The sequence below is a fragment of the Lathamus discolor genome, chromosome 6 (assembly GCF_037157495.1).
Source record: "Lathamus discolor isolate bLatDis1 chromosome 6, bLatDis1.hap1, whole genome shotgun sequence".
Taxonomy (NCBI): Eukaryota; Metazoa; Chordata; class Aves; order Psittaciformes; family Psittacidae; genus Lathamus; species Lathamus discolor.
Genome location: NC_088889.1, coordinates 14,805,394 through 14,938,846, shown reverse-complemented (window position 1 = coordinate 14,938,846; position 133,453 = coordinate 14,805,394). Strand labels below are relative to the sequence as shown.

At 54.0% G+C, this 133,453-nt stretch overlaps 6 protein-coding genes across 10 annotated transcripts; 1 reads left to right on the top strand and 5 right to left on the bottom strand.

Moving 5' to 3' along the window:
• Positions 1–5,065: 5,065 nt before the first annotated feature.
• PTGER2 (prostaglandin E receptor 2) lies at positions 5,066–9,894 on the bottom strand. Its single transcript, XM_065686322.1, has 2 exons — positions 9,018–9,894; positions 5,066–6,736 (listed from the first exon to the last, which is right to left on the bottom strand). Exons 1-2 carry the CDS (start codon positions 9,867–9,869, stop codon positions 6,491–6,493), a joined length of 1,098 nt encoding a protein of 365 aa, XP_065542394.1. The 5' UTR covers positions 9,870–9,894; the 3' UTR covers positions 5,066–6,490.
• Positions 9,895–15,647: 5,753 nt separating this feature from the next.
• On the bottom strand, positions 15,648–19,600 carry PTGDR (prostaglandin D2 receptor). Its single transcript, XM_065685537.1, has 2 exons — positions 18,684–19,600; positions 15,648–16,290 (listed from the first exon to the last, which is right to left on the bottom strand). The coding sequence occupies exons 1-2, from the start codon at positions 19,500–19,502 to the stop codon at positions 16,024–16,026; spliced, it is 1,086 nt and encodes a 361-aa protein (XP_065541609.1). The 5' UTR covers positions 19,503–19,600; the 3' UTR covers positions 15,648–16,023.
• A 10,825-nt stretch (positions 19,601–30,425) lies between these two features.
• On the top strand, positions 30,426–44,951 carry NID2 (nidogen 2). Of its 2 annotated transcripts, none has more exons than XM_065686345.1 (22): positions 30,426–30,743; positions 31,394–31,702; positions 34,540–34,772; positions 35,041–35,453; positions 36,106–36,255; positions 36,332–36,577; positions 36,852–37,052; positions 37,225–37,443; positions 37,679–37,822; positions 38,156–38,284; positions 38,372–38,515; positions 38,607–38,726; positions 38,824–39,060; positions 39,698–39,934; positions 40,071–40,292; positions 40,447–40,616; positions 41,435–41,564; positions 41,734–41,905; positions 42,403–42,560; positions 43,129–43,252; positions 44,024–44,136; positions 44,230–44,951. In XM_065686345.1, exons 1-22 carry the CDS (start codon positions 30,555–30,557, stop codon positions 44,238–44,240), a joined length of 4,071 nt encoding a protein of 1,356 aa, XP_065542417.1. In that variant the 5' UTR covers positions 30,426–30,554; the 3' UTR covers positions 44,241–44,951. The 2 variants fall into 2 exon arrangements, with proteins under 2 accessions (XP_065542417.1, XP_065542416.1); XM_065686344.1 differs by having other exon boundaries at positions 39,695–39,934.
• Positions 44,505–58,598, bottom strand: RTRAF (RNA transcription, translation and transport factor). The gene is made up of 8 exons (XM_065686346.1): positions 58,423–58,598; positions 57,392–57,516; positions 55,810–55,909; positions 54,522–54,608; positions 53,326–53,414; positions 50,201–50,269; positions 46,235–46,283; positions 44,505–45,501 (listed from the first exon to the last, which is right to left on the bottom strand). The coding sequence occupies exons 1-8, from the start codon at positions 58,481–58,483 to the stop codon at positions 45,347–45,349; spliced, it is 735 nt and encodes a 244-aa protein (XP_065542418.1). The 5' UTR covers positions 58,484–58,598; the 3' UTR covers positions 44,505–45,346.
• Positions 58,599–61,799: 3,201 nt separating this feature from the next.
• On the bottom strand, positions 61,800–85,094 carry GNG2 (G protein subunit gamma 2). Its single transcript, XM_065685174.1, has 4 exons — positions 84,879–85,094; positions 67,195–67,261; positions 65,533–65,648; positions 61,800–64,471 (listed from the first exon to the last, which is right to left on the bottom strand). The coding sequence occupies exons 3-4, from the start codon at positions 65,617–65,619 to the stop codon at positions 64,343–64,345; spliced, it is 216 nt and encodes a 71-aa protein (XP_065541246.1). The 5' UTR covers positions 65,620–65,648; positions 67,195–67,261; positions 84,879–85,094; the 3' UTR covers positions 61,800–64,342.
• Positions 85,095–89,075: 3,981 nt separating this feature from the next.
• Positions 89,076–110,152, bottom strand: FRMD6 (FERM domain containing 6). 4 transcript variants are annotated; one of them, XM_065685293.1, is made up of 14 exons: positions 110,036–110,152; positions 101,989–102,171; positions 101,141–101,231; positions 100,732–100,874; positions 99,966–100,042; positions 99,133–99,319; positions 97,432–97,587; positions 96,566–96,631; positions 96,401–96,469; positions 96,040–96,214; positions 94,980–95,315; positions 94,739–94,864; positions 92,094–92,185; positions 89,076–91,974 (listed from the first exon to the last, which is right to left on the bottom strand). In XM_065685293.1, the coding sequence occupies exons 2-14, from the start codon at positions 102,085–102,087 to the stop codon at positions 91,690–91,692; spliced, it is 1,902 nt and encodes a 633-aa protein (XP_065541365.1). In that variant the 5' UTR covers positions 102,088–102,171; positions 110,036–110,152; the 3' UTR covers positions 89,076–91,689. The 4 variants fall into 4 exon arrangements, with proteins under 4 accessions (XP_065541365.1, XP_065541364.1, XP_065541366.1 ...); XM_065685292.1 differs by having other exon boundaries at positions 110,040–110,151; XM_065685294.1 differs by having other exon boundaries at positions 100,795–100,874; positions 110,040–110,151.
• Positions 110,153–133,453: the final 23,301 nt, after the last annotated feature.

Genomic DNA, 133,453 nt, shown 5'->3' with positions numbered 1-133,453 from the left:
CATTGGTATGCTGCTTATTCAGCATCTTCTAGGGTTGAAATTACAGTGCAGGTTTTTGATAGAAAAGGAAGATCACTGAGGACACGGGTGCTGGAGAAGGTTTGGGGTTGGTGATGGGCTGAATGAGCTCTGGCAGTTTCTCCCACCACCATTTCAGTGCTCCAGCATCCCAGCTAAGCAAAAAGTCATAGAAAACAGTAAGAATTCATCATCCTGCTGGCAAAAGCCCCTCTGGAGATGTTTGTATCTGGTGGGTGCTATTAAGTGCGCCCACTGGGAGGGATAAGTCTGTGGACAGCATGAGGAACCTGCCAGCCCTGTTGGAACCTTGCTCAGCTGGGGCCGGGGCCAGGGCCAGCATGGCAGCTCAGCAGAGCTCCTCTCAGCACAGCACGGAGCCAGAGCATGGGAAGGGAAAGCTGAGCCAGAGCAGGGACTGTTCATCGCTGCGAAAGCTGCCAGCACTATAACAGGAGCAAAGCTGGTCACAGCTGGAAGCCGGAGGAAGGCAACAGCTTCAGGCTGGGAGAGCCCTGGGCCCTGGACAAAAGTCCATCCTCGGCCCTGGCACCCAGGACGTTTCCCTGTTATTTCCCCTTTTAATCCGTGTTATTAATCTTCTGGAGTTGTTTCCCCTATTGCTTCAGTGTGTTGGGGGAAATGGCCATGGGAGGGATGTAGCTCCTACACTGGGAAGAGATGCTCCCAGAGCACAGATGGGAAACTGGGGCAGAGCAATGCAGAATGCCAGACTCGTGGGACTGGAGGGCTCAACCACAACAGGACCTCTCTCATACATGGGCTGCTCAGAGGAACAAGCTTTTTCAGGTGGGTTTGGTTTGGGGTTTTTCAGAGGGTTTTTACTTCAGCCACAAACTGGCACCTTCCGCATCTGGGGTGGCTCAGCAGGAACCACAGCAAAACCAGAGCCGGCTGTTTCCAGCCACGGTGTTGAGACCCAAAACCCTACACAGCTTTATGGTCTGACTTGCTCAGAAACCCTGGGACCTTTGCTCTCCTCCTCCATGAGCTCAGCTCATGAGGCTGCTAACAGGGTCTCATTTTTACCTAATAAACAAGGTCTGCAGGCGAGGTCAAAGCCTTTAGCTGGAGGGGCAGGGCAATGAGTGATCCATCATGTTCAGTGATGCCTCATAACTTTTATGGCCTCTTTAAAAGCCAGATGCTTGACATGAGTTTGACACTGTTTAGTCTCTTTCTTTTTGAAGACTGAGATCGTTTTGGGAACAGCACCAGCTCCGGCAGATTGGAGGCATTTCCCTGCGGATTTGATGGACGTGAATGTTTCCATGTTTCAGGGAAATCCAGTTAAAAAAAGCAGCTCAACATGGGAAACCCTTGTGATTTCCAGGAGCCTCCCCAGAGAAGTTGCCTACCTCAGGCTTTTGAGTAGGGATCTGATGTGCCCTTTACAAATCTCTCATGCTGCCTCTGCCCCCACGGCAAAGCCCGTAAGCATCAGAGAAGCGTGGTCCAGCCCTCAACACTAGCTTCTCCGACTCGGAGAAAGGCGACATGTCTCCCTTCAGCATGCATCAACTGCATAAAAAGCAGCAAGCAGGAATATGTATCATTGCATGCCTCACCTAGATGCTCTAAAAGAAGAGGTGTTACCCAGGGGTGAATGCTAGCCCTGCTGTGCATGCACATCACTGCAGCAAACAAGCAAACAGTGGCCTAGGGTTGCTCACCCCCTTGCCGAGCCATGGCAGCTGTACTTTTCACTCCACATCCCAGCTGCGTTTGTAAAACTTCCCCTCCTTGTGTTCCCAGTCAGTTGTAGATCATCTCAGAGCTCTGGATGGATTTTTCCCAGCCCTTCGGTTGTCCCCTTGGCTGGTTTTGCTGCAGCAGCACATCTCCCAGCCAGAGGGGGAGAACCCTGGGGGCCAGGCGGGGATACAGGGCTGCCCTCATCCCAGGGCACAGCGCTATCCCTGGCATCCCTCAGCTCAGCCCCCAGCACACCCGGGTCCTGTTGGCAGCAGGAGGGCTGCACCTCCATCCCATGGTCCTCCCTTATGCATCAGGTCCCGAAGCCATGGCCAGGTACTAAGGAGGGACAGAGACCTGGGAGCAGGCCAGGAACCAGAAAGTTCTGCCAAGCAGCCAAAACACCAGTAATTCAGGCAGTTTTGGGGAAAAATCAGACAAGACCTTCACCCCCCTGCAATGCTGAACCAAAAAGCCAGAATGAAAACATTTGTTGTTATTCACATTGCAAAAAAAAGCTTTAAATTGTGGCTGCAGAGGTAATTCTGCCGCAACCCTGCTGCTCCCAAGGCTTCAGAGCCCCTTATAATGACAGGGAACAGGCTTGGGAACATTTCTTGTTCTGGGTCTCAGTGTTGGGCAACAGGCTCTAATTTCAAGTCTATGATATTTGCGATACCCCAACAGCCTTCCTGGAAATGGCTGATACCCTTCCTTACAGGGCTGTAAGGTAAAATACAGCCTGATTCACATTGCAAGCTCTCCCCTCTGGGGATGCTATAGGAGGACAGTGCACGGTGTTAGTCCCTGGTGATCAAAAGGGACCCGGTGAATCCAGAAAAATGGGAGATGTGGGGTGACCCTAGGGAACCAGAGGGATTAGAGATGTTCCATGTTAATATATGGGGAGGCAGAGCTCCTAAACCAGCTGCAAAAGCAGAACTACAGTAACAACTACAGTAAAGCCAAATGTTTCTCTTTTCCCTGCACTTGAGCCATGGGGAATTGCCATCAGCTCTGACATCCGAGGTAAGCGCTGGCACTGCCGCAAAGCTGGCTTGGAACCCAGCAAAGCCATCTTCCCTTAAGTCGCTTCCTTGCCTAATTCATTTAACCCAGCTTAATAGCTACCACACTGTACGCCCTCCTGGAGCCAGTGCGATGAGCTCACTGCCCATTCCCTGCCTGGAAATGCAGCTGCTTCCCACCTGGCTCTCTCCTTCATCCCAGGCTCCTTCAGCCCCCCAGAGGGCTGGACCACCGATCCCAAAGGTGCTCTGCAGGGATGATAGGCTCAGACACGCAGCACATCACATCACCCACCTCTGTGGCTGTCACCCATGTTTGCTGGCCCTCATGAATGTGTGGCTTCTCCCTTGACCCTCTTCAGCTTAATTTCCAGATGGAAATGCAGCCCTAAAGACCTGCCTGGCACTGTCTTGCACCAGCAGGTTTCCGGTATGGAAATGAAAGATGATTAAGGGTCAGCACAGACAACAAAATGACATTTGGGCATCTTGCATTTAAGCCGAGCAGACGTCGATTGAGCTGAAGAGAGTCAAATTAATTTGGCTTTCATAACGGTTCCTGTGTGATGTTAATAAAAGCAGTCCTCTGTGCAGGCTCACGGCCCACGATACAGAGAGATTCATGGCCCTCCGCGCCCTCACAGAGCTCTAATTAAGGCTCTCATCTGAAAGATGGAGCAGGAGGGCTGATTGCTTTGTTCAGTTTCTGGGATGAGGGGCAGCAGTGGACAGGGCAACCCACGGCCAGCAGCTCAGATTGGGCCTGGCCAGCACACCCCAGCAGGGGGTCTGAGACCCCCGTCCCTCCACAGAGAGTGCTGCGGAGTGGTCCCCAAGCAGAGCAGTGACCACAGCATCTCCAGGTGAGGGATCCATCTCTGCATCACGGGTGGCAAAGGGACTTGGGGGGGTTCCTCTCTTTGTGTGCACCAATCTTCTCCCCAGCTCACAAGCAATTTCTCCTCTTTATTTTTGCATTACATTTCAGCCAAGTCATTTCCCTGACCACCCTTGCCAGGCTTGCTGTCCCTCACTGGGGACAGTTCACATGAGAGTGACTCTGCCGTAGCATTAACCTGCACAAAGCAGATTCCGGCTGGATGGGTGCGAGGAGGCTGTCTCCCAGTCCCACGTTTCCTGATGAGGAGCCATAAACCTCCCAGAGAAACAAGGACCTGGTAATTAGTGGTCAGCAGCCGAGCTGGCGGGAGCAGATCAGTGTAGTGAGAACTGCCGGGAGCATCCCACCTTTAGCTTGTCCCCGTGGATGGACCTGGGTCCTCCTCGCGCTGCTGTCACATTCCTCAGCAGGCTGGTCTCTGCAGGATGTGAGCCCTCTGCCATTTCCAATGTGATAGCTTTCTTTTCCTTTTCTCTCCATCTTTTGCATGCCAGGCAGCCTTTCATCCTGGTTTATAAAAGGATTAGGCAACTGGTTCTGAAATTCCAGTGTGAGCAAGCAGGTCACGACCATCCAGACAAATAAAGCACGCAGATCCACAGCTCTTTTCAAGCCAAGCACCCACTGAGACAGGATGGGGTACGCTGAGCCCTAAACCCAGAAAGTGCATTTGCTGCTGCTGCGTGCATGGATGGGGAAATAACTGGGGAGGGGGTAACCATGACCCCAGAGCAGCAGGTGGGAGCCTGCCCAATCTGGGCACCCAGGGCTCAGCAACGGGGTTAATGACTTCACTGCATGAGCTACATGACAGCGGGGAGCACCCCAGCTGCAGCCCCGTGTACAGGGCATGTCTTGCAACCTGCCCCCAAACCCTGCCTGAAATTCCGCACCCCCGCTGAACCCCCAGCCACAGGGCGCTGCCAGAATCCCGCCGGCAAGGCTTGAGCAATAGCAGCCCATGCCTGACATCTGCCCACACACAGCTTGGAGGCCAGTAAACTTCCTGTGGATATTGGCTGCCTGACAGAAGTGACATAAATTCTGCCTTTTTTAGGGTGGGTATTTTTGGGTCTGTATTTTGATAACAGGTAGGAACTTTGCCTGCCTCTCCCTGGCTTCGGGATAGACAAGCCTTAAGCGAGAGCTCAGAGTGGGGGTATTTCTGAAGCTCGGGGGTCACGTTGCAGAGGTAAGGCAAAAACGCCATCACTCGTTCATCAAACAGAGTTTATTCTTGTCTTTTAGGAAACTGGAGGCACACGTTTCCCCTCCTTGCCTCCCCTCCTGCCCCTCCCCCCGTCCCTGAGGCTTCATCCCACCAGTGCTCCATGTTTCCTCCAGGAGCCAGATCTGCCCCGAGGTGCAGCTTACGCACAAACCCACGCATGATTCAGCAGGCTCCTTTGAAAGACATTTATTATTTAAATAATAATATATTAGCTTTACATCACCTCAACAAAGAAACCTCAGAAAAGCTCTGAATCACGGCACCTTTGGGCTCTTTGAGCAGAGCGGCAGCCCTCAGATGGACTTGGAGATGCCCCATTTGCAATAGCATCATGACACTGCATATGCTCGATGCAGCACAAATGGGAGTCCCCCAGCGACTCCCTGATGGCAGCAGTGATGGTCTTGGGACCGCAGGGTCAGATGCTCCCGATGCTGGTGAGGACCAGTCCGGAGCCCTGAAGAGCAACAGGCATTCCACAAAACAAACAGCGGTACTGAAGGACACTGCCTGAAGGGCAGGATGGATGACCTGGAGGTTTGTGCACTCGGGGTGTCTGGTTTTGTTGGGGTTTTGTTGTTTTCCAAATAAAACCTCTAGAGAAGCGAAGCCCCTGAGCAGGTTTGTCCCAAGCCAGCGGGACGGCAATGGAAGGTGCTTTTTGGGCAGCCCAAGTGGATGAGCTCTCCTCTGTGCCAACCCAAAACCCACTAGCAGCATCACCCTGGACATGGGTAAAGTGCATGGCTGTGGCTGAAACCTCCTATTACCTGATCAGGCTGTTTATTCCCCTTGTCAGCTCCTACACAAATATAGGGCAAAGGAAAGAACAAACTGGGGCTCAGGAATGTCCACACAGCTCTGCTGCCATCACAGCGCTAGGGAAGTGCCAAAAGTTTGACTTTTTGGCTTTTTTTGTGACTCTCAGATATGCTGGACTGGCACCCACTGGAGTCTAAAATCTCTGGGGTGGGAATGGACAGACAGACACATGCACACAGACCTACACCTGATAACGTGTATTTCTTTGGGCAATCAGCCTACCAAGTAAAGAATAGTATCTGGGGATACAGTACTCCCTTCTCCTACCCAGTCACTAGGGACCTGAGCACAGAGATGGGTGCTTGCAACAATGGTGACCACACAACCCCACCTCCAGGACCCGTACCCTGCCTATACGCTGCCTTTAGCCCAAAATGACTGCGAGGGCCTTTCTGGGAAGCACACCAGCAGGAAGCTCTGCTCCCTGGGAGCCCCCACTGCAGTAGTGTTATAGAACATCACTCCATGCTTCATCCCCTGACCCTCCCACAGCATGGCTGAACGCAGCCTGCACCCTTTGCCAGGCAGGAACAGTCCCATCATCAATATCCAGGTACTCACCAGCCCTTACAATCTTGTCCCACTCTATTTTTTGCCCCATGAGAGACCACACTGCCTTACTTTCAAGACACGTGGTGACACCTGGCTGGGCCACCAGTACCTGGCCCACCCGGCAGCACATACATCTCTTTATGGGCCATAAGGCAGAGCTTCATTAACATCTGCCAAGGCTGTGCTTCACCTGGCAGATGTGTCCCAGAGTGGCCGATGGATCTACTGCCCACAGGGGTTCACTCGTGCTGCCAGGTTAGTCTTTGCAGGGGACGGAGTCCGTCTGTCCTGGCTCCTGAGGGTCACTTGGCAGCACAGCACTGAGCGCATGAACCGCAGGACCGGCGGCCTCAGGATGGCAAAGACCCATGGGTCAACGATGGAATTGATAGAGAGGAATCTCAGGGCCAGGAGATCCCACTCGTGGTTGTCCTTTTTCTCACTGAACTTGTTCACATAGGCACGGATCTGCAAAACACAACAGGGAGAAATAATGCCGGGCATGGGCTTCCAGGATCCAGCATCCTGGGGAGATTTGATTGGGCTGTCACAGGACATTCGCTGCCTCCATCAGGTTCAATGAATGAACTTTTTGCTAATGAATGCCAGGCGTGTGCTCTGCTGTCAGCTCTCAGCATGCACGGAGGCTTCAATTAGCCCTAATGCAATTAATACAGCGGCTCCTTAAGAAAGTGGCGGGTCTCACCTTGAAAACCACACTGGATGAATAAACGTGGAAGATGGAGGGGATGCAGGGTGCTGGACCGCTCCAGTCCTTCCTGCACTGTGCCGACTCACAGCTTATGAGGCTTCCTGGAAGGGTGACTCAGCACTCCTTACTCATATGGGTCGAATCGCCACCCCCTCGCTTCGGGGGACAGGGGATGCTCGGATGCGGATGAGAGCTGGGGGGCGGCACAGGATGCATGAGCATCCCTCCTCTGGCCAGGATCCATTGGGTACCACCCAGGGATGGTGCATCCAGGAGGTGGCCATGGTTCAGCCCGTGCTGGGGACTGTCAGTGGAGCACTTCCAAGGGCTACCCCAGGCTTAGGGCTTTTTTGGAAGGGTTTTGTGGTGCTGTAGCCTGACACTCGCTGGGTTCACGTGCCCAGGCTGGTCCTGTGGGCATCCCCAGCCAGAGGAGAAAGTGTCACGCCAAGGAGGCACCAGCAGTGCTCGACAGCTTGGTTTGAGAAGCTAACAAAACATAGCCCAAATACAACGCCACATGGGAACCAGGCGGTGGGAAAAGAAAAGCCAGCTGTATTTCTGGATAAGCCTGTATCTGCTACCAGAGGGCCCATGGGATCCCCACAAGCAGCACATTCCCATCCCGCCTGCCCCAAGCAGACCCATAGAGCCTTGCCCACGCATCCCCATCAAGGAATCCCACTTTATAATGACCACAGCACTCAAACCCAAGCTTTTTCAGGACGTGGGGAGAGTCATCGATTGCATGTGGGCCCATTAACGGAAGCTGAAACGTCTCTCAGGATGTTGAGTCTGGCTTCTGGGATGCTCGTGAGCATCCGGACATGACTGCTCTGTCTTTTCTCTGTCTTAAAACCCAGGCAGCCTGGCTCAGCTACAGCCTGTGGTTATTTTATTTTCCCCTGTGACAAGAAAGGGAGTGCAAAGGGAAGGTAGTGTCTATTTAACTCCATGAGCACAAAATTAGCACTGGCTGTGCTCCCAACCTTGGTGGGGCTTGCTTCTAATGGGAACAAAATGACTTCCCGCGGTGGCAGGCTCAAGCACACAGGCGGGGAACGTGAGTGTCTTGAGGTGCTCTGGAGTCCACCATGCTGCTGGTGTGATACGGTTTGGATGGATGAAAAGCTGCCCTTTGGAGGGGGAGAGCCCGGGGCAGCATCAGGAGACTCGCTCTCTCCCCTCCCTCACTTGGCTGCAGTGTTTCAACCCCGTATGTCTGCTGGAAGCCTCATGCATGGGTACGGCACAGGATGTGGGCACAAGCCCCAGGACAAGGCATGCTGTGGCCCGTGTGCCGGATCTCTGCTCCCAGCAGTCACCCACCTCTGTGCCCACACCCCAGTGTTGCAGAGGAGTAGAGACCTCCGCCTGCCCGCATCTTCAGCTCCATCCTTCCCTCTTGTTACCGAAATCCGGGATAACTCTGCCTGCCCAGCACAAATACCCGCTCCCTCCAGCCCAGTGGCATCTCCTTCATCCCCATTTTTGGACATCTCATTTATTGCTCTGCCACCACTCACACCTCCACCACGAGTGCTCTGCTCTCAGGAACTGCAGGGAAGTCGTGTGGTCCGGAGGATGCCACCCTGCCTGAGCCACACTGACTCGGAGCCTCTGCGGACACCTCTCCTCCTGCCACCCCGTCCTCCTGCCACCCTGTCATCCCTGCACCCCATCCTCCTGCCACCCTGTCATCCCTGCACCCCATCCTCCTGCCACCGTCATCCCTGCACCCCGTCCTCCTGCCACCCTGTCATCTCCCCACCCAGTCCTCCTGCCACCCCACCCCATCCTCCTCCTGGCCCTGGGGATGCAAGAAGTGGCTCCCCCAGCACCCCAAGGGATGTGCAAACTGCCTGGAGTCTGTGGCAGAGCTGGGGTCTCCCAAGCTTCAGGAGGAGCTAAACTTTGACCTCAACCCTTGAGGTGTGGGCAGTGAAGTTGGGGGGAGGCTTTAAAAGGGAGGGAGGGAGAACAATGGGCATGCTGGGGAGAGGGACCCCACCCCAGAGGAGAGGCGGTCACACTCACCGTGAAGGGCAGGGAACAGATGACAAAGGTGATGGTCATGATGGAGAGGAGGAGGAGATGGTCGATCTCCTCGGCCATGGAGAACATGCGCCGGCCGCAGCTGCTGGCTGCCCGGGGCTGCTCGAGTGTGGCCAGCCGGCGGGTCTTCTGCCCGCGGCGGTGCATGCGGGCCAGGTTGGCAATGACACTGAGGTTGCAGAGCAGCACGGAGAGGATGAGGAAGAGGAGCAGGGTGGCGTAGAGGAGTGAGAAGGTGACGTCCAACCCAGATACCCCCCTGCCGCTGTTGTGCTCGGGGTAGTCCAGGTGCATCTGGATGAAGCACCAAGTGCCGGGGCAATACTGCACGTACTGCCCAAAGCCCACCAGCGGCAAGGAGCAGAAGGCTGCCGAGAAGGTGTAGATGGCAGGCAGGACAACCAAGCCCGTGCGGGGGCTTAGAAAGCGCTCGTAGAAGTAAGGCTGCCCCAGGGCCAGGCATCGCTCCAGCGCCATGGTGAAGAGGATGAGCATGGTGGCGAGGCCGAAGAAGCTCATAGCAAAACCGAAGTAGAGGCAGATGTGTCTTCCTTGGGCCAGGGTGGTCAGGGTGCGGTTGTGGTGGTAGGAGGCCAGGACGAAGGGGCTGACGGAGCAGGTGCCCAGCAGGTCGGTGACCACCAGCGCCAGCACCAGGACGTGGAAGAGGGCGGGCGGGCGGGCGCGGGGCCCGCGGCGGCAGCGCAGCAGAAGCCCCAGGGCCAGGAGGTTGCCCAGGAGCCCGGCGGAGAACATGAGCGCGCTGACGAGCGGGCGGGCCCCGGCCGGCAGCGCTCCGCCGAGCTCGCACAGCCCCCGGCCCGTCCCGTTCATCCCGCCGCTGCCGCACGACTGCGCCGCCGCCCGCCCGCAGCGCCAGCACCGCCCCCCCGCCCCGGGCCGCCCCGCCCGCCGCCCCCGAGCCCGCCCCGGGCCGCCCCCCGGCACCGGGACGCTGGTGGCTGGGGCACCGACGGTGAGCCCGCCGCGGGGCCGGGGCCGGGGCCGGAGCCTCTCGCACGGCCAGTCCCGAGCGGTACGGGAGTCCCGGTGAGGCACCGAGAGCATCGCGGCGCGGGCAGCTTCCGACCGGTCCCAGAGCGGGCCGGGAGCCCCGAGGCGCAGCCCGCCCCGGTGCGGCTCCGGGCGCTCCGGTACCTGGCCGGGAGCCCTGGGCACGATCGGCCACTGTGGTGGTTCTGGCGTCCCGCTGCTGCTCTGGGCACGGTGAGCTAGCCCGGGGGCCGGGCTCAGGGCAACGGGAGTCCCGGTGCTACTGCGGGAGCCCCGACGCCGGGATAGCCCTGCTGCTGATCTAGGAACCCAGCGGCACGGCCAGCCCCGGTGCTGGTCCGGGAGCCCCAAGAGGCACAGCAACACTCGGTGCCGGTCTGGGACCCCCCCGATTCACAGCGATATCCGGTGCTGGTCTGAGAGCACCGAGTTCATTTCAAGCCTCATTGCCGGTGCCGCGCCAGGAGCCCCGGGAGGGCAATGAGCTCCGGTGCTCGTCCGAGGACCCGAAGGCACCATAAGCCCTGGTGCCATTTCCATCGGCCTGGTGCAGGACAGGCTACCAGGGATCCACCGCTGCTCCCACGGCCCCAGAGGCACCCAGAGCCCACAGAGAACACCCTGCCCCATGGCCAGCTTTACACCATGTCCCCATTGCCCCCCTGTCCTGTATGCCATCAGAGGTCCCCACAGCGGTGCAGCCTGCAGCCGGTGTCTGGTTATAGTGCGGGTGATAGCTCCTATCGATAGGAGCTCCTCTTCCTGCTGCAAGCCTGGCTGAGCACAGCTCATCTGCCCCAGATACCAGCTCAAGGAAAGCTCCTTCCACTGGTGCTTTGGGTTCAGCAGGTGGCACAGGAAGCTCTCACTGTGTGACAGTGTGTATTTTCCCAGTGTGAGTATTTCCCCAATCACGATCCTGATCCTCTCCCCACCTTGCTGAGAGCAAAGCCTTTGTCCTTGGCCTCCAGCCTGGGATCTGGCTCAGGTGCACCCCTTGCCTAATGGGAGCTGTCCTCACAAAGTGCTCTGGTCCCCCCAAGCCCCAGTGAAAGGCTGCAGCATCGCTCAGCTCCAGCATGGACACGGCAGGTTGCTGCCCCACGTACATTTTGGCTGTTATTTTCAAAAGCTCGCTTTTGTAACAGGAACTTCGTAAAGGAAGCGTGGTATACGGTGAACCCTGGGGCTGGATGAGCTGCGGTTTGTGACAGCACCTCTGTTTCCAACAGGCCACTCTTAATCCTTTCTTGAAGCTCAAAGTCTTCTTCAGCACTTCACAGAGGACATGCACTCGTGTAGGGCTGTATGGGACCCTGGCATGTTCAGCCCTCCGTGGTACTCGCAAAAAGCCTAATCCTGGCCTGGTCCATCTAAGCAGCGTATGGAGGCTGCATTCTGCTCCTCTGGAGACTTCTTCCGGGCAGAAGGCACCCTGTGGAGTGGTTGCTTCAAGACTTCTCCCAGCCTCCCACTCCGGTCTGGTGTTCTGTGTCACAGCTCAGGAAGGGGTTTTGGCATCTTCTGGAGCTCTTTCCTGGCAGCTAATGGAGCTTTAAATACCCATCTGGGGCTTCAGGCTTCTCAACTGGCAGTTGCCTCTGAAGGGATATTTTTGCAATAATAGGAAATTGATGGGCTTTTTTCTGGGTTTATTTCTTTATCCCTTCTGAGCTCAACATCAGGAACAGGCCACTTGGTACCGTCTGTCCATCTCTTGGGAAGAGTTTGTTTTCTTCCATGTTATCTCGGGTGTCTTGCCTCTAACAAAGACCGTACAGAATCGTAAAATCATCTAAGTTAGAAAAGACCTTTAAGATCATCAAATCTGACCATAGCCCCAGCACTGCCAAGCCCACCAGTAATCATATGCCGAAGTGCCACATCTACACACCTTTTAAACACCCCCAAGGATGGTGACTCCACCACTTCCCTGGGCAGCCTCTTCCAATGCTTGACAACCCTTTGGGTGAAGACGTTTTTCCCAATATCTAATCTAAACCTTTCCTGGAGCAACTTGAGACCATTTCTTCTTCTCTTGTCACTTGTTACCTGGGAGGAGAGACTGACCCCCACCTCCCTACAGCCTCCTTTCAGGCAGTTGTAGAGAGTGATGAGGTCCCCCCTGAGCCTCCTTTTTTCCAGACTAAACAACCCCAGGTCCCTCAGCCATTCCTCGTAAGACTTGTGCTCCAGACCCTTCACCAGCTCCTTTGCCAGTCTTTGGACATACTGCAGAGTCTCCTGTGTCCTCCCAAGGGTTTTTCTCTAAGAGAAGATTTACAGGGTTGGCCCATTTAGAGAAAAAGCTTTGGGCTTGTAAGAAAGCTGCATGAATTTCACATAAACCCTTCAGCCAGGAGGACTCAACCTCTGGAGTTTGCTGCCCATGGCTGGGGAGAGCACTGGGATCCTGCTTCATCCCTGGTGGGTTTTAAAGGATGGCTTTGGCATTACAGTCAGGGAGGAAATCCTAAACTGACAGAGGGTAGATTTAGATTAGATATAAGGAAGTTCTTCCCTGTGAAGGGGGTGGGACTTTGGCACAGGTTGCCCAGAGAAGCTGTGGCTGCCCCATCCCTGGCAGCGTTCAAGTCCAGGTTGGACAGGGCTTTGAGCAACCTGCTCTAGTGGAAGGTGTCCCTGCCTGTGGCAGGAGGGTTGGGACTGGATGATCTTGAAGGTCTCTTCCAGCCCTAACCATGATTCTATGACTGCATGGGTGGATTTCAATCCTTTTAAACCAAAAACTCCATCTGAGTTGTGTTTAGCAAAGCCAGACATCATTTTTCTCCCAAATCCTTCCTAGCCCTGTCCCTGATCCCATGCAGCAGTGCTGCCAGCAGCCTCACTCTCCATCCTGGAAGAGAGTGGCCAGGTACCAGTGTGGCAGGTCCAGGTTTTGGCCCCTTGATTTGCTGTCCTGGGCAAGCACCTGGGTGCACGGGTTAAAAAATCCAGCCCCTCACCGGCTGGCTGTGTCTCACAGCGCCCTGGCTGTGGTGCCTGGCAGCCCCAGCGCTGCTGCCTGCCCAGACATGCGCCTTCCCGCTTCCAGAATGGCTGAAAAATGCAGGCAGACAATAAAATAGAAGAGCTCTTTGCAAGAACGGAACAGTTTGCTGGGAAATGAGCCTGTGCAAAGTTGTGCCTTGATTTCATGAGCCAGAAAAACACAAAGTCACCCTCACCATGCTCAGTTAACATCCAAGGAAGGAGCGGGATGCAAGGTTAGGTGATGCCAGTGACACCAGTGACACCAGTGACACCATGAGCGTGGGACACAGCAGCCAGCAGTGCTGGCGCAGCACAACAGCTCCAAAAAGAGCATCGTTGGTGTGAGCCACCGGCGTGAGCCAAGCAGCGTCTCTTTATTGCTTCCATTAAGCATTAGGTCTGTCCCTTTGAGGATCATTGGCACAGGAGCGATCTGGCACGGAGGAGGCCCATGGGGCATGACTGAGCAGTGTGAGGAGCTTGGGAAGAGGATGTGATCGGGGAGGCTCACACAGCAGCTTTCAGCTCTTCAGTGTTGGGCTGGGGAGCCCTGAGCCTCTGGGTTTTTTTGGTTCCTGCCCAGCGAGGTTTACAACTAAACCACAGTTGCAGGGAGCTTTTTAAACCATGATTTTTATTCTATTTTCATTTTTTCCAAGCTCAGTAATAGGAAGGGGCTCTGAGCTTCGATATAACTCCTGAAACCCCAAACCAGGTGCGTTTGGGCATTAAAAAGTGGATTGCCCAAGGGAGCAACTTGGGGTGGAGAGGAGCAGCCCCGTCCTTGCAGCCGCTGCGCCCAGCGTGCTCCGGCCCGCCCGGCAGCAGTCCCGGCTGGAGACGTGCTGCCATCTCTGGAGGAGACTGCGGTACGGCAGCCCCAGGCCCCACAAGCAGCCGGGCAGTGATTTATCCGCTCAGAGGGCAGCCTGGCGCTCAGCCCCAAGAGCAAACCTTGCTGCCTGCTGCCGGAGGCACCGGTGGCTGCCTGGAGACTCCAAGTCTGCTCCCCGGGCAGGTAGGACACCACTAAGGGCAGAACGGTGGTCATACAGCCAGCGGAGCGAGGTAAGAGTGTCGAGGTCACCAGGAGGTGCGCGGGCTCAGGAGTGGAAACAGGGATGATGCAGGGACATGGGGGTCACCCCTCAGCCTGCCAGCCCCCACTGTGCTCAGTGGTTCCACGATTTCCTTCCTCTCATGATAAACTCCTGGACGGGTCAGACGCTGGGGTGTGTGCATCGTCTCAGGGCTTGGATGGGGGCTGTATTCAGGCACCTTAATAAATAACCGGGGGGGTTTGTTGGTTTGGGGCTTTCTAAATTTAGGTGCATGGTTGCCCTGGGCTCTAAATACACACACCACGGGGCAGGGGCCTCTCCCAGGAGGCTCTCCTGGAGTGAATCCTTGTTGAGATCAAAGGCAGACGATGGCCTTTCCCAGCCTGCGCACACACTGAGCACCCACTGCTGCCACCTGCTAGCCTGTCTGTGCCCGGTCCATCTGTGCATGGATCCATATGATGGAGGGGATCCCAGACCAGGAGGATTTTGCAGAGCTGTTATCCCACCAGGCCTTCATCCTTCTGCGGTGGAACAGGCCCAGTGAAAGCCACAACACAGGCTCGGTGCTGTTGACTCTGTGGTTCCACGTGAGCCATCTCCAAGTCAGTAACACACCGGTAACATGAAACCAACAGGCAAACCAACCCTCACTGCATTTCTTTCTCTTTAGCAAACCCTGAAGACGAGCTTGCACGCCCCCATAATATATCCCCAGATACAGGTCTGCCCTTTGCTCTAGCCTGGGAGAGCCTGGCTGCTCAAACAGCCAGAGTCAACCCAACCAGGTCACCTCCAAAAAGCCCCAAGGTAGATTTGCGTGAGTTTCTTCCTTCAAAAACCAGAATCCATTTGACACCAAGAGTAAATATCACATGAGAAATGGCAGGAACATGACCACACCTTGCAAGGCTTGGCTAAATAGAGGGAGAGAATTATTTGCCCTGTCTCCTCCAAGGACAATAAGCAGATGGGGACTTGGGTGATCACCATTTTTTTGGCCTAAATGCTCACTTGAGGCAGATATTAAATCCAGTTAACGTATGTGGCTCAGCGGAAATGGATCTTTCATTAAAATGATCGCTTGTTGGCATGCTTGCAGGGTGAGATTATCCATCCCAGGCTCTGTCTTATCTCAATTACTGCTCTTATTAGGGCTCAGGACCATCATAAATGCCAAATTAAAACAATTACAGCAGGACAGGTAGCCATCTGAGCAACACAAATGCAACATTAGCACTTGAAGAAAATTAGTCTTTGGGAGAAGAGCAGAGTGAAACCACAGCCCTGCTTGGTGGATATGGGGTTACGGGGCAGACGATGGGCATCCCAAGGAGGGATGGATGATGGGCATCCCAGGAATGCACCTCCCCTGTCCTCCAGCTTCTTGGCACAGCCATGAGCTTCTGGTCAAGTTTCTGAGTCTCCATACCCAAAAAGTCTCTGTCATACCCCACCCTGCTGAGGCCAGTGACACCCTGAACCAGCCCTGGACAACCTCCCCTTGTCATGGAGGGCGATACTGCACAGGACAAGGCAATGGAGCAGGGCTCGGAACCACTTTTATTTGATGGGGACACACACCCCCCTCTCCTCCTTGTGCATCCCCAGTGCCCTGAAGTCACAGACTAAAACCCTCCTGCTCTCCTGGAGCCCGGTGCTCCCCAGACCCTTCACAAAGTGCTGCTGCTTGAAAATATTCACAGGTACCCGGGAGCCCCCCAGGTCCTTTCGGGGTGAAATGCAGCCCAGAGAGGGGCAGAAACACTTCACACCCGCCCCTTGCTGCAAGCTGGATGCTGTCCCCACCTGCAACAGCCCCGTGCTGCTTGGGGATGCTCCGGAGTGGGGTGCAGGACTGAAGGCTCACTCCTCATCCTCACCAGCAGCCAACGGCTTCTACAAGACCCGCTTGCTCAGGGGAAGCCGAGCTGTGGGGTGTCTGTCCTGCGCCAGCCCAGGGGACAGAACTGGCCATCCTCCCCTGGTCCAGGCCCTTTCAGGGAGGCTTTCCGGGAATTCAGCCTTCTGCAAACCCTGCGGATGAACATGCGGAAGACGGAGGTGCGGAAGATGATGAAGACCCAGGGGTCCACGATGGAGTTCACAGAGAGAAACCGCAGGGCGCTGAGGTCTGCGTTCTCATTGAAATCAGCAGCAAAGGCCCCCATGTATGCCCGGATCTGTCACACAACCAAAGACGCAGGGAAAGATTAAGATCTCACTGCAGGGGTAAAGCTGAGAGCACAAAGATTGCCCTGGGAGCAGCAAAAGAAGTTTTAACCCCTCGATATCTTCATGCATCAAATCAGCAAATGCTGTGGGTTACAGACCCTGAAACTGGGAGTTGAGGCTGGGTCACGGACGGTCATGGCACTGGGGCACCATGTCCTCATCAGGGCCAGGAGGTTAGAGCTGAAGAGGTAGCCCCAGTGACCAAGGTTGTTTCACAGGTAAAGGAGGCATCTGACCTCCGGAGGCTGCAGCAGTGGGTGCTGCTCTGCCCCCAAGGGCACCCCTCATGCATTGCCCTCCTTGCACTGGGTATCACACCAGGCACCTGTTGGATAACCCAGCTGGACCACAGCTGGATGGTGATCCCTGGTGGGCCAAGGTCCTTCCTCTACCTCTGGGTCCAGCCAGCAGCTCTGCTTGTTTGAGGACCGCAGGGTTTTTGCCAGGGTTATTATAAAACCAGCGTAAGCCCAGTCATGCAGGGGCTGCTGGTGCTGGTGCATCACGATGTGGCCCCAGAGCATGATAGAGAGGACAGGAAGCAAAAGTTATCTTCTAAGGCAGTGGCAGCACCCACAACCCCCATCCGAACTCCAGGAGAGCCCCCCCTGCAGCACCAGCTCTGGCTACAGAGGGTGATGGCAAGGCAGTGGTGCTGCAGGATCCAGCCCTGGGACGTGGGGCACCTGGGGGGGGGGGGGGGTGTGTGTGTGCAGCAAGGGCTCTGTCGTGCTGGGGATCTCCAACTCCACCAGCAAGACTCACATCTATGGGGAAGAAGGGAGAGGATTTCAGGGTGTATTTCCCCCAGGTCAGGAAATCCAGTGTGGCTCAAAAGGAGATGGATCTACCCAGCACCTCCAGGACCAGGGGTTTGCAACGGAAGGGGTGGGGTGGGGGATTGGAGGGTCTAACACAATGAATTAACCTCCCTAGGAATAAGCATGGGGTGGGGGGGAACTATTCCAAGGGGCTAAGGTAATGAACCAACCCCCCAACATCTTCAACACCTCTGGGGCAATCCCAGAGGAGCAGGGTGGTGGTGAGGTCAGAGGGAGAGGGTTAAAGCAATGACCAGATCCCTGGGATGGCATGGGGGAAACTCAGATGGGGCCAAAGTGATTACCTGAGGCCTCCAACGCCTCTGGGACAGAGTGGCGGTGATGGGGGGGGGGGTGGGGTTGTTTTGTGGGGGTTAAAGTAATGAGCTAACCGCTGGGGACTTGGTGCTGGGTATTCGGGAGAAAGGGAGGGGTGGGTAAACACAATGGCCCCATGATGGGGGAGGTGGAGAGCAACAGGTATTCCAGGGAGGTTTAAGCCATGTCCCCAGGACAGGGACATCGTAGTGGTGGTGTAGTGATACCGGTGGGATTAAAGCAATGAATTAATCCCTCCCAACCTGGGATGGGATTGTGATGCTGTGGGTCATTCCATGAGCATTATGGCAACAGCCAGACCCCTGGGACAGGGCAGGGGACACTCAGAGGAGGCCAAAGTAATCATCCAACACACCCCACACCCCCTCACCACCACCACAGCCCCCCCCCCCCCCCCCCCCCCCCGGCAGCTCTGGCACAGAGTGGTGGTGATGCGGGATTGTTCCATAGGGGTTAAAGCAATAAATTAACCACGAAGGATGTGGTGCCGGTGGTGGGCATTGAGGAGAGCAACCTCCCAGAAAGGAGTGCTGGTGCTGGGGTGGGGTTATTCCAGGAGCGTTAAAGCCTGACTGTCGGGGACAGGGTGGCAGTGATGGGTTATTTGGAGGGGACTAAAGCAATTCTTTCCCCTCAGCACCTCCAGGACTGGGTGATGGTGCCAGGGTTTATCCCAAGAGGCCAAAGTAATGACCCGATTCCCCCAAGACTGAGTGGTGCTGATGGGAGGATTATTCCGAGGGGGGGTTAGACAATGACTTGACCCCCATGACATGGTGAGAGAGTATTTAGAAGGGGGTAGAGTTTTGCCCTGAGCTCCCAGGAGCAGGGTGTGGTGCCAGGGTTTATTCCAAAGGGCAAAATCAACAACCTGATCCCCCAGGACTGAGTGGTAGTGAGGGGCGGGGGGGAGGGAGAGAGGGTTATTCGAAGGGGCTTCAGGCAGTGATCTAACCCCCACCGTCGGAGGGGGGGGGGGAAGTATTCCAAAGTGGCCAAAGCAACAATCCAACCTCCTTGGGAGGAGGTGGTGGTAAAGAGGGATTATTTTCCAAGGGCTTAATGCGATGACGACCCTGGGGGTGGGGTGGTGGGTATTCGGGAGGGCGCAAAGCAACAACCCGGGGCAAGGGGTGGTTCAGGGGGCTGTTCCAGGGGAGGGGGCTGGTGGGATAACTTACAATGAGCGGCAAGGAGCAGATGGTGAAGAGGACGGTCATGAGCCCCAGCAGGATGAGGTGGTCGAGCTCCTCCATGCGCGGGGCAGTGGTGGTGGTGGGGGTCCCGCGGCGGGGCTGCCGCCGTGCCATGCTGTAGAGGTGCCACATGCTGCTCACATTGCAGGTGCCGATGGCCAGCACCAGCAGGCCCATTAGGCTGGCGTAGAGAACGGGGAAGACGAGCTGGCGTGGTCCACCGCCAGCCATGCGGATAAAGCACCATGTGCCGGGGCAATACTGCATGGGCACCCCAAAGCCCAGCAGTGGCAGGGCGCAGAAAAGGGCGCAGAGCCCTGCCGCTGCCGGCCCCAACGTGGCACCCAGCCGCCGGGTGAGGTGCCGTCGGTAGAAGTAGGGATGCCCCAGGGAGAGCCAACACTCCAGCGCCATAGCCAGCAGCAGCAGGGTGGGGGCCAGCCCGAAGAAGGCCATGAGGAAGGCGAAGAGCTGGCAGAGGACGCCCGGCTCGCCCTCGGTGCGCCCGCCGGGTCCCAGCTCGCTGAGGCTGCGATTGTAGGCATAGGCTGCCAGCACGATGGGGCTGAGCAGGCACTTGCCCAGCAGGTCCGTGACCGCCAGCCCGCTCACCAGCACGTAGAACGCGGAGACCCGCGGCGGGCGGCCGCCGGGGGACCGGGACCGCCGCCGATGCTGGCCCAGCAGGAGGAGGGCCAGCACGTTACCCAACAGCCCGGCAGCGAACAGCACCGAGCTGGGCACCGCCGACTGCCCGCTCTCGATGTACCGGCTGCTACGGCACCGGTAACCCTCCGTCTCCATCGGGATATCCCGCACCGGGATGAGATGCTCCGCACCGCACCGGGCTGCGCCGCGGCTGCCGGCGGCAACTGGCCCGGCAGGGCGGGCGGCCCCCTCCGCCGGAGAGAGGGAGGGAAGGAGGCAGAGAGGGAAGGGAGAGGCGGTGGGGAGCGGCACGGCCTGGCCCGGCCCCCGGGGCGGCCCCATCCCGCCGCCCGGCCCTCCCCGGGCCGTCGGAGGGAGGCTGCGGGGCTGGGGGTACGCTCCGCTCGAGCGGGAGAACCGCGACTGCCGGAGGGGGCAGAATCCCGAGGGGGGGCTGAGCTCCGGGGGGGGGGGGGTGGTACGGGTAAGGGGGTTGCAACTGGGTCCTTGGGGGGGGTACGGGGTAGAGCTCCTGGGGGGGTGGGCGCGCTGAGCACGGCTGAGTCCAAGGGAGCACAGGGCTGAGACCCCGGGGGCACGACACAGGTCTGCGACCAGGAGCGGAGCCCCCTCGGGAGGATGCCGGTGAGGGGCAGGGCTGAGCCCCAGTATCGTTACAGGTAAGGCGGTCTGGGCTGAGCCCTTAACGGGGTGACAAAGAGGGGGGCTGGGACTGAGCCCCTGGGAGTGTTACGGGGTGCAGGACTGGGGCCGAGATCACCTCCTGCACAGGGGTAGGGAGGGCAGGAAAGGACAGAGTTATGCCAGGGGCGTTTCTCTGCTGCCCAGCACCCCATGCTCTCTCAAGAGAGCACCCTCGCTCCTCGGGGCTGCCCGTGCCTCTGTACATCCTGAGAGACCTACAGAGCCTGAGCCTTCAACCTAACCAGGCACTACTTCTACCTGCAGCCTATCCAACATGCTGGCTGTGTGGTGGTACCCTGCTGAAAATCCTATTAAAGGTGTCCCAGCTCCTCCGTGCCCTGTCAGCACTTTGCTATCCCGGAAGCTTCTTCCAGGAAAAGAAGTGGCTTTTCCAGCCACAGAAACGCAACAGCACAACACATCGCAGCTATCAGTACACGTGATGATGAATAAGCATGAAACCATGGTTGTCTGCTTTCAGGACCCTTTTTACTACTCTGGAGGAGTACAGGAAGCACAGGAAAGTATCAAGATGACAGAGGGGTGTGAAAGGAGCTCTAAGAGGCCAGGCAGCAGCCCTGGCATGTTCTAGTGATGGGCTCCATTTCTCACGCTGTCTGAACAGAGCTGGTGACTTCTCCAGCAGAGAGCGCAGGGACTGGTCGTGGCTGGTGCTCTGTGCCCATGAGAGCCCCAGTTCAGAAGGAAATCGAGGTAAAACTCGTTGTGGTGCAGTGGTTACACACGTGCAGCGGGGAAGTGCTGCCCTCGCTAGGGCTGAACGAGAACCCAGTGACTTGTTCCTGCCTGGGTCCCCGGGAAGAAGAAATTCAGCCTGCCCAGAGAAAAAATATCCTCCCAGCCAGTGCCTCGAACACACACCCGCTGCTGCCTTTAGTAGGCCCAGCACCCTGGACCTGTGGCTGTTGTCAGCTCCCTGCAGATGATGAGCCGGGGAGACTGCTGGGGAGGGCAAGCAGGCGGCCTGACAGTGCCCCGGCGGATGTGCTCCTTTTTCCAGCCCTGGGATCCTCTCTATTGGCTGATCCTGGCAATTGAGCAGAGGATGTCGTGGGATCTCTCTGGTTTTCCCCAGGATGAAGATTAGGAAGGAGAGCCCAGCAGTGCCAGAGAGCTCATTTACCAGCTCTGAAGAGCTGGGAGGACAGTCCTCAACCCAGGCTGGGGCTTGCACATGGGCAAAGCATCTCCACTCCTTCTTATTGAGAGCAGAAACCTGCCACTTGAACCAAAACCCCATTCTAGGCAAGCTGCCTCTGTCTGCAGGAGCTGTCTCTCCAAATGAAGTGCCTGGGCTTTGCTTTCCTTCCTGCACTGAGGGCGTTGGGGGATTCTGCTCCTCATCACCCATGCACGGTGGGTCCCAGGGACCTGCTGTTGTGATGATACTGCAGGCTCCTGGACAGGGAATGTTGCCACCAGTCTGCTCTGATAGAGAAGAGACCAAAGTGCTGGGCTCCCCCTCCAGTGTGGGGAAGTCCCTTAACAGCCACCAGCCTGCTGGACAGACAAAGTCAGAAGGCCAAATTCAGCAGAAATGGATTGCTTGGGGAGAGGAGGAGGAGGAATTGTGACAAAATCCAGCCCTTTTGGAGGTGGGTACTGCCCCAGACGCACCAGCTGGCTGGAAACCCCAAAGGACCAGGGGATACTGCTGTTCCTGCCCTCACACCCCTCTGTACTGGGATGATAAGGAAAGCCTGGGAGGGAGAAAGCTTTTTGGGACCATCTCCTGGTCCAGCCAAGCCTCCAGGTGTGTGCATGGGAGACAGCCACCCAGTGTGGCTGTGGCTGGGGGATGCTTTTCACCTGGTCCCAGCTCCTTTCCCTCCTGGTGGAAGGTCTGAATCTGAGCATGGCAGGCCATGGTGACCGTCCTTCTTTGTGGAGGGGGATCCAGCCCCCAGTAGAGCCAGGCTTGTGGCTGGGATAGGCGTGCAGCCGGGAGCATAACCTCAGACTCATCTCCCTCCTTCATCTCCCCTGAGAGAAACCAGTGTGGGCAGTGGGATGCACTGAGTCCCTGTTTAGCTCTTCTTTTAGTTCATTTGCATAAATTGCAGCTATTTGAGCGGGGGAAAAACACTTTGAGAAAGTCTCACTGTCACGCATGACGAATCCCTCCTGTTCGTCACGCTTCCGACGTGACCCTCTTCTTGCCGGTCACATTCCTGGCGGAGAGGGGGAAAAGAAAACCCAGCAGAAAAACAACCCAAAGCGGAAGAAAAAGCAGCACGCCACAAAACCCAGAACGCAGATGAGGAGCTGGAAAAAACTGAAGCATCCACAAGGAATTTCAGGGGTTGGGTTTTTTTTCAACACTCTTGCTGACCCCATACGGCTTCTCCTTGCCAGCCGGGTGGTGGCGAGCGGGTGCCGGCTTCACCGCCAAGCCCTGTTGCTGCCTAGGCCGGCTTTCCCCGAAGCGCCGCCGCTGCCTGAAGAAGCCGTGTCCGTCTGCTCTTCATCAGCGGCGCGGCGTGGCCGTGCTGCGATTTTCTCACCTTCCTCCAGCTCAGCGCTCGCTTTGGAAGTGTTTGTAGCGGTGTCTCAATAACCTAATTTAGAGCTCGTTAGATGGGGAGGGCTTTGGCAGGCAGCGCCGCGCTGGGGAGCCGGATGGAGGGATGCTGCTGTCCGGGAACGGCGGCTTTGGCAGCTCTCGCTGGATATTTGCGTGTCGAGCAAACAAGGCTGGGAGGGTCCTGCGGAGAAGAGCCGACCTCCCTGCGCGGGAGAGCTCGATCGTTCAGCCCAGCCCTGCTCCACTTCCCCAGGACCAGTGTCCCTCCAGGGATGGGAGCAGAGCATCACCTTCCCCTCCCCGGTGTCCTTTCCCAATTGCCTTTCCCAGCTCCGGTTTCCCCACCAGGCTTTCAGCCTTTCACTCTTTCCAGGCAGCAGGATTTTGGGATTCACAGGGCGTGCTCCCATGGCCCAGATGCTGGGATGACATGTCAGGGAGGCAACCCAGCGTCCTGCACGCAGGGGATCTCAGGGGGTGGGGAGCACGCAAGTTGGTGATACCCTGGTGCTTTTCCTCCTGGGATGATGGGGTTTCTTTGCTGGGAAGATGCACTGAGCATCTTAAACGTGCCCAAACACCCTCATTTAATTCGGGAGGTAGAAGCAGAAGTGGCAGCTGGCACAACCCAGTGCCTGGCAGGGCTGGTCTCCATGTCCCCTCATCCTGACAGTGATGGTGTCCCTAGGAGAGGGGGTTTGGGGGGGCCTGCTTGGGCACACGGTCCCCCCAGGTTGCGAATACGGACCTGCTCCGAGTCATAGGGTGCCCCAGGCAGGAGAAACCCTGTGGACTGCTTCCAGCTGCGTTATTGCAGCTCACCTGGAGGAGAAAATAACCCTGGCCAGCCGGGAAATGTGCGCAACGCCAAGAGAGCGGCCAGCTCATGGGGTCAGTGGGTCCAGGTGCTGCAGTCACCTCCTCCTGCTGCACTTCAGGAGCTGTCGGCATCCCGTTGAGACCACATCCTGCCAGGTCTGCCGAAGGGGGGAAAACAAGGATGAGGAAAGCAAGCAACCCCTGGGTGGGAAGATGTTGGGCAAGGAGGGGGCAGTGGAGCAATGTTTCTTTCCCCCATTGCACAAGCCCTGAAAGCCCAGGGCAGGGTTGGGCCTAGACGTGGGATGACTGGAACGAGAAAGGAAAGTGTTTGGGAAAGGGCGAGTCATGGGTCGTCTGCTCAAAACACTTGCACCTGCAGATCCTGCCGGGGGCGATGGGAGCGGGGCCTGGAGCCCGGGGAGTGAGACGGGGTGGCAATGGGCCCTGGCAGGGAGCGAGGGGAAGGGAAGGCAGGATGGTTTCGGGTGCTGGGGTGCGCCTATAGCGAATGCCAGCCGGGGGGGGGCGGTCCAGGCGCGCTTGTCGCGCCGGTCGCTTGAGCCCCGGTGCGGCGGGCGGGGTCGCTGTCCCGGGAGTGGCGCCGGCCGCCCGGCCCCGTCCGATCCCGCCGCTCCCGGCAGCTGCGCCCAGGGAGCGATCCGGGCGCAAATCACCCGGGTTTTTATTCGCTTTCTTCCCCGCGATTTGCGGTGTTTCCCTGGCTCCGCTCCCCGGTCAGGGGCCGGCGGAGGGGTTTACTTGGCTCGGGGGCTGCCGCAGCTGCTGCAGAGGGGTGAGCGCCATCCCCCTGGGAGCTGCACCCCGGGCCAGATGTGCTGCAGCTGCAGCTCCTCGGATGCAGCGTCCTGTGTGGCGTTGTCTGAGAACCCCTCAGCTCCTGCCCGACCCCCTTTTCCTGCCCTCCACAGAGCCCCCAGGCTAGAGGAGAGATCCCCTTCTGGGCTCACCCACTGGAGCACCCCTGCTGCTGAAGGGAAGGGACGCACATCCTGGGCGAATATGAACCCACATCGGTGTGAGAACAGCCAAGAAGCCCAAGCCAAAGGAGACAGCCCTGGGCAGGGTTAGACCTGCTGCAGAGTAGCCCATACCTCAGTTGGGAATTATTCTGGGAGGTTTTGAAGCTCACTTTAAGGTGAGATGGATCCTCAAAGGGGGGTGGGGAGGGAATAGTGTGAAAGAAAAAAAAAAAAAAAGAAAAAAAATCAACTAAAGCAGCCTGATCTGCTCCATTAGCGCGGGACCCGGGCGAAGCCTACACATGTGAGTGCTTACATCCCTCCAAAATCCAGCGGGCCCGCTGAGCTCCCCTGTGGATGCGCAGCCTGTCCCAAGGAATGGGCTGGGTGGAGAAGGCAGCTCCCAGATGTGCTGCCCATGTGTTCCGCTGTTTCCCATTGAATTTCCGACTAACCCAAGCACTCTGTCCCCATTTAGCCAGATTGCTCAGCCCTAAAATCCCTTTTAGCATGAAACGCCCCTGGGTCTGCATCAGTCTTCAATTTAGAGAACAAATCCTATTGCCTCCATCCGCTGCTGGGGCTGGAGTGACCTCAGCACTGCTGGGTGCTTATTTTGGTCACCGTTTGTATCACAGCAGGCGGAAGGGACACGTGTCGGGTGAGAATAACCTCCTCATGCAGCTCGGAGAGGCTCCGCGGGACAAAGGCTGGTGGGAGAGCCAGAGCCAGGAAAATGTGGCTTATTTGCTCAGAGAGGCTGTCGGGGGGAGACAAAGGCAGGAAGCAGATAAATGCGGGGAACGAGGCTAATTGCTGGGATTAGTCACCCTGGAGCGTTCGGATGCTGCAGGGGTCAGGGCTGGAGGCCCGAGGGGGTCAGGCGAGGAGGAATGAGTTGTAGAGAGGTTTTGGAAGAGCCTTGGATTTGTTAGAGCGATGGGAAGGGCTGTTTGAGAGAAGAGCAAGGGCTGACCAGGGCCTGGACCCCATCTCTGACAGTGTTTGCAGTGCAGGCCACAGGGTCCCAGCTTCCCCAAGACTCCCTGCCCACCCCCCACCTAACCCATGAAGCAAACAAAGCCTCATTCTGTAGAGGACCCTTGCTTCAGGGTATAAACACCCAGGGAGTGTCTCAAAGCTGCATCAGCTCAGTCAGTGCGTGTCAGGGGCCAGACACATCCCCGGGATGCGGCAGGGCTGGACCTCCTGCAGGGGGTGATGGGGAGAGGCAACCTGTGCCTGCTGCGCTTTGTGCTGCAGCAAAACCACAAGACCCCCCCGGAAGCACCAGAGCATGGGCTGATTTTATCTCTGCTGTGAACACGCTCGCTCCCTCCCTGCCATCCCGGCGGATGCTCCCAGCCCCAGCACAAACCCATCCGGGCTGTTCTCCCGGCAGATGAGATCCCCTCTGCCAGGGACTTTGCTGGAGCCCGGACCAAATAAGGAACTTGTGGCTAATCCTGGGGGAACGGTGCGCAGGAATCAGCCAGCGTCAGGCGCGCTTGCAAGCTCCCTGTGAGCTCTGTGCCAAGCCCCCAGCACGGGGAGCTCGCAGGGCTCGGTGCGCTCATCCGGCAGCTGCGGTACCAAAATCAGCTTTGCAGCGGTGTTTAGAGAGAGGAAGGAAGGAAGGAGAGCCCCAGAGATTAAAAACCCTCACAACTTTTCTTTACCTTTATGTCTTAAAATACGTTCTAAAACCTGGATCAGTCCTTTGGGCTGTGGCTCAGATGCCTCAGGAAGCTTTTCCACATGGAAGTGATGTTTCCACCCCAGGAGTCTCCAGCTCCCTGGGGTCCTGGGAGATCCAGGCTCCACGACCTTTTCAGCCAGGAAAGCACTTGCTATCTTGCCTTTTAGAGTAGCAGCTTGATTATTTCTCCATGCATCGAGCCTCTTTCCAACACTTCTGCTTTAGCTGAGTTGCCCAGGTTCAAGAAATTGTCCTCAGACTATAAAAACCTTGGGTTTCCATATTATGGACCTACCTGTGATGCAGCACCCCATCCTCCCAGCTCTCTGTAAGGACAACGTCTCTCCCAGAACACGTTTGATGCCCTGAGCAGGAATAGCTGTGTTGGGTTACAGCTGGAGCATGTGTGATGGACCCGTGTATGGAAATCATCTGCAGCACAGGTGGACACCCTCCAGGAGCTGCAGGCTGCTGAGCCCATGACAGAAACCCTGGGAGCAGGAGAGTAGCTTGGGATGGCTGGGCATCTGGTGGGTGCTCTCGCACCTCAGTGACCTCCGGACCCATCCTTGATGATGCACCTGAGCAACTGATGCACCTCCTGGGCCAGACTAGAGAAGGGTGTCCCCACGTGCAGGAGCGGTGGGCCAGTGTGAGCACGTGGTGAGTCGTGAGCGAAGCTGGTGCAAAGAAGTGAGCCCAAGGTTAACAAGAACTGTTCCCAAAAATGGAAATGTCAAGAGCTGGGTGCTGCGCTGGTGGGAATCTGCCCCGCTGCCGTCGCTTCTCTGCTGTCAGCACCCAGCGGGGTGCTCCTAGGGAAGGAAACAGCCACAGGGGAGGCAGCAAGGCCAGCCAGGAGCTACGGACCCATGGATGGAGCTGCTGGGAGGGATACCTCGCCATGGCCCAAGGGGAAGCAGACACCCCGTGGGAGGACCATGGCCACCCAGTGATTCCCCCTTTGTAGCTGACACAACGCAGAGGTTGTTCCTGCTGCCAGCAAGCTGGGCTCACCCCAGCCATGCCTCTGTTGTGGATTCTCAGATGGCTCATAAGGGCTGAACTCAAACCTGAGGCTGTGCCCAGCTTCTCAGGAAAGAGGGCAGCTCATAGAGTCTCTTTTTCTTCTGTCTGGTCTTATGGGCCCTCAGAGACACTACTGTCAGATTTGGCTGAAATTATCCAGCAGATTCCAGCTATTAAGATGGGGGGGGTAACCCCCATTAGACATCTCTTTTTCTTAGGACATAAGGCCAAAAACCTAATGCATGCTGATCCAGGGAGATCAGCAATCTGCCCTTCCCTGCCAGATAGCCCAACCCCTAGCAGGACTGGTTTCCAATAGCCAGGAGGACAAACGCTCCGAGGGCATTATTACAGTGACCCACTAACCCAGCTGGCAATGGGATACTGCCTGTGCTGGAGGTGGCTGAAGCCCTGCTCTTACCCCAGCCCCACACCACCCCTGCTCCTGCCTGACATCCCAAAGCACTGACGCATTCTAGTGCATCCCGCACGCGTCTGCTTTCTGCTGCAGTCCCCAACCCCACTTTGGTCACCGGGAATCAAGTTTCCTTTCCCGACCGCCCCAGGAGAGATGCATGTTTCCTGCTGCTTCCCTTATCTCTGCAGATCCCGGGGCTGACAGGCCTTCGGGAAGAGGCTGCCGGGATTTCCTGCCTAGAACAGCCTCTGAGCCAGGGGTTCGCCTTCTTCCTCTTCATTGGAGCCCAAGGTGAATGCGAGCCTTCAGCAGGACGGGGGTTGATGGTGTCCCCCCCAGCAGTCACATCTGGCAGGAACCCAGCCACGGGGCTGCTGGGGGGTGAGTGGTTTGTCCTGGTTTGCCCATTTTAGCAGAGGGAGTGGTGAGTGACCCTGGTGGTGAGGCTTCTACATCCATCTGGATATCCCCCCCCCCCACATCCATCTCCAGAGCATCATCCAACTTCAGCACATCTGTTTCTGCCCCAAATGCCACCAAGTAAATGCGTATTGATTTTTTTTAATGCCCAAGCTATGAGAAGGGCTAATCCTGCCCCAGGCAAAGGCTCTGCTGAGGCACATGGAAGTTATTACAGGGATCAGTCCCTGCAAGCACCTCCTTTTCCAGCACATGGTGTGGGCTAGCATAGCCTGTCCCCATCTATATCCCTGTCCCCTTCCCTATCCATGTCTTCATCCCCATTCCCATTCCCATCCTTGTCCCTGTCCCCATCTTCGTCTTCATACCCATCCCTGTTCCCATCCCTATACCCATTCCCATTCCCATCCTTATCTTCATCAGTATTGCCATCCTCATCTTCATCCACGTCCCTGTAACCATTCCCATCCCCATCCTTGTCCCCATCCCCATCCTCATCCCTGATCCCATCCCCATCCTCATCTCCATCTGTGTCCTCCAACGGGTCCCAGCCGTTCTTTCCAGGGATTCTGCTCCTAAGGTCAGTGCGTGACTCCAGCTCTTCCCAGCTGCCTCTTTTTTAACTGACTGGTGCCAGTTTTGCTGAGGGGGTGGTAAAAAGCAGTTTTTAGAATCTTAAAGCCTGTGGTGAATTCCTGGCAGTTGCCCCTTCCACATGGCAAAGGGTCCTCGGGGCCCATGGGGCCCTTTTCTCCTAGGCATGGGGCAGAACTGGCTGACCCGGTGTGGGGAACTTGTGGGGGCAAGAACTCCTCTCTTGAAGACCCAAGGTAATTTACCCCTTAAAAAATGCATTTGAGGATAAGTGTCTTAAAGAAACATCTGAGGACAGCAGCTGCAGCAGCTTGCAAATCAAATCCCCCCGAGTCCTTCCCTTGCAGCAGCCAGACATTTACAACTACGACATTTCGACCCCTGCAGGGATGCCTCAGTTTGTATTTTCAGTAGCCCTCGAGCACCCCAGCAGGGCAGCAAGGCTATGTCTGTTGGTCCTCACCCACCTGTCACCACCTCCAAGGTGCAACCAAATGCCTCTGTTCCCCATGGGAGGGACATTCCAGCTGGGGTCTCACCAGGCAGAGGGACTGCAGCTCCTTGCAGTGCCTGATTTCCCTGGAGAGCCCTGGAGGTGTTTGAGCTTCAAATGAAAGCCATTTTCTTGGCACGGGGAGCTCCTCGAAGGCTGCAGACAGCATCCAGCTGGCCTGAGCCCCGCTCCAAGCCCTAACGGTTTTCCATGGCCAGGCAAGGCGTCTCCCTCCAAGGGCCGGAGCCGGACAGCTGATTGTAGCCCAGGGGATGCAGCCTGTCCGGATGCGGCCCCCGCGGCCACACTCTCCAGGACAGACAGGATTGCAAACAAACTTGCCCCAGCACGGGTGGGAGCTGCTTTCCAGGGTGCCCGGGATGCAGCGGTTTGCATGGAGGGAACAGGGGCACAGTGACAAATCCCTGTCACAACAGGGATGGGGCAGTGGGCATCCAGCTGCTTCCCCTGTGAAGATTCCTACCGGGAATACCAGGAATACGTCCCTGATTTATTTCTCTCGTCAGCCTACAGGGTTTGACACTTCTCTCCTTATTATCTGGCATTCCTCGGGCATGTATACATTTTGGGACAGATGTGATACGAACACTGGCCGGGAGCCAGGAAAGCAGGAAGTGCTCCAGGAAGATAGAGCAGAGCTTTTGGCTGCTCCCAGACTGGATTTCCAGGAGCACTCAGTGAGTCCAGCTGCCTGGATCTGCGCTTGTCCTTTCCTCCACCACCGTGGGTGCTCCCACCCCAACATCCCACCCCAAAGGCAGGGAACCCCTCCTGTCCTCGACCTCTCTGGTTGGGGATGATGGTCTGAGAATGGATGAACTCCATCAGCCCTGTGCCCAGGCTGTCGTGTATGTGTGGGGAACCCACGGCCGCATCCGCTCGCTGACAGCTTGCCAGCTGAGCTGCATGACATACTTTGGCCGGGTGGCTGTTCCAGTCGTCGTGTCCCCCGTCTCCCCCCTCGGTCCCCTGGGGATAAGGAGTCACGTTTCTGCCTGGCTCCAGGGAGCGGGTTCCCAGGGGGGCGAGTGAGGAGCGGCTAGGGCCTCTCGTCCACGTCCCGGCCCCTGCCCCGGTGGCTGCGGGCCTGGCTCCGGGGGCGCCGCAGCCGGGGGGGATGCAGGGCCCCGGGGACGAAGGTTTCCCCATCTCCCGGGATGCCACCGTGGTACCCAGCCCGGCGGGGGGTGGGGGGGGGTGGGGGGTCGGGCAGTGGAAGGGGGGCTTGAGCCCGGGGAGCATTTTGGGGAAAGACCCTATTGGTCCGGGCCGGGGCCGGGGGATCCAATGGCGGCGCGGCCGCGGTCTGGACCCGCCCCGCCGGCGGCGCGCCCCGTCCGGCCCCGCCGGCTCCGGTTCCCTCCGCCGGGTCGGGGCTGCCCCGTCGGGTCCGCTCCGCGCTGCTCCCTAGCTCCGCTCCGGTTCGCCCCGTCGGGTGCGGTCGACGCCGTCGGGGGTGTCCCGTGGGCCGGCGGCGGCGGGATGCGGGCGGTGGCGGCGGTGCTGGCGGCGGCGCTGGCGATGGGGGCAGCCCTGCCCCGCCCGGGGCTGCTGCCGCACGGTCCGGCCCGCGGCGATGCGCGGCTGCGGCCCGGCGACGACGAGAGCTCTCCCGGGGTCCCGCTCCGCCCTGCCCCGCGCCTCTACGGCCGCGCTGCCCGCCGCCTCTACGTGAGTCCCGGCTGGCCCGGCCCTTCTTACCCCCGGACCCCTTCCTCCTCTCCATCATCTCCATCTGCCCTCCATCTTCTCGTACTTCGCATCCCTATACCTCCCTCCTTCTATCCCTCCTTGCCTCTCCAACTTCCCACACTTCTCTCCATTCCCCTGGCCCACCATCTCTCCTTCCTCCCATCTCTTCACCACTCTTGTCTTTCCATCCCTCCTCCCGCTCACCCCCTTCCTCCCCAGCCTGGACATACATCTCCCCTTACTGCTTCTCCCCACCCTTCCACGTGTGTCTTTGCTGCCTCCACCACCGCACGTGACTTTCCTCCATGCATCCCTCTTCTCCATCCATTTCCCCCCTCCACCGCGCTCCTGCCACCTCATGCCCGGTGTTTCTGGCTGCAGAGGAACAAGAGGGCTTTCTCTTTCGCAGCTGTTCCCTGCGGCTGCAGCTGGGGCAGCCCCTGAGCTGCAGCCCTCTGGGGAATGGAAAAGCCCGGGGTCTTTGTTTTCTCCCTGGCCGGATGGGGCCACGCGGCCTCAGGGCCCTCAGCCCTGTGCCCTGCTCCAGCAGGGAGGGAGGGACATGGCAGGGAGATAGCGGCAGAGGCGCCTCTGCTGCCCCTGAGCACCCTGCACCGCTCTCTCTGCAGGTGGGGACCAACGGGGTCATCTCCACCCAGGATTTCCCCAGGGAGACACAGTACGTGGACGATGATTTCCCCACAGACTTCCCTGTCATTGCTCCCTTCCTGGCCGACCTCGACACCTCCGGAGACAGAGGGAGCATCTACTATCGGCAAGACAACTCTCTGGACGTGCTGGACCAGGCTGTGGGCTATATCCAGGCTGGGTTCCCCCACACCACTGGCTCCTTCGTGCCCACCAATGCATTTATCGCCACCTGGGAGGATGTGGGCGCCTACCAGGAGCTCTCACAGGACACCGAGCCCTCCAGGAAGGTGAGGTCAATAGGCTGAGGTTGGACACCCATCCTTACATGTCATGGGAGGATAAGTCTTCCTTGCGTAGCACCCGAAGTGCTCAGTCGCATCTTTCTGGGCAGCTGGATGGTGGATCCAGCCTTGGATGAACACTGGGGAAGACATGGAGCTTCTCCTCTCTGTTCAGAGCTGCAGCGGTGGTGGATATGTCAGCTTTGCTGATGGGCAGAAGAGGTTTAGAGGTTGCCTTCAACTCCATGGTTGAAACTGCTCAGGCTTTTTGCTGCTTACAGTGCCGATGGCTTTGGATTTGCAGGGCAGAGTTGGGCCAGGTGCAGGTGGTGGGTCACCCATCTTGCTTCTGATGGCTTGGGGCTGGTCCTTCCTTCTGCCTGCGGGTTGATAACACTGCTGGTGAGGAACCGGCTTCAGAGTTTCCACCGTGGGTTGATTCTGTGTCTGGAAAACAAGCTCGTATGTGTTCACCAGGTCAGGAGGTGACCTGTGCTCTCCTCTCATGGGCTGATAAACCTCTTGGTGGCTGGACCTCCAGCACTGCCTTTCCCCGAAATCCCTGGAGCTGCTGCTGGCGCATGAACTGTCACCTTAGGCTGATGACGTGCTGAGGAGGTGACGGGGATGCTCTGCTGGCAGGATGGGCTTCTTGAAACAAGCTGAATGTGAAGAGCTGCAAGAGGAAAACTCCTGTGATGAGCACCCAGAGCTGTGCGATGGGTGATGGGCTCTCGCCACTTTGGGCTGAACCCAGAGCCCATCAATAGCCACCGTGTCCCCACAAGCCACTGGGAGCTGTCCCTGCCGCCATCCCCCTGCTCCGGGGCCCTTTGGTAGCGGGTTGCTGAGAGTGAAGCCAAGCAGGGAAGAAAACGAGGTTTGGAAGGAAACAACGCACATTTTTTCCTCTAATTTAAAACTTGGGAAAGCAGCTGAAGAGATGCCATCAGGGGCCTCGCAGCGACCTTGCAGCCATCAAAAATGCAGCCTCCTCTTCTCTTCCTGATTGTTGTTTTTCCTCTGTGAGAATTCGGTTTGGGTTTTAAAATGAAACTGCTCTTGCTTGGAAACAAGGAAAGGGAAGGCTTCATTCAAGAGCCACTGAAATGCAGCTTGTGCCCATGCTTTGCTGAATCCCCTCTTAGCTAAAAAGCTAAAAAACTGCTTAAAAGGTGCCCCAAAACCACTTTTTTCTTACCCAACGTGCCATGTATTGAAAAGCTGCCTTCCTGCTGCTCAGAACCGAGGCTGACCTCGAAGCCTTTACTTCCTGCTTTGGAAAGTAGCCACTCATCCTTTTTTGAGCATCACAAGCAGAAACCTGGGTTAAGCCTGGGGGGTTAGAGGCTCCCCCACGGGGACATAGACCCATGGAATGGTTAGGGTTGGAAAGGACCTTAAGATCATGCTCCTACTCCCTGCAGTGATGCAGTGACCAGGGCTGCGGGAGCAGGGCAAGAGCTGACCCCTCTTTTGCAGGAGCAAAGCTTGCCCTTTGGGCTGGAATTTGCCCTTTGCAGCTCTTTGCCGGGAGCAGTCGGCCACAAAGCGGGGGCTGACCTCCCTGTCTTTGCCCTGCATCCCACAGTGCCAGAACATCAGAGTCACCCCCTGGCTCCCCCCTTGCTGCCCACCACAAGGCAAAATGAGCCCTGCAGCTGCTGCTGCAATTTGGTTGCGTGGGGGAGGAATCCAGCCCCAAGAGGGGGGTTTGTTCCCCCCCCCAGCTCTTGGCCGCCTTTGCACGGGGTCTCTGAATGCCCAAGTGTGCGACGCACACAACAAGGCTCTTTATATCCTGCGGGTCTGCCAGGAAACCTTGCGATGCCCTGGGGGCCCCACACCCCAAAACTGGGGCTGGTGCTGCAGGGACAGGCAGGGTTGTGCTGGGGGGTGATGTGGGGGGAGCCCCCACTCACGTACCTGCTGCTCTGGGGGTGAAAATGGGATTTTAATCATTTTTCCTTTACTCAGGCGCATTCCCTGCTCTCTGCTCCCTGCAGCTCATGGGGAAGTGCTGCTGCTGCTGCGTGCTTGTATTTATTGATTCAGAGAGCAGGACCGATGTGGAGTGGGGGCTTGGTCCAAATGCTGTAAGCATTGGTTTCCCCTCATTTGGGGTGACCACGATGTGGCTCATGAGGGTTGTGCTCACTGCAGCCTGCCCACCCATGGGTTACTGCTGTGGTCCCACTCCCTGGCACAGCCTCACTCGGGGCTGGCGTGGCCCCAAGGCTCGCAGGGCTGGCACGGCAGGCAGCCAGCGTGCCTATAGCGGGATGTATGGGCGTGGGGAAGGCAGGAGCACATGCATGTTTTTTCCTGAGGAAACCAAGCTAAAATTGTTCTCAGGGGAAGCGGGGGGCGGGAGGCAAGTTTTCCTCTGATGCTGATGGGATGGAGAGGGGCTGCTGGTGTCAGGGGCAGGATAGGAGGTGGAGGATGGGAGCAAGGAAGCTGCAGTGCACCAGCCTGGTGCACGGGTTACACGGCCAGGGATGCTTCTGGGCATCATGGTCCAGGGCTCCCTCCAAGGGACACGCCTGCACTGATGCAGCTGAGAGGGGGTGGCCTGGCTGTGTCATGGGCTCTTGTGGAGGACGATAAATGTCCTTCCCAGCACATTGCACTGGGGTTTGGCCATGCACAAGCAGCCCCTGCTTCTGCCCTTGCCCAGGAGGTCTCTCTGCAGGCTGATAAAGGGCTCTTTCGGGACACTTGTATGCAATGTGGTGTGTGGGGAACTGGCTTTCACATCCCTGGTCCCCTTCCCAGTCTCAGTCCTCTGCTGGCATCCTGCCCCTCCCTGACGTCTGTCTGTCCTGCTGTCCCTTTGGCAGCTCAACACCTTCCAGGCAGTCATAGCCTACAATGATGAGGACACCTACGCCATCTTCCTCTACCCTGAGGGTGGCCTCCAGTTCCTGGGGACGCGGCCCAAGGAGTCATACAACGTCCAGCTGGAGCTGCCGGCCAGGGTGGGCTTCAGCTGGGGGGACGGCGATGACCCGAAGAGGGATGGGCTCTTCCACAGCCTGGCCAGCAGCGAGCCGGCTCTGAGGACCCTGGAGCGGTGCGTGGTGTCTGGGGGCTGTGTGGGGTGGGCAGGGGGAATGGGGTCACCTTCTCCCAGCCCTCAGAGCCGTTGGAAGGCTGGAAGCAGGAGGGAAGCGATCTGGGGTGATGGGCTGAGGTGGGGGGCTCAGCTCCATGTGCACAGAAGCTTTTTGGGAGCTGTGCTTGTGATCCCGGGAGGGGTGGTGTGAAACAGGGCCGGTACCTTTGGGGTGGGTTTTCCACCATGGCTGTGATGGATGTGTTTGTGTGCTGCTGTTCTGCAGGGAGAGCAACACGGGGGTACCAGGCGTGTGGGTCTTCCACGTGGGCAGTGTGGCACCGCTGGAGCACGTGGAGCCAGGAGCTGCGCCTGTACGTCACGCAGCCGGCAGTGCCGACTACACCCGCACACTCTACAGTCGTGCCAACCACTACAGCCGTGCTGACCACACATCCATGGAGCTGCCGGCGCAGCACAGCTCGGACACCTTGCATCCTGACCATGGACCCCGTGCCCCGGCGCTGCAGGGCATTGTCCCCAAGGGGCTGCCTGCATCCCTGGGGCAGGAGCGGAGCCGCCGGCTGCACCCCAATGGGGATGGCAGTGCCCAGCAGAGCTACTCTGCCAACCCCTCTTCCTACAGCTCTGGGCACCATGGTGTCGGTGTGGAGGAAGACGTGCATTTTAACCCTGACGGTGAGTGGCCGCAGCCCCTCCGATGACCGAGTGGGGACATCGCATGGTGGGTGGCTCCCTAAAAAAGGCCTCTTTGCTGCAAGCTCATCTCTTGCCAAGCAGCCGGGGCTGGAGCTAGTGTGGGCTGGCACTGCCCCTGCAAAGCTGCTGCCCTTCCAGCTCCTTTCCTTCCAGCCAACTCCTGCTGCCAAGGGGCTGCCGGAGCCATATGTCCCTGCCCGCCATACAGCCCTGCCTGCCGGGTTTGCTGCTGCTGCACCCACGTTGTGAGGAGGGAAGCTTGGAGCACGGGAAGCTCAGGGGACAGGTCCTGGCACGGGGCAGGGCTGGCCCTGTGCCCCCACCGCTGCTGAGTGGGCTGCGGAGCCACTGTGGCCTGTGCCTGCAGCAGCAAAGCCCCATCCGGGGCTGCTGTCTCCCAGAGATAAGCAGGAACTCGATCTCTCGCCTTCTGTCAGAGCTGCCTGAAATCAGGCAACAGGTTCAAACCCCTCCGCCCTCCCTGCGCATCCTGGGAAGCCTTTCTGGGAGTCACCAGCTGGCCTGTCTCCCGACAGTGTTGACGGTGGTTTTGGGTTAAAGAGGCAAGGTGCCTGCCCCTATGAGGGGTGGCTTTGTCACCATGTCCCCAACCCTTTCCCCTTGGCCCCAGTGTTCACCTACAGCGCAGCCGGCAGAGAGACATGTGCCCAGCACCATGGGCGCTGCTCCCCGCACGCCTTCTGCACTGACTACGCCACTGGTGTCTGCTGCCACTGCCGGGCCACCTACTACGGCAATGGCCGGCAGTGCCTGCCTGAAGGTACGTGGGGCAGGGGTGGGGACGGGCATCCCGTGCCTGGGTGGCCGCTGCCAGGGGTGCCCGTCTCCCTACCCAGGGGCTGTGCATCGCCTCAACGGGAAGGTGAGCGGGAGCCTGACGGTGGGGCGGGCATCCGTCCGCTTCCAGGACGTCGACCTGCACGCATACATCGTGGGCAGCGATGGCCGAACCTACACGGCCATCAGCGGGGTGCCCCAGCCCGCTGCCCGCGCTCTCCTGCCCCTCCTGCCCATCGGCGGGCTCTTCGCATGGCTCTTTGCCCTGGAGGAACCCGGCTCTGAGAATGGCTTCAGCATCACTGGTGAGCAGGGACCCGGGATGCACCATGGAGTCCCTTTCCTTTGGGGAACATGGCTTGCAATGGGGTGGGTTGCTCAGATGTAGGGTGATGTGTGGCATGGGGCAGTTAGTGAGAGGTGTGGGTTCAGGGCAGCCCCATGGCTCCTCCGATCACCTCCTCAGGCTCAGCTGGCAGTCACGTCCCTGCTGTGAGCCCTCACGGGTGTACCAGAGGAGCAGGGAAGCTCTGGGCATGTATGCCTGAAAAATCCTATGTCTGAATGCTGCCTGTTTAGGTGCCGAGTTCACCCAGAACCTGGAGGTGACCTTCTACCCCGGGGAGGAGACAGTCCACATCACTCAGACAGCTGAGGGCCTGGGGGCAGACAATTACTTAAGCCTTAAGACACACATCCAGGGCCAGGTGCCATTTCTCCAGGAGAACACCACTGTCCACATCGCTCCCTACAAGGAGCTCTATCACTACTCCAGCTCAGGTAAGAGCTCATGCTCAACCCCAGGTTTAGTTTCTCAAGCGCCATCCCTGTGTGCCCTGCCTGGAGCAACCCAAAACCACCCCGTTCCCACTGCGGTTCCCAACATCCAAGAAGCATCTCTGCTGAAGCCGGCTCCCCCACATCCGGTGGGGTTTCTCTTGCCGTCCTGCAGCTGTGACATCCTCTGCCCAGCGGGAGTACGTCCTGGTTGCGGGCACGGCCAACCAGACCTTGTCCTACCGCCTGCGGCAGAACATCACCTTTGCCGGCTGCCCGCACACCCGCCTGCTCGCCCGGCAGCGCCTGAGCGTGGCGCGCGCCTTCACCCTCTATGACAGTCAGGAGCACGTCCTGCGCTATGCGCTCGCTGCCCACATCGGCTCAGCAGGAGGTGAGCTCCATCACCCCCCCCACGGTGCTCACCCCAGGGTGCCAGCCACTGTTCACTTTGCCCCTAAACAGCCAAAGGAGACCGGATTCTTTTGGCACTGGGGGCCTGCAGCCACAGGTCCCTGCACGGGACAAGGGTGCTGTGGCAAAGCAGTGATGCCCATGTCAGGGAGGAGTGGGAACCCCACGTCTCCCAGATCTTTTTCCTGCCCCACTGACACCCGCCTCCCCTGCAGACAATGCTGAGAATTCCCCAGTGAACCCCTGCCATGACAGCACACACACATGTGAGGCAACAGCACGCTGTCAGCCTGGCGCAGGCATGGAGTACACGTGCGAGTGTGCAGCCGGCTACCGCAGTGAGGGACGGGGTTGCCGAGGTGAGTGGGGCTGTGAGTGGGTGCGAGGGGTGGCTGGTGCATCCTATCCCCCAGGGGACACTGTGATGGCCACTGCCATTTGGGGTGTCAGGAGATGCCACAGCACCTGCAGTCTCAAGAGCTGCACCAAGGATATGGATGATTCATGGGGGCAAACTGAGGCAGGGTGACGGGAGGCTGTGGGGGACACTTGGGGAGTGTTGTGGGGATGGAGGAAGTGGCAGATGTGAGATGAGCAGCTTGGGGCAGGACATCCCACCCCAGGCCAGGAGCAGCCAGACCCCAAAATGGGGGCGTCCAACCACTGCTGGTGGCGTCTCCCCCTTTCTCTAGATGTGGATGAGTGTGCAGAGGGCCTGAGCCAGTGCGGCCCCTTCACTGTCTGCCTGAATGGGCCAGGCAGCTACCGGTGCGAGTGCCACAGTGGGTACCGGCCGGCGGAGGACGGGCAGGGGTGTGTGTGTAAGTGCCAGCCCTGTGGTTTGGGGATCCCCCACCCCTGTGCCCCATGGGCCTTGCCCCAGCCACCCTCACCTCCTGTTCCCGCAGTGCTGGCACCAGTGAGCAACCCCTGCGAGGATGGGAGCCACCCATGTGCGCCGGGGGACCGGGCACGCTGCCTGGTCCATGCCGGGGGCCAGCCTGCCTGCGAGTGCCTCCCTGGGTACACTGGTGATGGCATCAGCTGCTCCGGTACGGGGTCCAGGGGGGACCGCAGGGTGCCTGTACTGCACGGCTGCCGGGGTGCCCTGCCCCGGCTGATCCTCATCTTCCCTGCGCACAGATGTGGATGAGTGTGCTGAAAACCCGTGTCACCCAGCCGCTGTCTGCTACAACACACTGGGCTCCTTCTCCTGCCGGTGCCATCCGGGCTATGAAGGCGATGGTTTCCAGTGCACTCAAGGTAAGGCTATCTGGTTGGCCCCATACCCCCAGCTCTGCCCCAGGCAACTTCTCGTGTCCTCACTCTGCTTTTGCTTTGGCTGTCCCGGCATCGGAAGGGAGCACACAGCGGCTGACACCCTGCCAGCACGAGCGGCTGTACCCACGGGAGGTGCCACCGGGACCCTCACCTGTGGGCAATGGGCACGTGCCCCAGTGTGACGAGGAGGGCCGGTACCGGCCCCTGCAGTGCCACAGCAGCACCGGGCACTGCTGGTGTGTGGATGCCGCGGGGCAGGAGATCGCAGGCACGCGGACAGCACCGGGCAGCACACCGCCTCGCTGCGGGACCCCAGGTCAGTGCTGCCCCGTGGTGCTTGAGGGGGTGAGGGGAGGAGGGTCGGGTCCTTCCGCATCTCGTTGGCATCCCAATGGGATCAGTGGGCACCCAGCTGGTAGGAAGCATCTCGCAGCACTGGCTGCTGTTGTGCTCTGTAACAGAAGGTGTTGGGAAAGTGCTGGAACAGGAAGAGCCCTGCCTGTCCCTGCCCATCCCACATGGGTGCAGAACTTTGGCCCCAACTACCTGCAGAGTGGGGACAGTGGGGCTGAAGAGGGAGGAGGTGACCGTCTGCTCAACCACTGAGCTGGGGGCTTCACTGTTATGGCCTCGGTGTGGGTGCTGCTCAATGGGTGGTTGGGAACATCAGTGGGCTCTTGGGTCTTCTAGGGCATCCTGGCCCATGGAGTTATAGTAGCAGTGGCCATTGGGGCACCTCCTGTGTCATCTTGAGATGGAGGTGACAGCCACTGGCTGGTGAGGGGCCTGGAGAAGGGCAGCCCCAGCACAAGGAGGGGAGGCCAAGTGGTGCCAGCAGAGCATCACCCAGCACCTCCAGCCGTGGGAGAAGCAGGGCCAAACCCAGGTGCCAGGCGGGTGCAGGGGAGCTGCACGGCACCCCCTGAGCCTCGAGGGGTGTTTGCTGCCAGCAGAGTCCGTCCAGCAGCTGACCCCCTGTGAACACGCGCGGCTGTACCCGCGGGAGGTGCCACCGGGACCCTCACCTGTGGGCAATGGGCACGTGCCCCAGTGTGACGAGGAAGGTCGGTACCGGCCCCTGCAGTGCCACAGCAGCACCGGGCACTGCTGGTGCGTGGATGCGTCAGGGCAGGAGATCGCAGGCACGCGGACAGCACCGGGCAGCACACCGCCTCGCTGCGGGACCCCAGGTCAGTGCTGCAGCACCCCAGCATGGAGGGGCACCCAGCAAGGAGAGGGGGACCAGGGCCTCCGGCAAAGCCCTGAGTCCCCCCAGGCTTGCACATGGGGTCCGTCGCAGGGGTTGACTGTCGCCCTCCTGTGCAGAGTCCACAGAGCGGCCGCCCACCATGTGTGAGCGCTGGCGGCAGAGCTTGCTGGAGCACTACGGGGGCAGCCCCCGCAGCGACCAGTATGTGCCGCAGTGCGACGTGGAGGGCAACTTCACCCCGCTGCAGTGCCATGGGGACAGCGGGTACTGCTGGTGCGTGGACGAGAGCGGCAGGGAGATCCAGGGCACGCGCTCGGAGCCTGGCAGCACCCCGCCATGTAAGAGCTGAGCACCCCAAACATGATCCCCTCTCCCTGACTTAGCAGAGCACAGGCTCTCAGTGCTGCACCCCATTCGTGCTCAGGTACGGAGCCATGGGGCCAATGCTCCCTGAGCCGTCTTTCTCCTTGTCTCCCCCTGTTTACGTGCCAGGTCTCCCCAGTGTCGCACCGCCCAGTGTCCGGCCCTCGCCCCGGCCCGATGTGTCCCCACCGGCCACGGGGACGTTTCTGCTCTATGCTCAGGGACAGCAAATCGGCTACCTCCCGCTCAACGGCACGCGGCTGCAGAAGGAGGCGGCGAAGACCCTGCTCTCCCTGCACGTACAGTATCTCCAGCATCGGGTCCGGGGTGCAGGACCACCGGAGGGAGTTAGGAACAGGCTGATGTGTTTCACATCGCTCTGGACCACTTTTGTCTGCACTCTGATGGTCTGAGGCTGATTGAAGGTTGATGTTGGTTTGTGGGACATCGGTCATGTTGGCTGCTGTGGCACTGGGAGGGAGTAGAAGTGCTCTCACCTCTTCCTCCAGCCATCCCCGAGCAGAGGGGCAGGTCACAGACGTGGGGTGCCTGCCCAGGGAAGGAGCATGGGTGCTTGCAGAGGTCCCTTGCTCTTCAGTCACTGGCCCCGGGCTGCCATCCGCACATCTCTACTGCAAAGTTGCCTTTTCCCTTCCTTGGACTCCTCTTGGAGCATGGCCATATGCATCTCCATCCAAGCCAGACCGAAGGAGAGGAATGCTGGAAGCTGGGCCATGACCCTCCCTGCACCCTGGGGAACTGAAACACCTTGCCAAGCATTCCCTTTCCCCATCCTAAAGGTCATTCCTTGGGCTGGCTTCACTGTTGGAGCAGTCTCTCCCTGAGCCAAAGGGTTTCAAACCCATCTGGGTGTGGATGTGTTCCTGCCACAGCTGGCCTAAAAACCTCTGCTGCAGCAGTTAGCTGGGGGGTGTGCAGTAGGAGCCCATCAGTGTTGGGTTTCCCAGGGAAAAGGGATCTGAAGTGTCATTCCCTATTGCTCCATCTTGCAGAGTGCCCTGGGCAGCTCTCAGTGCTGGCTGGTGGGATAAAGATGAGGCTCCTGCCTGTGGTCCAGGCAGGATTTCACCCTGTGTCCCTCTCCCAACCCTGGCAGGGCTCCATCGTGGTGGGGATAGACTATGACTGCCGGGAGAAGACTATCTACTGGACCGATGTGGCTGGACGGACCATAAGCCGGGCGAGTCTGGAGCCAGGTGCTGAACCAGAGACCATCATCAACTCAGGTGTGCTCCCATCACCCAAACCTGCCCAAAGCCACAGCAGAGGGTCCATGCCTGCCTGTGCCCATCACAGGTTTGGGGTCCCCCACTGCGCCCTCACATCCCTCGGCTTTGGGTCAGGACGCTGTGACAGGTCCAGGAGCAGCTCTGACCATGCCCATCCCTCTGGCAGGACTCATCAGCCCCGAGGGGCTGGCAGTGGACCACCTGCGCCGAGCCGTGTTCTGGACTGACAGCGGCCTGGATAAGATCGAGAGAGCCCGGCTGGACGGCTCCGAGCGGCGGGTGCTCTTCGACACAGACCTCGTCAATCCCCGCGCCATCGCGGTGGACCCTGTCCGAGGGTGAGCAGCAGCGCAGATTTGCACGCAGGGCTTTGCAGGGTGTAAGAGCTGGACACTCGGTGGGGTGCCAAGGACCCATCCTACATTGCACACCCGCAGCAGGGATGGGCTCTGTTCCCCACCCCTTCTTTCACTGTGAAATTCAGGATCTGGCTAAACCTGCTGTTTCAGCATCAGGATGTACGTTATTTGTGAAAGCTTTGAAACACGCCTGGTGTTCGAAAACACAAGCTGTGCCTCTAGGGTGCTGTAGTGATCCGAACTGTGCTACTCCTAAGACTCGCCCTCATGTAGGAGCTACAGTTTGGGCCGTAAACATGCTTGACATTATTCTGGTTTTCTGTTAGAGAATTTTTCAAATCAAATAAAGATTTCAGGCACTGTTACGGGGAGAACCTGGCCTCTCTTCAAGAGAGCCAGTAACAAAGAAACAGCTCCTCATCTCCTACCACTCCTGTTGTGTGTCCTGCTTGTTCATGATGTACTTTTTTCCCAAGCAACCTTTACTGGACGGACTGGAATCGTGAGGCACCCAAAATTGAAACATCCACTGTCAATGGAGCCAACAGGAGGGTCCTGGTGAATAAGGACATCGGCTTGCCCAACGGCCTGACCTTTGACCCCTTCTCCAAGCTGCTCTGTTGGGCAGACGCAGGTAACTTCTTCACCCAGGATGGATCAGACCGAGACATATCAAGCCTCAAGGGGAAATCCAGCTATGTATAAGCGCAAGTAAGGGTAGGACAAGGAGGAATGGCTTTAAACTAAAAGAGGGGAGATTTAGGTTAGATATTAGGCAGAAGTTCTTCCCTGTGAGGGTGGTGAGGCCCTGGCACAGGGTGCCCAGAGAAGCTGTGGCTGCCCCATCCCTGGCAGTGTTCAAGGCCAGGTTGGGTGGGGTTTGGAGCAACCTGGTCTGGTGGAAGGTGTCCCTGCCTGTGGCAGGGGGTTGGAACTGGGTGACATTTAAGGTCCTTTCGACTCAAACCATTCTGTAATTCTGTGTATGTCTTATGTCTTCAGCCTATTGCTACCTGTGGGCTTCTCTGCCCCCTTCCACTGTCCTGCCCCAAAGGACTTTGTGTAACAGGGTCAGTGGGGCTCACAGCTTACGTTGCTTCTACACCCTTAGGTTGAAAAGCTGTTTCAAAATTCAGTGAATACAAAGAACATGCTTGGTGGGGTTATTTTTGTGGCCTGATACCTGTCCTGTGTTTGAAAAGGAACAAAGCACCTGGAGTGCACATTCCCTGATGGCACCGGTCGGCGTGTCGTACAGAACAACCTCAACTACCCCTTCAGCATCATCAGTTATGCCAATCACTTCTACCATACGGACTGGAGACGGTAAGGAAAGAAAACCCCCTCCCTCCCACAGCTGGCAATGCTCAGGAGCATTTCCTAGGGCTCTGCTCCCCGAAGTGGCCAGGAGCCAGGCTTCACACTCCCTGCGGAGCTGTGCTAGCAAGCAGCTTGGAGGGCCTTTGAGCCAGAGTGGGGGGAAATGAAACATATCCCCAGCTTGCTCCCTGGTCCCCAAGTCCTGGAACCTCACCAGAGCATTCAGCGTCTCCTGCAGTGCCACGTTCAGCAACACCCGCTTGTAAATCTCAGTGCAGAAGTTGTTTAGGAACAACCCCAGCTTCCCAGGAGGGACAGAAATAGTGGCTGGGTTTGCTGGGTTTTTTTAACTAAAGCTTGGCACATTTCTGAATCTAGATTAAGTCAAAGAAAATATTCTGTCCTCGGTTGTTCCCTTCCCCCCCACCACCCGAGGCCTTCAGCATCAGGAACTCGCCTCTATTCTCACTCCAGCTGGAAGCTCTCAAAACTTCGATCCAACCATAGCAGATTACAACAAATGCTTAAGTGCTTGTCATGCTTGCAGGAGACTCTCAGGGAGATAATCTCTCCTTGGAAGGCCATCTGTGTGACTGGATCACCAAAAAGAGACACTGAACAAACTAGATATAGATTTTAGGGGGGAAATTTATTTCCCCTTGTTCTGCCAAGTGTTCAGACCAATATTTTGAGCTGCCTCTGTTCCTAAATGTATATAGATGGGGGAGAAAAACAAGTTTCACAGGAGAGTAAAGCACTTCTCCCCCTTATCACCAGGGATGGTGTGATAGCTATCGATAAGGAAACTGGCTCCTTTACGGATGAGTATCTTCCAGAGCAGCGATCACATCTCTATGGAATAACTGCAGTTTATCCCTACTGCCCTGGAGGTAAAACCCACCCCAAACCCCACCCACCCTTGATTGTCTAACAAACAGCTGCTGTGTGCTTGATGTGCTAAAGACACCCATTTCTCCCTACAGCGAGGAAATAGTAACTGCTATTTCGAGAAACAACCATCTTTGCACCCAAAAGAACTTCAGACCCAGAAAACTGTCACTGCACACAACTAAGAGGGAGAAACCCTTAACCAAGGCCAATGAAGCAATCTCTTTTCTACAAAAGATTACTTAATGTTGTTTGAAGTGATACCTCAAGTCTTTACTACTGTATTTTTTTTTAAGTGGAAAACATCAATATATTACCAAAAAAATAAAAATGGTCCTGTGGATCTTAGGCAAGCAAACTTAAAATGTAGTTTCTTATTCAAATGATTTATTTTATTAGACAAAGAATGGATTCATTTTTGACAATCTGACCAACAGGTCCTTTTAGCCAAAAAAATAAGCACCGATGGGGAGCTTTGGTTGCAGTATTTGCTGGGTCTAAGTAATGTACAGCCCTGAAGACAGAGACTGTGTATGCTCCAACAGTGTGCAGAACAGTTACGTGATGTGGCAAAGGCATTGAAGATTTTCCAGAAGACAACTCTGTGTTTTCACCACTGCCTCAATGCATGTCTTTTAGTATTTATATTAGAAGAATATGCTAGAATTGGTCTGTTCATGCTTGTTGGTTCTTCTAAGTGCCTTCATAGACCTACCCAATGTAGACCAATACATGTTCAGAAATACCATTTATGATGTAATGCTTCACTTTTTCTAGGTTCCTACAATAATTGAATAAAATGGTTGGTTTAAGTTTCCCTTTGGATTTAGTTGTTAAGTATTTCAGCTGTAGGGTAGAGAGTGGAGAAGCAGCAAGCAAGCCAGGGGCAAGCTGTTCATATGGCAGGACCTCAACAAAAGAGGAATCTGCGGAGACTTTGTGTAACACTCCCATCTCAACACAAAGCCAAACACAATGAAAAAGAAAAAGGCGTATTTGCCAACTCAGAGCTATTCAGAACAATTTGTCTATTTTCCCCAACTTCATTTATTTAAAGAAAAATGATAGTTCCTTAGAAGTCAGAATTCCATTTCCTGTTTTCTTTCAAAACAGTCAAATAATACCATTTCGAACTGCATGCCAGGGTCGTACAGAGCTGTATGTAGTTCCTAATTGTACTAAGTACACAAGAGACTAAAAGCTTTTCTCTGTTCATCTCCCGACTTTCCCCAGTCTGTGGTCCGTCTTGGGATCAGCAATAATCGCCTGAACTGCTACAATCGCTTCATTAATTTTTGTTTGCAGCTCTCGGAGCTCCTCTATATGCAGCAGTCGGAGAATCTGAGCAGCTTCATTGAGAACTGCATCTGGGTGAGTCACAGAAAGAGAAGTCGTATCAAGCGTTTTCATCTGACATGAAGGACTTAAGAAAAGCTTAGTCAAAGTTAATGTTCTGCACTTCGTTCATGCTTGTAGTTTTCATACATGAAATAGGAAGCAACTTTCCTTGCTGCTAGAGAGGGACAGGGTGCTCTGCAAAACCTTGCTCAGCTCCCTGCAGCCCCTGCCACAGCCAAGTTCGGTCAGTATGGAACAATCCGAGTAGTAATTTAGGTATACAGGGGGCAAAAGTGAAGCCAACCCAGAGGTGTTCCAGGTCATCTGGCTATTGCTTACAAAATAACCTATCAGGTCATACCAACTTGTACTGCTTAGGATTAGATTTGAGGTGAATTATGGAACTAAACCACAGGGAAGCAGCACAGGGGTCCTCTGCTGGTAGAAACACGATTTACACCAGTAGTGAGATGCATTCCTCCCACTTGCAAACGTGGCTACCATTAAAAGCTGTTATTTAAACATTACTCTGAAACAACATATTCCACAGTTAAAGATTTATGCTTTTCTGTTCCAAAACAAAATGCTCAGGGGTGCTCGTAAATAACAAGCTGGGAGGGAACAATTCTTTCCACTACAGGGTTTTTTACTGTACACATTAGCTACATGTTTGACAGCAATATACTATGTCAAAGGCAAACATCAGTATTTAGAAGTAACATGACGAGACTACTTAGAAGTAACATTAAGAGAATTGCTTACCTCCTGTGTCAAAACCAAGAATGTGTTTCTCTAAAGCAACAGGCAAGCCCTTCAAAAAGAAAAAGCATATTCAATCAAGTACAATTAGAAACGTCACGCTGCATGTTTGGAAAATAAAATCAAGTGATACAGTGGGTAGCTCTGGAGGCCACTTGAGTTTTGCTTATGTAGATGTGTGTGACAACGTTGAAAAGTCATCGTGCTTGATTACATACAAGTGCCTTCGTGTCCTGAAACATCAAACCCAGAGTATTTGTAAAGAAAAATCTTCATGCTTAATAATACCCCGACTCGTCAAACAAACCCCATTGGATACAAGCTGCCCACATTCAATCCTTAAAAGGCCAACAGCAGTACTGTGAGAGAACACCCAATCCAGCAACATCGCTACCCAGACAAACAAAAAGCACGCACTGGTTTGGCTTTCTGAGGAACTAGTGCCTTCAAACAGCTGCCAGCTTTCAAAGCACTGCCCGATTTGAAAGAACTGTAAAAATACTCCGTAATCAAGTGAGTTTCTCAAGCAGTGAACTTGCAACCTCTATCAACATCCCCAGAAGCATTTTCTCAAGTGTTAAGCTTAGGAATAAAGCTAAACGTTCCATTTTCTAAACACTTGCTTTATTAAGACAGTACAAGGAAAAGTTTCATTAGTGGTCATTTCCAAGTACTGCTCTCTTTCTTTTGCTCTCTCCAGCTGGAGAGGAGCCGTCATGCTAAACAATCACTCACCATGTTACAACATGCACAGAGTTCAACAATGCAAGCCTTATAATCTGCTTTTACTACCTCTGTAACTTTTATTTCCAACATTTGTTTCTGAGCATTTGCCAAATGTCCTGCATTTGGCACAACAAAACATTCAAGTTCAATACTATTAGTTTCTACAATGATGGGGCTCTGAACATTCTAAACAGTGAGGATTTATTTTAAAGGCTTTATAGACATGTAAAAAAAAATAAAAATATCTGAGTTGATCAAACACACACTAAATACAAAATAGTGACCATAAGTCATTGGAGTTACCCCATTTTCAAAGAGTGGTTGTTTTTCATGGCTTCTTCAATAAAATGGATGCTGAACTGCTATCTTAAAATCTAACCCACTTGTTGATAAGAACACCACTAATCACAGAACAGTTTGAGTTGAAGGGACCTTAAATGTCATCCAGTTCTAAACCCCCTGCCACAGGCAGGGACACCTTCCACCAGACCAGGTTGCTCCAAACCCCACCCAACCTGGCCTTGAACACTGCCAGGGATGGGGCAGCCACAGCTTCTCTGAGCAACCTGTGCCAGCGCCTCAGCACCCTCACAGGGAAGAACTTCTTCCTTCTAATAAATCTAAATCTCCCCTCTGCCAGCTTAAAGCCATTCCACCTTGTCCTGTCCCTACATGCCTCTGTCAAAATCCCCTCTCCAGATTTCTTGTTCACCCCTTTAGGCACTGGAAGCTGCTCTAAGGTCTCTCCAGAGCCTTCTCTTCTATGGGCTGAACAAGCCCAACTCTCTTAGCATGTCAACAGCAGAGGTGTTCCAGCCCTCAGAGCATCTTTGTGGCCTCTGGATTCCCCATTTCAGACATATTCTTGCAATATCAGACTTCAGACATAAATGTTTCAAGAAAATAGTTTTAAACATAAGGCTGCAAATTGCCCTGGTGTGTTCTCAAAGCCACACAAGCAGCAAAGCATTGATTCAGTCAGTTCTTTGTGGACAAATTCCCCAGGGCCACTACAGGTACCTCCAACAGAGAGTGACCGCAGTGCCACCTTTGGAGGTAGTCTTTTGAGACATCCTTAGATTGAGAAACGAAGATCACCTTTAAATCTGTAACTACACAGACTGCTTAAATTCACAGCCACATTCCCCAAAAATTTAATTTAAAAATGCTGCACAAAACACTTGCAATGGGCAAACCACCACAGCCACCTGCCCTGTAACTGGAAGTGTCAACAGTAAAACTAGATTCTCTGAGGTGGCTTCCAGATTTCAGAGTTGGGGGGAGAAGTTATCCACTTAGTTGTGTTTTCAAATATGCCCCAGGTATAGCCTTTGGGAGCATCCTTACAGTGATCCTGAAGGACATTTTTGTACTTGACACTACCTATGATTCACTACAAGGCTGCCAGTATAAATCTGAATCCTGTCTAGACATGAAGTACATTGAATTACCAGCCATTCAAAATGTAATCTAAAAAAAGCCAAAAACCCTCAAACCAAAAAACAACAAAACCCCAACCATATGTGTTATGTCTTACCTTCAAATAAGTACCTTGACAACCAAACAAGATAAATCTCATTTTACTTGGTGCATTTAAGCCACAAGCACAGCAGTTTAACTTTCCTCACCAGAGTCTCCATATATATCCTTCAGTCAGAGAACATTTCTCAGTCTGTTTTATCTTTTCCCCACTCTATCTTGATATTGCCAGGCATGCTACTCATGACATTCTGTATATAAAGCCGTCTGCCATGCTGCAGTCAGACATTTATCACCTGCTTCCAGGGGCAAGGCTTAATATACAAAGCGTCACTGGCTAGTATTTTGGCATTAACAAGCCAGCCAAAACCATAAGAAGAGGTTTATTTTTCCTCTCCTTCTATCCTGCAACCCAGCTATTCCCTCTGCTTTTAAGCAATTTTCTTCATTCATCTGCTACATTGCAATGTTGATGATTGCTGCTGGCACACAAAGCCGTTTTCCCACCTCCAATCCCCTGCCTTTTCTCCACCTCACTTGAAATTTAGCATTTCTAACAAGAATACACTCCCAGTGACACATATCATAGTGACATATCAACCTAAGCCCTGACAATGCTCTGAACACCTATCGAATATGAACAATTCTTTGTCAAGAAAAAAATTCAATGTTCCTCAAAGCAGCTAGCTCTGCCAAACACAGAAAATCCCATTCTGATCCCTGCATGTCAGCTGTGCAGCTATGTAAACAGCAAATAAAAGCAGCTTTTTATTAACATTTGTTATCAAATGTAAAATGAACACAGCAACCTCGGCTGCTTTTGTATTTTCCTGCTCATTTAGCAGTTTTATGGGTATACAAAACCAAAAACCAAAGCGTTGATGTTCCAATGCTTCTGGAAATTACTGCACTACAACTTAAGAGCACCTGGGATTGCTACTTAGTACATAAGCAATATTATGGCAATAAATAAAGCATGAACTGTTCTGAGCAGCTGCTAGAGAAGATGAAGGGATCTGCGCTCTTTGACCAGATCCAGTTTCTTTAGCAGGGACACTTCTAAACATACACCTGCATGGCAAGAGAGGCCACCTTCCCTGCTGCACCCAAGAACTAATGCAGCAGTTGCTGTGCCATATGCCAGAGGGAAAAGCTGGAAAACTGGGATGTTTAAAAAATGACAGTCTGAAAAACCACAGCCATCATCTAGAATATCCTGCTTGTGGTTAGAAAATAACTGCAAAATCTGAGGTTTAAGTGCATAAGTTTCTTTCCCCACCTCTTTTTGGGGAAGAGCAGGAGGAAGGAGTTGGACATGCAACATTCCATCCCTCAAACACATACAAGGTGTACATATGAGGCAAAACACTCCACAGAAGGAATGTTTCAACCTGTTTATGCAGCCAGTGCTGCTGATTCTGAGGAAAAGCTGGATCATACATTTGTTTGCACACTGCCAGCCTGCTGCACTGAACAGTAAGGGTAATACTCTAGCAAGTAACTAGGCAGGGAACAGCTAGTTACTGATATATCAGTATACCTTTTTGTATTCAACTGAAACAAAAAAAGCTTTGCAAACTACTCTCCATAATCCTCTGGGTCTTTTTGAATCAGGATGGCAAAGATAAAGCAAGGTTCCACCACCATCCTAAACAAAGTGTTTAAACAGAATTGGTCTTGACTGAGATTACAGACATTTATGCTTACACTTTTTCCCTTGATATCGAACAACTGGCACTAGACTCATGCTGTGTATATACGAACCTCCTTGGACTGACTGGCCTTCGCTATGGCGTCCTGCGTCAAACGCTCTTGAACCAAAATGCGAATTGCCTAGAAAAACATTGAAGGTGAGAGTCATTTATTTATGTCTTGATGCATTTCTCTGCAATTCCAAGGGAAACATTATAACCCAGCATCACCTCAAACCCGCCATTCTGCGAACAACTTCTTGGAAAACTCTTTCAGACCTTAAACCTTTTCAAATAGCACTATACATTAGGAGTAGTATCTTACACAGGTGTTGTTTCTTTGGCTGTGGGGAGGAACTTAACCAGAAGAGACAAGGGCATCACACTATTCATTTCAGCCACTGATGGGCCAAAACCTGCAAGGTACTAGAACACTCGTACAGCTTGTGTTTTTTAGAACGGAGAATAGGAGGCCCAGGGAAGACCTTATTGCTCTCTACAACTACCTGGAAGGAGGTTGTAGCGAGGTGAGGGTTGGTCTCTTCTCACAAGTAACAAGCAATTGGATGAGAGGAAATGGCCTCAAGTTGTGCCAGATAAGGTTTAGGTTGGGTATTAGGAAAAATGTCTTCTCCAAAAGGGTTTTTAAGCGCTGGAACAGGTTGCCCAGGGAAGTGGTGGAGTCACCAGTCCTGGAGGGATTTAAGAGGTGTAGATGTGGCACTTAGGGACATGGTTTAGTGGTGGACTTGGCAGTGCTGGGTTAATGGTTCAACTTGAGGTTGGAAAAGACCGTTAGGTTAATCAACGATTCTGTGACTACAGAATGAACTAATCACAATCCCAAAGCAGCAGCACCATCTTTATTGTTCCAAGAACACACACCTTTAATGCTGCAGCAACACAGCTTCTTCAGGAAGCAAATCCTGCTATCAGCATCTTTTAGTAGGTGCTGAACCACCTTCCACATGCAGAGGAACCTGGAGCAAGGCTACACACCCAGGTTTTAAAAAAGACTGAGAGCAGAAAGGAATTATTTTTAGACACAGGAACAAGAACAGCCTTGATTTTAACAATCCTGCTGCTCATCTCTTTCTACTGGCTCCAGTACATAGCATGAAATCGTATCGGAGCTATCAGTTACTGAAACCTACAGCTGTAAATGCCTCTAAAAATAACTGAAGGAACACCATGCAGGCAGACTTCCACCAGAAGAACTGGGTCTGTTAAACACATTCCTCAAACTTTCCCTGATGAGTAGCCAAATGTGACAGAAGCGGTCTTACTGCTTCGTGCTTTTCTCCCAGGATTTCTCCTGGTTCTGGTCATGATTAAAGTTGAAATGATACTAGAAAGATATCACTGAATACTTCCAGAAATCTTTCTAACTGAAGGGAGTAGCCTGGACAAGAGTGATTTGATGAGAAGTTTACCTTTAAATTCCAGCAGTGAAACCAGCCCGTGTAGAATTTTGAGTGCCTTTTGCATTAGAAAAGGCTATCCAACTGTGTTACACAGATGCTTTCTGATGAACCTCCCAGATTTAAATTAATAAAATGGGAGTTCAGATAGCTCTTTGCCCACTCTGGACAAGGTCTGCCAGATCTGTGGCATGCTTGCACCCTCTGGTCTCCCCTAAACATCCACTCCCCAGGGTCCAAGCCTGAACAGGGATCATAAATTCTCTGCAAATGTGCTTACTGTGGTATGAAATTTAAAAGGTTTCACTGTCACATCCTAATACCATCAAACCTGAAAACTAGCATTGCCATTGCCCCTGTAACATGAACTGCCATGGCAGAAATCCATTCTCACTGTAATTAAAAGCAAGAAAATTTCAGGCTCGTGGTTTTGCTCAACCACTTCTGTCTGAGAAAAGTGAGACTAGAAATGTAGCAACAGTGACAGAAATGTAGACAGCAGAAAACCCATTCTGGTCACTTCAAGCTGCTAGTACCAAATTAGATGGTACTAGATGGTCCTACCCAGATACAGTTTGTTAACCTTGAGACAATCCTGTAAGCCCACCTGAAGGAACTCTGTCTAATAAGGGCTGAGCTCATGCTGCAGATCCTCAATTTCACCATTCACAGGGTCTCTTCTCTCTCTGACACCCCTTTTCACTGATTTTTGCAGGGGTTTAGGTCTGGAGGTTTTTTGGTAGGGGGTTAATATATGAGATCTCCACCACTCTTCAAAGACTGATGAAGGGTTCGAAGGGTAGTTTGGGAAAGCAAAGGAGTATACCAGACTGAAGAGAATGAGAAAGTGATTGATGGGATAACTGCAGGCTGTCATTTCATTAAGAAACCAGGCTAGGGTGGTAATACTGTTAAGTATACCTTTTACAGACTTACACATGCTATATAAACTTCACTACCCACGGCATTTAGGTTCTCAAAAAAGAATTTAGAAATTATCACAGGTGCTGTAACAAACAGATCTTATTGGGTTTTTTTCAGTGAAATGAATTTATTTCAGTGCCAAACAAAACTAAGCTTATTTCCATATTATGGCAGGATCAAGTAGGAACTCAGGAATGCTAGTCTCAGTAAATTCAGTACTTCAAAAACACAGTACAGGTTCGACCCAAAATTTACAGCTAACTATGGAGTTCCACCAGTAAGTTACAAATTTTCTCAGTCATAAAAAAGATGCTTTAGAAAATCAATTAGCCTATTTACCACATTTAAAAGCCATGATTAGTTGTCAAATTGAATTGACTTCAGTAATGACAGAGTCAACAGTTCATAGGACAAAAAGAGGAGGAAGAAGCCTTTAACTGTGGTTACTCCCTAGGATGTTTGTTTTAAAAAACAGCCTTTGCATCACCGAGCTTCTATGTCTTGACGTTTCAGTTAATTGCTAGCACTAGAATACAATCTTCTCCTTTGAGCATGGTCCTCAACACTTCTGAGGATCATTAAAAACACAAACTTCAAATTTGGAACAACAGTTCTCAGTGTTGGAACTCCAGTAACTCAGCTACAAATGAACTGCTTACCAAGATAATTATCCATTAATTTCCATGATTTATATGCATTCTTATATGCTTGAACAGACACATACAGAATGAGTTCTACTTTCTATTTTTTCTTCAAAAGTCATAAATTTTAACTCTGCACCACAAGCTATTACACGTATATCAGCCACTGAGGAAAAGAAGGAAGAAAGGAGGTATAAAACTGTGAAACTTACCTTAAGCATTATCAAGTAATCATCATGTCGCTGAATTTGAAGGAGATTAGCTAAAGCCATCACTCCAGCCTTGAAATCGGGATTATTCACTGTAAAAATGATCATTATTAAAAATATGTGCTAGTTTAACTGGCTCCAAAAGGCAGAACTAGCTTCCTGACTCCCTGGTATGGGACTGTTCTCAAGGATGGGTAAAGCCAGAATAAACAGCAGTGAGCAATAACTTAGTCTAGCTACAAAAACAATCAAAGTGTGCGCCAGGCTTCATAATCATGTGCAGAACAACATCCAAACACAAGCAGCATTGTTTTCAACACCAAACACACTGCGTATGTTCTAGTGTACAATAAACTGGTGTTAAATCTTTGAAAATAAAGCAAATTATACAAAGATAATTCTTTTTTCTGTATCTTTCTCTCACTGCAAAGAACTGTGCTGGGTGAAGGTAGGACCCATTCCTAGCTGTCTTTTTGTAAAAGGAGCAATGGGAGAAGACATGCGAGATTTTGGGCTAATTTTAGTCATTATTTTCCACCACTTCCATTATTGTGAATGCTTCTAGCAGTCAAATAAAGTGACGAGAGGTACATCTGGGGAAGACCAAGCCAACATGTAGTATGCTGACAGTATCGAAATAGTCTGCCATCACATTTCCTTAGTTTTGTTTGTTTATTTTAAAGATCTATTACAGTCTATAGTCAAAAGGAATCTTGCTATTTCACCCTAAGCTGGAGCAAACACTCATTGTTTATACAGCTCTCTGCAAAGCTGTTAAGGTAAACACCCTTCAGCTGCTTCCTCATTGCCTGAGAAGAGCCCTCCCAGCTTAATCATATCTAATCAAGTGTCTAGGCACCTCATACTGCTGGGAAAGATTCTCCCCTCAGCCCTTCTCCTTCTTTCCCAACAGAAGAAGCTCTGCATCAGTGCAGTAGGATTCACATGGAGCAATTCCTCTTCCTTTAAGTAGGAACACAGACAAGTGGAAACAAGTAACTCTCAAAACACTGTTCACAGAGAAGCAGTTTCAGCCAGCAAAGAACATATGAACTCTGCATTCCTAAACCTTTAAATGGGGCATTAAAGAATTGTATCTATCAAAGTATTAGAAGAACTTAAAGTCTGAAGAACACCACACAAGCCATGGAACACATTTCCACATGATGTACCCATACGGTAGGTTGCTGCACACTTACCATCCAAGTTGATCAGCGGTTCTGCAGTTTTTGCTGTATTATCAGTATTTTTAGCACCATCTGGGGTAGAATCCTTATACTTATCAGCTGTTAAATTAAGAAGCAAACATGAGCACCATTAGAACTAATGACAAAAATAACTAGTTATAAGTTTAGTACCAAGCTGTAGTTTGCTACAGCTGTATTTCTGAGGTGTGGAAATTACTCAGGAGCCTTCTGGGCTCATACATTGACATTCTGGAGTTCCCTACTAATGTGTCCAAAGGCTGCCATTCTAATGAGCTACCCCAACAGCTCCCATCTGCAGAAAGCTTGTGTGCTATCCAAGAGCAGCAGTAAAGCAGGCTCCACACTCATGCAGGACATTCTGCTCTTGATTAAGGGTATTCCTACAGTCTTCATCACAGAAGGCGGAACAAGCTGCACTGACAGTTCTACCACTTTGAAAATCCATCATTCCAACTAGCACTGGCCCTCTGCCCCAATCAGCAGTGTATGCAGGGCTCAAGAGCTACAGACTGAAGCTGGTTCTGATCAGTGAGTACAGCATTTCCAGTGAAGGCACTGTTTTATAGACTGCAGCATTCATCTACAACCCACACAGGGGTTTTCCAAGACCTCCTGGCTCCTCCATCTTTACGTAACCCTGAGTCACAGGCAGCTCACTTTCTCCATCAATGAAGGAATGAGAAACAGTTCTACAGATTGCAGGTATTTAAATCCCACCCCTGTCTTGAGCAGAGCTCAGCCCTGCCCAAGGAATTAAAGGTAACGGAAAACAGTACTTTAGCTGTTATTATGTTTGCCACCAGTAATTACATTTTTATCTGCACTCTCACTATAAGGAAATGAGCTGCTGATGACTGTTGACATTTTACTCAACCTCTTCATAACCTTGCCTTACTTCCCAAGGGTTCTGCATCTACTCCCTGTAAAACAAGGCTCTAAGAATAACTTATTTGAATAAATGTAGTACTACAGAAAATGCATTTAATACACTTTAGAGTAAGTTCTCAGAAACGCAATCCCATGGGAAGAAGGGTATAAATATATACAGTGGGGTTTGCTATATCCAGAAATAAAGTATTAAACGCAAGTACACTACTGCCCTGTCCCACAGGAGCAGTAGCTCACATCTGAACATGGTGCAAAACCAAGCAGATGAAATCATATTTTAAGAAAACAACATATGTACTTTTGACATTATGTTAATCTGACAAATACTTCCCAAAATTAAACAGGAAAACCCCGCTTCCCTATCATTTTGAAGTATTAAATTCACTCATACCATTATCTCCATACTCGAGCCTAACTGCTAAGCCGAGCAGCCAATCCACTGTTTCTTGTCGCTCTTGTATTTTGAAAGGACAGTTTACATCTTTCATATACTAAGGAGCAGAAAGAGAAGAAAACAAATAGCTGTTATGGACCTGCATGAATTAGGGAGGAGCACAGAACAGTCAACAGTCACTTTCTCACAGACCTTAAAGCTGTTAACAAGAAGCAACATTGTGAAATGTCCTGCTGCAGCATCCCACCTACCTCACACGTCTGAGCACTCCAATCCACCAATAGCTCAAGTCTGCCATTTAGTGGCACCTGCTTTTTAATGAATGTTACTCATTGTCAGACAGCAACCAGAGAAACCAAAATGCCCCTTTCTTTGCTATCTGTTCATGTTATGCAGTAAGTGGAGGCAAAAGAAAGGACAGAGAACAAATCACAGCAAAAATTTACCATCTAAAGCAGGAAGGAGGAATGATGCTACCTAAGGCTGTCACAATGTTGATATGATTCTGGGGGCAGCAGAAGTAATTTTTCCTTTCTTATGGACTGTGTACAACAGGAGGGCAAAATGTGGCTGGGACACTGTCCTTCTGAATCCAGAACACAGGACCCAGCCCAAACTGCTACCAAGACTAACAAAATCTAGGATACAGAAACATTCTGCTTTGCCCCTTGACTGGAAGGGGAGAAGTGTCCCATAGCCTCTACTTCGGCAGCACAGAGGGAAAGGTCATCAGGGGCTGGAGAGCACTAGCAGGCAGGGACGCCCAGGCAGGCACACAGAGGAGAGTCTGGCCAAGCCAGGAAAGATACCACTGATACCACAACAGTGCCAGCTGCCAGTAATTCTAACAGCATGTACATTTATGCATATGGTATTAGAACACTTTAGGCTCCTCCTTGCAAAGCACAAGCACTGTAACTCCAATCTGCCTGGGCAATGAGCAAAACACACAGTTCCAGTGTTAAAAAAAAGTGAGATGAATGAGCACTGAGCATTACTGAGTAGCATTTCCAGCTCCTTGCAGGGCTGTGTTGAGAGAAAGCAAAGAGAAGCAAGAGGGAATGCTCAACAGCCTTGTGGTGACTTGGAATGCTCAATGAGCCTTCAGGAGATCACTCACTGCTCGCCACACTGAGTGCTTAGCAGAGGAAAACCATCTGAAATTACAAGAGCTGCAGAGATGAGCAGCCACAGCTTTCTTGAGCAGCTTTCTTGCATACACTTGCAATGCCTACAAATAGTTTAGCTTAATCCATTTTGCTTTTGGTACGTAAGAATCATTAATGTAGAAAAGCTGTTTATTTGTAGTCAATCTTTCTACTTCAAGAACTGAATCAAATCAGGCAAAAAAAATTATTAGAATGGATACCCCACCTACTGCCAAACAAAGTTGAATGAAAACTCTGTACCAAAAGTTCTACTGTCTTAACTGCTACAGTTTGGTTTTAATAATACATTTAAATTCCTAGAAATGCAAAAGTTCAGAGACAGGACAGAGTCACTTATATTCCACAACTACAGCAGCTGTTAACTGTCATTTACATCATCATTTGGAATTGTGCTTGAAACAATGAAATACCTTTTCAAACGACTTGGGCCAGTCATCGCTGTGTATGTTTCTCAGGTTCCCTCGGTCTTCAATCTTGTAGTGTCTGATTTTCTGGTCTTCCAGCCAGACAATAAAATTTCTGAATTCCGTTTCATCTGTTGGGAGAATTAAACAAAGCAAAATTTAACCAATACCTTAAAGGCAAGATCGAGCCCTTAAGTTTTGATCTGGTTCATAAAAATACTGATGCCCTGGAGCACTTTCACATTTTACCATGAATATACACACATATATATGTATATCTAACACTGAAATCATGCACTCCAGGATAACCTCTGACCAAAACTTAACAATAATTGTTTCTTATTTTTCAAGTCCATTCCAACTGGCTATGACTGACTAACTACACTAAAAGGCATCAGCCAACACATTATTTTTATTGGGAATGTAGTTATAACTTAAATGAAGGAAAGGTGAAACAATGATAAACTCGGTTCCTAACACTGTTAGCTGGACACACGTTATATGTACCAGTAACCACCCCCGACATGAGGGAGCGTTCTGCATGAACTCCTGCCCCTTACATCACATAAACTAAGACTCTTCATAGGAGACTAAGAACAGCAGCAACATCCTCTGTCCCTGCACTGCAACCCTCCTTCCGCTCCACCCGCGAGCAAGGCTGACCCAAATGCGCACACCGCAATGCCTGGGGTTCCCGGCTTTCCCGGCCTAAACTCGGCATGCTCCCCCGATCGCTACGCTGCGGCTGAACTCTGCGCGCAGAGCGGTGCGCTGCCCTGAGGCTCGGAGCCCCGCAGACCCTCCTCGCTCCCCCCCACGGGGGACCCGGAGGCACGGCGGAGCTGAGGGCCGGAGGCTTCCCCCGCGCTGGGGCGAGGGGATCCCAGCAGAACGGACGAGCCGCCCCAGCAATCCCCGGCCTCGGAGAGGGGCTCTGGGGCAGCGGGAGCCGGGCCCGTGGCTGCCTGAGGAGAGCGGCGGGAAGGGAGGGCTGGGGAGGAAGCCACGGCGGCCCTCAGCCCCGCGCCGCCCCTCACCCCTGCAGTTGAAGCCGGCCGGGTTGTGGTAGTCGAGCGCAGAGAGCTTGCGACGGAACATGGCGGCACCGGCGCCTCCGCTCACAGCCGGGCCCTACCGCTCGCCGCGCTCAGGCCGGGCCCACGGGCCGTACGGGAAGGAACACCCCCTGCCCCGCTCTCTGCCTGCCCATTGGCCAGGGCTCACCGAGCTGCATCCTCTATGGCCAATCAGAGCGCAGAGGGTGCTGCCGGGAAGGGGAAGTGGCGCTTCATCCAGCTTTATTGACACGATGGCAGGCGGACAGCGACAGGGGCGGGGCCTCGGCAGGGGGCGGGGCCTCGGGCGCGAGTGGGGCAAGTGTGCCGGCGGCAATGGGGGTTCTGTTGTGTGCGCTGTGCGGAGAGCACTGGGGGATGCTGAGCTGTAACTGGGGAGCGGTGGGGAGCGGTGGGCTGTACTGGGGAGCACTGCGCTGTGCTGAGGAGGCTGTGCTGAGGAGGCTGCACTAGGGAGCACTGAGCTGTATTGAGGAGTATTGGGCTGTACTGGGGAGCACTGGGCTGTAGTGGCGGGCACTGGGCTGTACTGGGGAGTACTGAGCTGTACTAAGGGAGCACTGGGCTGTACCAAGGGAGCACTGGGCTGTACTGGGGAGCACTGGGCTGTACAGGGGAGTACTGGGCTGTACTGGAGAGCACTGGGCTGTACCGGGGAGCACTGAGCTGTACTGGGGAGTACTGGCTTGTACTGGGGAGTACTGGCTTGTACTGGGGAGTACTGGCTTGTACTGGGGAGTACTGGCTTGTACTGGGGAGCACTGGGCTGTACTGAGGAGCAGTGGGGCACTGCACTGGCCAGTGCTGCATGTGGGGCTGGGGAGCACGGGCGTTTGTCCCCAGCCACAGTGCTGAGCCATGCCTTGTGCCCGCAGCAAGAGCTGTGGGGAGTGAGGAGTCACAGGCTGGCCATGTATGGGGGCTTTGCTGCTGTCCTCGGGAGGGTTGTGGCTCCTGGTCACTGACATGCCAGGGAGTCCCTCATGAAGTTCAGCAAGAGCAGAACTGACCTTTCAGGAGGGGGAAAAGCCAACCCAGCAGAGAAGGGGCGCTTATTTTCTCTTCTTGGTGTGCTCTCTGGGGTTTAGAAGCCCAGCCTTCCTCTATAGTCTTCAAACCATGCGTGAGTCATCCTTATTTCACACAGATCCTTCCCAGCCTGAAGCTGTCTCAGCAGCTCCAACATCCTCCTGGGAAGCAGTGAAAGGGGTTTCTGCCCAGGGATGGGCAGGACATGAACTTGAATCCCATCACCCCTGCTCCTTTCTTTGCCACTTCCATCTTGGAATTAAACTGTTTTCCATGCGATTGCTGCTGCTGCAGGCTTTGCTCCCAGATGTAGTTCAGTCATCTCTTGGGGCCATTGTGTGGTTTATGGCCAGGAGAAGTTTCTGCTCTGGTGGCATCTTGCAGAAGGGCTCTGCACTAAGAGCCAGCCAGCAGGTGAAGGATCCCTGTTCGAGGGTGGTTTTGTGTGGAGATGGCGATGAGCCTGGGGTGGGAATGAGACCACCCCCGTCCCTCATCCCTCCCAGGCTAGGGTGGCACTTCACAGACGTGGTGCTGACAGCGCGACGAGCCAATGCAATATTCATCCTGACATTTCTCTCCATGCCAGCCCTTGCCAGCGCTCCAGCTGGCAGTCGGCACAGCCACCGGTACTGCACTGCAGTGGCAGGGTGGCACAGGGCTGAGCCAAACCCTCCCCACGGCTGCCCCGAGACCCAGGGGGAACCGTGCAGGCTTCTGCCTCCCTTTAGGACCATTCCTCTCCCATTCATTGCTTGTTCCTGGAGTGGTTTAACTGAGGGCAGGGGCTCCTCACAAAGAGTCAGCTCTGCCTCCTTCGGCTTTCACAGCCAGAACCCATGAGCACCTCAGCGTGTCGCTGACACACGCACAGAGGGTGACATACAAGTGAGCAGCAAAGGGACAAAGTCTCTAGCGTAGCTAAAAGGAGCTTGGGACTGTCCCTGGGGTGTGTGGCCATCTGAGGGCACGTGCCTTCAGCCACGTGAATGTCCCATGTTGTCCATCCCAGCAAGGGTGACCAGCAATGGAGGTCATGAAACCTCTGCATAGGTGTGAGGGACAAATACACAGGCTGTGCCAGCATGGTCCCATGCCTGCAGCAGGATGAGGCTCTCCAGCCTTCCTCCTCCTCCTCTCCTGCCTTCATCACCCTCAGGATAGCTCTTGCCGTTCCTAACCCATCCTGGTTTTCTCCTCCCCTCCCATGCTGCATATACAATGTTCTTGCATCTAATGAATGCAATCAGTGCAAATGGGTTTATTCTCATTAACAAGCCCTACAGGGCCTGGTGCTGGCATTGGGGTAAGCAACAGAATGGCATGCGGGGAGCAACTTCTCACCTCTGCTTTCCCTGGGTGCTCCACACCTCCTCCGGCTCAGCAGATGCTGCTGGCTCGGCAGTGCTGCTGCTGCTCTGGAGCTGAAGCCTGGGGAGGTGAAGATGAAACAGAACAAGCCTTGGCAATGGAGGAGAGCCAGTGGGGTATGGCAGCAGCTGAACACTGCCTGGCTTGGCACACCAAGCAGCCGAGGTGTTGCAGGAGCGACGGTTTGCTCGCAGTGACACCAATGTTTTTGCTTTTAAGCTGGCCCAGTGGACACAGCAAGGGATGGGGAGCTGAGAGTCAAGCCTGCCAGAGCAGGAAAGTCAGGGCATGCTTCTTCCGTCTCCCCAGGAGTGGGCAACATTGGCCGCTTGCTGAAATGCAATTAACATGCATAGAAAACTTGAAATACCTACACAGCATCCACACTGAGCTCAATGGCGATGGGTTTCACTGCAAAGCCCGCACTGCCACCTTCCTCCTGGCCCAGAGATGACCTGAGGCTAAGCAGCCTCAAGCTGTGGCTAGCTGCCTAGCTGGGAAATCATTTGCCCAGGAGAGCTCTTCAAAACCAGAGTGAAAGCGGGCCAGATGTGGGTGTGCTGGAGGTGGCACTGGGTAGAGCCTGTACTCACTGCCAGGGATGGGAGAAGAAGGAAAGCAGAGGGAGAAGGTATGGACATGGAAGCTAGAGCTTTAGGTGTCTCTCAGTTCCTGAATGACTGTGATTTTGAGCAATGTTGCACCCTGAACGAGCCCGATCCTCCCTGCGCTGGCTTCTCCTGCAGGAATGTGGCTTGTCAGTGGCTGAAACCCCGAGAGGCTTCCCTTTCCCTCACCAATGGGCACAAAGCTCCTGCCAAACCCCACACCCTGTCGGGGTGACCCTGTAAACCCACCGGGAAGAGGATCGAGCCGCAACCAGGATGGAAACCCACCTCCCCAGGGGCCGGCGCGCACAGAGCATCATCTCCAAAGGCTTGAAACAAATCCAAAATTTTATTTCCAACGAGTACACAGACCACACGGGATGGGGATGCGCTACATCACAGCGCCGACCTCCCCGCGCTGGCTTTCGGTTACCACCACCCCCTCCCCAAAAGCCTGGCAGCGGCAGGCTGGCACTGGAGGGACGGACTTGGCCCCGCCACCAGCAACCTTGGCAGAAAATAAAAGTCCTTTTCCAGTACTCCAGATATTTTTTGTTTAAAAGCCTGGGGGTAGAGTTGGATGTCATTTGAAACCATGCTGGAAATACGGCATCGGGATGGAGAGATGGCTGGTATTTCTGTTGCGAGGGGGGAAACGATCTTGGCAGGCGATCTCTACTTGGCTAACAAAGGCGTATCTGTGCAAATATAAATACTGGGGTGAAATACCTGGCAGCACACCAATGTCAACACCACTACTAACGTGAAATAAAGACCAGCAATGTAAAACACCTTCTATGAGTAGTTCAGGTTAATTTAACACTCCCCCCACACACACCCTTCATGCATCTTTATTTCTTCATTTATATACTAAGAATTCAAGTTGTAAAATACAGAAGTCATTAAAAAAATTATTACAAACCACTTTGTGACAGCATTGGAGAAGGGCTGGGGTGTGAGCCCCGGGTCAGACCGGCTGTGCTTCACTCTCTGTGACAGTAAATCAGCGTTAAAAACAAGAGACAAACCAGGGACGGGGTATTTACACATCTGCCTTGCAACACTAAGAGTGAAACCAGCTGCAGAACAAATGACTTCATCCATCCTTCATCCTAACGCTATGTAAGCTGTAGTAAAAAGATCGAGGTTAGGGGGGGCTGAAAGCCACGGTGGGAGGACTGGGACAATCTAGGCTACTCATGTCCTATAAATGTTCCCAGATGCCAAAAGTTTGGAGTCTAGTGTAAGAAAAACTGGTCTTCTCTGTGGAAGACTAGAAAAAGAGTATGAAAAGGTAGAAAAAACAAAAATGCACTTATTACGGGCTAGAAAGTTTCGCCAAAAGGTACATAAAGACTATTGCCCTCTTGGATCCACAGGGATTTTTAAGCTGATACCTGATTCAGAACTACAGTTTAGCCAGGTCACTGCAGACCCCCAACCCCCTATGTGACACCCACCTAATTTTGTATGCAAATCCCCAAGTCGGGGTTCCCAAAGTTCCCCAGGAATGTAGATGAGCGGGGAGAGCCGGGAGCTGTTTATCAGTGGAAAGGAGAGAGAAGCCACGTCCGCCAAAGTATTAAACCCAAAGCAGATCCAAAGAAGGTGGCTTGTGTCCCCGGAACGCTGGCGGCAGATGAACTGGACCTGGGAGTAATTCCCCAGCCTGACACAGAGCTCAGGCTGCATGTAAACAAGGTATCAGGCACCTCCGTGAAGGGGTGGCCCCATGCTCCCCATGCTGCTCCCCAGTCTCTACCCACTGTACTGGGGCAGCAGCGGTGGGTGTGGGAAGGGGCGGAAACATCCCGCTGTGGGGCAGCATCCCTCCATGGGGCAGCATCCCAATCCAGCCCCAAGGAGAGGAGATGCTGCTGAGAAGCCAAAAGAGCAGGACACGGACCAAGCAAGGAGGGCAGAGGCACAGAGGTGTAGGAAAAGAGGAAAAACCCGGAAAGGAGTGGTCGACTTTGATTTTCGGATTTCTAGCTACCCCTCAACGCCCAGGGGTACCCTAATGCAGGAGGTATTTCAGGCACATCTAAGGCATTGCAGGAGTTGCCTTTACTTTCAGAATCGCCTCGGTTTCCTCCCTACAGCTTTTTCCACCAGCACGTGGTGTCAAATGATAGAAAAGAAAAATCTGGAGCGGATGAACAGAGATAAACTCTCATGCACTACCACTGAACGTCATCACAGGAGTATGAAGCACCAACCACGACACATGATTCACTTTTACTTGCAGAGCTGAAGCTAATCATATACAAAACGTTAGCAAGTGGGGTTCTCCGGGAACACGGAGCTGCCAGCACACGGGGGGCAGGCAGGAGCTGCCGCGTCCTCGCTAACCCACCGCGGGGCCCTGTGCTACGCAACCGCCGGGAACTAAAACGCACAAGACCAAACATTGAGTAACACCATAGTTCATCTAACCTGTCGCTATATATCTGACAACTTAAATAAAAAAGAATAGTTTGGAAAGAAACCAACAATATCATTCCAAGAAGGCTATACACATCCTTAGCAGTTACTTTGCTCAGCACAGCTCTGGTGCTTTTAAATATGGAACAATCAAACAATTTTGTGAGCAGAAAAGTGACACAGATTTATTCTTTACATATTTTGTTGTGGGTTTTTTTTTTCTTTCTAGGCAACTCTACAGACTTCAGATCTTTTGCCTCGCAATGCAGATCATCTTATTCCCCCAAAGGTAGCCAGGTTCTTTAAACATGCACATCTCTGTAGCTTCCAGGCCGTGTATTTTACTTATTTTTTGTTTAAATTCTGCAGACTAGCAGGTTGTCCCCATTCCTAAAAACTCTACATCAGTGTTCAGGGTGGCCTGAGTGCTGGTCAGGCTCCTCGAGGGTTTACAGGATAACACAGAAGAACTTCTTCTCTCTAAAGGGGTTTTCTGAGGCCGGGACAGGGGTCAATAGAGGGTCCTCCTTGGCGTGGGCTTCACAGTACGCCATCAGGTCTGCTGCTGCTTTTGACACCTGGAATAGAAGGAGCCCTGCATTAGGGATGAGGTGTGCTGGGGACATCCCACCTGAGAGATGGCATGTCCCATGGGGCTGAACTCACAGCATCCCTGGGCAGGTAACACCGTCGCTAGCCAAAGACCGGCCCAGTGAGCCAACAGCACGTCCCTGGTGGGGCTGGTTTTTCACATCTGGGCTCTAAGCTCTACTGTCAATATGCACTCCCATGAGCATCCTTAACATCCTTCATCCATTCTTGTCCTTCACCTGACCTGAGTGTAGCAAGTACCGACTCCAGCAGGTACCACATCCCTGCCAGCTCTGCCCCCCATTCCTCGGCAGGGACATCCACAGCTGCTCCTGAGCTGCCCTACCTTGCTCCAGACCTGAGAGGTGACGTTTTGACTTGCAAGCACAAAGAGGTGCTCGCAGTCAGCAGCCAGCCCCAGAGCATCACTCTGCTTGGGACTGACTGTCATCCAAAGCCACCCCAGTGGAGAACATAAACCCTTTGCGATCTCAAGCTTGAAGCCAATGAGATTTTGCATGCCCAGAAGCAGCAATTCCACTGGGGTGGAGCAGAAGCGGTCAAAGCAAAGGAAACACCTCCTGGAAAGGATTTCCATAGGAAACACCTCCTGGAAAGGATTTCCATAGGAAACAGGCTTTCAGAGTTGCCCTGCTAACCTCAAGGCTGAGCACTGAGCACTGCCCAAAGCACACTTTCAACCAGCAAGTGCGACAAACAGCATGGGTTTAACCTATTCCCAAGAAGGTGAGATGCCTCAGGGAGAGTTGCTTATCCCTCCCCCTGGCAGAGCTCCAGGCAATGCTTCCAGCGGCTTTCCACAGGCAAGCATCTGCTGCTGCCTTCAGCCACGGCCATAGGGATCACTTAAGACAAACATCCTCCATAAACACCGCCCTCCACCGCATCCCAGCTCCCATAACGTGCTTTTGGCAGCTGCTCAGCAGCAGACACCACCTCGCAGCATAACTCTGAGCTGACAGCCAACTCCTGAGCTGGTGGTGTCAAGTGATAGAAAAGCCTGGGGAGGAGGAACAAACTCTCATACCTTTATCCTGTCAATGTTGGCCTCCATCTTAAGCTGCTCCACCAGCTTGCGGGCTTGCGCTATGCTAGCAGTGTTGTTGCTAGCCATGGGCAGGCCAGGCGCGCTCTCCAGACAGGCTGTGGGTGCAAGGACACGAGTGAACTGCTGGGCTGGGCAGAGCTGCTCCCAGCCCTGAAAAGTACCCCAAATGGTAGAATCACAGAACGGTTTGGGTTGGAAGCAACCCTAAAATTCACCCAGTTCCACCCCCCTGCCACGGGCAAGGACCCCTTCCACTAGACCAGGTTGCTCCAAGCCCCGTCCAACCTGGCCTTGAACACTGCCAGGGATGAGGCAGCCACAGCCTCTCTGGGCACCCTGTGCCAGCGCCTCAGCACCCTCACAGGGAAGAACTTCTTCCTGATATCTGATCTAAATCTGCTCTCTGTCAGTTTAAAGCCATTCCCCCTTGTCCTATCCCTATGTGCTGTTGTCAGAAGTCCCTCTCCAGCTTTCTTTCCAGCACCTTTATGCAATGCAAGACTGCCCTAAGGTCTCCTCGGAGATTCTCTTCCCCAGGCTGAACACTTCCAGCTCTCTCAGGCTGTGTTTCAGCCCTCTCTGTGTAGCTGTTAGAGCTGAGCTGTATGAATGCGGGTGTGAAGATGAGAGATGTAGACCCGGGCGTTTTAGCCAGGGTTGAACCCTGTGTTTATACAAGGACAGTGAGCCACCAGCCTTTGTGGGTCGGCGGGTACTCACACACTGCCAGTGGCACCCTCCTGTGCCCTCTCCATTGTTCCCAGAGCAGGGAATGCCCTATGAGCCATGCTTAGGTGACACTGGGACCTTCCTGAGCACAGCAGGACCCCAGCTGGGCTGTATTCTGTCTTTGGCTGTTATATGAAAGGCTGTGGTGGCAATAAAGCAAAAGGAAATCAGAGAACGGGCTCCCCCTGGGCAGCCCTGGGCTGCCTGGAACTGCAGTACCAGGCTCATTACCCTGCCCCGAACCAGGCACATCATCCAGCCCCACACCAGTGCCCATGCCCAGCCTTCACCCTGTGTCCCTTGGCCTCCCTTGCTTTGTTCCTGCTGCCAACTTGAACATTGAGATGCTAAACAGGATGCTGGAGTTTCCTGTTTCTCAAGATTTCCACCCCAGGCAGGCTCATTAAGTCCACGCCATCTTGATCACGGATGTTTTTCCGCTGCTTTATAACAGCCTCGAGCTCCGGTGGCCAGAAACCCAGCATTCAGCTCCTCCTGCAGCCAGTGCTTTTGCAAGCAGCAAGTATTACACAGTGTGGGCAGACCCACACCGTGCTGCCCCTGCCTGGCTGGGGCTGCCCGAGAGCTCCAAAACGCGGCTCTGGGGAGTGTCCTGCAATAGCAGGGCACAGCGAACCTCCCACCAGTCCCAGGCAATAGGACAAGGATGGCACAGCCCTAAAATGAGGAGCTTTTTAGAGAGGAGACTGAAAAGCTGTGAGCACATTCAGCTCAAGCCCATCTTGGAGGATGTAGAGGACAGGCTCATCCTGGGATGTACAGAAAGAAACAACCTGGCACTGAGCAAGGTGCCCATCCTGGAAGTCGTGCCAGGGGAGCTGGGGTTTTAGCTGAGACTCCTCCCCAGGCACCCCTGCCCCTTGGGGAGCGCAAGGAGGAGTTATTCTTTACCCGAAGCAGGTCTCTCCGGTGATGTGTGCCTCTAGGGGAAGATCTGCTCCTCTTGGCCGTTCACTACCTTTGATTAAGGGAATATAAAAAAGAAGAAAGGAGCCAGGTTAGGTCACTGTGATGCCAGTCAATGCAATGAGACCATTATATATGGCATCAGGAAACCCAGAGCCCTTGCAGATGCCAAGTCCCATACCCTGCCAGGAAGGCAGAAAGGCTGTGGGTTTCCTTCCGTATCCCCCCACCTCCTTGTGCCTTCCAAGCACATTCCCCAGTGACATTATTCACATTCAGTGAGATTTTCGGCACAGGAAGAGGTTTCAAGCCAGTGGGCAACTATCCGAGGGCTGTTGGCAGCCAGGCTTTTAGCTGCTCTCCAGCAGCCCCACAGCACATCCGAGCATGCTGTAGGATGCACAGCAAGAGGGGATGCAATTTAACCGTCTGGTGCAGAGAGCACGTGGCAGGGCAGAAAGAGCATCTCCTGGGGAAGGCTGCCAAAATCCTACCCCCCTTTGCCACAGCCCAGCTCCCACCATGCCTCCGTAACAGCCCAAGCTCCTGGCCAGGTCTGCTCTCATCGCCCTTTGTGCCATTGCTTGAGGTTTAGCTCCAGCTTGTGCACTGTTTCCATGCTGGCTTTTCTCAGCTCTCCCCCATTCTTTTTGCTGGAGAGGTGTTGGAGCAGCAGGATGCCTCTCTCCTGGTTTTGCTTTCAGTTCTCCCTGTGAAGCCACAATGTGGATGGTGGTGGCGGTGCCACCACATCTGTGGTGCAGCAGCTGGTCCTGGGCTGGTGGGAAAGCCAGTGACCATAGAGATGTTCATCAACCAACATGCCATTGCATGGTCTGAATGCTGCAGAGACCTTTCTAATGCAGCAAATGTTATTCAGTGATGTTGTGCCATTTCATACTGAGGACCATGGTCTGTTGGTGCTCTGGTGCCGAAAAGTCACTTAGGGACTGAAGACTAATGTCACGGAAATAGGCACAGGAACAGGAATGACTGCTGAGAGCAGTCCTGAACTTTTGAAACATATATGTATCCAACCCTGCTACCAGCCTTCTGCAAGGAAACCCTCCCATGCTCTTACTACATCTAGCCTAGAGGCAGTAAGGTGGAAAAGACAGGCCCAAAAATAAGGCCAGAGAAGACTGAGACCCTGCTGGGGCAGGGGAGGGGAGATCTGTGCAAGCACCCCGCTGTGCATAGGGCTGCTGGGATGATGGCGGGGACCTGGCCGATGCTCAGCCAGCTCACAGGACCCTGGTGACACCAGCAGCTGGCCACACTTGGCCCCTCTGCAGATACGTCGTGTATGAACTTGAACCAGTTTGAGGCCAGTGATGGATTTGCAGTGTTTCCATTCTGCGAGCAACTGGACGTGCTTCCTTCACTCACAGGGGAATATGCACGGCGCTTTATTTCATCCATTTAATGGCACGTGTGCCTGGATAATATGATTCCTGACCACAGGTTAATGAGTAAGGATGCTATTCTATTTTCATGCTAATGATATTTAGCATGAACAGTACATGGATATTGTCTCTTTTGGGCTCTGCACTGTAACCACAATTCAGGATCTCACCAAGTTGTTTTGATACTTGCCTGTTGTGCAGAGGCATCATGGGTTATTTACTGTATGTGGCAAGAGATTTCATTCTTTTAAAAGGACATGAAAGTGCTTGCAATGAATGTCTGGACTCAGAAATTTTGCTGATTTTTGCTAGCTGGTATTTATGCTCTAAAAAGCACCTAATTTGTTGTTGACTGTTTAATGAAGAGCCATTGACATATCTGAATGGCATTTTCTTCTTTCATCAGTGGCACCCAGCCAAATCAGAGACCAAAAACTGGGATTTAGCTGGGCAAAGGGTGAGGGATGCTCCTGACGTTGGGGCACATGATCCAGCATTTATGGCTGTGTCTGCTTTTGGTCTGCTCGGTCTTCAGTGTTTACCCAGGATATAGAGCAGCAAAACCCAGCCCATGAGCTGCCACCGTCACTGCTTCAGCATGCACACAACGAGCTGCTGCACAACAGGATGAAATTGGGGTTTAATTTGCTCCAACATTACAAGCCACCATTGCTTCAGGCCAAGGGACAGCCAGCTCTCCTCCATCCATAACCACATCTACCTTTCTTTCTGAATGCATTTCTCTCTCCCAGCACATTTATGCACGTTTATGCACCCCTCTTAGATACTCTCCTGATCCAAGGGAGAACGCTGGTGCTGCTCCCATGTCCCTGTCCCTGAGCAAATCATCACAGAGGCACTGACCCCATCCCTCCTGCCAGCACACAGCCCAGCCACTAGAGACTCGTTTAACTCAGTGGTAAATTAATTTGCCAAGTTGCCTGCTGCTCCGCATCCAGCTCCAGCCTGGTGAGCCGCCAGCGCTGCCTCCTGGCACTGCCTGGCACAAGCTGCCTCACCATGGCACCACCTCGACCGAAGAGCAAGGCAAAATGCCATGCACAACCCCAAAAAGCCACTGCGAAAGGAGCATTTTCTGATGCCAGAGCAATAGAGCCCTCCTGCTAAGCTGCCTCTTTCCCAAACTGGGCTCCTGTGGGGCCCTGGCATCCCCCAGCTGCCAGCCCTGCTTGCAAGAGTAAATCAGCCTTCGCTTGCCAGCTTCTTGTCGGCACAAGCTGCTGCTTCCTTTGCACAGAGCTGTGCGCGCCTTGCACCGGCTCCATCGCCAGCCCCAAACCCACAGATCTGAGCCCAACCTCCCCTCAAGCTTTTTGCCCCATTTTGCTTGGGTTTTGTCTCAAGTTGCATGTGAATGGAGACCAGAATTCTCCTACATGTTTAAAATAATGCATTTTAAGAGTGATTATTGAAGGTAATTGGACTAAATATGCAGCTGTCACTACAGAAGGGGTACCCTGAAGCACATTTTGCACTGGGTTGAGTCTGTCACTGTTCAAAGGCAGCGCTGACCCTAGCTGGGATGCCAGCATCCTTGCAAAGCATTTTCTTACGTTCTCGAGGGTGCAAACAGGCATTGAGTAGGCTTTTACAGGTGTCATGAGACACCTCCTGCATCTTTTGGGGTCTGCAGCCTTTGCACACCCAACTGTGGTCCTCTGCTTTTTTAAACCTGCGGATCACATCCATCTGTTGCCAATTTTCCAGACTTTTTTCACCTCCCAGTGGGTTTTTCTCTACCTTGCAGAAAACCGTTCTCCCCACATGGGCCAGCTGAACCAAAAGGAAAAAGTGGTGGCCTGCAGGAATGAAACCAAAAGCACTGATATCTGCAAGGGCAAAAACCTCACCGTTCCTCTACCATCGAGACTGAAAGCGCACCACGCAGCATCACCCACCTCTGAGAACAGTTCCTTTGCAGAGTGAAAGCAGGAGCCTCCCTGCTTCTTAGTTTCAGTTCTAAAGTCACACTTTCCATCACTCGTGTACTGGTATTTTCCACACAGTTAGTGGCAAAGCAGGTGAACCCCACTGGGCAGCCAGGATTTTGGGGAGCACAGGGCTCAGGCTTGTTCCTACCAGGCAGTCATCACCTAGGGTTTTTTTTTCATGTTCCAGAAAAGGTGCCAGGCTGAGTATTGTAACAGAGGGATTTATTCCAGCTCCCATTTATGCTGGGATTGCTCTGGGCCGCTGCACATCCCAGCAGCTGAGGTCAGCCCAGCTCATTGCATCCCAGGGGCACAGTCAGGCACAGGGCCAGCGCGGTCCCTGCTAAGGCAAGCAGGCTCTCCTGAAAACTGCCTTTTCCTCCCCAAAACCCAGGTGTGATGCGGCACCCAGCACAGATAACAGAGCGTATGGCTGTGCTGTCACGCCCCTGCAGCCGGCACTGCTGGTCAGCGGCCGGCTGGAGCGTGGGAATGCCTCGCGCGGGGCTGGCTGGCTTTTCAAGCCATCCTGCTGCTTTTGCTAAAAGCCATCGCTAAAAATATGCGGCTCGCCTGAAAAATAATTACTAAATATACACAGAAAAACACAAAAATATTACAGACCAAAAAAAAACCAGCAGAGCCGTGTTTCCAGGGGGCGGAAGCTGGTGTAGTCACATTGATCTCGGCAGCAGTTGCAGACCTGGCTGGGAAAGGAGCCTTAATACGCCCAAACGACATGTGTTTCATTATATCCCTAAGCACAGAAAACAACATGAGCGAGGTCTGTGCCCGTGGGCTCCCATCGCACTGCTTCACAGGGGAAAAAGGACCTTATCCTTGGAGGTGGTTTCAGCCACAGCATCCACGGGGATTTTATTCCCCTTTCCAGCATCCATTTTTTACACCTGATGTCCAATACAGTGCTTAAATCACCGACGAAGCAGCTCGCAGATCAGAGACATGCTGGCAAATAAATAAATAAATAAATAAAACCCCAGTACCCGAGTGGGGGGAAAAAAAAAGAGCCCGTTGCCATGGAAACGGCTTCGTTATCACACCAGCATTGGATCCCTCCCGCCAAACAGAGGCGAGGTGGGATGGGTGCCCGTTTCGGGCCCAATGCTGATGTTTTGCCTTTGTCAGTGGGTTTTGGTGCCTGGCCTCCCACTGCTCCCACAGCAGCTGGGAAAGGTGCCATATCCATTGCCCATCTTAGACTTGTGCAGCCCTATTCAGCCCTATTTCACCCCAAAACCAGCATTGGAGTCAAACCCCAGCCTGCTGCTGGCTCAGCCAGCCCTGGCTCCCCCAGCAAATCTTGTTATCAAAGCAATGCAAAGCAAATAGAGGGAGAGGGAGCTGCGGCAGACATTTTTCTCTTCCCTAATTTTGCTGGAGCACTAAATAAAGAGCTCCCACTGGAGCTGGCTTTGCAGGGAGCCTGGCCTGGATGTCCCCTCCATCCACTTTGTGCTGCCAGAGCCAACCACTGCTGCAGCCCAGATCTCATTAATATCTGCAGTTGAATGCATGCTTTTCCATTAAGTCTGCAAGCACTAAAGGTTTAGCAACATCACACGATCACAGAATGGTTTGGGTTGGAAGGAACCTTAAAGGTCATCCAGTTCCAGCCCCCCTGCCACAGGCAGGGACACCTTCCACTAGACCAGGTTGCTCCAAGCCCCATCCAACCTGGCCTTGAACAGTGCCAGGGATGGGGCAGCCACAGCTTCTCTGGGCACCCTGTGCCAGCGCCTCAGCACCCTCACAGGGAAGAACTTGTTCTTAATATCTGATCTAAATCTCCCTTCTGTCAGTTTAAAGCCATCCCCCTTTGTCCTGTCCCTACAGACCCTTGTCAAAAACTCCTCTCCAGCTTCTGTTTTGGCCCCTTTAAGTACTGAAAGGTTGCTCTAAGCTCTCCCTGGAGCCTCCTCTCCTCCAGGATGAACAAGCCCAGCTTTCTCAGCCTGTCTCCATAGCAGAGGTGCTCCAGCCCTTGAAGCATCGTCATGGCCTCCAACAGGTCTCTGTCCTTCAAATGTTGGGGGCCGCATCCATTTGGAAAGCTGAGCATGTCCCAGTGCAGCCCACCATGACTGACTCCCCAGGAGAAACCACTTTCCCAAGAGGCACATACAGATCCAGAGAGGAGCAGTGAGCAGCTGCAATGGGGCCAAGTGGCTCCAGCCCCACAGGGACATTCCGGGTCTCACAGGGCTGTCCTTTCGCCTGGAGCAGTCACAGTGCCGTGGGTGTCACGCGAAAGTGAGAATCTCAGCTTTGTATTTTCTCACGGGCGTCCTAACGGCTCAAAACAGAGGCAAACAGAAACCAACCTCAACTTCCTCTTTTTGTTTGGTTGGGGTTTTAGCTTTGTTTTGTGGGGGGAGCAGGGTGTTAGCAGTTTTTTCAGGTGAAGGAGCAGAGAGCACAGCCTGGGACATCTGTACCCCTCCCTCCTGCCACCGGTCATAGGAAATGGTGAGTCCCTCTGGCCAGGTACCGACCTGCTCCAGGATCAGCACAAGGCTCTAGCACCACGGGAACATTACCAGGGTTGCCAGTGCCTGTGCTGAAGGTCAGGGGTTTAACATCAGCATTGTTTCTCCGGGTGACAAAGCTGGGTATTTCCAGCAAGCCAGAAAGCCATGTGACCCCCGACCCTGCCCCAAGGCCTTTGGGGGTGTTCCTCTGAAAAGGAAAAGCCATCCCACCATCATTTGCATGAAAACCCTGAGGAAAAAGTGTTTGGTCTTAATGCACAAGGGACAAACCCAGCAGTGTGTGCAGATCAGGCACTGAGAGGATGGGTGCCCTTGGAGCTTGGTCAAATACTGCAGAATAAGGATGCCCAAATACGCGGTTCAGTAGTCTAAGAAAGCAAAGCTGCTTATACTATGGCACAGAAATAAAGAAGCCTCAGCGGTCGCGTTCAGTGTCATACACCAGAAGGAACAGATAAGGGCATGCATCCTGTCACACCATCCCCAGCACCGCCTTTCAGGTTCTCCTGCAGCAGAGGGTTTAAGCAAAGGTTCCACTTCTGTGGCCCTCACCGGGTCTGAGCAAAACCACTGCTGCACTTCACCAAAAATGAAAGTGATTTCAGGGTTGGGGTTTTCTGTTGTTGATTTCTCCCTGTATGGGGTCAGCCCAGGCTGGAGGTCAATGGCACTATCTATAGCCGTGTCCCATGCGCCTTTTAACAGCGGTTAAAATACTATGTAGATATCCTTGAAAATGCTTGAGTTTATTATTTTGCATTTCTACTGCATCAACAGCCAGTAAAAGCCAAGTTCCTCTCCCAGAGTACGCTGTACCCATGTAACCTTTCTTTAGGATTATTCTCAACCTGGCATGTCTCTTCCCAGGCTGGAGTGACCCCGATATAACTGTGTCAGGGGCAGCTGGTGGTAACCCAGCACTACCAACAGCCATGCACCCATGAGGCAACAGCTACACAGTAAAAGTATGAATGAATTGACCAAATAAAAAACTCCTGTTGAAACCTTGATCATCTCTTGACTACCAAAATCCTCCCTATGAAACCTGTTTCCAACTGATGAAGTGGCAGCAGGGTGGGTATCCCTTACTTCAGAGCAGAAGCTTCTGCTGTCAAGGAGACTCTAGGTCTAGGACACACACACCACCTTAGAGCTGGCCAGAAAGGAGCAAAAACACACAAAAAAGCTCTTTTTTTCCCCATAGGGAGACTTCTAAAAACCCCAAATCACCCTTTAACTAGAAACATCATCACACCTATGACTTCTCAATCGCTTCATTTCTTGATTTCTTCACCAAAACAACTCAAATTGACCCTGAAATACATTCTTTGTACACACCTTGCTCACAAACTCCAGTTCTGTGCTGCTTGTCCCAGGAAAAAAAGAGAGATGGTTAAAGCTGCCAAGGAAGCAATGAGCTCTTGTACCAGGAAAAGGAGTTCAACATCTGTTCATACGGCTCTGAACTCCTGACCCTTAATTAAGGGAAGCAGCCAAGAGCTATTATTTCATGTAATTAACTGATCCATTCTTGGGTTTCAGTTTTTAGCATCCTGCTCTTAACTATTTGCCATGGTCAAGATAAAGACCTTTAGGGGAAGGTGCAAAATGAGGTTTGAAAGCAAAGGGAAGAAGGAAGGAGTCCTCAAGGTGAAGGCATTTTACACAGCACTGTCTTTGGCTGTGTCAGCAACCATTCCTGAAGGGACAAACCCACCCTGGTGACTTTGTGTGGCACTCAGGAATTCAAGGCCACAGGGACTTACCAACTGCCTGCCTGTCAGCACGGGGGCACAGCCACCCCAAAGGGATTGGGGCAAGCCCTGATTTGGCTAAAAGATCACATTTTAGAGGGCAACATCCCTGTGACACCAGGAAATGGGAAGGAGCACATGGATTTTGTAGTAGCTCCTGCCACAGTGCCAGGCTGCTGGGCTCATCGTTCCGTAAGGCATTTTTCATCCCAGCTAAAATAAGCCCAAACCTGCTCCTTTTGCTTACAACGCAAGTACTTCACCTTTCCGCCCAAGTAACTTCTGCGGTACGTGAAGCCCTCAGCTGCAGAAATCATTGCAGTGAGGAATCATTCTCTGATGATTTCACCCGGATCAAACCTTTATTAGAATTTTATTTTAAGTAACACTCACACAAAGCCTAATAACCCTTTCCAGCCGCTGGGAATCACCCACCAAGTTGCATCAGCAAAGAAACAACCCCGTTAAGCATCCCATTAGTTTTAAGCCCCCCCAGGAATTACCTTAGACTGCTTTAATTAGGTATCCACCGTACAAAAGAATTAATTAATTAGTGATAAGCACCTGAACCACATTACTCATAAGGCTCTATTTCAAGCTTCAAATACAGCAAACAGGTCACAGCCTATCTGCTATAGTAGAGCAAAGCCTTGGTGCTGCTGCCTGGTATTTCTCTTCCCATCCCTGCCATCAAAGCAACAGGGCTGGGAGCTTTTTCTCCCTTTCTTTTTTCTTTTCCGTTTTTTTCACAGCATCCAGAGCTGGTGCCGTCAGAGCCACTACTCCAACAGTGAATGCTCTGCATGGAGGTGGGAGAGCTTTGTAATTACGTTCTGAGATTTGATGTGCTTTAGGCATGGGTTATGGAGTAAAATCTTGTCTCTTGCAGCTACAGTTACTCTGCAAAGGCTTCACTACAAAGTTGTTGCACTACAACAGCACGAAGATACCTGTTAAAAGAGTAAAGCCATTGCTGATGGCCAGATCCCAAGCTGCAGGTGGAGGATCGTCACTAAACATGGGTGATTTTAGCAGGTTTCTGGGTGAAAGAAAGGGGAAAGGGGGGAAGAAAAGAAAAATACCACTTGCTACTCTGTATTTTCACAATCAATAACTATGAATAGTAATTCATTGTGGCTTGCACTGGCTTCAGCACCCTCCAAGCTGACAGTCCACGGCAGGGATGCGGGCAGGGATGCAGAGCCCTGGCAGTGCTGCAAACCAGGTTAGCTGGGTCTGGCTGGGGAGAAGTAGGTTGCTCTTCCATCCTCGGTCGGTGAGCTGACCCATATTATCTCAATTAAATTTAACTTCTGTGGCCTGCTGCTGCCTCTTTTTTTTCCCTGTAACCTAATGCATTTCAGTCTAAAGTAGGACCTGATAATGGAGGCAGCGAGTACACCTGGGTCCTTCCCAATGCAATGAGGAGAGGAGGGCACAGCCATCATGACAGAACTGGGACAGGGATGTGGAGGGGGATCAAAAGGCAGCACCACTACAGCTGTGGGCTCAGCAGCTTCCTTTTGCTCAAGCCCTGACCCACCTGCATTTCTCCTGACCACAGCACTCCTGCAAAGCAGCCTTTCCCACACTATTCGCCTGGCTTGCTAAGCCTGTCTCCATCCTCAGCCCCTCTCCACTGTGCTCATCGCTAACTAACCTCCACATACAACATCTTGGCTTTCCCATGGAGCACAAAATCCCTGAACCAGCCCATTTTCGCCTTAAAAAAGAGAGGTAAAGCCTCCCTGCCACACTTCCTGCTGAGTCAACGGCCTTGCTTTTACCACCACACATTATTCTGGCTATATCGTGAAATGACACATGCTCGGCAAACACTGGTATTATGCAGGCGGGAGGAGAAAGCCATCCCAGAGCTGCTAGCCTGGGCGGTGGTTTTACACTTGCAATATCAAGCATTGCTAAAAAAAATAAAGGCAAAAAATTTAAAGCCAAAGAAACCGTGCAAACCCTGCATTAAATAGCACAAGATGGTGTTGCCCGTGCTGGTTTGCCCTCCCCTCCCTTGCATCGGTACCTCCTGTGCCAGAGATCAGTCCATCCTGGCCGTGGCATGGGCACCACGTGCTTCATTTATCCCCCCCGGGCCTGCTCCCGGAGCTTTAATCCTTCTGCCAAATGTGCTGGAGCCACTGTGCTTGGTCCCTGGTGCTCTGCGAGCTGCTTTCCCAAGTGCAAGCGCCTTTCCCTGCCTACCTGGCTGCTGGGAAACCTCAGCGCGGGGCTGTGCGCCGGATTCCTGTATTTTTCCCAGCATGAGCTATGAAAATCAATGAAGGCAGCTGCTCTTTGGGGGGCTGGGTTTCACTTCCAGGTAGGATGGAGGAGCAATATTGATTCAAAACCAGCCTAACTTTTACACACATTAATGCAAAAATTACACAGGGCTTAGATTTAGGCTTTAAAACAACAATAATTTAAAAATCAGTGCCTCCCTTATTTGCTGCTTACACCTCTCCATGAGCCTGCGCTGCTGCATTAAAATCATCTTCTTATTCCCTCCTCGCACAGTGTGGAGGGAGGAGGCAGGGTCCCCCCTGCCAGCACTGGCTGCAGAGTGAGGGAAGCACCGGACACAAATACAAACCCCCAAGCAGGGCTGTGAGGCTGAGCAGCAATTATATTAAATCAGATGATAAATAATGCAACGTATTTTGATAGTACCAGCCCTGCAAGCACGGCACAAACACCATCACGTCTCCATGATATTAAAAATACAAGGGATGAAGTGCAATCAGGTCAGCGTGACTTGAATAACTGAGATTAAAGCCCTTCTGAAACGCTGTCCTTGGGGCACGCTGCAGCTCCTGCCCCATGGCAGAGGCACAAACTGTTGCCTCTCCATAAGGTCCTACACAAAGTGATGGGACTCCACCAGACCTGGTCGGTGTTCAACACTTTGCCATCCAAGGTAAGAGAGCTCTGCTTGGACACTCCAGCATGAGCAGAGCTGCTCCAGCACCAGACACAGTCCTGAAGACTAACTCGAAGAGGTTAGATAGGTTTACAGGTTGTAGATGGCTGAGGACCCCTGCTAAGGACACCAAACCACTGCAGACCAAGCAAGGGGGTAGGAAGTACCCAAGAAGACGTGGAGATGTGGGAAGACGAAGCCACATGGAGGAGACCTGGCCACGTTTCTGCATGACACTCTGGGGACAGCTTTTGCCAAAACAGGTCAAATCCAAGAGGCAATACAAGCAAAAGAGCCCATGGAACCAATGCAGCCATAATGCAATTGAGATAAAACTGTATGACAAGTTGATGGAGCATCCTCCAGAGCAGGTAAGGAAGCCAAAAGCCAACCATGAAGACAAACCCCAACCTCTTCATATGCAAGCAGCATATGAGGTGAGGAAGTCTCCACCATGCAAACACAATGGTCAGATGCTTTCTGCACACACGCTGGAACCCTGGAAAGGAGGACACGACCCACAGAGAATCTGCTGTTCTGCAGCAGCTCAGGGCTCACAAGAACCTGCTCTAAGGTCTCCCTGGAGCCTTCCTTTCCCCAGGCTAAACAGCCCCAGTTCTCTCAGCCTGTCTCCATAGCAGAAGTGCTCCAGTCCTCTGAGCATCTTCATGGCCTCCTCTGGACTTGCTCTGGGCACTGAGAAATTCTCCTGCTATTTTGATCCTCAGGAGTCTCAGACCAAGGTCTTGGTGTCCTTCCATCTGAGATGACCCTTTCAAGAGGCAAAAGGCAGTGAGGATCTTGCAGGAGGGTTTGGGAGCAGTGGTGCAGTGAGGAGACAATACCCCTGGGCTGCATAAGTGTAAAGGGATCTCCAGGGACATTTCCCCATATCGATACACCTCAACCGGCTGGATGCAGCCCATACGTAAGGAGCCACTAACACTGTATTAACTTGAGAATATGTCTGCAGATGCTGGGGACACACTAATCCCCATCAGAATGGTGCCTGCAGATGTGAAAGCAAAAGAAGCAGTGGGGGAGAAGTTGGTTTCCTCAACTCATCCCCCGTGCTTCTGCCCCACAGTGTCCACTGCATGCATGACCCGGGGCTCTCCACAGGGCACAGCCCCAACCCCATGAGCAGATGATGGATACTTATTACTCTTCTACATCTTGTTCCTCCCAAGGTCTGCTTGAGGAGGAACACATTGAAATGAAGAATAAACTCTTGCAAGGTGATTTCTGCCTTGAAACACCAATGAACCACAGGTTTCCTTCCTCCTGCTGACAGCAGTGGGGAGAGCAAGCTGGAGCCCCAGCCTGGGTGGCAATCACTGTCCCAGTCTTCTCAGCCCCCCCTTGGTTGTCACCCATTAGGTGATAATAACCCACTGCAGAGGTGTTGAGGCAATCCAGCCCAGCACCACAGCATGGCCAACGCAGCCATGACATGGATCTTCAGTTTGGGTTCAGCCCAATAAACCCAAACCCACAGACACTGTCAAGGACAGGGACAAGCCCAGAGACCAAAGCTCATCTTGTGGTGCTCCTCAGACCAACCAAACCAGACAAAGCCCTAACGATGATTCCTGCTACATGCAGAAACATACTGGCACTGTCCTGGCATGCCCTGCTGACAGCAGCATCATGAAGACACGTTTCTGTCACCCCTATCATGTTAGGGGTCTGTTCCCTGACTCTCAACACCTTCTTTATCCTGCTTCCTTCCCTTTGCTGCACCTACTCTGAAGCAAAATCAAAGACACTGGGACCAAAAAGGAATGAAATCAGCACCAAGCATCTCACATCTACCAGCAGCTGGCAGTTTCTATTCCAAAATGGCCCAAATAGTACAACTCCTCCAAACCCACAGTTAGCGCAATGCACTCAGTCTGCAGGAATTCACAGCTATGGAAAGGATTTTAAGGCGATCGAAACCAGACGCATCCCTTCAGCATCCCTCTTAAAGGACTCACGCCTCAGGCTTGTGGCTCTCAGACACCGGGCCATGCTCCCCACGCCATCATGTGTTAGAGGGATGCTGCAACAGGTTAAGTGCTCCTGCAGTTCATCCAGCTTCAGCTCTTGGTCTGTCCTCTGGGACACAGCTCAAGACGGGAGCAGGCAAGAGAGAAAACATGCTTCTCCAAATCCCTGCAGATGCTGGCGGGTGCACAGGGACACCCTGCCTTGTCCTCAGGTCCCCAGGCTGGAGGAGCAGTAAGTGCTCTGATTCTATCACAACTGCTGCTTTTCCCTGCACAGACTTAATGCCACATTTGCTTATCAGCCAGTAAGCCAAGACAAGTTTTTATGGAAAGAGAATCAGCAAGTCCTGGTTTCAGTGTTAGCACAAATCCCCCCCGTGCACAGGCCCAGGGCTGGAGCCATGCTGGTGTTCACCACACCTTGGCATAAACCCCAAACCACTCTTGAGCTCCTCACCAGTCTTCCCACCACGGTGGTTTCAGAGCCCCAGGGAGGTGCAGGGCCTGCGCAGCCCTCTTGTCCACCGTGCCAGGGGTGCTGCAGGGTGCATCCAGCTGCAGGGACTGATCCAGCTGTGCTGTCATCAGAGGAGTGCAGGTTTCCTAACGCAGCAGGCTGACACACAGAGGCACCACAGCACTGCAATGACCCTACAATAACTAGCACAGAAACCCACCCAAACAGTGTCACTGTTTTCCCTGCGGTGCCAGCCAGCGGAGTGCTGGGGCTGCTGAGCTGCTCCGGCACAGACAGACAGAGGAAGGGGATTACTTGGCACCGACTTACTCTGGGCATCTCCCATAATCAGTGCTGTGTCTCTGTACTAAGGCACCAGCGGTGGCACGGGGCACCAATGTCCCCGCAGTCCCCCACTGCAGCTGGCGGCTCTGCGCACAGGCAGCTCAGGCCACAGCAGGCAGCAGTCAGGCTTCAGGGCTGGGGTTTAGCTGTACCTGTGTGGAGGATGCTGTAGGCAGGAGGAGGAGGGATGCTGAACAGCAGGGTGTGGGGTAAAACCGCAACACAAAGGTGCTTGAAGCGGGAAAATCCCATGCTGTGCCAGGGATTTTTCCTCTTTGGTGGGATCTCACATGATCCACGAAGAAGCACTGATGTTTGAGAGCTCTGATGAGCTCCAAGGCTTGGGCAAGGCTGCTCCTTCCCACCCAAGTTGCTCTCTCTTACAAACCCAGATGCTCAGCCAGGCCCTTCCCGGCTGGGAGAGGCACTTGTTGCAAGTATCAGGGGAGGGACAGAGCCAGCTGAGTCAACTTTCCTTCCTAAAGCCCTTGGGAGAGCAAGCAAGGGCAGGACAATAAACCTGTAAACCAAGATACCAACTCAGCTAACGGATCTTATCCACCATGGCACCACCTCTGCCCCATGCCAGCTCCTGGGGTGCTCTGCTATACTGAGTACAGCACTATGGGGTTCACAGCAGCACCCCTGAGAATAGCCAACCTGCAGCTCAGCCGGATGCTAGACAAAAGCATCACCCACGACCAGAGACTTCCCTACGCTGCTGATACTCACCAACCGCAATTCAGCAATGCCTGGACCTTCCCTTGGATAAACTAATTAGCCCAAATTACAATGATGACAACAGACAAAGGCAAAGAAAACTGCATGTGAAGAGCAAAGGAAGGACCAGATAAGGTGAAAACCAATTGGGTTTGGTAGGATAAGCAGGTCCTAGTACAATTGCTGCCCAGGAACTGTTGAGGGTTCCTCAACTGCATACGAATAGTGATTTTTTGAGGTTTGGTACTGTGTCATTTCAGGGATTATTTCTTTTTTCCCACTGAGCCTGTGAAAATTTGTGTTTGGTGTTTGAAGTCCATCATAGCTGCAGGAAATGCAGGAGACGCATTTGGCCTCAGCATTGTTGCATCCTTGGCCAGCCCAGGGGCTGGCTGCATCCAGCTCCTGCTGCCTCCCGACCCACAGAGCACTGGTGGTTTGCTTGAACCACTCCAGTCAAAGGTAGTAGGAATTAACCCTGGCCTGACCCAAAGCCCAGGCTCCACAGACACCACCCCAGTGACTTTGGATGGGTTTTAGAGCAAGCCCTACTTTTCACAGTGCCAAATCTGTGTCCTCCAAGCAGCTGGAGCCCATCCCATCCTTCTCCCCAGCTCAGACCTGCCTCTAAACGTGGCTCCTGCCCAACGGCCTGTGCCAAGTGTGTGCAGAAAGCTGGGAGAGAGCCTGCACTCCCCTGCAGACATCACATGCTCCCCCATAAGCAGAAGCAGGAGCCCCCCCCTTTCAATTCTCCCTATGACTCTGGGGGCACAAAGCTGCTCCTGCACTTTAAAGGGACCAGTTTTGGGGGTGTTTGCACCATGTATGTGGCGTACAGAAGAAAGAAATACGCATGAGGAAGGGCAGAAGCTCCATTGAAGTGAGCAGGCAATAAAACTGCACAAGGGCAAGCACAAAAATCCCCTTGCCGATGAACCATGCTGCACCCCATGCCCTGCCCCGCAGCGTGGGGTACCATCTCCCTCTGCCTTTCACCCCATCCCTCCTCCCAGGAGCCACTGCGACCCCACAAAACAGCTTAGCAAGAAACCAGAGAGGAAGAAACAGTGAGAAAAGAACCTGAAAAGCAAGAACAATTGAAAACCCACCCCAGTCCCTTTGCTTATTCCTCCTGCTTCTACCCCGGCTGTGAGCGTGCACAGCTGTATCCTGCTCCTGCATCCCGCTCTGGATGCAGGAATGACACACTTGAAGAAGTCACACCGAGAACTGACGCAACTTGTGCCAACAATGGTGCTTTTTCTGGGGCAAATGCCTTATTCCCAACCCAAAATGGGGCAGCAGGCCAGCAGTAGGGAGCAGGCAGTGCAGCTCTGTGGTCCTTAGTGACAGCACATGCATCTCAAGCTGGCTGGCCTTGAGCATCCTGGCACTGAAACAAGGGATGGAGAGGCATGGCTGCCCTGCGGAAGCACTTTTTGGGGGTACACAGGGCTCCTCTGCCGGCTCACCAGCCCTAATTACTATGGTAACAGCCTGCGCCGGCGCCTCGCTGTCCTCCTCTGGTGACTCACTGGGTTTCAAAAGGAGAAGCGATGCCTCGGCCACCACCGGTTGGAACAAAAGCACTGGAAGCCCAGCGGGCATGCCTGCACCTGCTGGGTGGGAAGGCATGGTCCATCCTTGCAAAGTTTGCATCTTCATCGCGTTTTCCACTCGCAGCCACCCCAGCACAGGGTGGCAAAGCAGCAGGCTGCCTCGGGGATAAAAATAATACTAATAATTGAGCTTCGTCACCAGCTCTCAGCCATCTACCCGCAGGAATCCCATCAGGAGACCCTGCGATCGCCTGCTCCTGGTCTCGATAACCACATGCTATAAGGCAGCCTAGTGCCAGGATCCAATGCACACTGGTTATCATCTCCCCCGCAGTGGTCAGCACCCGTTCACAACTGCAAGGAGCCCAGAGAAAATGCAATAAGCATCCTTAACACTGATATGTGCACCAATGGGAACAAAGCTGGCAGCTCCCAGAGAATCCGGGGGAAAGGATGGGCACGTGCAGGCTGTGTCCCCCACAAACTGGGGATACCCCATTTCAGATGTGAGGCTGACTCCAGCTGACATGCAGGTGATGCTGAGTCTGCCCAACTCGTGTCATAGGTGAGCAGCCAGCAGCACGCTGTGCCAGCAGCAGCAAGCAACAGCCCCTGCTTCTTCTTGCAAGCAAACGCAAGGCTGAAAAAGCCAAAAAATAAGCCCCAAAACTGGTGCCAAGGGAGCAGCATGGCTGATGCCCAGCCTTGCAGGGCCAGCATGGGAGCTGGGACAGGATGGGGCTGAGCGCTGAGCCATGTGCCCTGTGCCCTGCAGCATGGGGTGAGAAGAGCCCCATTATAACCTCCAGAGCACCTCAAAACATCCTCCTGGAGAAAGGCTTCGCCCCGGGGCTTTCCTGGCAATAATTAATTGAGTCATATTTCAGTCCAGCCAGGGGCCATATGGTAGAAAAGAGGATTAAAATCGCATGCTCCAGCTGCATTCAGGGAAATCCAGTTATAAGGAAAAACCCTCCGTGCCTGGCCCCAGCCTGATGCCAGGGTACGTGCTGCTGTCACCCACACAGCCCCGGCCCCTTTCCCTCTCTGGAGCACGGGCTCACTGGTGGGGCAATCACTGTTTGGAAATTTGGGGGCCCAGAGGAAAACAGGGAAATAAATTACAAACCAGACCTGCAACAATCCCTTGCCCTGCAGGCAGCAGGTACAGCAGTGGCAGTTAATGTGCGCTCGGAGTCCACCCTTTGGGGTAGCATGCTTTAAGATCATTAGTAACTCATTAGTTAGCAATTAGGAATCGCTGTGCTTCAACATTTTCCCTAAATAAATAAATCCATTTGCCACCGAGGAGGCAAGAAGGCAAAAGTTTTTTGCTGGATTCCCCGCCCACTGGGGCAAGCAAGCCCTGGACCGGGTTTGCCAGAGCACACATCCCCGTTGACCACTGATTCTCCCAGGGTTACTTAACCCGAAGCGCACACCCCGTGAACCACCACTGAGAAGAATAAGGATTTGGACTGAAATGATGGGGAGAGCGCTGCCGCTGTGGGGATGGCGGGGTGCGGCACCGGGTGACCATCACCCCCAAACCGCCCCCAAGCCAGGCTGGGGCAGATCCATCCCACCTGAGGCTGCTGCAAGGATTTGGGGCTGGGAAAGTCTCCCCCTTCTTTCCCAGGGAGAAAAGAAAAAAAAAATAGAAAGAAAGAACACTGTCTCATTCATTAGCGGAAAAAGCCTTCCCTGTGATGGCAAATCAGACGATTAACTGAGGATCAAACCCTCTGAATCCAAACCTTTGTTGGGGAGACCGGCCCCTCTGTGCGGCACCGCGCCCAGCCCCCGGCGGGATGGGGACCCTCGCCCTCCCCTCGGCAGGTGCCATCGCCACCCGATCCCGCAGGGTCCCCGCGGGGTGATGCGGAAATCGGCGCCCTGAGGGATGTGCGGGATTTTGTGCTGATTTGGGAGCGGTGCGGGGGCCACGGGGGCCCGGGGCCCGCCCTGCCCAGCCCCAGTGTGCCCCTGTCCTCCCAGCGCCCCCCGCCCCGGCTCCCCGCGTCTGCCCGGCGGTACCTGGAGGCGGCGGTGCTGCCCCGCGGGGCGGGCGGCGGCGGGACGGAGGAATGGAGGGATGGACGGAGGGGTGGATGGAGGGCCGGAGGGAGGGATGGAGGGCCGGAGGGAGGAGGAGGGTGGTCAGCAGCAGCCCCGAGCGGCGAGTCCCCACCCAGCTTTGTCTGCGCTCATCCCTCTGCCTACAGGAAGCGGCTCGGCCCCGACTTCCTCCTCCTCCTTCTTCTCCTCCTCCTTCTCCTGGTCCTGCTCCTGTGACAACTGCTCTCCTCTCCTCCCTGATGCCCAGGGTTTTGCAGATTGCCTTTCTCCAGACCCCGCTGCCTCCTGCCCCTGCCCTTTCACTCTGCGTCAGTCCCTCTCCCTGTCTCTGCCCGTGCCCGTGCCCATGTCCATGTCCTGGTCTCTGTTTCTGTTTCTGTCCCAGTCACTGTCCATTCCTGCCTCAGTCCCTTTCACGGTGCCTTGTCCCTTTTCCTCCCTTTCCTCATTCCCCCGACCCTGAACCCCACACAGGCTACGCACTAACCTCCACAACCACCCACTGTACCCCCATTCTGCACCCCAACCCCCTGTACCCATCACGTACCCTTCACCCACACTCTCTACACCCCTCATCATGCACCCTGCACCCCACACACCTCCCCGCAACCATCACATACCCTGCACCCCACACATATCCCCCACCCTCCCTGCACCCCAACCCCCCCTACACCTCACAGACCCGTCCCTGCACCCACAGCCCCCCTGCACCCGTCCCTGCCTTCTCCCCTCCTCCCCCTCATCTTTGAATACTCCGTGTTTGGGGATCCCTTCTTCTATCCCCTGAGCCCCCCAAACCCTCTGGCACTCACACCTCTGCCCTGACCACACAGCCCAAATCCCTGTCACCCCCAGACCTCTCCGTGCCCCTCGAGACCTTCCCAGCTCAGTAATTCCCTACCTGCCTCCCCAGGGCACAGCTCTGGGAACACCCATGACTCCATAGTTCGTATTTTCTTTTTAATCCATGTAAGCCCGCATGCCTGGTTTTTAGGATTTCAGGTGGAAGATTTCCAAAGCACAAGAGAGCTGGTGAGCGCTGGCTGGGTTTTGTATAAGGCAGCCTTTTCCTTTCCTCTGCCTGCACCCAGAAGCATCTGTAGCCGGCCCAGCTGTACCTTGGCTATACGTGGCTGTACCTTCAAATCTGCTTACACATATGTACACTGACAGTACGCTCATGTGTCCCTGGGCAGAGGGCACAGCAGAGCTGGGGTGCGGCACAGCCCCCAAAACAGGGCACTGCAAGCTGTGCCATTGCCCACGGCAGCAGCAGCGCTGGGATGCAGCTCCCCGCGGGTGGGGGGGCACGGGCATCCCTCGGAGGGAGACAGCAGCAGCTCCCCGGGCCCGCAGCGGGGGGTGCGAGGGGCTGCGTGTCACCCTCCCGCCGGCCAGGCCCGCAGGGCTCCCGGCAGCGGGGCGCTGGCTGCCGTGGATGGGCTTCCCCTCCCGTTTCCACAGCAACACTGATGACTGATTTCGCTGCAGGGCTCTGGAGCTCGGCCCTGCAGAGCCCACCCCAGCTGCCCCTCGGGCTCTGTCACCCACCACCCACCCCGGGCAGCACCCAGCATGGGGCCAGCGATGGCAGAGTCCCCCACCCCAGACATGAACCCTAAACACTACGCAGGGTACATGCGGTGCTGAACTAAATGGAAGTGTTGCATCCAATGATGATTTCAGGGTGAGGAAGGTCCCCAGGCTAAAAAGACAGGAGCACCCGGGGTGTTTCTGTAATTATCAGCAATTAGTCATTGGTGTATGATTGGGGTGATGTCAGAGAGTGCGTCCAGCACTGCTGGCTTGGAAGGGCTGACAGAAGGAGGATGCTCTGTGAGGCACCTGCCTGGGAAGAGTCATCACTGTGTAACACTGGAGAGAGCACCACCCGTTGTCAGCTGGCGGCAAAACTTAAAAGCAAAAAGGGACATTACTGCAACATTCCCCTTTTAAAGTGCATTTTGCACTTGGCTCCATAAAAGTGCCATTTGAACGCTGTCGCCCTACAAATCACACGTCTTTGACCACTCGGGCTGCCACGAAATGGTGACAGGAGATGCAAAATCTGAAGCAGAGCGGCTGGAGATAAAATGGGCCAAGAGCAGCCTTCCTGTGAGAGCTTAAACTCGTGAAGTGGTTAAGGCAGAGCAGCACAAGGGCTGCCAGCACCAGGGAGCATCTGAGGGAAAAGGCCAGTGTGGGTGCAAGGCTGCCTGGGGACACGCCGCCGGGATGGGAACTGGAGGACCTTTCCGCCCTGGGGACCTCTCCCTCAGTGAGATGAGGGAGGAGCAATGGAGGCCAAGCCATCAAATGCCAGAGGGGAACTCATTTAAGGCCTAGCTGAGAGTACTAGCCTTTGCTAAAGACAGTCTATGGGGAGGAGAGAGCCCCCTCCCCTCCCTCCCTCCTGGGCGGCAGGGCTGGCTCATGCAAAATAACATTCAACATCTGGTTTTAGGAAAATTGAGGGGTTTTAGAGGCCAAGGATGAAATCTGGAGGCTATACTTAGTAGCAGACAATGCAGTCCCCATCCCAGAAGTCACTTGCTCCCTCGTACTCCTCCCTCCTGCGTGAGGCAATCAGCTGCCCCGACAACGTCTGGTGTTATCAACAATTGGGCACCAAGACCCGTGGCCACCCCACGGTCAGCACCCGCCTCACTGAGGACGAGGGCTGGTTTTAGAGGACAAAGGGAAATCGCTGGTAACATGCAGTTATTTTTGGAGCTCAAAGAAAAGGCACAGGATGCTCCACTGCTCCACCATGGATGCTGAGGGTGCCAGCGGAAGGGTGCAGTGTGTATACCCCACACCAGAAGTGCACAGCTCCACATCTCTGTCCCCATACCTCTCCCAGGGTGCTTGGAGGAGGGATGGATGGCAAAGGCAGGCAGGCTCCAGTGCAGGTTCCAGGGGTGTCCAGGCTCCTGGGGATGCTGGTAGCTCCCATGGTACCAGCGTTAGGGTGGCACAGAGTCACATCCAGGTCAGCAGCATGCTTGGAGAAGCCAGCCAGGAAGCTTTACTGATGCTGCTTCCCCAAGGGAGAAGAGGATCTTCATCCTCTGCAGGAAATCAGGATTTTGCTCCTAGTAACAGTGAACTCCTCACATCAGACAGCCTTTATCTTTCCTACCACTTGCATCTCAGCAATTAGGAGTGGATTGGGTGTTAGGGGATCAATACGCTGAGGATAAAGAGATGCTCAGAAAATTGGGAAAGAGGATGTGGAAAGGTCCTTTCCAGCCCTAACTATTCTATGATTCTATTAGTACCTTACGTAACAGCTTTCCTTGGCTGGAGGAAGTAGGTGCCAGGATCAGCAAAGCTGGCAACATGAAGAAGAAAAGACCTGGCTAATTATGTTGTGAGAAGTTTAATTAACACTGGTGGCATGGGAGATGGGAAGGTGGCCCTGCATGTTGGAGGCGGAAGGCTGCAGCACAAACCCTCTATCAGACACTGGAGAATCCACACATGCCAGCCAAAAATGTCATCTCAGGAAAGAGAAAATGAAGGTTTCCCTGTCCAGGCACTCACAGAGCTTGGGGCCTTGGGAAATCCCCACCAGGTGCCTCAAGAGGAGGTGGAAGCTCCGACAGCCTCCTAATGCTCGGCCCAAGGCCGGATGCCATCCTGGGCTCTCGGGCAGGATCCTGGGCAGGGTCACATCTTTAACATGGTGAAGCTTCCTCCCTCGTGGAAACTCACCTGGGTGCTGCTCCCAAACACCCATCCCATCCTCCCTAAGCAGAGCCTGCTCCAAGCAGAGGAGGAGGGAGAAAGGGTGATTAAAGGGAGGAGCGCAGTAGGCAGAGGACCACCTCCCTCATCACGCTGGTGACTACTAACTCTCCCACTGCCCGGGGTGGGGAGCCAAGCCCTGGCAGGCTGGGCTGGGGAGGACCAGGGCTGGGGGGGCCTGGAGACAGGCTGGAACTGGTCCTTCCTTTCCTAGAAATCACCAAAAACCAGGATGGAAAGGATCAGCCCATCAATTCCCCCACCAGAGCCTGCTGCCTTTACCTGTTCTCCAGAGCCAGGTGATGCTGGAGAGCACAATAAATCTACCACATTTGTTAAACTCACCCGTTGTTTCATCACTCACTTCAGCCTCGCAGCATTTTAAATCACCAACAGTCAAAGCAATGCAAACAACTGTCACTTTATTGTCATTTCCAGCCGTACCGCAAAAGGCACACAACAAACTTCATTGGTACAAAATGATTTCGCTGCGGGGTTTTTGTATAGCTTTCCCTGTGTTTCCCTTTCACAACACAGTCACTGGCTCTCCCATCGCCCTGATGGGAAGATCCTTTCACAGAAAGGACTATTTCATTCGTGCAGACAGATAGCTCATTACTGCAGGGGCAGTGGCACTAAGGGCAGTCAGGCACTGCCACCCCATTCCCAGCAGGACCCTGCAGACACCCTGGCCACCTGCGGAATAAATGGCACCTCTGTGTCCCCCCCACTACTCCCTGGCACAGCCCCATTCCCATTTGCCCAGGGGTGAGCTCCATTGCTGCCTTCCTTAGCACCCCAAACCCTGCTTTCTTCCAGGTTCAGCTATGAGATAATAGGGCAGGAGAAGAAAACGAGAAGCCCTGATTTAGCTGCTCACACACACACACCCCAAATGCTTTCTGAACATCATTGGGCATTTCTTTACATGATTTACCCTTTTTGTCCCTCTGGCTATGTGTTTCTGCAGAGCAGTGGGTGAGTGTCCCATGGAGGGCACCCCAGACTTGCTGGTGGAGGGGTGCTAGCAGGACACCCCAGGTCAGTGCTGCAGCCCCACTGCCTCACAGGGGCTGGCAGAGGGGAAAAGAAGAGGCTGGGGATGAATTTAGGGTATTTTCCTGACCATACCAGCCCATGCATGGCAGACACACACCACCCGGCAACCACAAACCTGGCTGTGGACAAGGGTCTGGAGTGGGGCTGCTGCTACCAAATGCAAGCATCCCACTCTGAGATGTGGTACCCACAAATGAGGCTTTTCGGGTGTTTTCTGTGGTCCCCCCAAAACTAGAACGAAGCACATAGGCCTGAGCCCCATAGGCAGCATCCCTCCAGCTGCCCTGGGCAGCTTTAGGTGGGATAAAAACCAGCTTTTGGGGCCACCATCTTCCTGCTTGCTCTGCCAGCATTTGGCTGTCTATTATTTCCAATAATATCCCTTGTGCTGGGTGAGATCAAGAGCTGGGATCAGGACACGCTGTGCTTGTGCCACGGTACCATAGTGCAGGGCCACAGCAGTGCCTGAAGCTTTCCCCTACCAGCTCCCACATCACAGTAACACCGAGGGGTTTTGCACTGCGCCAACAGCCACGCTCCGTTTCTTTTGGTATCAGTTCTCCCTTCTTGGCTCTCTCCCCCAACATTTTTTATAAAAATAAGGTTGTGCTTATTTATAAAATAGTATTTTTTTCTTTTAAGAAAAGTTTCCAGTTAAAAAAAGGTGGTATATCAAAATATGGCAAAACTTTGGCTGTCAATCACTAAACTCTAATTAAAAATATCAACTAAAAAGTCATTGTGCTGCATTAGCTGCTGTAATGCTTCACCCTCTGGTACCGATGGTAAATATTACATCTGGGCAGGCTGGCTTCCCTGGGACACACTCGGAAGCCACCCTTGGGTTTTTCTAGCACATCACCATCATTCTTTAGCAGATCTATTTGAACTCTAAGAAACTTAAAGACGCATGAAAAGCCTTGGTAAAATACAACAGAGACTGCACCAGGAAGAGCCACAATTACAACGCGGTTGCATACATATTCTTCTCAAGACGAAAGTCTATTTTCTCACTTAGTGCTTAGAAAAAAATATGATTATTTATATGGTTCATTAAAGAAGAGAGGCAGATCCTTTGTATAAAAGGTATTTTAGGGCAGAAGTAAAATGCAAATGGGTCTATAAGATCCAGACATATATAAACATACATACCTTGATATATTTATATATGTAATCTCTACATATTCAAAGTCTGGGATGCATTATTGCAATATCCTTACAGGTGACCTACCCTTTTCCATCCTCCTTTGCTTTTGGCTTTCTTGGGTGGGTGTTTTTGGGTTTTGGGTTTTTTTTCTCAGAGAAAAGAAGAACAAAAACAAAGCTGCAAATGGCTTTGAGAGCTCCCAGACACGCTGCTGGGATCACTCTGGCCTCACCTCCAGCACGTGGTTTTGGAAGAACTGGGCTGATGCTCTGGTTGATGCTGCTGGCCACGCCTTCCTCCACGGTTCATCAATCCCCAGCTGGTTATTGCTTAATTCTCCCTCCCTATACTGGCCTTTAGGGTATTTACATTTCTTTGGCTTGACTTGAACACAACAGTCTGGCACTTTCTCTCCAGCATCGGCTGCCACCAAGCCACTGCCAGAGCCACTGGCAGCACTGAGGATGGGGGCAAGGAGGAGAAAAGGCCACCTCGCCACAAGGCAGTGAGAAAACACGGGCTGGCTCCTGCGAGCTCCAACAAGTCGTGCTTCTCCCAGCTGAAATAAAACAACTTGTCTTTGGCACAAACTCATCCGGAGGAGAAAGGATGCTGGGGGACCGCCGGCGGGACTCTGCCATGCCCGGGGACTCCATTCCACCCACTGCTGGGGTGTTCCCCGAGTTTCCACGGCCTCGGTTTGCAGGGAGAGGTGTGGGGTGGGGGAAAGGCGACACTGACAGCCCCGATGCAGGGCAGGGAGCCCCAGCCTCCCCCTAGGGGGAGGGCAGCTGGTCCTGCCCCCTGTGGTGCTCAGACGACGAACTCAGGGACTTCATCATGGGTGAGATCCAACGAGAAGTATTTGCTGGTTCTTTTGACAGGGAAGGTCTCCTGGATGTTGATGCACTGCTGGGCCAAGCAGCCGTTGCAGTAGAGCCCTTCCTCCTCCAGCCCATGGGCACAGCCGAAGGTGTAGCTCTGGGCTGTGTCCTGGCAGAGGTTGGCCAGTTGTAAGAAGTCCTTCTGGTAGAGCCGAATGTCATCCAGGCTCAGGCTGTGCCGGTCCGTTGATGTCTTCGGTTTCCTGCACGTTGTCTGGGCAAAGCAGAGGGGAGGCTCAGAACCCCACAGGGAACCAAGGGGGTCAGGGAAACCCAAGACCCCAGTGCCAGCAGGGCTTCAGGTCTTGCCTAAGCCTCACCAGCACCACGTACCTGGGGTAAGGAGTCAGTGCTCTGTCCCCGCAGCTTCACCACTGTCTCCGAGGAGCTGGAGGTGGAGGAGCTGATCTCTTTCACAATAAGCCCTGCACAGAGGAGATAGGAGGATGTGATGGTTATTTCAAGGCTTCTCAGCTCTCTTGGGATCCATGCCTGCTGCCCCTGCAGGCTGGCCCTTGCTTTGGGGTAAACGCACCCTCAGCTCACAGGAAGCCTTCACCCCAACAGCTCCACTTGTAACCAATGTTATCTACAAAGCATCCCAAATTTGCAAGAAAATGGCATACAAAGCTGTCCCCAGGGAGCTTGGCACCCCATGAGACCTTCCAGCAGCTCCCAGCACAGAACTGGAAATGCAGGCAACTCTCTGAGCAAAGCTCTGGAGAAACCAGGCTCACACTTGTGATAATGCAGGGATGTGAAAGATAACAGGAAGGATTCTGTAGTTATGTAGTGAATATAAGACAGACTAGGGACAATGTAGGCCACCTCCGGAAGCTCTCGGGAGAACTGGCTACACAGGATTTGGAGAAGGCTGAGGTTCCGAATGACTTCTTTGCCTCGGTCTTCATTGGCAAAGGCTCTGACTGCACCACCCAGGTCTTAGAAGGCAGATGCAGGGACTGTGAGAATGAAGACCTTGGGCCCACTGTAGGAGAGGATCTGGTTCGAGACCATCTTCAAAATCTGAACGTGCAGAAGTCCATGGGACCCGATGAAATCCATCCGCGGGTCCTGAAGGAGCTGGCGAATGAAGTTGCTAAGCCACTGGCCATCGTATTTGAAAAATCATGGCAGTCAGGTGAAGTTCCCGATGACTGGAAAAAGGGAAATACAACCCCCATTTTCAAGAAGGGGAAAATGGAAGACCCGGGGAATTACAGACCAGTCAGTCTCACCTCTGTGCCTGGTAAAATCTTGGAGCACATCCTCCTGGAAGGCATGCTAAGGCACATGAAAAACAACAGGGTGCTTGGTGACAGCCAGCATGGCTTCACTAAGGGGAAATCCTGCCTGACCAATTTGGTGGCCTTCTATGATGGGGCTACAGAACTGATGGACAAGGGTAAAGCAGTTGATGTCATCTTCCTGGACTTGTGTAAAGCGTTCAACACTGTCCCACACGACATCCTTCTCTCTAAATTGGAGAGATATCAATTTGATGGATGGACCGCTCAGTGGATAAAGAACTGGCTGGATGGCTGCACACAAAGAGTTGTGGTCAATGGCTCAATGTCTGGCTGGAGACCGGTAACGAGTGGTGTCCCTCAGGGATCAGTGTTGGGACCAGTCTTGCTCAACATCTTCGTCGCTGACATGGACAGTGGGATTGAGTGCGCCCTCAGCAAGTTTGCTGATGACACCAAGCTGTGTGGTCTGGTTGATATGCTGGAGGGAAGGGATGCCATCCAGAGGGACCTTGACACGCTTGTGAGGTGGGCTGATGCCAACCTTATGAAGTTCAACCATGACAAGTGCAAGGTCCTACACCTGGGTTGGAGCAATCCCAGGCACAGCTACAGGTTGGGTAGAGAATAGATTCACAGCAGCCCTGCAGAGAAGGACTTGGGGGTGCTGGTCGATGAGAAAATGAACATGAGCCGGCTTCAGTGTGCGCTCGCAGCCCAGAAAGCCAAACGTATCCTGGGCTGCATCAAAAGGAGCGTGACCAGCAGGTCGAAGGAGGTGATCCTGCCCCTCTACTCTGCTCTTGTGAGACCTCACCTGGAGTGTTGTGGGCAGTTCTGGTGTCCTCAACATAAAAAGGACATGGAACTGCTGGAACAAGTCCAGAGGAGGCCACGAGGATGATCAGGGGACTGGAGCACCTCCCGTATGAAGACAGGCTGAGGAAGTTGGGGCTTTTCAGCCTGGAGAAGAGAAGGCTGCGTGGAGACCTCATAGCAGCCTTCCAGTACCTGAAGGGGGGCTATAGGGATGCTGGGGAGGGACTCTTCATCAGGGACTGTAGTGACAGGACAAGGGGTGACGGGTTAAAACTTAAACAGGGGAAGTTTAGATTGGATATAAGGAAGAAGTTCTTTACTGTGTAAGGGTGGTGAGGCACTGGAATGAGTTGCCCAAGGAAGTTGTGAATGCTCCATCCCTGGCGGTGTTCAAGGCCAGGTTGGACAGAGCCTTGGATGAGATGGTTTAGTGTGAGGTGTCCCTGTCCATGGCAGGGGGATTGGAACTGCATGATCTTAAGGCCCTTTCCAACCCTGACTAATCTATGATTCTATGATTTTATAACAGCGCTCATGCTCGTGGGAACAAGTGAGGAGTTGTCATAAAAATGAGAGTGGGGGTCAGCAACTGAGAACATCAATGAAATTATGTCCATCACCTGTGGGCAGCTCCTGCCATCTCCAAATAACCCATTGAGCCTGGACACACACCCCTGTGCCACGGGGCAGCAGCACAGAGCATCGGTCCTGCTCCGAGTCAAACCTGCACCTTACCCAGGAAACCCCTTCTTTTTGTAGTTTCACCAAGTTTACCCCACCTCGCCTTCAACCCGCGGGGCAAACGGCTTTTCCCCGTGTCCCAAAAGGACGGCTCGGGCTGATTTCCTCTCCTGAACACCGAAGGTGTGACTTGCATTGCGAAATTGGAAATTAAAGCAGACACCGCCTTACCTGAGTGCCCATTGAACTTGCGCGACAGCAGCATGTCCTCCGTGATGTAGACGCACATGTCGGGGCTCACCTCCATCTCACCAGCCTGCTCCAGCTCCCGGGGGTCATCCACCAGCATCTCGATTTCTGCAGGCAAGGACGAGATGGGGCAAGTCACTGATGTGCACCCCCCGAGCACTCTCCAACCCCAGTTACCTGGTGAGACCCAAGCTGGAAAGCTCACACTCAGCTGGTGTCTCACCATCATCCTGGGAGTCCTCCTCCAGACGGTCCTTCCCACCGCTCTCCACCCCAGAGGTGTGGGAGCTGCCATGGCTGGTCATGGAGCTGCAGGTCTTCAGCTTGCGGTGGGCACCGGCGCCCGAGAAGCCATCCTCGGGCCCCATCTCCCTGGGCTTGGGGTCGGTCTCGATGCCCGAGGTGTGGGAGCTGCTGTGGCTGGCAGTGGAGTGCCGGGACAGGCGCTTGTGCCGCACGCTGCCGGTGCTGCTGCCGCTGGCCCGCGAGCGCTTCTCCAGCTGCTCCATGTCCAGGTCGAGGGTGTCGCTGATGTACGACTCGCGGTACTGCTTCTTCTCTGCGAGGCCAGTGACACGCTGTCAGCATGTGGCAGCCTGCACCACAACCCCCTGGAGCACCCTGGTCCCCAGGGGCACTGTCACCCAAGCCCAGCAGGGTGGCCAGCCCAGTTGGTGGCACCTGGGGATGGTGGGGATGGTGGGGAGCCTCAAACTTGCCGTGCTCTGTGCTGTGCTATTGCTTCAAAGTAGGAGGAGGAGAAAGAGGAAGAAGAGGAGAAGGAGGAAGAGGAAGAAGAGGAGGAGAAAGAAAATGAGGAGGAGGTGAAGAAAAAAGAGGAGGAGGAGGAGGACAAAGAAGATAAGGAGGAGGACGATGAAGATGAAGAGGACAAGGAGAAGCAAGATGAGGACAAGAAGGAAGAAGAAGAGGAAGAGGGGAAGAGGAAGATGAGGGGTGGAAAAAGGAGGAAGAGGAAGAAGATCTTATGCTTGCTCAAGGGCTTTCTGAGCTTGGAGATGAGACATGGGGCACTGGGAATCGCTGCATTGAGGCACTGGAAGGAACTGGGCCATCAGGGACCACAGCAGTGCCTGAGGGTCTTCGGGCATCCCGCCATCCAGGAGAGGTTAGTCAGGGCCAGGGCGTGCTGATGCACAGTCGAGGGGGACAAGGTGGGGACAGCCACCCCCTGACCTGTTCCCAGCCGTGGGGCTGGCACAAGGACCTCATAACAGGCAGGAGCCCGGTGCTGGTGGGATTCACGCCCCAGGGGCACCTACCCTCATTCTCCTCCAGCTTGCGGACCTGGCGCAGCACGGGCTGCAGGTTCATGTAGAGCCGGTGGCTGCTGCTGAGCAGCTGCAGGAGGTGGCGCGAGCGCAGCGGGCAGCCCGTGTAGTAGATGAGCTTCCTGGCCGAGGGCAGCCCGTCCGGCAGGATCTCAAACTTCTTGCCCTGTATGGGAGAGGGAGGACTTCAGCCCCAGAGAGGAAGATACTCCTGCTGCAGCCCACCTATCAACCCCTTCACCCGCACTGCAATCATCCTGCTTGAGGTGCTGTGTAACAACAGCCCGTGCCCAAATCAGAGCCCGGGAGCGACACGGGCAGAGATGCTCTGCCTGGGGATGGTGGCACTCACCACAAACACCAGTTTTCCCACGTTTGTCCAGGGGAAGTCATAGAGCAGCTGCTTTTCTTCATCCAAGTTCTGCAACAAGAGAAGAGGCGGGCCCAGCTGAGGATGCTGGCAGGGGCTGCCCATGCAGGGAGGGGGCCGCGCCATTGCCCTCCCTCAGCTGCCTACCTGGAAGATCTGGATGCCCCGTGTCGTCAGCCCCAGTGTTAGGGAGGCCTCAACCTCCCTTTTGTCCTAAAGGAGGAAAAATACATCATTTGCAGCATGAAGTGCAGAAATCTGCTCCCTGCCCTCCAACCAAGGTATCCTCCTGTAATCCCCCCACCTCCCATCCAGCAGCAACAGCCATATGTGGTAGGTGCCACATTAATCATAGAATCATTTAGGTCAGAAAAGACCTTTAAGATCATGAAGTCCAACTGTTTAATTAATAATGCACACACACTGCCTGGTCACATCCTCTCACAAGTTCCCAGTCTCAACCCCCAAGCAGCTGCCACGCCATCTTAAGGCTCTGGAAAAGCAGTTTAACCTCAGAAAACTTGCAAGGACCTTCAGAAACAGAGCTGGGGCACTTTTATGCTTGAGCCTGATGTTCTCCTACACCAGCACGCTGTGCTCTCCTGAAGGGTTCTTCTCTTTAACTTAAGGATGCTATAGAATGGTTTGCGAAGCACTAGCTCCCAGCACCCAGCAAACAAGTCTCCCTGTTCCCAGGAGAAAACTCCAGCATATATTTCTTAAGGAGGGGATACCAAAAAACAAGATCACAGAAACCCCAGAGCTACTTCCCCACACCCTGGCCACCTCTCGCCTCTCCATAACTGGTAGAAAATGGCAGGATGATATAAAGCTGCATCTCCCTGCCTCTGGGAGCAAAGCACTGCCCTCAAGACTGCCCTGCTCCAGCCAGTGAGTCCCAACTCAAATGCAGCTCTTCCCAAAATACCTTAGAAATTGCTTGGCAGTTGCTCCTTTCAGTAAAAAGCAGCCCCGAACGCAGTCCCCAGCCTGAGCTCATGGCTGGGGCTCACCTTGTACAACCTGTAGTAGTGCACAGCCACATCATCCAGCCGGACAGCCTCCTTGATGTACTTGAGGTGCGCTTCGGAGGCCGTCAGAGCAAACTGATCTTTGTGCATGTTTGGGACGTGCTTCAGGATATAGTCCTTGCCCCTCTTTGCAACCACCTGTTTGGAGGAGAAGAGAAGCTTGTCCCCGGGAGCTGCCTGGGGCTGGATGCCAGCCCTGGCACTCCTGAACAGCGGCGATTTCAAGGGAAAAGGGGAACTGGAGCAATATGCTTTATTCTAGAGACCTGCAAGCAAAAATGAAACAGATACAGCAGCCAACAAGCTCTTGTCAACAGGAGTTCCCACTGGGAAATGCGTATTTCCCAGCGTGCCTGGCCCGTGGAGCTCACACCACTGGTGACACTCATGCCAGGGCAGGGAGAGCCATGCACGGACATCGTGCATGTTCCCCATGGGAGCATAGCCCTGGGGCCATCACCCCTCACTGACACGTGCGAAAAATAGAGAAGCTGGCAGATTTGGAGGCAAAACCCAGAAATCACATAAAAATGAGCAGTGGTGGCTAGAACTTTATGAACGGTCCACTTGCCAGCATCCGCAGGTAGCCCCGGCTGTAGGGAACCACAGAGGAGGTTCAGCTGTTTGGGGTCCCAGGGCATATCCCACACAGCTCTGAAGCTCTTCACCACTCCTCTCTAACTAGTCTGGTAATAAACAGACCTGGTTTTGGGTACCCTGCAGAGGCTGGCACCGTGTCCTTGCTGTGGGGTCCCAGATGGGAACTGTCTGGCATTACTGTGCCACAGGGGACAGGACCACTCTCTACTCCTCTCCTGTGCAAAATCATTGGGATGGCATTGCCCCAGCACCCAGCTATGCCCGATGCTCGGAGGTAATGTGAGGCTGCCTGTCACCCTGTGCTCTGCCTCAGTTTCCCTCCAGGACTACCCCAAGAGCTGCCTACACCATGGCTGCTGCAATGGAGGACACCAGTTCCTAAAGGGCTGTACCTGATGATGGCGGGATGGTGCCATGATGGCACATAGCACATAGGGAAGCCCTTGTGAGTATCTCTGCAGTGCACAGGGAAATCCCCATCAGTGCAATGAGCTGCCCAAGCCACCACACCAACCCCAACCCTGCCTGCCCACAGCTATTTGCAGCCTCACAGTTGTCACAGGTTATTAATAACTGGGACTAAGACAGAGATAGGAAGGCAGCAGGAACGCTGGCTGCCTGGGAAGCCTCTGAGCAGCCCAGTATCAGCAGCCTCATGGGGATTTAGCTTGGAGAAGAGAAGGCTGCGTGGAGACCTCATAGCAGCCTTCCAGTATCTGAAGGGGGCCTATAGGGATGCTGGGGAGGGAACTCTTCGTCAGGGACTGTAGTGACAGGACAAGGGGTAACGGGTTAAAACTTAAACAGGGGAAGTTTAGATTGGACATAAGGAGGAAATTCTTTCCTGTTAGGGTGGTGAGGCACTGGAATTGGTTGCCCAGGGAGGTTGTGAGTGCTCCATCCCTGGCAGTGTTCAAGGCCAGGTTGGATGAAGCCTTGGGTGACATGGTTTAGTGTGAGGTGTCCTGCCTATGGCAGGGGGGTTGGAACTAGATGATCTTGAGGTCCTTTCCAACCTTAACTATTCTATGATTCTATAATTCACAGGAGCTCAGAGTGGGGACCCCACCACAGCTCGCTTACCCAGGCAGGGAAATAGGCTTCGGGCTCGAAGTACTTCCCACAGTGCTTGTTGCGCTTGAAGTCGCCCAGGTCGGCTTGGAGGGCGAAGGCGGTGAGGAGGAAATAGGCTTCCTCACGCAGCACACACTGCGAGTGCAGCACTTGCTTCCGCAGGTGCCAGTAGTAGTAGTAGCGTGCGGTCCGGTCACTGTGGGGACAGCAGACGATAGAGGAGAGGGGAGCCAGCAGGACACCCACTCATGACCAAGACAAGGAGGTGGGAGACAACTCTGGCACCTTCCTCCCGGTGGGAAGATCTTACAGAAGGAGCGGGGCTGGCTGCTCCCTTTCCCCCGTTCATTAAAGCCGGATCCCATTAGGTGGTGCAAAATGACAGCTGCTTTGCTGTGCTCAAATTTCCAGTCAGTGCCTCCTGCAGATGAATAACCCCTCCAAAAGCATCCTCACGGGGCTGCAGATGCCACTGTGGCCCCACGCGCCCAAGACCCTGAAAATCATTTTTTCCCCAAAACAGGACCTGAAGCTCCCATGTGGCCACAGGCACACGTGTGCATTAAAATCAGGCTGTGCCCTAAGTACGATGGCCCCAGCCCCTCAAAAGGCTCCACCATGGCTGGCTGGGAGCAGTGTCCCCATGTGCCCCTGCATAGCGGGTGGCAGGAGCAGCCGCTCAGTACCCTGCCACAAACAGCTCCAGGTTTTGGGATGCCAGCAGCATCCCGTGGCATCCTGAGGCTCTGAGCCAGGGGTCCGTCTGGGTGCGCACCCCCAGCAGCTCTCCCCACCAAGCCCGGGGGGTGCCCACCACTGTGGGACGGGTTGGTGCACCCTACCTGATCAGCCTGCCGTTTTCCACGTAGTACTGCACTCGGAAGTGGATGATCATGGGAGGGCCAAACTGGTCGATCCCCTGGAAGGAGGAGATTTTCAGGGCTCCTGTGCAGACCACAGCATCGCGCCCCAGCCCCTTGCCTCTGCTTGCCCGGGGCCAGGTCTGTTATGGCCACCCCTTTGCCCCCCCCCAAAAAAAACCCAGGGAGGAGTTCACTCACTAACACTGCTCGTCCTTTTTCCCCGAATCAGAGTTTAAACGCTTTTTTGTCTCCCAGTGTGCTGAAGCACAAAGGGGGGTTGGATTTAAAGAAGCAGGAGGCTGGGTTTGAGATCCCCAGGGGGCTGCAGCCCCCAGGTGCTGCTGCTGGCCCTCTTCCACCCCTCCCAGCCCCTCACCTACCAGCCCTGTTCTCAGTGCCAGCACAGGAGCCTTCACACCCACCCAATCAGCACATTGCCATGAAATAATTAAAAGGTGCTTTGGGGGGAAACCCCCAAACACTCGATTTTCGAAAGGAGAAGAAGGGACAGCTTAGAACTTCTGCTGAAGTGTAAGGAAGTAAGGGAGGAAAAACTCACAGCTCCAGGGTGGGGAGCATGGAGGACGCGTCCCCAGCGGGGGCACACGGTGGCACTTGCAGTGACAGCCATCAAGCATCATCTGGGTTTCACTCACTTTGCATGCCCATCCCCCCACCCCGTGCAGGCTAACAGCCAAGTGCCCCCTCCCACCCCTCGGCTGCATTCCCATCTCCTGGAAGTGACCTGCGACGGGGACAGAGGTGGCCTTACTGCCGTCAGCTCTCCATGCAAGACCTCACCGCTGACCTTGCTGGCCTCCTTCTTCCACTCCTTAGGGCAGTACTTGTAGAGTTTCTGGGCCAGGTCCATGTACACGTGCTCATTGTCTGAGTGGGACAGAGCTGGCATCAGCATCCCCGCTGTGCCCCCTGCATCCCGCCAAGCCCTGCCCTGGCCCATCAGTGGGTGATGTGGGGGGTCCGTAACCTCCCTGTCACTTAATGAGAAGCCACCAAAGGGCTGGGTATATTTGCATCCACATTTGGACAAACACGCACCCCTTACTCAGGGGCATCGTGCCATAATGAGCCGTGATGGCATTGGGTCGGACTGGCCATGGGCACCAAACCCACGGCATAAGCCCCTGACTTACTCTGGATGACGCTGAGCCCGAAGAGGTGACAGTCCTTCAGCCTCAGGAGGTCACACACCTGCACCAGCAATTCGTGGCACAAAATCTTCACCTGCAAAAACCCACACAGTCCCTCCTGCGTCTGTGGCTGAGCCAGGCAGGCACCAAACCCGCCGCAGCGTCCTCAGGCAGGAGCAGGGGAGTGACAGGTTGGGCTGTGGGGCTCGTTTTTCCATGGGGCCAACATGGAAGTCCCCAAAAGCAGGGTCCCATCCTGGGGTGCAGGACCAGAGCTCTCCCAGTGATGGCATGCACAGGACAGATGCATGGGGCAGCCTGAGAGCAGCAGTGGGTAGTGGAGACCTCACTGCAACCAGCCTGGCACCAGGGAGATGGCTTTGGGGCAGAAAATACAATTTTGGTGGTGGTGAATTAAAAAAAAATTAAACCTGGGAATTTCGCATTTCATACTACATCCAAATCAGAGCCAAACCTCTCCTGTTTCTTCACCGGGGTATGAGAGGCTGAACTGCCATCCACAGTGGACGTGTGGGGTGAGGACTGAGGGAGGAGAGACTGCCCACTCCGCATCATGCCTCCCGGTGGGATGACATGCAGCAGGTCCCCCGCCCAAAATCACAGGTCTGCCAGCAGCACATCGAGTCGAGAAGAAGCAGGAGAGTGTAAAATGCAGCCGCAGCTTTCAGAGGGAATAACTCGTGTGCATTTCTCTGGCAGGGCAAGAGCAGGCAGGCTCCAGATTGAAACCAGAAGCAAAACCAGAGCTCGCAAATGCACCCAGCTGCAAGCCCCCGGGAGTGATGAAAGCGTCAGTGCTCAGGGTTACCCTGGTCCTTGTGCTGCCTTACATTGATGATGATGTTGAGGGAGTCGTCGTTGGGAAGGAAGATGCAAACGCTGCGGCGGTCCTGCATGACTCTGTTGTTGTGGAAGGTCAGTTTGTTCATCGTGGTCCGGGCTTGGGGCTCGGGGTGGGCGGCGGGCACCTCACCAGTGGGCCGGGGTGGCCTCGGTCCCAGCGGGCGCCATCCCTGCAGGCGAGATGGGGGGGTTGAGCCCTGTGCATGGCACCCTCAGCTTCCCACATCCCGAGGCAGGCACCCTTCCCACCCATCACCATGACCCTCTGGAATCGGGTGTCCCCCAAAACCTCTGCATGCACCCCACCACGGCCACCCTGTATCCCAACCCTGGCGCCACGGTTAGGGCAGCGCAGGATGCCAGCCGAGCCCAGAAAACCTGACCCAGCAGATTTATTCTCCCGGCTCAAATTCAGAAAAACCTCAGAAAAGGCTTTCCTGGCATAATTATAAACACCAGCAGTCTGTCTGCTGGGAACAAACCCGGCTCTGCCGGAGAGGAGCAGTGCGGCCGCGCGGGAGGTTTTGCTGCCAGCAGCAGAAAGGCAAGGGGCCGCTGCCGGGTCTCAGAGCAGGACCCTGTGTCCCCTCCTGCATCATTCCCCCCAGCTCCAGCTCTTTACGGGGGTTAAATCCAACAACCCAAGCACTAACGGTGATTTGAAGATGGCAATCGCTGCCTCGTGCCATTTCACAGCATTTGCCTAAATCTGTACTGGGGCTGAGGGGGTGAATCTGCCCTAGCACTAACCTCAGCCAATTCTTATTTTCAAGGGCAAATATTCCTTAAGCACTTTTTACCCTATGACTGTTCCCAGGGACGCAAACACACACATGACACCATGAACAAGGATTTTTAAACTCTAAACTAGTTCACCTTTTCCTAACCCATAGATTTACGCTGGCACCAAGGACAGTATAGTGTCTCCCTCTCCACCAAATATTTGCTTTGGTCTAAATGAAAATGCCTTTGGCTTCCAAAACAGTTTAACTTGCATATTTGTACAGCAGGGGAAAACGTGCCCTGAGGTGACTTTTTGTTTGGTAGTTACTGGGGTTTTGCAGAAGTTGGGAAATCCAGAGGTGATGCTCTCTTGCTGCACCACTCTGGGTTTGCACCACAGAGGCCTTGCGCAGCTGTGCAGAGTAGCCGTGCATTGCACCCATGTCTGATGGCCATCTGTGCACTGCATCTGTGCATGATGGCCCAGCACTGAATCCATGCAGTGGCCATGCTTCACAGCTGTGCATTGCATCTGCACTTCGTGGTCATATATTGCATCTGTGCATTCCATCCATGCATGATGGCCGTGCACTGCATCCATGCACCAGAGCCACATGTTGCATCTGCATGCTGCATCTACACATTGCTGCTGTGCACTGCACCATGCCTCATGGATGTGTATTGCATCCATGCACTATGGCCATGTATTCCACCTCTGCACTCCATCCATGCATCATAGCCATGCACTACATTCATGTAGCAATGCATCATGGCCATGCACTGTATCGTGCATTGTGGTCACGCATCATGGCCATGCACTGCATCCATGCATTGTGGCTGTGCCTTGCAGCTGTGCATTGTGTCTATGCATTGTGGCCACCACGTACTGCATCCATGCACAGCATTTGTGTGTTGCATCCATTTATCGTGGCTGTGCCCAGGCACGACTGATCCCAACTGGGAGCAAACAGCGCAGCAGATGGGTTGGTTTCAAGGTTCATTAAAAATCACAGCAGTGAACAAAACGGGGCTGAAGGTATTTGGCAAACATCCTGGCCCCAGCCAGGCACCCAGTACCTCTCGTGCACTGACACGGGGCTGGGCGTGAAGCAGCCTGCATGGGCCATGGTAGGGAGGGCTCAAAGCAGCCATGCCCTGGAGCACCTTCTAGCACCCTCCTCCCACCCAGAGCTCTCTTGCAGCCCCAGTGGGTGCAGGACAGCATCTTCCCACCAGCCCCATGGGCTCTGGACTACAGCCAGAAGCACAGCCCACCCAGATTTACTGGTAAACCCATCACCAGGAGGCTATTCTCTGCTGCCAGCACCACAGCATCAGCCCCGCACACCTGAGGCCCCACAGCATCCCTGCAACAGGAATGAGCAGCCGTTTGGGAATGGGTGCCTCCTCCACTACCACCTCTGCATCATGCTCTGCTCATAGTGGGATACCTTAGGAAAACACCTTCTTAAGAGTACACCGAAATGGAACCAAGTTTCTGGGACACTGCCAAGAACACCAGTGTCACAGCTCATCACCTCGCTGCTTCCAAACTGCCTTTAAAATCCAGGCAGAAGCTGGGCATCAGGCCCCACTGTGCAGCTTGTGCATCTGCCGGGAGAGCTTCCACACTGCTCTTGGCACCCCCTGGGCTGTTCATCCCCATGCCAATCAATATGTTTACTCCTCCTCCTGCAGCATGAATTGGTCACTGAGCATCGGGGATTAAAACACACGAGCTGGCATCAGCAGAGCATGGGCACCGTGCAGCTTGATGGGGACAGCACTGCCAGAGCCAAAGAAAACATTCCCTCAGCAGCAGCTCTGCAGGACCCTACCTCCAAAAGCAAGTGAAACACCTGAGGGAAAGAACCATGTATTTTGCTATTTGTATAGAAAATGCTGCTGAATGAGAACACCCCATGAGATGACCACATAGGGTACCACAGGGGAGGACAGCGGCTTTGTGAGACCCCCTCAGCTCCAGGAGCATCCCCTGGGGCTCTGCCAGCCCTCTGCGAGCTGGAGCTGTGGCCGATTTAGTCAGTGGGCACACAAAGCCCCTTGCAGGGTGATGTGCCTCCAGCAGCCTCGGCCAGACGCTGGTAAATTCTTTCCGAGCATCTGCTCCTCATTCCTACAATGTCAGCTTTGATTCCCTGGGACCCCGCGCCGCTGCCCTCAGCAAGTCGCTCCAGCGCAAGCGCCATTAAAAAGCACACACATATCCGGCTCCAAGCTGGAAAGACCCTGGATTGCAGGGAGAGCCCCCCTGGAACGCCACACTGGGGTGGTGCCACAGGTCCCACCACAGCCAGAGTGAGAACCTCCAGCCTGGGCAGCTTTGCAAAGGGTTTTCTATCCAGAGAGCAAAGTTGACTGGAGAAAACACTCAGAGTGAGGACTCGGGCACAGATCAGCCTTCGCAGTGCCCAGAGATCCAGGTCTTCCAGCTGCATTTTCCCTGCTACAGGGAGAACAGCATTAAGATACCATAGGAAGGCACTGCAAATGCCTTATGTGCTTTGTAACTCCAGGACGATGCAGAGAAAATTCCTCGATCCACCGTGGTTTTCAGCCCAGCCTGCTGGAATAACATCTCCCTCCCTTGTACTTTTGCCATGGGATAAACCCCGTCACAAAGCTCTGCTGTAAAGAAAACATCATGCAATAAACCTGCGGGCCTGGAAAAGCAGCTCGGGCTGCCACTGCTGACTCGGCGGGGGATTTATTCAGCGCGGGGTCCTGCAAACACGGCCGAGGGCAGGCAGAGGCTGAGCGCAGTCCAGACGGAGGTGCTGGAGCAGTGTGCCAGGCTCCCTCATAGGAAATATACATTTGGATGCAGTTCCAGGGTTGGGGATTTAACATTGCTTGAACTTGTCAGCTGAGGTGGGGTTTTCTTCCAAAGAAGCAAGTACGCAGCTTCTGTGCCTGTGAAGCCAGGCTGGTTTGCATGTGCAGCGTATCTTCCCCCCCTCCACATATTTAATCACATCTAAAAGCAGCATCTGAGTCTCTCTGCCTGTGGATTTGGGTCAGGTTTGTACCCCCATGGTACCCACCAGATCACCACACTGCCAACCACTCAATGTAGCCACACAATCCCTAGGCTCAAGCAGATGCAGCCCTCTTCTCTGTTACCCAAATTCACCTCCCTTGCCAAAATAAATAAAATAATAAATTAAAATTAATTTAAATAAATAAAAAATTCTGCCCCATGGGGTCTCTAACCCATTACTAGGTTTTTGTTCCAGTCCCCCCCAGTCACAACAGGGGTGAGAGAAGGGATTCCGCGTGGGACCCACACATAGGCACAGGCCATCCAGCAGCAAGAGGCTGCCCGAAGTGCAGAGCAAGATGGGAAGATGAATTCACAGGGCAGGAATTTCTTGTTTTTAAGTGTTTAGAGTCGGTTTTACCCCACATCACAGGGCGCAGGTATGCATGAGCTGTTATTACAAGTTTTAAGGCCATCACTTAATGCAGCTTCTACTAACCCAAAAGCTAGATTAATTCCTGCTTGCGGTTGCCCCGTAATTAAAATTGTCTCCAATTCTCCATGAACTCAACAGTTTCCTCCTAATGAAGAGAGGCAGATGAAAGAGACCTTCACTGGGAAAAAGGACTCGGTTATAAATATTACATTACTTCATCCGCCACAAAAGCTATTTGGATGCTGGAAACTCAGCCTGGGCAGCCGGGGGCCAGCCCCAGCAGATGCCCCCAAGTGCTGGAGGTATCCAAAAACCCTCTGCAAGGAGGGCTCCCCCAGGAGCTCACCTGTCTCTACCTCTGCAACATTCCTTCTCTTCCTCCTCCTCCTCTTCCTCCCCTTTGGCTGCTGCAATGGGACCACAGCAACAGGATGAGTGGGTGCTGGGGACACCCGAGGGACAGCCACAAAAGGCCAAGCCAAGTGCATCATCCCCAAACTGGGATAATGGCCCCTCTGTCCTCTCCTGTTTGTGCCGCAGCTGCAATCACAGCCAGCACTGGGGCCAAGCCCCGTGGGACATCACATCAGCGCATCAGGAAACATGGGCCGAGCCACGGCAGCTTGGGAAACCGCTCCCCCAGCCCATCCTTCTGCCATGCACTGAGCAGGATCCGGCCTGGAAGTGCTGATTTTCCATCTGCCCGTGACCTACAGCAGAGCCATCACAGGCCTCTTCGCTCCCTTACTTTGGTGCACTAAAATATAAATAAAGCCGCCCGGCCTCCGCGAGGATGCATACAGAAATGGATTTCGCCTGGCACAGGCTCCAGTGAGGGAGGGACGGCGCCTGCTCTTCCTCTTCACTCTTCTGCTGCGGAACCAGCCCCTTCCATTTTATTTCCTTCCGGCAAACTTTGCCTGAGCCTTCAGGACTACAGTATTATCTGCTGAGAGCATCCATGGCATCAAGACTGGGTTGGGGAGGGATTGTTTCTCCCCCATCTAGGTCCAGATCCTGTCCTCACCAAGTCCCTGAGGACTTTATGAACTGTCCCCAAGCAGCACCAGTAACAAACCCAAACCTCCCAGAGCTCAGGTGCCACTCCTGGGACTGCAGGCACCCCTCTGAAGGATGCATGTGAAGTATTGCCTTTGCTCCCCTCTCCTTGGGCAAGTTGCAGCCCACACTACAAGCAGCCTCCATAAATCCTTGGCAGTCTGGCCCTCACCCTCGGCTGCGGGATCCCGGGACCACCAAGCAGTTTAAGAGCCAGTGTCACCATGCTGCATCCCTGAGTTTCCAAACCATGGACCCCCACCCAAGATGCTCTGGCCCTGGGCTTTCTTTCCTAGGGGAAAGCACTTTTGGGTAGCCCCATCCCTGATGCCCTGCTCCCAGGCCCATTCCCATACATGGGCTCAGTGCCCAAACCCATCCCCACTCTGGGGAACATGCAGTGCTTTGTGCACACGGAGAGCGGATAAGAAAAAGGACGCAAAGAGCTCTACACCAAGCTAAGAACCCGAAAACCAGCTCCGTCTTATGCCAAATGGCACATAACCGTGCCTGGACCATCCAGAGCCCTGCAGCATCCTTGCCTCCAGCTCCAGATCCCACAAAACCAAACCAAAACCAAGCTACTTTCTCTTTTAACCCTGGAGCGGGCAGAGGGGGATTTGTCCTCCCCCGGCATTGCCGCTCTCTGGTTCTCTGGCTGGGAGAGCCTCGCAGCCACACCGGAGCCTCCATAAACTTCCCTTTCCCCCAGCAGCAAGGGGGAAAAAGCTTTTTAGTTGTTGTTTGAGCAATATCCTAAGCCTGCTTTTTCAGACAAGGCCAAAAAAAAGCATAAAACTCAATTAAGAAGCAGGCAGATATTTTAACCACCGCCATCATTTGTATACTCCATCTGGAGTCCAAAGGCTGCCTCTTTTTTTTTAGCAGGAGGGAGCTGACATCATCTTAATTTGAAATTCACATTTATTTTTACATCTGGTCTGAATTAATCTTTTTCAGCGTCCTGACTTTCATGTAATGGAATAATTGCTTACAGACTCGGGGCTTAAAGAGCCTGAATAAACCCAGTTTAAAAAAAGAAATGCCTCTACAAAACGATAGTAAAAAGCCAGTACCTAAAACCAAACCCCAACGTGCCTTCGGGACTGGGAGTTTTAAACGAAACAACATCGCTTTCAAGCAAGAGAGCTCGAATTAATCCCAGCTCCATCCAAGAATTGGAGAGGGCAAGCAAACCCCATGGAAAAACACCGACACAAACCGGCCCGGAATTAGGCAGAGTGGCAAAGCTCCGCACGCCCAGTGCCACGCCGAAGCATCACTGGAAAAGCAGAGTTTGGCTTAGAGATAAAAACATCCTCATGACCAGAAATGCATCAGCCACGAGCAGCAAAAAGCTGATTCAGGGCTGCAACGACAGCAAAGGTGGTGGGGCAGGGGGCACGCAGGGCCGGGCACTGCCTTACTCCCACGTGGAAGTCAAAGGACGTGGGAACACCACGCATGGTCCTGGGAAGCCTCAGCCCCGATTTCCTCGCTGCCACAAGGGCACGATGTCAGTTAAAGCCCAATTTAAGAGCTGGGTGGGTTCATCCTCGCCACTTCCAGAGCCTGGCAGGGACTCGCATCCCCAGTGGGACACTCAGAGAAGACCATTAGTGCCACTACCAGGTACTGGCTTGCAACCCGAGCCACAGCACCCCCATGACTGACCCATTGGTGAGTGGGGCCCATGGACAACAGGGTCCCATAGGCGACTGTGACTCAGAAACAGGAGGACCCATGGGTGAGAGGATCCATGGGTGAGGGGACCAACAGATGACAGGACCCATGGGAGAGGCGTCCCATGGGCAAGAGGACCCACAGAAAAGAGGTCTCACACAAAAAGAGGACCCACAGGTGAGGAACCCCACTGGCAAGTGTGGCCCAAGGGTGAGTGTGACCCATGACCAAGGGGTATCACAGGCAAGGGGATGTGTGGGTGAGTGTGACCCAGGGGTGGAGAGCCCTGCAGGCAAGGGGACCCATGGGCAAGTGAGGAAATCCCAGGAGCGAGGGGATCTGTGGGTGAGTATGACTTGTGGGGAAGTGTTATCCACAGGCAAAAGGACCCATGGGCAAGGCAACCATGGGTGAGTGTAACCCATGGGCAAGGGGACCCACTGGTGAGTGTGGCCCACGGGTCAGAGCACCTGTGGATGAAGGGACACCCGGGAAAGTGTCAACAAGGGGATCCACGGGTATGACCAAGGGGTGAGGGGTCCCAAGGGTGACAAGAGGCTTGGGCAAGTGTGACCCATAAGCAAAGGATCCCAGGGACAAGGAGATCTGTGGGTGAGGAGGTGCCAGATGCAAGAAGGTCCCAGGGGCAAGGGGACCCATGGGTAAGCGCAACCCAGGGGCAAGACGTCCCATGGGCACCAGGACGCTCGGGTGAGTGACCCATGAGCAAGAGGTCCCTGGGGTGAGGCGTCCCGCAGACGAGGGGACCCGTGGATGAGCGCGACCCCGGGGCACGCAGAGACCGCGGGCGAGGGTCTGGCGGAGCCGGGGCCGTGGCGGGGCAGCCCGGCCGCTGTGCGCTCGCCTTCACCTCCCCGCGGGCGGCGGGCGGAGGAAATGACTCGCATTCCTGCAGCCGGAGCCTCTCGCACTTCTCCGGCTCCAACTCATCCCCCAAGCGCAACAAGCAGCAGCGCCGGCCCCACGACACCCCACGCCGGGCCCACCCGCGGCAGCACAGGGGGGGCCGAGCCGGGACGCGGTAGCCCCGCCGAGCCGAGCCGGGCCGAGTTAACGGAGCCGGGCCGGCTAAGCCGGGCCGAGAGCGCGGTGCGGGGCGCGGGTCACGCACCTACCTGCGGCTTCGGCCACCGCGCTGCCTGCCGAGCCGAACCGAGCCGAGCCGAGCCGAACCGAGCCGCGCCGAGCCGAGCCGCGCCGAGCCGAGCCTAGCGGAGCCGTAAAGCCCAGCCCGCAGCCGCCCCCGCCCCTTCCCGGGCCGCACCGCCCCGAGCGCACCGGCACCGCCTCCCGCCCCAGCGCGGTCCCCGGGACAGCGAGCGGACACAGCAGCCCCGCAGCGAACCCAACACCTATCGCCGGGAGGGGCCCCGAGCGTTTGCCGTGGAGGAGGCGGCGGTAGTCAGGGACACGCACCCCACCTCCGGTCCCGGGGGTCCGCGTTCCCGTCGGGGAACACTGCTCGGAAGAGGCCAGAGCATCCCCTGGGGAGAGCACCGGCCGCGGGGGGCCTGAGCATTTCCAAGGGGGACCCAAGCCTCCCCAGAGAACTCACCCACCCAGAAGCTGAGCATCCTCCTGGGGCAACCTGGGTATCTCCCAGAAAGGGACTCGCATGTCCCCACTGGGGCCTCGAGCATCTCTGGAGAGGGGGGCCCAAGCACCCTCTGCACCCAGCCCAGTATCCCCATCCCTGGCTGTGCCGCTGGCACATTAAGCTAGTACTTTGGAGTTGGGTGGAGGCAGGAGCAGAATTAGGGCCAAAGCCTGTTCCCATTAAGGCCCCTGCTAACGGTCTGGCAGTTGGTTTAAAAGTGAATGGGGCACATTCGTGTGAGGGCCAGTGCTCGCTCGACACACGTAACAGGGCTAGCGCACACGCGGGGCGCTCCATAGGTGACCCAGGACAGGAATAGCAGCACCACCACCACCATAAATTCGCAGCAAAGCATCTCTGAGCCGCTCCTCCTTCAGAAGTGCCATCTGGTGAGATTGTTTTTGGAGTAGTTATTTATTCCTCACTTTTAAGCGTCTATAGGCATTTTTGAGGCTGACCTGCGAGGCCGCCTCTGCCCCCGCAGTCTCTACGAGGCTCCAGGAGAGAACAGCCGCTTGTTCCCAGACCTAAATAAAGAGCAGCTCTGCTGCGAATACCCTGACACTTATTTCTGAAATCTGTTTGCAGCTCAACAGATCGTGCTGGGTGATTACATTATGCGAGTGCGCGGTACCGGCAGTGGGAATCCAACACGCTGCTCTCCTCATGGAAAAAAACAGCCTGGCTTTCGGCAGAGCCAGGGCTGGAAAACTCTCGTCTTTGGGCTCACTCTTGTGCTCTTATCCATGCCATGTGAAAGTGAGAGAGCATTCCCACCCAGCAGCTCACCCTACTTGTGTTGTGCTGTGTCCTCACCTTCGAAGCCGCCCATGTTCTAATGCCACTGCAGCTGAGGACATGGGCTGAGCAGAGACCACCACCCCAGCCAGAAATGTCTAATTTGTCCACATAAAATTACCCTGGACACATCCCTCCTGCAGATAACATAGTGGGAGATACCCGGGTAGGGGCCAGGTGCATGGCAGAGTTGCCGTTCGGTTCATTTAGTCCAATTCACAAAACACGTTAGGGGTTGAGGAGAGCACAAGCAGGACATGGCCCCACCACTTTGTGGGTTGCTGAGGAGGATGAGTCAGCTCCGCTGAGTGTGTCCTGCACAGCCCCTGCCCCATTGCTTGCACCCCCCCAGCCTCGTCTAATACAGCGATACAGTAACACAGCCTTGCCGCAGAGGCTAAATAAAGCAGCAGGAAGAGCTCTTGAATACCAGCAAGGCAATATATAAACATGTGCGTGGATGGCATGTATGCTAATGCCGTTATACAGCCAAAGAGAAATGCTGTGTCTCATGTCGATACGAGATGCTCCCATGGCCAGAGGAGAGTCCTCAGGAAAAACCATGCTCGGCATGAGTTGCCCCAGGCTCTGATGTGGGGAGAGCTTGGAAAGATGGACATTAGCCAGTGTCCGGTCTGCCTCCCCTCTTTGTGAAAGGAAAAGCCCAAAGACTCCAGTGACATTTCTCTTTAACAATTCTGGAATTAATCTTGTTCAAAGTCCCAAGAAACAGAAACACAGATGGAAAATGTAATAAATGGAACTCTTTTTCTTCATCTTTTGGACAAGGTTTAACTGAGCTAATCGCATTGCTAGGCGTATCTCAAAAAATTAACATCAAAAAAGAAGGTGTTGTGGTTATGACTGAAAATACCATTCACATAAAATACACGGATTTTTCTTGCACTAGATGTATTTATATTAAGAGGACAGGAAATAGCAGCTGTTCACTGTGATCCTGCGTTATCACCAGCCGAGTATCCTCCATTCCAGCATTTCAGTAACAGCATTGTTACTGGCAGGGATGGTCGCACAAACGTGTCAGCTCTCTTATCTCATCCATAGTTTCCCTATGATTTTGCTAATGGGATAAAAATTATAAACAAAGCAACAGAGTAACAGCTACATCCAGTTGTGTCTCAGCACCCGGCTCCCTTTCCCAAGGGCTGTTGCTCCTACAGGGACTGCTTCCAACCCCCCAGTTGCTGTACTGACCATGGAGTTCTGCTGCATTGCTCGGCATCCACCAGGGTGATTTTTAGGATGTCCTACTAGGAAAATATAACCTGGACCAGCAGCATGGGAACCTCGGCATGCGATGATTGGGTTTTGGTAGGGCAGCCAGCGAGCCCTGTGGGGTGCATTTAGGGACACTGCTGTTTGACCGTGCCAGGCTCCGGCTGCAACTGAGATTTAGAAGTTCTTCCCTAGACTAGATAGGAGAACAAATCCCAGCTACTGTGACTGGGCTGTGCTTGGGCTGCGGATGGTTTCTGAGCCCATGAGGGGAAGAAAATAAATAAGGGAAGCCCGTCGCAGAGCCACAGCAGCCGGCACGTTGCTATGAACTCCAGCGAGGAGCTGGACCTTGCTCCGTTTCTGGCATTTCACAGGGGATTTCCAAGGAAGATCTCTCTCCCTCCCCATCCAGGCTGGGGCAGATGCATCAGCCCTGGCATGGGAACACCCAGGATGGAGGGACCTGAGCTGTGTGCTGGGGAGAGGGTGCTTCCTTTGGCATTTTCTGAGCATTTTACGATGATGCCGTTGGATTTTTCACCAGAAACACCCAGTTCACAGAGAAATAATCAAGCCTCTGCTTTAATTGGGTTTATGATTAAATGGCTGGGCACACATCAGGAGCCTTCCTCAGGGTTTTTTCCCCAATGCTGCCCCACTCTGCTGCTCGCCTGGGTGTACCCCCCTGGGCAGAGACCTTCCGACAGCCCCAACTCTCTCCATCCCACTCCATCCCAGCTGAACAGCCAGTGAGCTGGGAAAGCCGGTACCCAGTGTGCAGGAGCCAGACCCGGATGGTCCTAAGCATCCCCAGTTGCCCCCAGGGAAAGGGGGAGTTTCCGGGGGTGGCCTTGGCACCCCAGCTCAGTACCTGGGTGGTGGCCAGGAGCAGGAGCAGGATGTCCCATTGAGCCTGCTGGGCGGCTGGCAGTGGCACACAGCCATCGGAGCTGGAGCAGGAATGCCAGCAATGCAGAACCACCCCCAGCTCCTGGGGGCTCGGGGGATGCTCACAAAGAGGGTGCTGCTGTCCGGTTTTGGCTGGGGGGAGGTATTAGTATATTTAACTGGAACTCCAAATCTCTCTATTTACCCTGCTGTCCTCTCTCCGTGCCTAGGAAGTCAGCAATGATGAAAATAAAAAGGGGTTTCATGGGATCTAAGTTAAATGGAGCTGGAAAGAGAGAAAATCCAGGCCGAGTACATAAATATTGGAAACATCAAGAAGCTCTAAGCGTGTGTCCCGGCAGGGAGGTATGCCCCCCTGCTTGCCACTCGGCGGGTTGTGCTGATACAGTATATTCTGCTAATCTACCCACCGGTATTTACAGCTGCCCATAACCCAGGATCCTCTTTAAGATCAAGTCGCAGCAGCCGGATGCGATTAGAGCCTGTGAGATTCCTTGGGATGGCTGGATGAAAAGGCGGGATCACCTTCCCTGCCGGACCCACAGCTCCTCGCCTGACCTGGTACCCCAAGCTGGGTGTTATCACCAAGTTACTGATAAACCTGGGGCAAGATGGGCAGGGACTGGCTTTGCTGCAGCCCCCGACCGCAGCCCATTGCACAGCAAAACACAGCCTGCACTCGGCATCTCTACAGCCCCGGTAGAAAAGCCTACGCCCTCTTGTTCCCTTTTCTGGGGCTCTGGGCCAGGGGGTTAGTCCCAGGGTTTGCTCTCAGTCTGCCCGAGCTGCCGAAAAGCCCATGGAAATGTGTTATAAAGCAAGAAAGGCAGCGGCCGGCGGGGAGGGGCAGAAAGATCACAGGAGCAGGGGAGTATTTTTAGCCTGTCTGTGTGCTCGCCGGCTTCCCTCTGCGAGCTGCAGAGCCACTCAGCTCACTTCAGTCACATCCGACAGTGGGGCAGACGTCTCAGCGGCAGAACTACTCCCCTCTCCCCGAAACAAGAGAGAAGCCCCATCAAGGGCACCCCCAGAGGGGTCACTAGCAGCCCCAATGCTACGAGACATCAGAGAGTCCACACCTGTGTGTTGGGGCGGGAGGAAAAGTGGTCTCTTAATTTATCTGCTGAAAAATAATTGCAATTCGTGTGGTTTGGGTGGTGAAAGCCTGCAGAGGCCCACAGCACCCATCACTGCACCCTGGGGTGCAGTGGGTGCTGCACAGGCAGGGGGTGCAGGAGGCGCATCCCACCCAGCAGCTCAGAGATGCAGCTCCTCGCTCTGCGCCCACTGGCACTCACGTGCTTTCCATCGCAGCCCCTGGCCAGCGGGTTTTGATTACAAGGCTGCAGAAGCCAGCCAACCTCCCCACAGGGCGAACTCTGGGAATGGAGTTAGGAAGCCACATGTTGTGTTGCAAAACTGATCCAGGAGCAGAGGAAAGGGGGAAGCATTGCTCTGGGATAAAGCTGGGATAAGGGGCCAGTGTGAAGCAGGAGTGGATTTGCTCTGTCCCTGTGCAAACTGCGACAACATGAGGAATGAATTGTGTACTAGGGGTCATGGACCAGCCTCCCATTCACACTGGGGGAACTGGAGATCCTCCAACGTGCTTCCTCTTCTGGGGCGACTCCAGTTGCACCCTCGTGCCCTAAAACAGTTAGATTAGGTTCTCGCCATAAATACATTTAAACCACAGCTCCAGTGCAGCAGGACATGAAAGGCCCCATTGCACGCGGCAGCAAGGGCTCAGCGTCACCTCCATCCTCAGAGCCATGCCCTGGGGCTTCCCCAGCACACTGGGAAGATGCTTTTCTTTGTGCACCATGGTTAAAAACAACCTGCAGCTGTCTGTTGCGAGATGTTTCAGTCCTGCTTTGCAAGGGGATGATGCTGTTTGTATTCCCGGGGAGGGTAGGCAACGGGGGGGGGGTGCAAGCAGGCACCTCTTTGCCCAGGGAAAGGGGACTCTGGCCTCATGCTTTATAAATACACAGGACTGCAACAAGGAAAAGCCAGCCCAGGCCACCCATGCCCCCCCGCCAGCCCTAGAGACAAAGCACCCTGGGGAGCCCAAGGCAGTGAGGAGCTTGACCATGGCTCAGTGTTATCCATCACCCATCTATCAATGATTTACTGCCACTGTGAAGTGCTATTTGTGCTGCCGGGGCTTCCCAGCAGCCCCAGCCAAGGTCAGTGCTCTGTTAGGCGGGGGGGCAGATGGATGCCAAAGGGGAGAGGGGCTGGGAGCCCATGCGGTGCCAGTGGGCACGAGACAGGGGCAAAGCAAAGCCCCCTTGCATCCTGCCAGTGCGGTGGGCTCATCCTGAGCATCCCTCCTCCCACCATGCTCAAGGACCCCAGGGCAGCTGGGGACATCCAGTTAACCCTGCTCTTACAGCCATGGGGTTACAGGGCTGGTGCGAACAGCCTTGGCAGGGCTCTGCATTAGGGAGGGGGCTGAAAGCCCCCTTTGAGGCAGTGGCTGCTAGAGCCAGGGTAGGGAACCATTCCCCACCAGGGCCACTGACACAATGGCTGTCACAGCCTAAAACCACCCTGTGAGCACCATCAGCTGCGAGGTGCTGGGGTGCTGGGACTGGTCTGTACCAGGTGCCTTGCACAAAGGGTTCCAAAGGTGTTGGTGGTATAGGGCAGGATTTCTGCAATCTTCTCTTTTTTTTAAGCAGCCACAGCATCTTTTAAATGCCTAATCATTTATTTTTATTTTGAAGAAATGGACTGTGCAGGCTAATATTTGTCTATTGGACTCCACAAATAGCTTGTTAATCCCTTTGTATTTAATTAATGGCACACAGGACCCAGCCTGCTGCAGCCAAGGTCCCCAGCCATGCTGCTGGGGTCCTCACATCCCCGCATCTCTTCCCTACAGCCAGCTCCTTTTCTTTTCCCCCCTCCACCCTGTGTCTCTCCTTCCTACTACTCTTGCTCCATCCCACCTGCACCTGCACCCCAAGGAGATCCCCCTCTGCTCCATCATCCCCTAGGGCCAAAACCACCCCATTTTTGTGCCTGCATGGTGAACCAGTGCCAGGAACGAGCTCAGAAACAGCCGTGGGCTTTGGCTGAGCTGCACCCAGCACCAGCTCCCCAGAACATCCCACCAGAGAGGTGTCACCACCAACTGCTCTGGCACCCACACGGGTGGTTGGAGGGGGGCACCATGTCTGTCCCGCACCCAGGAAAGGCTTGAAACCTTTAGGCACCAATTGCAAATATCTGTTGTTGTTGCAGCAAGCACTTCGTTAATCTTTCTATTTACTTAGCTGTGAGTTAATACTGGAGGCTTGAGAGCATCCTTGTAAACATAAACCTATGACAAGTGAGCAAACGCATTCGAGGGGTTGCAAAACTGTAGGGCATTATTTCAGTGTATTTGCCAAGGCAGTATGTTGGGTTGCTCCTTCTGCAGGGAGTGTATGTGCTAGATGTGTATATACACCTATATGTACGCACACATGTATATAAAGCCCAGCGAACTCAGCATTTGCCCACAGCTGCCATCTTCCCTGATAATGCAGACAGCTTGCGCCAGCATCCTGAGATCCCTGTCACCTCCAGCCGAGCTCTCCCAGGTTCTCTAAGCCCCCAGCTGTGGGTACCCCTTCAGCACAAAGGGCTGCTTTGGGGTGCGAGGGGGGGGTCACCAGCGTGGCAGAGGCGAGGGGCATGGCTGGAGGACGGCAGCCTCGCTCCTTTCGTTACCATCTGCCAAATTTATAAGCGTGATGCTGCCGCCCAACCGTCACCCGGCGCGAAGGCGGAGGGTGCCCGAGATCAGAGCAGCGCTTCCAGCACCCGCCGCCGTCGCTCCCTCGTTGTGCAGCAGGGAAACGCACCGGTTTGTTTTGGTTTCAAGGGCGATTTTCAGTGGAAACATTCCCTAGACGCGCCATTTCCCCGGGAAGCGGCAGCTGTGCAGTCTCCTGCTGGTTGTGGGTTTCCCCTGCCAGCTCGCACATGCAACTCCCAGTTAATTGCACAAAGAGAAGAACATGTTTCGAGGGTGAGTCAGGCGCAGGCACGGCCCCGCGCCAAGACGATCAGCCCCAGCTTTCCACCCAGCGCGGTTATCCTGCTCTGAAGAGCACGTACCCCTCGGGAAGGCAGCGAAGCCCCCCCGGCAAGGGGTGGGCAGGCAGGGCTCAGGCAGAGCACCACCGCATTGAAACTTGCTGCAAAATACGGCCCTGAAGCGACGTCGTCTCCCGTCGTCGCTGGGATGTGCAGGGTACCCGGCTGGGTCAAGGGGACAGCGAGGCTGGGTCAGGCTGGGATGTGCCAGGGACCAGCCTGCTCGGGGAGGACCAGACGGTTTCCATCCTGACTTCCTCCAGCTGATACGGATGGGAGGCCGCGGGGTGAATACAGTATCCAGGTTACCCACTGCTGGGTGCTGTGGGTGCCCTGGCATCCCACAGATGGAGAAGCAGACCCAGCACTGACCACAGCTCAGGATCCTGCATCACCAGGAGGGTGTCTGCTTGGTTTTCTCACCTCTGAGAACCCCTCTCCCTTCCTCCCTGACCCAATGCCTGGTTGCCCCTGGGCTGGAGGAAGCCGGGGGGCTCAGCAGGAGCCCAGCTCTGGTTTCATTAAAGCAAACTGGAGGGAAAGAGCTGGCTCACCCTTCCCCAGGGCTGCGTCTGGGAGCTGGAGCAGGGCAGGAGGGAGGAACCACGGCTTTGGGGACCCACCAGGGCCACCCCAAAACTGCCACAGCCTCTCACCACCCCAGCAGCTCCCCTAGCTCTTCCTTTGGGTCCCATTTCCATAGCGGGCGCTGCAGCCCTTGCCTGTATGCCTGGTGGAGGGGCTATTTGCACCGCAGCACCCATGCCACTGGGCAGGGCATTATTGGTGCATGCCCCAGTCAGCAAACCCTGACCCACTCTCCCATGTGCACACATTTTCATGACACCATAACCCCCCCCGATGGGTCTGGGGGTGCTGCAGGCAGCTGTGTTCCCACCACAAACACCCCACAGCAGCAGCAGGAGCCGGCACCATGTCTCTGTCCGGGCACTTTCCACTTTGCAAACCCAAGCTGTTTATGAGCTATATGAGCACAGTAAAGCCAAAGCAGCTGTGGCTACTGCCTCCTTTTATGTGATTTGGTTCTTTCCTTTACCCCCTCCTCTGAATTTTTATGATCCAGATATAAAGCCCTGGGAAATAGAGGTTTAGAGTAGAGCCCTGACACCCATTAGCACAGCGGCATGAAATGCACTGCCCTGACTCTCATCCGTCCGAGAGACTAAAGGTATGGATGGGGATTACAGTGGTTGCCACTGTGCCAGCGTGCACAAAGCCTCCGCACCCCAGGGCACTTATTTCCAACGGAGTTTCTTTTTTTAAGGGAATGCTAAAAATAACAAGTGCCTGGAAGCTGATGATGGGCAATGGGGGAGAAATCCCAGGTGTTTCTTGTTCAGCCCTGCCCCTGCTCTGTTTGCACAACACTGCCCTGTGCCAACACTTCGTTGCCCAAGGCCTTACACAAACAAAGGCAAAGGGGTGAAGGATGCTGCAGGCATCCCAGGAAAAAGCTGGGAGATGGTGCTGTCACCCTCACTGAAACCTTGCTTTCAGTACTGTTGTTGGCTCCGATTGCTTCGTCAACACTTGCTGTATTTAGGATTAATGTATTATTGCTCTTTCTGGCTTTTGGAGCTGTGAGCAGGAGGGGAAAGTTAAGATTAGGGCATGGCCAGCCAGTGTGGGATAACCTGGATATGCTGGGGCCGGGGTGGCTGGTGGCTGGAGCCTACTCTCCCCGTGCTTGCCCTCTATGATCTCAGTGCTGTCCCCTCCATCACAGGGCAGAGGGACCGGGGTCCTGTTGCATTATCCCACCCAATAACCCACATCCCGGCTGCCCCCAACACCTTATCCTGCTCCAAAGCTCCTGCCTCCTTCATCTCCAGACACACTTATCTCTGGTGCACAGCACCCACGTTGAACCTTTTTGTACCCTCCCTTGTGCAAACGCAGCTCTCAGACCCCTTGCTCTCATAGGGTTCACTCATTTTGGTGCTTTGCAAGAGAAGCGGTTGCCCACAGGCTCAGCCATCCAGGCCAATTGAACCCCCCGTGCCACCTCCCCCTGCTTCACACCCCTCCTGACACCACAGTTGGCAAGGCAGTGCACCCCACTCCCCTGATTTATGCAGATCCTTCAGCACACACTCGCGGCTGGCTGAGCAACGCCTTATGTCACCTGTGGTAGAGATGATGCTGCATTGCTCTGTAGCCTAATTAATAATGGGAACTCTGTGCTGACCTGGCATTTGCATCCACAGAGCTGGAGTGGCAGCAGGCTGTCTGCAAGCCCAGGATCTGGCTGTCAGTGGGTGGCTTTGCACTCCCGTGCCCCCCAGTATCAGGCAGCAGTGCTGGTGTGAAAGGCTGGAGCTGGGCTGGGAGCCTGCATGCACCCAAGCATCCCAGAGCCCAGAGAGCAGCTTGCAGCCACATTATGTGAAACTGCATCCCTTTTGGTCTGTGGTTTAGGCTACCCCTTGCAAGCTTACCGGGAAAGCCACTGATTCCCCCCAGCAGAGTCCAGCTCCCCTTGAACATCCTTGCAGGTACGGACCCTTCTCCCTCGGCACAGCCTGGGGCTGAAGGATGGCTGTTCCATGCACAGCTCTTCTCCACAGCTCTGCCCTCCTCACCCTTTTCCATGACTAACCTTGAAGAAGGGAAGGATTTGGCCTATGAGAGTGTGGCACCAGCACCACAGTGCTCTGGCAAGCCCGGGAGTCCCCAGGGCTACCCTGACACCAGCCACTCCAGCTCATCGCCCATGAAACAAATAGCCCCCCGGCAGGGCTCCATCACCTCCATCACAGCACCCACACCAGATTTTCAGGTTTCAAGAAGAGCCTTGTCATGCTGGTACTGGTGCAGGGGGTGGGACAGGACAGACCCTCCTGGGGTGGGGATTTTCCCCTTTTTACAGCATGATTGAGACACAAACTGTCCCTTGGCTGAGGCTTTCTTAGCTCTTCAGGGGCATGGGATGCTGCTGCAGATGTACACCTGCCCAGCCAGTGACCCTAGTAGGTGATCAGGCAAACAAGGTAGAGAAAATAATGCTTGCAATATATTTTTCCAAGTGTAAGTGCCTATTTTTCCAGGTATAATCAGGCCAGCCTCCAAGCCAGAATCGGCCTTTTCCATTTCTCCATCACTGAGCTTAGCAAACAACCCTACCTGTAGAGCAGGATCAGATGCTTTATCACATTCCCCTCTCTGTGTTTATGGCAGGGCTGGATCTTAAGCTGTTGCATGAAAAACACTAGGCCTGCCCTCCTTTGCATTGAGCTTCACACCCAGCCTGAGCCGATACGGCACCTCCTCCTGCCCCTGTCCATCAGACACCCCGATTACCCTCTGCAGCAATGACTCAAAGCTCTCCTTCCAGCTCCCAGGCTTGTGCTGCTCTTCCTGACCCACACCAGCTCACTCACCACACACCATGGAGAGGTGCATCCGTCCCCGGCCATGCCACTGACACCAGGACAGGAGCATCTGAGACCAGCAGCACCCCATCCCCACTGACCCGTCCTGCCAGCGTGGGAAGCTTCCTGCAGCAGTGCCTGACCCAGCCGGGTGCGCTGAGTGTGGAGGAGATGCGTAATTACCCAGCACTGGGTGTTTATGCAGTTGCAGAGGACAGTTGCAGTTGCAGACAGAGCTGCATTTGCTCTATCTGTGCCAGGTGCCATTAGTGCCGTTTGACAACTAATTGGCAATTAATAATATCTTCCATTATGCAAATGGGTTATGAATGCTCTGCAGATCGATTTTTAAATCCTTTGTGCTTGTTTGCACAGTGTTGTTCTGGATTTTTTCTTTTTTTTCTTTTTTTTTTTCTTTGCTATGAGATAGAGAAGTGGGTGTTCAGGGATGCAAAAGCAGGTAATCCTCCCTGCAGCACCCACTATAAGTCACCAGAGCTGGGTGATGGCTGCGAGGCAGGGCCACGCCTGCTGGCAGTGATGCTGCTGCTGCTGCCACTGCCCAGCAGATGAAGGGCCACCTGAACTTGTCTGTCTGCCCATGCAGGTGGCCAAGACGTGGCCTCATCACTGCTGGTAATGCTTCAGGGGTACAGTGGAGTAGGAAAGAGGATTGAAAATAGCCTCAAATACCAATAGGTGCAGCAGCTTAGATTAAAAATTGAAGAAGAGCTTGCAGACAGCATCCAGGCATCTTAGCTTTGGTTATGTTAATTGGGGAGAAGACTGCAAACAGCTCGAGGTGAGAAGATTGGGCGTCAAGGAGGAGCAAGCTGGGACTTTCCACAGGCAGGCAGCCAGAGCCGTCCCTTTTATCTGCTCTTGGGAGCGTCTGGTTCCTTGGGGCAGGCTGCCCCTCACCCCGTTGGTGCTGTGCCACGTGGCTGGTGCTGCAGGTGAGCCACGTCCATAGCCCATGTTCGCCAGGTTGGGGTTAGCAGCAAGGTTTGGCTGCTCCGAGCATCTCGTACCTGTGCCTGTCTGCAAAAGGCTGGGGAGAAGTTGGACAACCAGTACAGGGTCAACTGACTGAAGGTTTTCCAGCGTCTTAGATCCAGCATGGATATAAGGAAGAAGTTCTTTAGTGGTGAGGCACTGGAATGGGTTGCCCAGGGAAGCTGTGAATTCTCCATCACTGATGGTGTTCAAGGCCAGGTTGGACAGAGCCTTGGGTGACATGGTTTAGTGTGAGGTGTCTCTGCCAATGGCAGGGGGGGTGGAACTTGATGATCTTAAGGTCCTTTCCAACCCTGACTATTCTATGATTCTGTGATCTTTGGAAATGCTTCACGTGGGGTTTTGGGAAGCATCATTTTTGTTTTCTATTCCCAGGGACATTAATGGGGAGCACTGTGTGGAGTGGTTCTTTCCCCTCCATCTTCAAAGCCCTGTCCCAGCAGGACCAGCCATGGCACTGATGTCCCATGGGCTTTCTTTAAGTAAAAGCCATGGCGGTAATGACCTCTGCTCAGCAATGCTGAGCCATTTAGCTGCTCTAAATTCACTGGGATGCAAAGCTGAGGTTCTCTTTCATAGCACACGCTACATTTTTAATGTCCAAAGTTGCGTTCCCAAATTGCCTTTCCCTTTAATTTTGGGGCAGCACATAGTTTGCATCAGCCCTGCTAATGGTGCTGGCTACCCAGCAAGTCTTGCTTAGGGCTTAAAGCGGCATCTTTAAGAAAGATATGCAAGATAAAGAAAGTGAACCACCACCCCCCAAAAACAGAAGAGGCATGCCTGCACTTTTGTCTCCCTGACTCTGGGACTGGTTTTGCAATCAGATCTCCCGGCATATGAACTTACAAGAAGAACATGGAAAACCAAGAAAGGCCCCAGTGTGGGCAATTCCCAGGTTTGCAAGCCTGGAGTTGGGGACAATGTAAGTAAGTCACTTGTATAATTGGCTGCATGATGCTGTTAAGTGCTTGGGGAGATCTTTCACAGTGGGGGAAAGCTATTTAGGAGAAAAGGAAAGGTGCTTTTTTCTCTGCCTCTGCTAAAATGCTTTGGCTTACACTGAGCAGACCCTCCTCAGAGAACACCTCGATAAACACTTTGCTTCCCAAGCTACACATGAATTTATTAGAAAATAATAATCTGTGTTCCTTTCATAAATCCTTTGAGTTCGAGATAATTAAACTGCAATCAGCAAAGCCAAAGAGAATGAGATTCATTTTTTTTCCCCAGCTGAGATGGTATAGAGATGGACCTGATTACCTTTCAGACTTAACTTGCCCCATTAAAACTGCCCAGCTCCTGCAGATTTCTCCTTTCCTTTTGTGTGAAACAAGATGAGGATGCCCCATCCCTGGCAGTGTTCAAGGTCAGGCTGGATGGGGCTCGGAGCAACCTGGTCTAGTGGAAGCTGTCCCTGCCCATGGCAGGGGGCTGGAACTGAGTTAGCTTTAAGGTCCCTTCCAACCCAGATCATTCTGTGATTCTATGGTTCTGTGAAGAATGAAGGGTGAAGGGAAACGACGGAAAATTCATGCATTGGGCAAGTGAAATGGCATTGCTTAGTTCATGGGGATAAAAATTACCTGCTTGTGTCCATCTGCTTTCTTATTCTTCAGTTGCAAACCCACAGTGCTGGAAAATTTCTCCCCACCCAGGCGGGGAAGCGAGGCGCAGCTAACCCGCTTATTAGCTGAGCTGGATGAGCCAGCGAGCAGGCAGGACTGCAGACAGGAGGGTGCTCCCTTTCCCTATCCCCATTCCTATTTCCATCCCCATCCCTATACCCATCCTCTTCCCTGTGCGGTACAGACTCTGTCCCCCAGCAGCCGCAATGAGACTGCTGTTATTTTTTAGTGATCCCTGTTTTTTAGCTAAAGCCCAGGTTTTTGCAGGGAGCATAAGGCTGGCTGGTGTGCAAGGCTCAGCCAGGCACCTGCCCTGTTTGCAGGATCCAGCCCACGGGTGACAGCCCTGCTTGGCCACTTCTGCAGGGATAAAAACTCTTGGAATCAGAGAAGGGCATGGAAATGGAGCAAAACCAGCCCCGGGGACAAGCTGTTTGCAAAGCCACTGAGCATTCCTCTTCTTCCCTGCAATCCTTCATACACGTCCATCCCTCTCCACTAATAACTTGTCGGGACACCGAAATAATAGCCTGCACTCGTCCTGCGTCATGGGGCACACTGGCTCCTCGGCATCCTTGTGCTGCAAAATGGGCGTGCTGAGAAGGGCCAGAAAACAAACCCTGACATTACTGGGGTCCTTTGAAGGGCTAAAAGTGAGTCTTGACTGGGGGAAGCTGGCAGAGATGCAGGAAGCAGCGTGGGTCCCTCCTGCCACCCACCACATCGGCATGAGACCAAGATCTGACCTCCTGGGCCCTCTGTGGGAAGCCAAGCCAAAGGGTGATGCTTTCAGGAGGGGGTGCAGGGGGGTTCTTATGGGGTGGAGGTCCCCAGAGCACAGGGGTTTGCTTTGCCTCTTTGCTTTGAGAGAGGGGCAGGCAAGGCTGGGGAGAGGGCTGGCTGCAAAGGGAAGGAAATAGAAGAGGAGGAAATAAAAACTAATTAACTAATAAATGTGCTGGGTTGGCTCAGGGGCAGCAGGAGAGCAATCCAGAGGGCTGACTCACTCTGACTCAGTCATGAAGAGTGGGTTGAAATCTGGAGCAGGCGCATCTCCTGTCCCGGCCATGCGGCCAGGCTCCAGGCACCAAACCCAGACCTGCCGGGGCCCGAGCATCCCCACGGGGTCCTGCCTCATGCAGGAGACGCTTCCGCTGCAGGAAGGAAGCAGCTTTCTCAAGGGGAACGAAGCCAGATTTGCCAGTAGGAGCAAGCAGCTTGGGTGGGGCCAGGCCTTTGGGGTGCAGTTCCCTATTTTCACCTTAAAACTGTCCAAGAGCAGGGTGGGAGAAGACATTACCTCCAGTGCGGGGATTCCAAACACTAACCCCGAAGCTGGCAAGCATGTCCAGAATCAGTGGGGTAACCAACAGCATGGCTTTGAAGGGTCAGATTGAACCCTGCCCGCCTCACCAAGCAGGGACCCGAGCAGGGAGGCAGTGCCGGTGCCGCCAGCCGTGCTGCCCAGCGTGTTGGTGCATGCCAAGAGGAGGTGCTGCCTTCCCCTCTGCTCTTGCGCACCCCGGCTTCACATCGTTCCTGCTCAGTGACTGGGTGTGACTGCTTCACCCCACGGGCTCTGGCCATGGGGCAAAGGTTCCTTCACCCCCCATTCCCTGCTCCCAGGGGGACAAGGGCTTGACGGGGATGCACTATTTGGATGTGTGGCAAGGAGAGGGGCACAGCTCTAGCAGATGCGGTGGAGAGCATCGTCCAATGCTGGGGCTTGTCACCTCTCTGCACCCCCCTTCCCAAGGGGCTGTGACTCAGGTTTTGGAGGTGCGGGGCCTCTCCAGGGGGGACACAGCTCCCATTTTCCCCACTCCAACCCACTGGGGACTGCGCTTAGCTGACGCTGTGCTGTTTGAGATGGCCAAGTTAGGTGAGAGGAGTCCTGCCCTCTGCAGAGGCATGGAGAAAAAGAGAGAGAAAAAGAAGTTCCTGCAGTCGAGTTGGTTTTTCCCACCCCCGGAGGCTTTAGCACAGACTTGCTTTCTTCTCTTTTTTATTCTTTTTCTGTCTCTGTTTTTTTTAATTAAATATTTTCAGCTAATGCATTACTGAAGTCTTGCCTCTTGACAAAACCCAGGCTCCCTGCCAGCACATATTTCTGATAATTCATCCATTATTAAATGAAATCAAAGATATGAGTTTTAAAAAAAAACCCAAACCACGAGTCTGTTTGCATCCAGGAGAAGCTGTTTGCAGCTAGGCTGGGAGTTTCTGTAGCTGCAAAAGGATCTCCTCAGGGAAAACCCACCCAAAATTCTTGCCCTGCTCCTCAAACTGCAAACATCTCCAGGTGACCATGCCAAAACACGGGGATCCTACAGCATTCTCCTGCTTGGATAAAGGCAATTCCCTCCTTGCTGTGTGCTGGGGCTGATGAAGCCCTAACTCGGGTGGGTGCTGGCTGGATACATCCCCTCCCTGCCAGCGGGCTCCCTGGGGAGAGCCTGCAACCCATGGCCAGAGACAGCACGACTGGATGAGCCGGTCCTCTCCAAACCGGAGAGAGAGGAAAATCTGATGGAGAGGGAGGGGCACAGCAATTACAGCCTTTTGCTTTAATAACCCTCGCTGCTTCCCCGAGTCCATATTTACATCCTTCTCGGCAGAGAAGTAGTAATTAAAGTCTGCCTGCTCAGGTCTAAACAACAGCAGACCCTCCTGTTATGAAAAGCAGAAAGACAAAGCTGAAATAAGCCTGATTTTTATGGCTAGGGAGCCTCAAACCCCTCTCAAAAGTTGGTTAATCAAGAGGGGCGGTAGGATTTAGGGACACATGTCCGTGCTTTGCTATGGCATTAAATACACTGCATTTATCTCCATGGGATGCTGGGGATGGAAAACCTCTTGGAAAACATCTTCATGCCACTGGTCCCTTCTCACATCAAATTTTTGGTCATTTCCACCACCCATATGGAGCAAAAGGGTCTCAGGGTCTGCAGGCACCAGGTAAAGGGCAGAGCCAGGGCAGTGCCAGCGATGCGCGGCAGCAGCTTGTGCCTCACCGGAGCTGCTCGGGCCCTCCTCTTGCTTTAAAGAAGCTATCAAAAAAATCCAAGAAAATTAATTATTCACTAGGGCTGCTAATTAAGCTGATTTCCTCTGCGAGGGCATGGAAGGAAATGAGCTGAAGTAGCTCTTAATTGTTTAAAAAGAGCCATCCTACAGGTGTCCCTCCCGAGCTGCTCTGCCTGCTGAGGGCACCCAGACCCGTGGTTCCCTGAGTCTGCAGGAGCTTGATGGCTTTGGTGCCAACCTCGCACCTTGCGGATGCTTTCAAAGAACCAAAGTCAGCAGCAAGCCCTTTCCATGCAAGCCATGCTCCTAAGCCCCTCTCCCCAGACTGGGTGCACCCAGCACAGTGCTGCTGCCTCCTCTCCAGTGAGGGAGCAGGTCTCTGCAAGGAGGATCCATGAGGGCCCTGGGTGAAACCAGTGCAGAAGAAATAACACCTCCCTCATGCAGGCTATCTCTAAATGTCCCAAGAGCTCAAGGAAGACCTCATCCTGCTCTGGGTGCAGCACGATGTGGCATTAGCTCCTGGGCAACCACAAGCAGAGGGTGGGACAAGTATGCATTGTGGGCACCCCTCATTGCCACCACTGGATCGCCATGGGTGCCCCATCCTTTGCCCTGGCCCCAGCACCATGTCCAGGCAAGCCCCCTGCCGAGGGAAACAGGGTCCCTACAGGGCAGTTGAGAAAATCCCCCATTGCCATCTGACTTTGGACTTTCAAGGCAGGATTTAAATGGCAATGGCATGATCAGCAAGACACCCAGTCTGCTGATGCCCATGGCCAGAAGAAAGCCTGAGCATCAGCTCTCCATGTCATGATGGTCTGGGCAATCCAGAGGGGATGCCTGTCAAAACCACCTAAGGCAAGGCTGCCACATATATCAAAAAAGCCCAAAACTACAGGCAGTTTAATACGGCACATGCACGTTTGCAGTAATCGGCACCAGGACCTGCCATTGCTCCCACCTTGACCTTAAGGCACAGCGCTGCACCCACTCCCCAAAGCACCCTTGGGTGGGTGGGTGATTAAGAGTGAGCCCTCAGTGCCGTGTGCCAAGGGAACAGGCTTCCTTCTGGGGTGCAGCAGGGATGGCAGTGATGGCAACCCTCAGAGGTGCCCAGGGATGGCAATTCCCCAGTGGCCCCAAGCCTTCTGCCCAGGCTCCACAGCAAGGAGCAGTCCCGTTGCCCACGCCAAGCCCTGCCCTGCCCTCCCACTCCCATCGCCATTCCGTTTCAGTCCCCCTTTACTAGGACCTTCCCTGGTTGTCCTGTAGGGGTTGATTGTGAAAAACACTGGGATCTCACAGGGCAGAGAACAAAAGGAGGTATTTTAAGCCAAACGGATTCGTCTCTGGCACCTTGGGCAGTGCTGCACCAGCCTTGCTTCTCCCACAGAAATCAGTCCTGGCTGAAACACAGCAGGCCTGTGGCTGGGGAACACATCCCCTCCACCCCAGTCCTTCCCCCTCTGCAGCTGCTAGGACAGGAGAAATTTGGAGCTTGGTGCAGGCAACACGCAAACAAAACCAAGGGAAAACTGAGTGTACCCAGCCAAACAACAGCACATTGGGAGCTTGGCGTCTTCCCATGACAGCACTATCCTCCACAAGCACCTCCAGGGATCTCCACTATTGCTTGAACAGCTCTTGTGCCAAAATGCCATGGTAAAGGAAATCACATCCCCAAGGAGCATGGCTGCCAACGCTTGGCCAACCGTGTCCTCACCAGGGGAAGACAAAGCTCGCAGCGCCAAAATCACCCCAAGATACTCTACTGAGTTTCGAGCAGCAGGAAAGCATTTACAACTGTTCACAGACCACAGGTAACGTGTGGACAGACACTTCTCAGTGAACACCACAGTCCCGTGTCCCAGCTGGGAGCCAGCTAAGATGGCCCCTCCAGCACCAGGTCACCATCTGCACCACCCTTCCCTTCCGTTCCACAGCCCAACGCCATTAAAACAGACACCCGTGTTCCTACCTGGTCCTGGGAACATCTACAAGTCGGGCTCCTCCAGCAGCTCCATGGCGAGCTTGGGGTTATCTCAGTAGAGCTGGAAGGTAAAGCCACCAAGAGAAAAGCTGAGTGTCCCCGCAGAGGTGGGGCGCTTCAAGGCAGGCTCCTCCTGCACGGCTGGTGGGAGCCCATCCCTGGGAGCTGGTGGGATCGTGGGGCTCTCCACGTCCTCCTGGGCTGGTGAAGCACCAGGATCCCTGGGAATTGTGCTCCACTTGGAGGGACCTACCCTTTTTTGACTGCTGTCCAACCCCAAAGCGCATGTTCTTACCTGCTCGGTGGAAGACAGGAGGAGGCTCGACCACCTTTCCGAGAAGCTCATGGATCTCAGCAGGGTGTGGATCTCGCTCGGCTCCTCCTGCTCTTCAGACAAATGATGGTTAGGAAAGAAGAGGGGTGCAAAGTTGCAGCAAACAGGAGAAAAGAGGCCGATGGTGCGAACGCTCCCCGCAGCTGGTGTCTACGCAGCTCTGCCGGTTGGTTAACAGTGGAGCTCTGATCAACAGGTATATTGATGTCAAGCTGGGACTTGTCTCCTCGGCAAGGAAAGGGAACAGCAGAGATTACTAAGCAATGCAGGAATGTGGTTTGTTTAATATGAGCCATCAACACAGAAGAGTAAAATAATGACAGATGTGTAATCACATTTCCTGAGTCTAAAACCATGAGATAGAGAATTTAAACACCACTTTTCCCAAGATCAAGAAGAGAAGCCATTTGGCTAAGAACTCATTTGGTTACTAATTTCCTCAGCATTAAATTAGCTGCTTCCCAAATCTCTTGACACACTTTGCCGAAGCGCTCCGAGGACGGGGCTGCTCCCTGGCTTGCTTTGATGTGAGAGTAAGCAGAGCAAGAAGATGCTCTGGAAACACGGACACGCCGGCTGACCGAGCTGGCCCAGATCAGAGGTTCCTGAGCATTGCTTAATTGGTTTATTTTAATGAAAGATGGAGAGATAAATGTCACATGGATCTTTATCAGGGGAGAGGTGAGTGGTGGGAGACAGATCAGGATCTGGGCTAAGCCAACCCTTTGAGGGCTGACTGGGGGAAAAATGGATCCTCTTCCCCAGGAAGAAACTGGCGATCACAGAAAGCCAGAGTTTGCTTTGGTTTGGTCTCTCCTGCAAGGTGGATCTGCAGAGGGTGCGTGGCTGAGGGACACCAGACACAAAGCATACCAAGACTGGGGGAAGAAATTGCTGCTCAGCCTTGGTCTTTGCCTCCAGCCGCAGCAGCTTCCTGGAGGTCATGGGTGCAGGACCTGGAGGGGAGCAGTGACATGCCCCTGCTGTGCTGCCAACGGGAGGGAATGGTGTCATTTGCTTGTTGGGTGTTTTTATTTGTCTCTGAAGATCAAAAGTGGGAAAACCACCAAGCAAGTGGGGAAGGTGCTGCCAAGGAGCTCTCTGTAGAGAGATCCTGGTCTACCTCTTTTCCAGATTTAGGAAGCATGTTATTTGCCACTGGTCAAATTATCTGCCCTTCCTCTGCTTCTCCTCCCTGGCTTTGCAGAACTTGTGGTCCCACACCCCTTCATCCTGTGGATCCATGGAGTTTCTCAGGTGGCCTCAGATGGCTGCAGAAACAGTGCCGGAGTGGAATTGCCCCCAGCGTATCACGTCCTCCTATCGCAGCACCTTGGCAAAGCACCAGGAAAACAAGGCTCTACAGACCCTGCAGCAGGCTCCACTGAGAAATGGGGGCCTCTAAAGCATCCCCTGGCATGGTGGTGTCTATGCAGGGGTTGCTGCATCCGTCTGAGGTTCCGGCGAGGACCCCATCAACATGAGACCTAAGTCAGGTGCATTTTTCATGTCCAGGAACAGGGGTTTGGGTGCATGGTGAGACAGAGCAGAGCAAGACCACCAAGGGTCCTCCATCTCCCTTGCCCTTGGACCCTCAAACTGAGCTTCATCTTCTGGATACTGAGATCTCCCCAGGGACCCTTTCTCCAGGAAACCCAGGCTGGTACCAGTGAGGTCTGCAGCTGGCTCACACACCAGATCTCCACATCACCACAGTCTGGAAGACACTCCTGAACACTCATCCAGAGAGCTTGTAGAATATCAGGAGAGCAGTTAAGCCTTGGTAGCCCTGTGCCCTTTGCAAGCCCCTCTCCCTCCATCCAGGCGCTTGTTGGGGTGCCCCATCCTGCCTGTTGATTGTTTCAGGGGAGCAGCACCCAAATGGGCAGGGAATTTGCATGGCACATCCCCAGCCCAGGGACACCATGGCTGCCAGGCACCAGCAGAGGTGCCCAAAGCCAGGGGTTTAGGGAGCTGGGAAGGCTGAAAAGGAGGTACCCAAGAGTACAGGACCACTCTTGCAGGTCATGGGGGACCTTGCAAGGCTGCAGTGCCCTGGGGCCACAGCAGCACGCACAGAAAATGTATGTCCTAACAGGGAGCTCACCCACACCAGAGCTTATCCATTTGTTTAGTATGTGCCATCATGTCCCTGTGTTGGATACCCTCTCTGGTGCCACCAGTGCTGCGCTCACTGCTTTGCTGACCGTACAGCTGATGTCCTTACAGACCAGTGATGCCATCAGCTCACATCTCCCTAGTGCGAGGCAGGAAACGGTCCTTTATTTCCAGTTAATTGAACAAAAAATGGCTCGTCCCCCAAAAGGTGCCTAATGAGCAGTGTCCCCATATCCGTGACCATGTCCATGTTTGAGGGCATGATGCTGCTGCCTCCTGCCATGGAAAAGGCAGGTCCTTCCCCTGAATGGACTTTAATTAGTCTGACTGCCTGCCAACAGCTATTCTGGTGACACCCATGCTCCAATTAAGTCTCGGTCTCACCCCAAATTGTTCAGAACCCAGGCACTGCTTGTCCCTGGCTGGTGGTGCAGAGAAACGCCCAAGGTAGTGCCAGCAGAGCTCAAAGGTCATGTTCAGCCTGGGGAACTGGGGGACCAGTGGCCCCTTGGCCAGCACTGGGGTGGTATCGCTGACCATTGCATATGCTGCAAAGGGATATAGGGGAAATGGCACATGCAGTGAATTTGGAAGCCTGTGGAAGAGTTCATGGAGCAGGAGCAGCCATCGGAGGCTGAGCAACCTGCCAGCCCTGCCTGCACAGAGCCGCTTGCCCTGAGCCCGGGGCACAGACAGGTTCCTGGGTGCGTCTTGCAGCCCCGCGGCTTCTGTTCAGGGCTGCAATTTCACTGCCACTTACTTTATGGAGAGTCACCTTGGGTGGGATGCAGACATGGGCTGTGAGCCGAGCTGAATCACACCCTCCCAGCTGGTCCTCTCTGCGCAGGGAGTCTAGACGGCTGGCTGATGCGGAGACATCTCTTCTCAGAGATACCGGCATGAGGTCTGGGTGCTCACCACATCAAAGGGCCACATAGCTACTAAAGTGAGGTTATAATTAAGTCGCCCTGGGGCAAGAGGGAGAGAGTTTCTCCCAGGGCTGGGGGATCTCCCTCCCTGACTCCGTCACTGAGGGTGGTGTCCTCTGCTATGGTCCCAAGAGGCTTTCCTTGGTGGCCACAGCACGGGCCTCCTGTCCCACAGCTCAAGGGGGATTGTGCCTGCATTGTGCTGACCTTGATCTAAAAATCAGAGAGCAAAACCTTCCTTTGCAAGCAGGTCACACTTCACTGCCAGCTTCTTGCACACAAGGAGAGGAACCCAGCACAAGGATGGGGACACAGGCGTGTCAGGAGCTCCTTATACTCATTTTACTGCCAAATTGCCAAGGGAGAGCCTGGGCAACCCTTTCAGGAAGGGCTGTCCCAAAAGGCAGAAGGAAGCTGAAGCCCTGGAAGTCCTTGCAGCCACCACCACAGCCTGCCAGCGACTTGCACCGTAGGTGACTGAGCATTGCAGTGTGGCAGGTTGCAGTTTTCACTTCAGAGAAAGCCCAGGAAAGCACCCATTTAATTAAGCAGAGGAGCCTGCTTCATGTCACTTCTTGCTGTAAAGAGTGTTGGAGTCTTGTCTTTACGCAAAAGGCCCCAAGAAACCCAATGCCTTGCAGGTGAGAGATGCTGGATAATGTTTTCCTCTTTCAATGGGGTTTTGTCCAGCTGGACCATTTCACAGAGCCAGCCAGTGACCACAAGAAAAGAGAAAATGGGCACAAGCAAGCAAGGTCTGGTGGGCAGGGAAGGAGGAGCCAACCGGTGATCCTACCTGCCAGCACCAGGTGTAACATTGCCTTAACAAAAGGAGGGACACGGTCCTCAACGCGACGTTAAAACCTAAGCTCTACAGAGCATCAATAAAGCCCACATTAAAGGATTAAAAACTGGCGAGGAGCTCCCAGGAGCCAGTTGTCCACTAAAAAGCCTCCATGAAGTGGAGCATTGCTCCCTGGGGGCTTCATTCTGCTGGGCACCAAGCCAGCCCCAGTTAGCCTTTCCATCTGAAATCGGAGATCACTGTAAAATCACTATGGAGAAACTGTCCCAAATCAGACGGAGTGCTTTGAGTTTTGTTTTCTTTTATAGGGAACTTAGAAATAATACAAATATAAAGAAAAGAATGGATTAAATGGGAGATCTCTCATCCATCCAGCTGGCTGTTTAGATGAATAAGCCTGCAAAGAGGGGCTGTTTGGTAGGGCGACATTTTCCCTATACACAATATCAACTGGTTGAGCCTTAAGTGATGTGTCCAGCATAACCCCACAGCAGTCCCAAAGCTGGAGGTCAAACTCGGTGGTCCTGCTGTCCCAAAACTGGGGCTCTTCACCTGGTGTTTGGAGAGACAATTAACACACAGTCAAGATGCTTGTTTGCCACGTCTAAGCAGAGACGGGTGCTAGGTGGTATCCTCACAAAGCCAGCTAAT

Bases quoted from the DNA above. Each gene is read 5' to 3' on its own strand.
- GNG2 (XM_065685174.1), bottom strand. From the start codon at position 65,619: ATGGCTAGCAACAACACTGCTAGCATAGCGCAAGCCCGCAAGCTGGTG. The intron at 64,472-65,532 runs GTATGAGAGTTT...CTTCTATTCCAG, and splicing joins CCAACATTGACAGGATAAAG to GTGTCAAAAGCAGCAGCAGA.
- RTRAF (XM_065686346.1), bottom strand. From the start codon at position 58,483: ATGTTCCGTCGCAAGCTCTCTGCGCTCGACTACCACAACCCGGCCGGC. The intron at 55,910-57,391 runs GTATTTCATTGT...TCTGCTCCTTAG, and splicing joins GGCCCAAGTCGTTTGAAAAG to TATATGAAAGATGTAAACTG. The intron at 45,502-46,234 runs GTAAGCAATTCT...TGACTCACCCAG, and splicing joins TCTTGGTTTTGACACAGGAG to ATGCAGTTCTCAATGAAGCT.
- PTGER2 (XM_065686322.1), bottom strand. From the start codon at position 9,869: ATGAACGGGACGGGCCGGGGGCTGTGCGAGCTCGGCGGAGCGCTGCCG. The intron at 6,737-9,017 runs GTGAGTGTGACC...TGTGTTTTGCAG, and splicing joins TCTGTTCCCTGCCCTTCACG to ATCCGTGCCTATGTGAACAA.
- PTGDR (XM_065685537.1), bottom strand. From the start codon at position 19,502: ATGGAGACGGAGGGTTACCGGTGCCGTAGCAGCCGGTACATCGAGAGC. The intron at 16,291-18,683 runs GTAAGTTATCCC...GTTGTGTGACAG, and splicing joins TCTGCTCCTTGCCGCTCATT to ATCCGGGCATACATGGGGGC.
- FRMD6 (XM_065685293.1), bottom strand. From the start codon at position 102,087: ATGAACAAACTGACCTTCCACAACAACAGAGTCATGCAGGACCGCCGC. The intron at 96,470-96,565 runs GTAGGCAGCTGA...CTCTTGTTGCAG, and splicing joins GGGGCATCCAGATCTTCCAG to AACTTGGATGAAGAAAAGCA. The intron at 95,316-96,039 runs GTAGGTGCCCCT...CTGGCCTCGCAG, and splicing joins CAAGCTGGAGGAGAATGAGG to AGAAGAAGCAGTACCGCGAG.
- NID2 (XM_065686344.1), top strand. From the start codon at position 30,555: ATGCGGGCGGTGGCGGCGGTGCTGGCGGCGGCGCTGGCGATGGGGGCA. The intron at 35,454-36,105 runs GTGAGTGGCCGC...CCTTGGCCCCAG, and splicing joins CGTGCATTTTAACCCTGACG to TGTTCACCTACAGCGCAGCC. The intron at 39,061-39,694 runs GTCAGTGCTGCC...GTTTGCTGCCAG, and splicing joins GCCTCGCTGCGGGACCCCAG to CAGAGTCCGTCCAGCAGCTG.